Below are 129,383 nucleotides of genomic sequence, written 5' to 3' on the forward strand. Positions count from 1 at the left end.
TGTCCAAATAATTCGTACAACACCAGTCTTCTGGACAGTTTCCCTTTGAAATACTAGAATGATCATTTGACTGATAACATGATTATGGTCCACTAACACAATTACGATCAGGCTATTTTTGAAGCTATCATTACCATAATTGTCTCACGTATTCTAATTTCTAAAAACCACTCGATTTTCTGTAGCATAAAACGCGTTCTATTCTGAAGAATCGAGGGTTCAATACTAAAATATTTTTGCCATGGTATCGAGTGTCCAGCCACGCTGATGAATCTCAAGCTATATAGGATTATAATTGACACACAGTGACTGCTGTATATGCTAATTCTAGCGTCATTGAAGTTGATTTTTGAGCTGTTTTCTCCATTCGTATTGACTTTGTACTTTGAATGGTTGGTGTGGGCGAACTTTCACCCTACCTGTTATGTTATTTTTGCAAGTTTTACTAAGTTATATGGTGATAACGTAAAATAGCCAGTTATTTACAACTTAAAGTTGTTATAGGCTATTTGCAATGGCTGTGAGTACGTTTAATGAAGACCTTGTTGAGTTAGTGAAAAACAATCCTAGTCTTTATAACTGGGGACTTCCTCTGTATAAAGATGAAGATTTCAAGCATCAAACTTGGAAGGAAATCGGCGAAGCCCTTGGCGAAAGTGGTAAGTTTTGTTACAGCTGGAAAACTATTTGAATTTTTAAAAAGTTGTTAAAAAGAATTTGCAACTATAAAACAAGTTTTTGGGTGAAATATCTGTAACTTTCTTCATATAGTGGAAGTTTGTCGACGAAGGTGGCGAAGTTTGCGGACCCGATACCGTCGAGAGCTGACTACGATGGAAAGAGGAGAACGACCTGCCCACAAGCGAAAATGGATGTACTTTGACAACCTCAGTTTCTTGTACAACTTCTTACAGAAAAAAGAGTAAATCACTGGATTTAATGAGTGATTTGCTTGAAGTTATAGATTTAAAAGCCGGTTAAAGGTTAACAAACTATTTCTACGTTAACTACGGCTTATTTCACCTTGTTTTCAAGAAACAACAGTATTGCCGCAGAATATTCTAGTTCCGAGGAAGGAAAGGACACACGTTCGATGGGTAGGCTATAGCTGCTTCTTATTATACGATTATCGTCATGAAAAATTTGAAATATTTTTGAAAAAGAGCGGTTGGAATATGTTGTTAGCAATTTTTTTAAATTGACATTGAGTTATTTTGCATTCCAGTTTTTTCACGAGGGTTAAAGAGGGAAAGAAGCGCAAACGAAGTTGAAGATTCGCCAACAATGACTGGGCAAGGTCGCCTGGATCAAAATGGCATGATGTTAAATATTACTGACCCTTCAGAAAAACTAAAACTCACACATCATGGGTCGTATATGTTGCAACCAGCGCAAAATCATTGGTCACCCGCAGGAGATGCACATGAACTCAGTTCCGTGATCTCCGTAACTCAGTCGATTTTGAAAGATGTTCAGTGCAAAGTTTCTGAGCTTAAAGACGACGACGAAGCCGAAAAATTCGGGCGTTTGGTGACAGCAAAACTACGCAAGCTAAAGGACCAATCAAACGCTCAAATTAAAATCCTGAATGTGATACAAGAAGAACGACTGGCTGAAATGCATGCTTCAAATGAAGCAGCTGCTGCAGGCACAGCATCAAAGGAATTGTAAAATTGAACTACAAACTACTAGATTACTAAACTTCTCTTCACGCGTTTCTTATAGTGGTAGCGAACTTCGGCGTAGCTTACTTTCGGTACGGTAGGCAGCACGAAAGGATCGATTGGGTTGGCTTATTTAAATATCGTGGCCAAGATTGCAAATAACCATGACTTTTACATGCGTTTTTTTCTTAAAGTTATTGGGGAAAAAATAAAAAACAACAAAAAATTATGTTCTATTTGTTTGTCAATGCATAACCAAACACAGCAGGCTAGAGTGCAAGTTTCGATGGCTTAGATTTTTTGCTATCTTTCTGGCATCTTAACATTGATTAATTTGATGCCGCGAGGAAAAGCGATTGACTTTTGACTTACGTTTTACGTTTAAAGTAACTATGGGTTTATTGGCCGAATGACCGTGCTAGCTGTTACCAGGAATTATTACCTGAATTAATTTCAAGCACGTTTTAAGCCTTTTCGTCTTTGTCCTTTTTTACCGTTCTTCAACGCATGCTAATAACAACTAGTTTGATTCTTTTGACGAAAATGAAGTGGTTGACTGGTTACAAATCAAAGTTGAGCGAAATAATTATAAGATAACAAGCCTAGACTACTGCACAAACAGCCCACCCGAGACAATTATAGTTAGCCTACATCTGAATATGGACACAAAAAACGTTGCTTTACTTGTCTTCCTATTTTTCATTGTCTTAATTGCAGTGACGCATAGGTGTGCTGACTGCTATGTAGAACGATAGAGTAGGCTAATTAATGGAATGAAGGTCTTTGATTAGAAGTATAGACTGTGTGAATTAACGTTTATTGTACAATAACATTTATCCATCATGCTTTCATAAACTATGAGTAGTGACTCTAAATTGTTCTAAGGAATTGTGTCTAGGTTATGCTCATAAAGGAAACGCATTTGTAGCGGCGCGCTATATTCAACATCAAGCTGGTATTTTGTGAATCGCAGGTCATTGTGTCGAATCACTTCGTATTTGACTTTAAGTGGCCGAAAATCTCGATGAGAAACGCCAGGTCAAATGACATATACTGTATTTCGGCATATGTTTTAATCAGTTGGCAGCTACCTCCAAAAAGCTCAAAACCGTGACACCATCTTTGGAGTCATTGCAAAACTGTTGTGTGGTAGCTTATTATTGACAAGTTTTTTCCGTGGTAGCCTACTTGTTCAAAACCTTTTTTTAGTTTAAGGTAAACTTGTTTTAGAATTTGATCTTTGCTTTAAGTATCAGGCTACAGCGGTGGTCAGGACTGAGGAAGGATTAACTATCTTTGATGTTGCATATTAACGCTGGCTTCGCAGCGAAGGCGAAGCGTTACAGGGAAAGAATGTTCATTTTTTAGTTGATTTCTATGACAATTTATCAAAACAATAGTAGAGGGCAAAGATGGAAATTATGATTTAGTTTGAAATTGGTCCGATCAAAGCTTGAGCAGGAGTCCAGACCTTTAATCACGTACAAAAGATTTCTAAGTACTGAAGTAATTAGGTCTACTAGGTCGAAGCCTTGCTCTACTTATCTTTGATTAGACTTAAGCTATTTATTTAGTCTAGTGTGAGCTCCTAGGCAAATATAGGCAAAAAATGGGCCCTAACAGAAGTGCACAATCAAATGACGTCATAATTTGAGTAGCTGGGGTCCAACATAGTATTACAGAAAATGATTGTCCTGCAACTCGATTTTCAGAGTTGGGCAAGGGCGTACTGTTGAATTGTACTCAAGTGTTGATGAGATTATTTTACCTATTTTATAGCAGACAGGTTGTGCATGGGCTTGTTAAAACATCAAAACAAGCACCTAATAACCTGTGAGTCAGTGAGTGCACATCCACTTAAGGTGTGTTCATAAATAATTTGCACCAAAGATCTAGTTGAACGAGGCCAAAACATGCAGTCTGGCAGTTCAAAGTTTAGTTTCAATCTCAAAATAGGCTAGTAAGACTAATTACCAGTAGTAACAATAACAAATCAATCAATCATTTTATTTTTCGCCAAAAGCGTGGTGGGGACGAAAAATATACCAAACTAATTACACTTTATAGCACAAACGATATTCTAAATATATCTCAAATCTATCAATTACAGACAGGCAAATTCATGTATAACTATTACACAAATCTGCTTCCCCAGGATATATTTAATGACTGTTTCAGCAAAGACCAAAGGATACACAAATACAATACTAGGCCTAGATCATCACAGGTCAATTTATTCTTGCCCCAAACCAAAACAGTAAAAGGTTATTATTTCGAGGACCTAATTTTTGGAATAAACCACCAAACACTATTATATACCAATATCAATTGAGAACTGGTCTTGTGCAAGGAAAGTGCTGTTCGGATATTTATGAATAAGGTAATTAATGTAAGGTTATTAATTTCTTTTGCATGATATTATTGTTAATTTTTGATGTGGTTAAAAAAAATTTTTCTGTTCTGCTGTTAGTGCTGTAGTGTGTCTGTGTTTTTATTTTATAAAATTTTTTAATTAATTGAGTTTCAGTTTTCTGTGCGTTTTCTTTTTTTTTTTTGCAATAGAATCTGGGGCAGCTGACCAAGATGACCGAGATGTCTTTCCACTTCCCCACACCAATCGAATATGTTAAAATTATATTGTGATACTTTTTAGTTTGCTGTAAATGGTAAAAATAAACTCTCTCACTTTTCACTATAATTTTTAACTTTTGAAAGGTTAATAAACTATAATGCGAGCCTACAGACGGACTGCAGAGTATGGCAGTTTTCGTCGAGATCTCGGGTGTGCAAAAGCAAAATTCCTGTGTGCAAAGAGGCCGGTGTACATTGTGACTCGTGGTCGTGGCCCAAGGCTGACCGGCATTTGTGTAGGCAAGGTGCCCTAGGGTGTATGAGATAGAAATCGGGTAAAAAATTACTGTTTCCTGTCTTTTTTTTGTGGAGATATCAGTTTTCAACACTAATCTTGCAGTATAAATTGGAGCAAAAGTTAGTGTCTCCTTTTTTTGGAGATACTAGTTTGCGATTTGCCCTGGACTGCAATGCCATTTTACAAAAAATATCTCGGGTGTGCTCATGCCATATTCTGCAGTCTTCGAGTACAGGGGTACGTTACGTGTGATTATATAAGCCTGTCATCCGCTAGACCTCGTAGTAACACATTTGGTTTGGCAAAAGAGCATATATTTCTGTAATTAGTTTTTCTGTTTTGTGAATGTATTTACCATACAATGTTGTGCCGCTGTTCAATCTAATATGAGGAATTTTTTCTCTGTTTCTATAGCTGTGTAAATACGTTTTCTGATTGCTGTAGCTAAGCGACTGCAATGGCAAAGCGTACATATTGTGGTCATAAGAGCGGCGAAGATACCAAAAGAAAACGACGAAAAGGTCGCACCTTGCCTGATCTTGAAGATGACCCTTTATTAACCATCCCCCACCCTTTGGATTATGATGAATATGCTGGTACGATTATAATTTGTTCTCTACAGTAATGATAAGACTAGTTTGACATTAATGCTCAGTTAATTATTTTCACAATGAACTGCATTTCATACAAATTCAACTTCTATTACCCTGATGTGAAAAAAGTGGAAGTTATTGAGAAGAATTCGTTTGTGCAGAGAAAAACGTAAATTGCCAAAATTTTAAGTCAATGTTCAAACAGTTAACGCTGCCTTAGATGGTTGTTATAAACTAACATGTCATGAAAAAAATTTGTGTTTTTGTAAGTACATGATTTATCTGATATATCAGACTATTATTGTGTGCACACTTTCTATGTGATACAAAATGATAGTGGATATGAGTATATTCAAAGTAGATTTTCCAAACCAAAGCAGTTTAGTATGCAATATGCTTACACAAGAATCTGAAGTTTTTACACGCATATGCCACTTTTTCCACCATAGTTCATGCGTCATATTGTCTATCAATGTCTGTGAGCATTGTTCTGCTGCACATATTTTTGTATGTACTTTTAGATATCAAATAAGTTCACTACGGTTATTTAATGTAAAATTATTTTTGCCTTGAATATTTTAAAACTTGTATCACTGTGTGTTACTGTATATTTCTAGCAGGTAATATGCCATCATCTAACTTTGATGGGGGTGAAAGTTCTTCACATACTCTACCATCGTCAGTTTTTGATATTGAATCTAGCTTTAATGACAGTATGTTAGACGAAAACATCTCAGATGAAGATTTGGAGTCATTAGAGGTAAAATTCTGCTTCCAATTTTGAGATAAATTTGATCAAAGATATATTGTTGTTCCTTAATTTTTGTTTCTAGAATATAAATATTAGTTTCAGTATTCACTGATTTAGTTTCACTGACAAAAATGCAGAATATTTGATCTGGCGTTGAAGATTTAAGACTAAGATCTCTTAGTATATACACCTGATGAAACAAGTTGATGTTTGTGAAAGGTTGTGTAGAGAAAGTAAAAATAAAATTTAACTCCAGAGTGTCATCCAATATCCTGCTTTTTATTTTTCCATATACTGTGCTGATTATACAGTAGGTTAACATGGTTTGGCCCTCATCAACTTTGTGAAAACTGTATCTTGTTTAATCCAAGTTGGTTGAAATTTTGGTTGTATTGATAAGTTAACACATGTTTGCGTCATACTGTTTGTAGAGTATTTTAAGATGCCCAGTAATAAAAGAAAATCTGAAGGCCGGAGACTTAGCGTGGATAAAACACTCCAGGAGCACCTGCTTTTGGCCAGCTTATATCAAGTCTGTTTCAAACAAAAAAGCCTTGGCATTTTACGTTGGTTATTCCAAGTGAGTATTCTTTATCTTTCGTTATTTTTACGTTACATTGTTTTTTATTTATAACTTATGCATCAGTACTAGCAAGAATCAGGATTGTGAGAAAAAACGTTAATTTGCAAAACCTCAGAAAGTCACACTATTACTATAGCTGGTGCAAGTGATTCAGAGCGTCATTGCTAAGATACAGGCTTTAGAAACATTTTCTTTTATGTGACTAATCTTGCAAGTAAACATGTCTGTTAGCTGCTACATATTATGTTCAATAAAGGAGATGCAGTGTTTGGTTAAACTAAGTTTGTAATTTTTTTTTAGGTAATTTGTACTGAAAACGAAAAACTTACATTAAAAGCTAATTGTTCTACGGTACATCTTTTCAGGCGGAAATTTTTAAATTTTTGGCAGATTTACAAAGAAAGAAAAAGCTTTCTCTTATAATATTAAGTCAAAGAGGATTAAAAGATTTTACACAAATGACTATAACGAAATAGTAGAACAAGGAAAGAAACACTGCAAGGAGAACGATGAAAAAAAGGTTTGACTTTTATCTATTTATCTAAATCATGCGCAAAATATGTGATATCTAATTGTAAAGCTATGCTATCAGATGAATACAACTAGGTTGAATATTCTTGCGATGAGTCTAAATGTAAATATTGTTGGTCATTCTAGTGTTTCTGTTCATTTTATTTATCCAGATAATCACAATTTTTTTTATCGTGCAATAGCAGTTTATACAGCATTTGTTCATTGTATAAACATACATAATTGTTAATAGAGAATTGAAGACCCGTCCAACGGTGAGCTGTCTGCATTTACAAAAGCGATAGATTTGGCAGAAAGCTACGTAAACCATAGGAAGAAGGGAAATTTGTCAAAAGTGGAAGACATTTTTGAATTTTTTAATACCAATGGATTATCACTTTGCTACAAGCAGTGCTTAGAAGAAAACAAGAAGCTAATGTACTCTCGTTTACCAACACCACCTCTCACAAATGACTCAAAGCATGAGAATACAAAGGACCAGTCTGCAGCAAGCAATCAACAATTTTCTTGCTCTCAGACACAGCTGATTTCCGAATCCAACACCTTAAACATTCATGATGATGCGTCTGAGGCATGTGAGAACAAAGATGAGACTCATTCCGATATGGCCAGTTTGGTTTGTGGTGCGATTGCCACGGCCAATCGCCTTTCGAAACAAGAAAAACAAAACAACAAAATTTTGGCCCTTTTTAACCAAAGGAACATGAAAATTGTGAAATTTATTTTGGATGGAAAATGCGACTCCTGCCTTCTGAATATTCTACAAAGAAAAACGCCAAGTAGAAGGTGTGATACTGTTATCCCTTTTTGAAATGTAAACATATGAAGAAGTATTTTCAAGTTAAGGTCATCATGTATACAATTAAAGTTCGTGTCATACTGTGTAGAATGGATGCATTAGTTTCAAAATGGGAAACTGGATCTGTGAAACGAAAAAAGGGGCATACTGAAAACTCGTACTTTGAAGATAGCCAGCAATTTGAAACTGTCTGCACTCACCTTAGTAACTTTATTAAGGAACGTGCAAAGTAAGTTTTCTGCTATAGAACCGACTTTTTCTGTGCGGTATGATTGTATTGTTCCTGTATATATATATATAATTATATATTATACTTTTGCATTGCGTCTGCATGCATTCATGTTGTTGAGAAATTCAAGCCATCTTTTTAAAGTTTTACATACTGTTTAGGCCAGTTTCATTGTGATTATAAGCCTTGAATGAAAGTATTTTGTGTTTTGGTAGAAATGTAACGGGAATTGTAGAATGTGGAGATTTATTATTTGATGTGTTTCTGCCCGAATCAATCATATACAGCATCCATAAAGTGCAAAGACGAAATCTCAAGTCAGCTGAAAAGGTAATTTGGTTGTTTGACTTGATTTGATTTGAAGACTTGATTGTCATACAAGTTTATGGCTATAAAAATAGACTATACAATCTTTTTTTAATGTTACAATGCGTACAATCAATGTTCATTAGGATTTTTTGTTGTCGTTTGATAACGTGCAGTTATTTTTATCCTGTTTTGTGAATGTTTTTTTTTACAGATGTACACAAAAGGTTGCCAGGTCAAAGCCATAAAAGATGACCCTTTACTGAACAGACCTTTGACGGATGAACAACGTTCACTAATGAATTACAAGTTAAAAGATTTTGCAAGAGAAATGAATATTGCACTTTGAACTTGGATGTTTAAAATATCTTCTGCTCTTGTAATACCAGCTGAATGGTGCAACTATTATTTCAACATTAATTATTTTACTAATTTAATTTCAAACCAATTAAAAGGTTTCTGAAATGTGCTAAAATTTCAAATGAGTGATCAGTAAAATAGTAGTGAACTTCCCATTGTTCTTAATTGTCTCCTGAGCATGCTCTTTGGTAGTGGTCGTTATATTTGACTAAAATGCTCATACTTAAAAAACGTAATTTTGTGTGGTAATAATTATTGAAATTTGTTCATTATGAAATCTGTATAATCTACTAAGTCCCATGTTATTTTAAATCGTTGAATGCATATTGATAATTTCTTTTAACGAGCATTCTTTTTTGTGAAAAGTAAAAACTTGTGACTAAAATTTGACGTTTATGTTGGCTTGTTGGCAACTTTCCATGAACTGCTGAATATATATGAATATTGGTTACTTACTACTTTAAATCTATTTTGTCGGTACAATTATTTTTTGACTTTCTTTTAATGGTAAGTTTGTGCTCTATTTATGGAAATGAGTTATGTATATACCTGTAAGGTGTGACATGTGTGAAAATGAGTTTTGTTTTTTCTCCATGTTGTTATTTTATACACTCGTGTTTTGCAATGTTTATGTTGACTTAAGCGCTTACCAGAAATTGTATGGTATAATAGTAATTTAAGAATTAATGAGTATATATCAGTAATAATTTAAATAAACTATGTTCACCGTTGTTTATCGGAGTATGTAGCTTAAAACAGTTAGGGCTGTTAGGCGCTCACAAACTTTCGTTCACTGTACTTCCAAAATTATGAAAAAAACTGATTCGGATTAAAAGAACACCAATTGGAGCAGCAGGTTTTTAAAAGTTTGTGCGTCTTTTATTTTCAGTTTTGTAAGTTACAAGGTTGCTTTCTATAAATACTTAGAAGTTGAAAAGTGTTTTACAATTAAAATGCAAAAGCTTGGTCATGACGAAGTTTTGAAGCCATTAGTCGTTTATAAATTAAAGCTGTTTAGCCCCAATCAATTCCGTTGTAGTGGTCACTGCCGGCTAGTATATGTCAAGGTGATACCACTACTATACTTCTTAATGTCACATGTAAATACTCTAATACAAAGAAAAATGTACAAACTTTTTTAGGAAAAAGACAAATCTTTTCTGAGCATGCTCAGCCCACCCTTTGAGACAGTTGACATTAAACCGCTAGGTAATATTATAGGGACACGAACAAATGCAAAGGAAAAGATATCCATAACATATGTTTTGAGTATGAGACCTTTACTATAATAATAGTCACACGTGTTCTAAGTTCCGAACACCTACCATTACAAAGCCCAAAAAATATTCGAAATAGGATGGATAAATAGGTAGGATCGAACACAAGTATCGACCATTTTTGGTATTCTCACGAATCCAAATTTTGTGGACAGATTCGAGATAAACTCTTCATTTTTTAAAACAAAGCAAAACGTTGGAGTTCGAGTTTGTCTGAGTGACACTTTTGACGGAGAAGTGTTTGCGAGTGTTTTTGTAGTTACATATTGCATGGAGCTAAAACAATTATTTTAACAAGCCAGCGTAACTGCTGCGGGGTAGAAAGCGATAATCGAGCGAGGGTTGCCGTTAATCAGAAGCGGCATAGACTGTGCGAGTCAATCTTTACGACAAATTTTAGGTCGTGACCCAAAAATGAGTTGCAGCTTGCAAGGATTATTTTAGCCAACTGTTCACCCTCTAAGGTACCCAACCGCGCAGATTTGCAGTTTCCAGCTGATAGGCTGTTTGCGCGCTGACCGCTCGCACAATGCTCATAAAAACAAGGCCCAGTTTGAAGTCTGCTTAATGATATAAACTTCTTATTGTTTGTCGTAGAAAGCTCCCTGCCAGTTTTCAACATGAACTAATTTGTTTCTAAAGTGTACTTTTCCTCATACAGGATCTAATTGTTTCCCTCGCCGGAGGGGGGCGCTACACACTATATAGAAAAATAGCAGTGGAAACCATTTCTCTACAGAAATGCAATTATAGTGTACACCTCCACTTGAAAGCCGAAAACCTTATATGTCCGTTATTGTTTGAAATTGTTATCTTGAGAAAGTTTAACCTCATTCTTGCTGATACATCGTTTGCGTCAATACGATCATTATTAAAAAGATCAACAAAAGGAGTCACTTCAAGATATCAACAAGCAAATTGAAGTAAAAAATACTTTTGAAATGATTCAGTTAAATTGCATTACTGTGCATGCATCACAAAAGTTACCTAAAGTCAGTAACTTAACGTTTGTACAGTTTCAAACTTTGTGCTCAACCTGAGAAATTTTTGCTGAGCAAAGCAAAACTTGCACAAGGAAAAGTTTCTTGGACGGAGCACTGTCAAGTGGGAAGTGACAATGTATGGAAGAAATATAAACAGTATAAAGCTATTACTTTGTGAATCAAAGGTCATTGCAACGAATTGCTTTGTAATCGATTTTTTGGGGGGCAAAAACTTAGATGAAAGACGCAAACATGACCAGTTTGGTTTGTGATGAAGTTACTGCAACCGATTCCATTTCGAAGCAAGAAAAGGAAGACAGAAAAACTGTCAGTTTGTTGTCACTGTCAACAAAGGAACAACAAAATTTTCAAACTTATTTTGGATGAAAAATGCAACTACTACCTTTTGAATATTCTGCAAAGAAAAACGCCAAGTAGAAAGTTTGATACTGTTATATTTTTCTTAGATGTAGAGATATTAAGTTTTGTTTAAAGTAATAGTTGTCATGCATATAATGTTAATAGCTTGTTTCGTGCTGTACAGAATGGATATATTAGCTACAAGGTGGGAGAACGGATATGTGAGACGACTAAAAACAGATATTAACAACTCGTACTTTGAAGATAACGAACAACGTGCAAAGTAAGTTATTGCTTTGGAACTGCGTCTGCATGCTTTAACGCTGTTACTTTTTAACATTTTACATATTAATTATTTAAGCTTGTACCAGTGTTATTAAAACTATTTTCTTTTATGCTAGAACTGTAATAGGATTCGTGGAGCTTGGAGCTTTGCTATTTAATGTGTTTTTTTCCGAGTCAATCAATTACAGCATCAATAAAATGCAAAGACGAGATCTCAAGTCAGCTGAAAACGTGATTTGGTTTTAAAGATCTTTAGTTCTCATATACGACTTCATGATTATAAAGCTGATGGTAAAATTTTGTCAGTTGCTACCTATACAACACAATCAATATTGAGTTGGCTTCTTGTCGTTTAATGTCTAGTTATTTTTTTATTTTCGCTAATGCATTTTATTGTGTACAGGTTTATACAACAGGTTACCAGGTCAAAGTAAGGAAATATGACCCTTTACTAAACAGACCTTTGACGGATGAACAACGTTCTCTAATGAATTACAAGTTAAAAGATTTTGCAAGAGAAATGAATATTGCACTTTGAACTTGGATGCTTAAAGTATCTTGTGCTCTTGTAATGCAAATTGTAAGAAACAAACTTGCAACTGTCCCACAAACATTTAATACAAGTTATTATTGCTGTTTATTGTAACAAATTCATGTTTTGCTTTGTAGACCGTTGCGTCAATTTTAAAGAATTAGTTTAATTACAAACAATTTCAGTGGTTACTGAAGTGTACTAATTTTACAAAAACGTGATCAGTAAAAAGAAAGTAAATTTTTCATTATTCTGAATTGTTTCTTGAACTTGCTCATAAACATAGATGGGGGTTGATATATTTGACTAAAACGGCTCACATTTAAAAATGTGATTTTAGGCTATGTTATAATGATTAACTATTATTTATTGACAACTGTTCATTATGAAATCTGTGTAATCTTCAATAAGCACCATATTATAGTGCTATTGCTGTAGATCACATCATCAAATTTTAATGCATATCCAAAATCGCTTTCACCGTTTTCCCACCCCATTCGTCTACTTTCCGCCCATTAAAATGGTCCAGAGTACGGGAATTTTTTCCCAACTAACCGTACACTTCTCACGCATTGTTTGATTCAATTGTTTGATCATAAAATACAAATACGGTAGCGGCTACCATAGGCCTACCAGTACTTCTACTTTCCTCCAAATAGCTTTTCATTGTTATTTGAGACGCACAGTTTAATGTTTTCTACTTCGACAGGATTTTTGTTAAAAAATAAAAGATTTGTATTTTTACTATGTTAAAATAATGAGTGAATATGAATATGCGTTTATTTACACACCGGGTAAATTTTCCTACTTTGTAATGAGAGTGTGCGGCCCCCCGGCTGCAACATTTTTTCAAATGTGGCCCTCAGTACAAAAAGTTTGCCCACCCCTGCCCTAGAGTAAGATATATGCCTTTGGAATGGGGAGAATTTTACTTCGGCACAAGTATGGTTTGTGAACCCCATTTATCTATTTTTCCGCCCATTAAAATGGACCTGTTTTCAGCAATGGGGTTTCCCACAAACCATATTTCTGCCGAAGTAAATATCTCCTCATTCCAAATGCATATTTCTTACTCTAGAGTCTAGGGTAAGAAAGGTATACTTCCTGCCATTCGAATGGGAAAATATTACCGCATTTTCACCCATTTCAATGGGCGGAAAGCAGACGAATCGGGTGATTTTTCTTGTGAAGTGTAACACTTGGCAATCACTAAATTTAGGCTCTTTTGTTAGCTAATTTTTATATTTGTTATTATTTTTAAACCACTGATTTTATATGAATAGCATGATTGAACAAAACTTATGCTATGAGTAGAATCTTGATTTTAAGTTTCTTTGATAATAATTTTTTGTTTAATTTATGGAAATGAATTAAATACTGTAGTTTAGTTCCGGTATGTGTGAAAATGATATTTGTCTATTTTTTATGTTATTGCTTAATTGACAATGCATATGTTTAAACCCTTTGCAGAAATAAACAACATGCACTTGTTTGTGGAGTTTGTACCATTGTTATAGGTTACGTGTGTGACGGCAGTAGACGCTGCAGTGCTACATAGACATCTAAATAGGGTGTAAGATGTAAATTCATGGTGTTTTTGCTCTCTAGTGACGTGTTTTCTCATTGGTTTGTTTGTACATCAGGTGAGCTGCTGACTAGTTAATTCATTTTACTTATGTCACCTACAGGTGCACAACCTTTTATTTCGAGCTTGAAATAACAAGTGAATAACAGTACAGATTGGTCTATGCGGCAACCTTCCGTGCAAATTGCAACAAGCATGCACGCGTAAGGGGAGGGGGCTAGTGAAGCGTTTAGCGCCACATATTCTTGCCACATGGCATTATCCCTTTATCTTTTCGGACTCCTGGATGCATTTCTTATATATAATTGGTATTGGTGTGTTATATAAATACTTGTGCTGTACCGCACAACAGAATGTTATAGAGTGTATTATGTTTCACTAATTCGAATAAACGTTTTATTCTACTGTTTACCTGCAATTAATGCTAGCAGAGAAGGACACGTAACCTTCATGGAAGTCAGATCAAGCAGAGTTTATTGACGCAGACACATAATTTACCAACCAGAGATTGCTGCAGTTTGTGAAAACAGTTTGGCACACAAAAAAATTTTCTCTGCGTCTCCAAAATTATCAGTTTATCATAGGCTTACCATACGTCCCGTTTTAGCCGGGACAGTCCCCCTTTTTAACGTCTTGTCCCGGCGTCCCGATCGGTCGGTCAAACGTCCCGGTTTGGCATTCAGTCAGCCAGCATAGGCATACCGCATAGAAGCCATACACGAACATTAGCATATTCTTATTATTGTTTTTGCTGTGTAGCGCACCGGTACTTCTTGAAGAAGAATTCGTGATCTTTTTTGTTATTTATTTCATCGTATTCGATAAAAATGTTATTGTGACGTCATATGTCGAAAGCGTCCCGCTTTTAAGCCACAAAATTATGGTAAGCCTAGTTAATCACTAAGTCTCGAATTAAAAGAATATTGTGAGAAGAGTGAAGACTGGATCTGTGAGCGTTTTTGTTTAAAATATCTGAATTTCACAAGTCATTAGTGGCTTCTTTTAAAAAAAGGCGTTAAATTCAAACCTGTTTTCTCTGAAAAAATGTAAGTTGAAAACGTTTTTCTTTAGCATTTATAAACATCTTATATCTAAAAACTTAAAATGAATAATATTTCTACCGTAGACTAAGGAGAAAAGACCGGTTTAATTGGACAGCGAACTAGGCTTGCCTTCAGGAGAGGGCGACCGCCCGACCCAAACTAGGATATTCAGGAAATTTTAGCCAAAACATCAAGGCAGTCTATGGGGACCATAGTATGGTGTTCTAGGCAGTATTGCAGGTTATGACGTTTAGCTTAGTTTTTAAACTGTTTTTTTTTGTTCCGACAATGCCACAGTCCAAATTTTATAACCTAGCCTAGCCTATAGCCTATGGCCTAGTGCTGTAGCATAGTAGGCTTACGCTTAGGTTTATCGTTTTTTCATTGGTTATGGTGGTGGTGATGGTATGGTATGGTATGGTGTGGTACTTATCGTAGGCTATGATAATCTTTATCCTAGGGCTGAGGAAAGTTGCTGCATGAATTAAACCAGGCGATTAGCTGAAGCCCAGGTTGTCGAGTTCAGTCTAGTATAGACCTATTAACAATCTACCGAATGCAACTCTAATCTGTGCTCTGAAAACAGTAACCGTTTCGTTGAGAATCAATAATATAGCCTATCAATATTCAAAACATTGACAATTTGTTTTTGGTACTGTGATGCTTAACTAGGCTATCAGTCATTAATGAACGCGCTTATCTATGGAGTCAGACTAACGAACAATCGATCAAGCAATAAACAAACAACAATCAACCCTAAAAAGAACTCACTTAATTAGCACACAGCATAGTCTCTGTGCAAGTTTCGATTGTCACACATTTTCAATCCAAGCCTATTAGGCCTAGGCCTAGGTTTTTGGATTTTTCATTAGGCTGAATTGTATTGCCCGAATTTAAAACTGTTCACAAGATCCACTGAACAGGACCAATTAGGTGGTCGTTAATGCAGCACACTAAAAGCCCAGAAACCTGACTGCGTGAAAGGCTGAAATTGAAAACAATGTCTGAATGTTGAAAACTAGGCCTATTGTCTTCCTTTCAGGCTCTTAGTGATATCTATTATAATACCTTGTGCAAGAGCATCCAAATGGTTGCCGACTGGAAAGTATGGCATGGCAGTTTTTAACGAAAAGCGATGTGTGCAAAGACACAAATTTTAATATGCTGGCACTTGACCAAGAATCAATTCTTTTTCGTTTGTATCGGCCCATCCCTAGTTGATAAACTACTTCTAACTCCAAATGCTGAAATTGCAGAATATGACCAATAGGATTGGTCAACACTAACATGTGAAAGTAACAACACTAATCTGCAAAAGTAACCAAGTTGGTAACGCTGATCTGTGCTGGAAGTGTAGGAGGTAATGTAGTCATGAAAAGTGAGAATTAGGGTCACTAGGGACAACTTTTGGATTGACTTGTGACTTTTGTGCTTACTTTACTGCCATGGATTGGTGTTGTTACTTCTGCAGTTTTGTAGATTAGTTTTGTTCAAATGATCGAGACTGGAAAGTATGGCAGCTTTCAATGAGAAATTGTGCGTTCAAAGATGCAAATTTAGGCGGGATGATGTGCACCAAAGTTTCAATTCTTTGTTTATTTATTGTAAATTGGCACTCAAACAACATGTTTTTCTTTATTTTGTTGTAAGTATTTTGGATGCAAGTTGATGAACATCAAGCATGCCGGTGCCGCACTTTCCAGTATAGGTCACACTGAATGCTTTCCTGCACACTGGAGTTTTGTTTTTTGGACAACTGAAATCTCAATGAAAACTGTGTTAATCTCAGAGAAATAAATTCATTTTGTTTGCAACAGTACACAAACTAACTAAACTTGTAAATTGACAATTATGAAAGGAAGAACACCTTATCTTTGCGCACACCACTCACTTCAGAAGTGCGAAAGTCACCATACAAAACTAATCCATTTGCTAATTCCCACCAACCCCAACTTTCACTTTTCGTGACTAAATTACCCCCCAAAACTTCTCCACTTTCACAGATTAACATTACTACGTTCTCACTTATGCAGATTTCAGTAATTAAAACTGTCCAACATTTACTTTGCAACACTTTTTACTTGCAATAATTCTAGGACAATGACATCGCCTATGTATATGTATAGTTGAATTCCAGAGTATATTTCATGTGCTTTTGTTAGAACAGGATTTAAAATTGCGTTTGTTGCAGGAATGCAAAAGCTGAAAAGAGTTCAGCTAAATTCTCGATGTTGTAAACTTGATTATTTTCGAGTCAGACAGACAGCATACACTGCCTATCATATTTCTTGATTTTAGATAATTAAACATCCAAATTGACCTTCTTTATTTATTATAAATTGGTTTCTGTATGAGTATGTCCAATAAATATGTTCGTGTGCAGCACTTTTTAACTCAGACTCTTTGATTTTGACTCTGACAAGCATAAAATCCCAAGGAAAAATAAAAAAATAATTATACTGTATATCTATCTGTCAGTTTTGTAGCAGGTTAGGCTAACAACATTCATGTATTGTTCAGTTCGGAAATTGCAACACAATGATTATTACTTTAATTAGTTTGTTACTTTAATTGACTTTTATCTTTTGTTTCAATTCAACATTCTTTACAGACTTGCCTGCATTTGTGTCTGCCTGATTAAAGCCAATTAATTATTACAGTGTGTTACAATTTAAACACAAAATTTTGAATAACAAAGTATTAAGGCCAATAGTCATTTTCAAACGAAGGTTGTTCAGTCCCAATGCTGTTGTAGTGGTATATCATGCGGAATTGCTTTCTAATAGTGAATATTTTTTTATGTTTTTTCTGGTCCAAAATTGCTGGTAAGTCATGAATCTTTATATACTAACTTACAAATTATGGTTGAGTTGATATTTGTGTACATGAGTATGAATATTAATAAGTCTAATAATATATAGATATTTTTGCTTATGTGTCATGCTACCATTTAAATTTAAATGCTTATTGTCATTGATTCCTGAGTTATGTAGGCTTACTCAATTTTATTTGCCTCTTTTCCTGCACCTATTATGTTTTCAAACAAAGCGATTTTGTATACCTTAGTTTGCAGTTAGCAAGAACTTCATTTCATGGGCTGCCTTTTGTTTTTCCCCTTCTGTGCTAATGATATCAGGCTTTTCTTTTATCAATAGTCTTAGTAACTGTGTTAATATATATATATTATAGTGTAAGAATGTACTTGTAATGGCATTAAGAGTTATTGGCTATTGATGATATGTAATGTGGTAAAATTAATTTTTGTTTGTGTATAAATTTGTTTATGTGTTTATGGCCTCTATCTTCCTTCTTACCAGCCAGACTACAGGCCATCCTGTACAACATACACTGAGCTAAACACTTGCTTATTGATTTTCTATTGTTATGACATGATTGACTTCACACATTTTGTAGTATATATATTGTAAACTTGCTGCCCATTTTTGGCAATAATTTTGCTTTCCAGCTAAATGTTCTTAAATTTTTTTTGTGTAGTGCTGTCTTACTAACATCCATCTGCATTACTGATAGACCCATTATTTTACTGTTTTTTTTTTACTTATATATATATAAATACAAAGGAAATTCAGCCAAATGTGCAAAACTGAGTTTGTGACCTAGGTTTGACAAAAATAGTTGATATGCATTTGCAATTTGTATAATATTTAGATTTATGTTCTATTTAGCATATCCTTACTATTGATTTAAGCAGATATGACTTCGACACTAATAAACAATTGCCTTGATTGTGCAGTGGGGCTTGAATCTGTGTTTGTGCGAGGAAAAACTGCCACAATTAGTTGCTATAATGCTGACGTTGCTGGTATGCAAGACGACTTCTTTGTTGAAGTGAAGTTTTTGGATGCGTCATCAACAGACCCTGATGATGCAGTTGTGATTGGAAAATATCAGGTTATTTTTGAAAAGAATTGTTTTCCTACCTTGCCTGGATACTGCTTTGTTTTACAGCAGATGTCAATGACACCTACATTTATTTTTGTGCAACATCTTGGAATAGAATTTGAAAGAAAATGTTTGCTATTAACAGCCAAAAACAAGAAAAAAAACAGAAGGAAATCCAGCTTTTTCCGGACGACTTGATTATCCCGGTACTGGGAGTTTAGAAATTTCAAACATTAACCTGCTGGACGAAGGCACCTACTCGTGCATTTCTCACTGTTTTGACTGCAGCATTCCACCAGTTACAACAACTGTCATTGTTTACAGTAAGCTTTTGCACCTGTTTCATTGTAGTTCAAGGCTAGAGGATCCATATGCAAGGAGAAATGTTTATTTTATAAATATTATACACAAAATCGAAAAGGAAAAAACGTTTAATGGGGAATGTGTTAAATTTAATATAATATGTCTAAATAATTTTTAGCAATATAGAGCGTATGTTACTTAATTCTGTATGCACAAGATTCATTAATATATTTGATGCATATATAGTAGAATTTGCCTAAGTTGCCACGTCAAGGGTTACAGAAAAAGTGTTAGGTTAGGTTAGGCCGCTTCACCTGACTGTAGGTCTGTAGCATGGCTAACTGTAGGAAAACTAAAACTAATAAAAACAGTTTAAAATCACAAGGTTTCCGGGTCCTTCATGAATATTCATTGTGACCTACAATAAGATAAGGATCTCACACAGCTGGGCAATACAGCCGGAGTGTAGTCGTAGCAGATTAACTTTGCCATGTAATCATGCTGACAAAGTGTTTTACAGATCTGACTACTTATGTGAATTATTTTGGTCGTGGCACCAAGAACGATGTCGAGTTAAGCGAATTGTTACGCTCATTGTAATCAAGAACAGTGGTGAGTTAAGCAAATAGACGAGTTAGATGAAGACGACTTAGATGAAGACGACTTAGCCAAACTTGACACTACAGAAAACAATAGATTTTCCGCAATGACCAAGCGATAGGTGGCGATTTAAGCAAACTGGTGACTTAGGCGAGTTGTACTGTATGTATATGATGCATATTAATCATTTATATGAATATATGTATATTTTACATTTAAATGACATAATTTGCATACAATTTACAACTTAGTTCCACCGTGGGTGGAAGTGAATAAGCTGACTGATCCTTTAGTGGCGGGTTCTATTTCAGTGGAAGCTGCAGAATGTAAAGCTCATGGAGGTTGGTGATAAAAAAACTTTCATTTATTCTTGGAAAATAATTCATATTTATTAATAATTCTTTTCATTCAGCTTAATTGTTTCTGCTCCATCAAGGTTATTTGTTGTTTTATTATTTCACTTGTGGAGAGTCGAAATAGCATTCTTATACCAAATTGTTGTATAATAACAACAAGTGCAAAGAACTTCATATTTTATTCAATTCTAAAATGTTTTGGACCTTGCACTTGTCCTTCCTCAGACTATGAAGTAGCAAATCCTCAAAGTACAATATATAAACAACGTGTGATAATTGAGAAAAACATGTCATTCGCAGAGATAAGATAGTAGGCCTACCACAGGTAGGGTAACATGATAACGCTAAGATGTTACCTCAACAATGATAAGGTCGATCTCCATCAACAAAATAAGTCAATTTGTCATTTCTGTAATATTAGTTTATATTTGTCATGGCTATGTGGTTAATGTTCTGTATTAAAGCCATTTATATCAATATCTCACTCTTGTTTTGGTATATTTTTCTCACTGTATGAGATTTCATACAAAATACGATTTATTATTCAAGATATAGTAAAAACTTATGTGTGTATTGTATTTATATATATACACTTGAAATAATTTAACAAAATATTTACATACCATTTTTAACCATTTGGTATATATCGGTCGAACTAGAAATTACCCTACATCTTTGTCGAACCCTTTTTACTGGTGAAGAAAAAGTATACCGTATAATAAATTTGAATTTTGGATATAATTTTGGCAGGCAAACCAGCAGCAATGGTAAAATGGAATACAGATCGCCACATGAGGTTTACTGAATCTCTGTGAGTAATTATGTTTGAGTTTTATCTGTAGGCATGGTTAATATATATATACATAGTGTCATAGTTATCAGCAACTGTTTAGTATATTAATACATTCATTTCATAGAATGCTGCTATTGATATAAAAGTGTTATTGCAAGATATGTTTGCATTTACTAAGTTGCCTTACGAGATGATTTTTAACCGAGATTGCATATCGTTTGAGGTCTAATGAAACCAGTGAACAGCTTACAACGATAACGTCAACATTAAATGTGGAACCTACTAAATTCTACGACAAGATTTCATTTTCCTGCACAGTCCAACACCCTGCTTTTACCGAAGATTATATCACTACTATACTTCTCAATGTCACATGTAAGTAGAAGAAGCAACTGTACTGAATTTCTTGCAAATGGACCAATTTTTATTCAGCCCATTTTTTGGCGCAGTTCGCATTAAACCGCTAGGTAATATTATTGCAACATGATCAAATGCAACTTGTGTTTTTAACACACTTTATAAGTACGAGACTGGTTCCTCTAGTTTGTGCTATGTGCGTTAGTCCCTATGTGCAGAATGTCAGTAGCGTTGCCGTTTGACAGTTTAGAACACTAAACAATTTGTTCCTTTCTTGTTGTTGTTTTTTGTTTTTTATTGTTTCGTGCTATAAGCATTTCAGTGCAATTAACACGAAAAAGGTTGGTGGTCATGTTAATCTTTTTGATATATTTTTTACATTTTATAGTAGACTAAAACTTGTTGTTTTCTTAAAACTGTTATTGGGCAACATCATTCGAAGACTTTAGGAAGTGAAAATGTCACCTTAAGTGATCTAGTTTAGGCTAAGTACTTCAGTTAAAAATAAAAAAAATACAAAGCAATGTGACTACAGCTTGCAAGTATAAGTGTTCTATATTTAGTATTAGTATTTTCTATATTAGGTATTGGTTAAATTTTTTGATAATTATAATAGACTCAGCATGTTATGACCATCTTGGGACCAGACCATTTTGGTCATGTTGTCCGAATGGTCACGACAATCGAAACCGCTACAGTACTGTTTAACCACACCAGGATCAATATACAGTTAGGCACAAAATGATAAAAAACAGCAAAATTTGGGACTGTATGAAAATGGTCGTATTAAGCGGATTCTACTGTAGTACGTTAGTCGATCAGTTTGTATATTTTCATCAAACCGTCTGTTTTAATTTAAACATCAGGGGTTTACATTAAAAGTTTCTGAATTTATCAACAAATTAAACCTTTAACCAAAAATATCCGTGTCTTAGAAATTAAGTTAAATTGTATATACCACACTTTCAGACCCCCCAGATATCCCAACAATTGAGGTCAGTAACGACCAGAAGACATTGACATGCACATCTGGAGGCAATCCCCCTCCCAGTATAGCCTGGCAGCTACCCCCAGGTGGCACAATTTCGACTGCAAAGGGTGAAACGATTGAAATGATTGATCCAACCAACCCCGACCACTACAACGACACATATATCTGTATAGCCAGCAATGGGGTTGGTGAAGACCAAACTACCACCATCAGCACCTACTCTGCTATGACTGTATATAACAGTAAGTGCCTTGAGTTAATTTAAGCTAAGCTTTTATAGATTTAGAGCTTGAGCAATTGTTCGCCAGGCAGTTTTACATCTGTTGTTTTTTGCTTATATTTTGATTTAATTACAAATTACAACACTTGGTGGTGTTTGTCTAAAACTGTAAAACGTAAATTTTAATTTTCTTTATCAATCTAGAAGTCAGTAGAGATACTGTAATACATTGATATTAAATTGAAAGTTGCATATGTGGAGGTTGGTGGTTACATAAAGACATTTCAAAATATTGATTCATCCCACTCACATCTCGGTTGTACCAATTGTTGCTTTCTTCAGTCATTGTCATCTGTATGTTAGTAGGAATAGAAAGTTGTTTTTATGAAACATTTTTTGGTTGCGCCCCATAACAAGCAGACTTCACCTTTCTTTTGTGCATTTGAGAAGGTGTTGGTTACGTCATTATTTTCATAGTTAGGTTTGAATGTTTTATTATGAGGGTATGAATGATAGTTAAACAAGTTATATTATTAAATATTGTGATATTAATTTCATGTGTATACCAGTACACCACAACCTAAAATGCAATATACAGACAGATAATAATTTACTTGAGAAAAACATAAAGCTTTCAAAACCCTATTGAAGCAGTACGGGAACATAGCCTACTTATTTCCTTCATCTCGTCAAGTTATTTGATACTTACTTCCTCAATCTCGTCAAGTTATTTGATTAAGTCTGATATCAGTTTGATAGTTTGCGTAAAAGAGACCACATAGGCTTAGAGCTTTTTTTTAGAGTTGCTAGTGTTTGCTTGTAATTGATTGGTTTATTGTTACCAAATAGCTGAGTGAGTGTGACCAAGTTTCCTTTGTTAGCATTTTCTCTCACAATTTGCCCCACCAACCACAGCCTTTTGTTACCAAAGTCTAAACTAAATCCTGTCTCATACACCTGTGACTCTGCTGCTTCTGATTAAATTACGTTCAATTCACAGCAGTTCTGGTTCCTTTCATTTGAGCAATAATATGAAGGGAAATATTACTGTTGGAACTGTAAATAAGATGAACTGAAGTTATATTCTCAGTAGAATATACAAAACCTACTTAAATGTAAACCTGTTTTATGTTGTTGTCGTCTTTCCAGACATTGGGTTCGTCATCTCTTTGCTATAAATATCATACAGTGTATCTGTTTACCCGACAATTCTGACATGCTTTTCTCCATATATTTCGGCATTGAATTATATACTGTTGTCCGCCATGACATTGAATTAATTACATGCATTTGTTTTATTCAATCCACAGTTATCCAGCAGAGCAATACAGGCGTCATAGTAGGAGCCGTACTCGGGGTCTTTTTTGGTCTCGCTCTCATTCTAGGTCTTGTCTACTACTTCATATTCAGAAAAAGAAAGGAAAAAGAAGACGGCCCATACCAACCCAGATCAAGCATAAGAAGCTATAAAAGTGATAAGTAATTACACCAGAAAGTTCTCCAGTTAACTCTTCTTTCATTTTACCCCATGTTACATGTTGTACCATCGTTGGGAATGGCTTTATGTATTATTAACTTTTATAGCTACACACCAGGCAGCAGGCCGGTGATTCAACATGCAAATAACAGCCTAAACAAAAATCGCCCTCCGAGTCCAACTGGTCCACCACCAAATGAGAAAATGGATCAGGATGACGAAGCAGATAGCACAGACAGTGACGATGAACAGCATGATGTTGATATTGAAGTTGAAGTTGACCCTGCAACCACTTTGGTTGATCCAGCAACTTCGTACAGTGATCAACCTACTGCTGGGATTACTAGTCGGACATCAGTCAATTTCAGGGTAAGTTTGTTCATTGCTGTTGGTCAATTTCGAAACTCGTGTTGAGCTTTGCATTTCAAAGCTGAAATCATTGTATAATTGATTCATGAAAACGATGTAGGCTTAAGCAAATGTCAATTTGAAGTATATTTGTTGTGTATTAGAATGAATTTATCAGGCTACTAAGCATTAATTTGGGATTGGTCTTGACGTTTGCAAATGACTATAAGTTAGATCTATTAAGACTATTAACCAATGTGCTGATCAGAGTTGGTAGATACTGATTGATTGCTAGTAGCTTTAATTTTTACCAAGTAATTTGTGCATGATATCTATCTCTCTTAGGATTAAATATTCTTCAGCTTTTGTTACCTGCTTTTAACTCTTCTTAATTTACACTAACATAGGTATAACATAGGTATAGTGGTAATCATCACTGCCAGTCTTTTCTGATAAAAATGAAAATTGATAAAAAAATATTTTCACTTAAAAGGGAAACAAAACACTCCCTTTCTGAACAAAACATTGAGATAAAACTGTAACCTGTGGTGAATGAATCATCGATGATGTAATGGCTGAAATTATAACTTATACTGAGGATTCTGATGCTTGTATTATGCTGTAATAATTAAACTATAATTCTGTATATATATATTTTCATATATATATATCACATATCGAAGATAACATCCTTCAAAATTCAGTTTTGTGTGCAGAATAGACACAACATATATGTAACCCCATAAAATAAACTGCTTTATCCAAACCATTTATTTATATAACAAAAGACTATTTTAGCATTACTGGAAAGATTCCAATGCAGAGGTTAGTAATTTATGTTAACCTCACTTTCTCAGTTTGCATGTACCCAGTGTTTGCTGACCATTTGTTCCAAGCGATGATTTTACACTTCCTTTGTTGTGATTTGTGGTGGTCACTGACTCACTGGACCGTTAATGTGCTTAGTCAAGAGTGGTGAAGGCTTCTTTAAGCTTGGACTTGATAATGGACGCATATAAGTTTGTTGATAACGGAAATAATAAATGGTACACTCTGGTTGCTTTTAATTAAACATTTCTGGTACCATACATTTATTGATCGATTTAGTTAGTACACTTTGAAGCTTTACGTAACAGTCATTCAACATACAACGAATACCGGTACTATATTATTCTTATCTACCAAGACCAAGTTGGTATCATTTGTAAGAAACGTTTTGTTATGGAACCATACCGATGTACATTATTGGGGTTATAAACCTATTCATCTCAGCATACAACTTCGAACTCTTGATAGAAATTTTAGTTTCCAGAGGTCTATGATTTTAGTTCATTTTTGGTGCTCTGTTAGCAATTAGCATCATACATATTTATCATATTTTTTAGGTATTGTATCTTGTGCCTTATCTACTGCACAATTTATTTATCTGAAAATGCTGGTCAATATTCAGTTATTGGTTAATGATCTTATAATGCAATATAAATTAAATGTTGATATAATAGTTAGCCAAAAATACATGTTTGTATCATGTTTATTTATCGATAGCAAATTTGTATATACTAATCTGCAGTATTAATTGCTGTCTTACTTGATGACATAGTAGTATTGGGCAAGGTGTTTTAGTGTCTTCCTAAGATTTCGTTTTGTTTGAGTACAGTATCACTGTTGGTTTTGTTTTGTTCCCTAGGGCTATTGAATGATTAATGGTAATTATTGCACTTTCAGCAAGCCATATGTCAGAAGAAAGCTACGCACAAAGTTCGTGTTAAATTGTCTGTTTCATCTATGTTTTAATAACTAGAAGTCAAACGTGTGTTCGTTATTCAATACCAGATTGTCATGTTTTCACATCATGTAAATTCCCCAATTGGATTCATGATTATTTTTGCTTTACACGTTTCATGTACTGTATATACTAAAAACGGATTATTTTCAGTACCATTACATTTCCTTCCTTTTTCGTTCTGAGTGTTGTTGTTGTTAGTGAGTTTCAAGTTTTTTTGGTTACTATTCCTATACGAGTATGGCTGTTGTGGTGCATAGCATACTCTTACAACTTTTCCTTGTGGTAATAGAAAAGCTTGCAACACATTTTTGTTTTGAGAGTGCTGTGTTGGGTGTGTGAAATCTACCTTAGTTCTAAGCATTGTATGTTTCTATTTTTGTATAACTCTCTTACTTTTACCAGCTTAAATATTTCATGGCTGTCGGCTTAGTAGTGTTTTGCTTTATTCACATTGACACAAGCTTAATAAAGTCAGTCTCTGGGGAATGGCTTGTCACTGGTTGGCGATTCCATTCTTAGTGGAGTGTTTTAGCCAAGCACTTTGAAATGGTGTCTGCTTTTCACCAGCCATCGGTTCGTTTTGTTAGTACTGTAATTACACGTTTGCTTTCATGCTATATTTTACAGCACAGTTAAACTGCATGGTTCCACTTTGCATGCTGTAACTTATTTTTTTACTGTTTAATTTTGTTTGTATTTTTGTTTGAAGTTTGATTTAATCAAACAGTATAAAACACCAGACATATAAAATAACTGTACTATAAAGCTTTTTGACGGGTTAAACGTAAGAGATACTTAACAGATATAAAACAGGATACAGTCACCATGGTTATTGTTATAATTAGAAAAACTCAACAAATAATGGAAATAATTTTCTGATCTCAACTTTCCAAAGTGATACAAAATTACTCCTTTCTAGGTGACATTTACCGCATTCTACCACTGTATTTTACAACCTACTTAAAGCTTTGTGTTTGTTGGTGATTAGTGATGGCCCTCTAGTTCTTTCTAATCATAACCATGACCTTTGTACAAAAACTCGCAGTCTTAAGTGTTTAGCAAACGGACTTTGATGAACAATTCACCTTGTTAATAACCAGGCCAACCGAAAGAGACCGAGTACTTCCCCAGGATCTCGTCGAAGTCGACCGATGTCGAAACAAGACTCTCCCAGTCCGGCACCACGACAACCGAGATACGATTTACCCCCTGGTGAAGACTATGATGATCAAACTGTGAGTTATATTGCGATATGTTACGTTTGTTGCCCTTTCCTTTGTCATATCAACATTAGCGTTTGTTATTGACTTACAATGCTGTCTAAGTCTTGCACTAACCTGGAAACTATATAGTAGCAATAGCTTGAACTTAAAATGTAGCTTTCATGCTTTTGCTATGACGTAACATTGTCATCTTTCTCCTGTGTAAATTCATCGTCCATTTTCGACGTAGAAACTCCACGATGAACATGATGATTATCCACAATACGATGAACGAGGTTACGACCCACATCAACAACCACAATACGTTGCTTACCCTGTAATTTGCATACATCTTAACTTATTAATTAATCAGCAATCACTAATATCCGATATGTTTTTGTGGAAATGTTTTTTACAACAATGTGATTATGTCATTCATTGAATCCGGCATAAATCAGACATTGCTTGCGTTACCTTAGCATCCCCATTGCAGCCACCGTGTTTGGTTGTCTTTTGCCAGTGTCATTTTTCTTCATAACCTGCCTATTCAATTGTATGCTTTACTTTTTTTGGAAACAGGAACATCAGCAACCACCTCGTCGAACTGATAGCCTGCCTCAATACGAACCCAAGTACTCGCAAATAGACCATTCAGGATACAACGCAAGTACGTCTTGTCTTTGTACTGCTCATGTGTGGTTAAACAGATTATGGCGATGGTTGCAGAGTTGTAACTATTTGACCTGAATTTGTTTAGTCGTAATAAAATGTTTTTAATTCCTGCTATCTCTATGCAGAATCCTGTATGCATTTAGCTTGACCGTTTTTGCTTGTGGGTTTTTAATGTACGAACAAGTATGAATTACCGAACTAAACTTCAAATATTAACTACGCTAGACACTGGAACACGAAGAGCACCGTACGAAGAACCGGTCGAGTATGCCCAGATAAGACAACATGGATATTCTCACGTGGTATGAGCCGGAAAGGAAACATAGATTTCTCTCCAATCCTTTACACTTCCACTGATGCGAACAGCGATTGCATTATGGATTACCATTTGTTTTCATGACAGTCTAACCTAAACTGTAAATTCACACACTCTGAGCCGAAGCGTGATTTGCGTTGTTTAGCAAGTCTTTACCATACAGCCTTCACGCTGACTTGCTTGAGTTTGAGTAAAAATTAACCGTACGAGTCAAATTCAATGCTCTGTTAAGCTTGAGAATATTTTCGCCTGTTTTCAGTCCAGTCTTGGTCAATGTATTTCCACGCCCTGCAAGAAGCTGCTCCGGGTGTTTTCGATTTAGTGTATTCGCTGCTTCTGTATTCTGCAGAGCGTTGTGCGGTTTTCGTGTTTTTTGCACTTCAAATTGATGTTAGTAACTACAATAACCGATTTTTCACATTTCGCAATTCATATAAACTTAATTACTGGTGCTATTCGACAAGTGAAGTACTTATGTTATGTGTCATAAAAATCTGTTACCCATCCCTTTTATGTTGCGTTGCATGCCGTCTAGCGGTTGCCTGCAATATTACCCAAGCCGTTTTCAAGCATGGGCCCATAATTATTCATATATTTTGTTTGCGTAGTCCTCATTGCGTAGCAATTGCTTGGGCTTTGCCGACCTCGAGAGTTGAAAATTATTGAGCCATCGCACGTTTTAAGTACATTATAATTTTGAGTAACTTTTGTACGATATATAAAATTTCTACTTTACTACTTTTCAAATTGATCATTTGATACTAGTAATAAGGATCGGTATTCGCTAATTATACATTAATTATATGTAAATCAATACGATCTTTTCTATGCTGGGTAGCTTTTTTTACCATTATATGTCATAATCGTTGTGTTTTCTAATGTTTTGTGTCTTCATGAAAAAGTCTTATAATAGTTTTGTAATGCTTTGTTAGTGGCTGTACGACAACGCATTCTTTGGCGTAATGTTAAAACACTTATTAAAGGCATGTTCTAGACTTCTAGTTTTGCCTACGTTTTTGTATTAAATGGATTTGGAATTTCATTAATGTCGAATTATATGCCTGTATGAGTTGCTATGCCTGAAATGGGTCATTAGCAAAATAACCGTTGAATTTTAATTTGTCAGAATTTCAACTCTAATTAAATCGCGTCATCACGCATTGTAAGCAAAAATAGACAACGCTCTACAATAAACTGTTGTATGTATATGTGTTTAAGTCCCACTTTTTTTCGGCCCTTTCAATTCTACATCTGTAAAGTTTAGTTATCTAGCGATGTACAGTACGTAGATGTTGTGTAGTGTCACTGTTATCACTTTGTCGCGTAATTTCGCAATTCATTCAATTAATTGCCTTTCAACAGCATCTTGTTGTAATGGTTCATGGTACTTCAACGTACGAACCCTCTGCGTCGAGTTCTATATTTCTGTATTAAACTCGCAACAATTTTCATTCAAGTGTCGTATAGTCTATAATGGATAAATTTTCAAATAACATATTCAGTGCATTGCAGATTACACAGTCTAGATTCCAGCCAGCTTTGTAGTTAACGTACACAAACGCACTAATGATAACCTTCTTGCATAAGACTTGTTCAAATGTTTGCAGAATTCTTTTGCTGCGATTGGTCTGGCGTCGGTTATGTAACTTGATTACAGGAAACGTCAAGGACAGTTGAACCGCATTTGAATTCAATTTTTGAATCGTTGTTCGTTTTTCAAAAGAACTCGCCTTTGATCGAGAGTTGGCGGAATCCTTGAGAACGATGTAAATCTGTGCATCAACGAACCTCTCTTGCTAAAAAACAAATTGCGTCAGAACTTCGATTTTTATTAGGTCACAAAGCACGCGAAACACGATTTTCTGATAATAACGCGAGCGCTGTTTGTTCTGCAACGGTTTTCAGATAGAAATTAAGAGACAATGCAGTTGCTGAACATAGCATTATAGGTTTAGTTTAGATGTCTATGTACATAGTCTATCAGACACAGACTAAAATTGGCTTTTTGGTTCCCGACAACTAAATTGGTGGCAGTATAGAGCTAAAACTGGAAGAAAATCATTAAAGTCAGTTTGTTTTTAACAAACAAATGACCTTCCAGGCTTAGATATGATTAGCTTGCCGAGCAAGACAACCAAAAATGGATGTTTTTCGTCCAGTTCTGTTTTACTGATCAAGCCTAAAGTGAGGATTATTGTAATAAGTTTAGATTCATTTAGCTGTCAACAAATAAGTTTTATTGATGTTGACGTTTTTTTGCTTTTTCGGAATCTGTCTTTCAAGAGGTAAGCTGTTCCTTCCTATAACTTTGATATCGAATTCTTTGAAGTCTTAGGCTATATAAACAATGGGATTTAACGCTAAGCTGGCCTTCATCACTTGTGATGGCGCTTCTGGTTTATCAGAACTCAGTAACACATCATCTTCTATTTTCTTCAAGGAAATGGGAAACCAGGTGACAAATTTAAAGTTGAAACACCGCTACCACTCAAAACTCGTCGTTATCTCAATGTGACTTAAAAAAGCAGAGTTGTATGCGGCGACAGCTTTAAGATTTACAGGTGTCTCCGTTGAGTGTTTTTCATAATCAACAACTGTTGTTATTTTACACGCATACTCATACCGGCCCGGCTGATTCGTATCACTGACAACTATTTCTCTTGCAACAGCTTGTTTATTGTAATAGAAACGGTTTTAGCTTGCCGGTGTACCGTAGACTAAGTAATATATGCATTTCTTTCTGATAATATCGCGTTTTTAATGAAAATTTGCTGGTTTCAATAGTGTATTCTTCAAGTCATTGTTAGTATTGGTGTTAGTTTACCTCTTATTGAGGCAACTCCAATTTCGAACTTTTGTCACAGGCCAACAATGCGCGTTAAAAATACAACAAAATTCTTCCTATATTGCGTAGTCTCCTATTCATCATAGTGGTATAATGCTTGAACGTTAAACTTTTGTTAAGGAAGTTTTCTGTAATATCTGACTAATTTCACCTCCCTGCAACGCATACCACGTAAAGGCGAAAGAATTTAGGTCATTACCCTGACAAGAGTCCCTTTTCCGGCTGTAAACAAACACTCCGCGCAGTATGCAAGCTGGGTATTTTAGAAAACTGTAGAACAGCAGTTTAACTAAGTTTCCTTTCAAAGCAGCTCTTTTTTGATATCAATGGTTTCCAAAGAGGTATCCTATGAAATATTTTCATTGTCTTTATTGCAGCACATTATAGCAGGCACTCGTTTTTTCTAATTATAGCCACTTTTTGGGAGTCTGTCTCCATGCAATGGTGGCAAAATGCTTTGCTCAATTAAATATTTCCACAGCATATTTCCTGATCTAATTTTGCAATTTATTTATTCCAGCAAATAGATTGCGATTAATATAATCTCTACCCAATGACAATATAACAACTACCAGGTAGTTCAACGCATTTATCAAGTTTAACCAAATGTTATTTAAGGTATCCGCGTATAAGAATATTGATTAAAAGCATTTTGCGTAAACTAAAATTGAAAACCGTCTTACTACTTATTTATTTTTTCTATGCAAAGCCGTCAACTTTTACTTCCAACAATCATCATCGACATTTGTAAATGTTATTAAAGCAGTATTTCATTTAGTATTATAAGTATCATTACTTGTACCTGTATACTATTCGTACAACTTGTAGGCTTGGTTTTAGTGGCCATAAACCAGTGGCCATCACCAAGGTATTACCATTATTGTTTTCATGCAAGTTTTAGACTTTTTTGGCTTCATCGATTCGTTCTCGTTCATTAATCATGCTGCAAGCAACTGGCGCTGTTTATTCTTCAGCACCGCGCTCATGACGAAAGTTATATGATTGACGGATACTACAAAGTGTTGAAATGGCTGACGCAACGCCTGTCGTTAGCAACGCGGCATTGCCATTGTCATAGCTTGGAAATGATATTGCGGGTATAAATAAACTACGTTTAACAAATATACAAACAAACGGAATCCTAAAGTGGTCCTCGTGGGAACTGCGGCATTCATTAAAGCGTTATGAATGAGTTGTCTCAGGAAATTAGTATGATATTGTCCACTGCGCTGCCACTGATGCCACATCTCCCTTGAGAAGAAAACTTGTTTGAAAAGATCTTGAACATTTCACTCTTCAGTCGCTCTTTCTTTTGTTTTTACAAAGTAGAGTTGTACAGCGAAATCTTAACTTTTTCCTGCAAAGTTTGCCCATCTTTCAAAAAAGGTTGATTTCACGGCATATATTATATTTTCGAAATTGTCACACTTCAAGCACTAAATATTGAGCAACTCGATTATACATGTCATCGTCATTTGTCAGACACTGAATTTAAACCATAAAAAGTGAGCTAAAGCACGGAGAATATCGCTTTTGCCATCGTCGGTTGTAATATCGTGAAAATTTCTTTGACATACTCACGCGCTATGCAGTTATCCGTAGCTATTTGATCAGTTGAAACGGAAGCCAATCAATAAAAGTAATATTTAAAATACGTCAACCAAGTATAGGCCAATGTACAGTGCCGTGTTGACGGCGTTGATACATTCCTTTGTTCAGGAGATGGTTCAATGAGTATGTTTTTGCTTGTACAGTATTTTATCAAATGCTCCATCGATCAACGCTACATTTTCGATGATCTATCTAGACACGTATTTCAAGTCCATTTTAGCTGCGTAATATTTCAGCATGTAGGGATCAGTCAGTGACGGATGCTTGGAACAGCTGAATAAATTGTGACAAATTTACCACAAATGCCAGGCAGGAAAAACCTTTGGACAATTGTTATTACTAAAAATAGTAATGATAATGGTAATGGTAATCTAACGGTAATGGTAATCTACACAAGATAAAAAAAGTGTTATTCTCTTCCGGGACCGTAATTGTTCAAGTGAATAATCTTAGCGGTGTATTAGAAGGCATTGTCAATACCTGCAATTTAATATTTAACTGTTCCAATAAAAACGTTAATCAGATTTTTTGGAATTCTGTCACCCCTATAACAATCAAACTGAACGTGACGGTTAAACCCTTTAAAGTATACATTGGGCCATACTGTTTACCTTGTATGTGAAGCGAAATTCTTTGTTATGCTTCAGAGTTAATTACAATTTACATTGAACCCTGATCACTGATGATCAGCAATTTATTTAATCGAGTTTTCTGAATCATAGACTGCAGTCGAATTCTTTGTGCAATTTTCTTTCCTTTTACGCATGTATTTGTGTTGAAAGCTTCGTCTTTTCGACCTGGGACGGGTCAGTTTCAGACGTTATTAGGTTTGATTAACTGTTCTAAACCTCCAAAATATGAAGGAATAACTTATAAGTTACTAAAAATGCAAGTTTGCAAAGGAAAGAACACATACCATAAGTGTGGCATCAAATTGGTTGTAACCGCTTATAGTCAGACGAACGCAGCATAAAAGGATGCTTTAACAATCTTGCCTTTCTATTCATGATTTTATTGAAGTAATTCAAACCTTTTAAAAGTTTGGCAGCTCATCTCGTGAGACGCTTTACCTTCAGATAATAATCTCCTGTTTGGTAAACATTTACAGAATTACCACTCTGTGCAAGACGACTCCGCAGTAACGCCAAGGAATGTGTATGAAGTGCGTGGCAGCAATATGAAAGGCCCCTTTTCAGATAATTTTAGGTGCAGTGAGTGCAAACACAAAGCATTAGGGAAACCACTTCATAATTTCTGCTGAAAATTTTATCACAGATCTTAGAGGCGTTTTAAACTTGGAAATACCTATTCAACTGATACCTTAGAGTTTTTAAAACTTGCATGTTGGTACTCAAAAAGCTTCGAGAATCATTGGTGTGTTTTGACAACTAAACTTGACTCAATTATATTAAAGCAGTTGCGTCATGGTAGTTGATATTTATATTATTAGGCTCTATTTGATTGACAGCAGACGCTGTCATTAGAGCAGAAATTATGGTTGTTGTCCGAATCTAGTCTCGTTTCAGTTTAAAACTTTAAGTAGTCGGCGAATGAAAACTATAATTACAGCGGGATTTTTCATAACAAGTTTACTAGGCGTAAACAATCCTTTCTGACGGGCTGTCATTATTTAATTTGCAATAATTTTCTCAGTGATGTGAAGATCATTTAGGACAAGAAGGTGTCAGAAAACTGTCAGTAGCCTAGATGGCCGACACTAAATCCACTAAATTATACTTAGCGAGTAATTTATGGTCTGAAAATAGATGACAACTTCACCTGTGTAAATCTTTGATTTCCAATAATTGATCAATTATGCATATGGCACCCTCACATGTAGGAGGTGGCTGAATTTCAAGACAAATACTGCACATTCCAAGATTGATTATACAGTATTGTTAAGATAGCACCGGACTGAAAGATAAGGCAAACACTTTCAAATAAGGCTGATGGATTAAACGATTGCCGCTGTCCACCTCGTTTCAAAAAATCTAAGAGATATTTAGCTTGGTTTTAGTGTTCATTTTAAAACTTACGTCGACGAAATATTAACTGAGAACCGCAAGCAAGTAGCAACGGGCTTATAATGCATAAATGCTGCAAGAGCGAAGTACAATTAATGAACTATTCAGTGTGCGTATGGTTGTTGCCACGACGGGTATTGCATGCAATACTTACAATCTAACAGAGTAATGAACGATTAACAATAACTTAAGCAAGTAAGCTGGACTACTGGAGTAAAGATATAGCCTCGATATATATTTCTTCTTCACGTCAGTCAACTGTAAGAGATTACAGATTACAGAGATTCACCGCCTTGCCATTTCAACGTCTATATTGCCTATTGGGAACACGGAGGCTAACTTTTTTGAATGAGTATAATTATTATTATGAGTGTTCGGTGGTAGCACATATTTGATTGAAACGGCGCATTGTTTGATATTGATTCTTTGCAGAATCGATTAATTTTACTTCAAAAATCTTCGTCGGTGTATTCTGTCGTTTTGGAGCGTGGAGTCATTTAGATTGTTTACAATACTTTATTAATCTATGGTGATTAATTTATTGTGAAGTTCTGTACGCAATAAGTAGTTCACGTGAGGTTACTGTTTTTAAATAAAAAGTGTTCGCCAGCTAGTGAGATAACGTCCACGATGTTTGTCGTAAATATTGTTCGGTGGTCTGATACAAAACTACCCATCATCATCACAAAGGAAGAATTTATTTATTCTACATGGGACGAGACAAATTATACTTATAGATATTTGAATTGTCTGGCTCATCATTTCCTAAGTTATGGGCTGGACAGGTCGCTGGCGTCGCTGAACGGCGGCCAGAACGATGTGCCTTCCCATGGTGAAAGTTGACTAATTGACCCGATCCTTTCAAACGCTGAGTGAGACGCAGAGGGTATTTCTTTGGGTCAATTTCGTTTAGGTTAATAGAAATGGCAATAACGTTTCTTGTTGCTCATGACAAATGCTTGCTGGCCGTGATAAACCGGTTCGCCCTCTAAGGCCAAGGGGTTACACTGTTCTTACTTTTAATTACGGGCCCGAGAATTTCGTCAATGCGTAGCGGGCGTACAGGCTGCCGGTAAACCCATGGGAATACCATTTGTAAGCCGATCCTTTTTTCTCTTTTGAGTTTCTTTGCCTTTTTCAAATAACAAATCTTATTCTTTTCGTTTTGTGCGAAATGCTTTTTCAGTCCGCCAAAGAGAACTTAAACATGATGAATAAAAGTATTTCCAACCGCAACTTCAGAAGCACCACATAAATTAAACGGTATCAAGTATACTTGTGCTGAGATGATGATTTGTAACTCTAAACTGAGAATATGGTCATTTTTATAGGAGACTTTGGGTTGGAGTTTCTATCAGTGGCAGTTAGACAAAAATCTTGAAAGATCAATCATTCTGTTTGTCTCTCGTGGCGCGATCGTGTTTTATTTGGTCGGTGCTTTTAATTTGTTGTGAGGGCTTTATCTTATCAAATGTCGTATATGGATAAGAAACCAACAAGCTCCAGAAAAGAAGCAGTTTTTCCCAGCTGCTAGCACTCAGACTAGTGGAGCAGTACAACTGAGCACTTGTTTTTGAAACAAAACATTTTGAAAGAAACGGGTTGTAGGCTACTTTGCACTAAGGTGAGAACTTTCAGCTGCTAATTTAAGGGATTAGGGTCAGAGGAAAGACGTAAGAGTAAGGCTTTGTCTTTTTCAACCTAAGACGATAGAAACTAACATGACTGGAAACGTCTATGACGCCAAGATATATTACTGTATAAAGTGTTTTAAAAAACATGAGCTATCGAATGTGCATGCATCCGTTTTCCGACGTTGATTGAGTTTCACATTGTCTCAAAGTTTGAGAAGATGACTTTGTTTTATTTCTTGTTCTACACCAAGAAAGCTTAGTGACAACCATATCGTAGAAAGTTCCCCGAAAATGTTTATACAAAGGATTATGTAATATCCGTTGTACTTTTAAGAGCACCTGATGACCCATTACTTGAATATATTTTGTCTGGTTGATTTATGAATACAGGGACATACTCGATTTAATTTTTTGAAAAAAAACGCAAGTCTTAATCAGTTTATTCCCTCGAAATGTAAGACCTTTGCCTTGCTGTAGACTAATCAATAAAATCATAAAGTAAGTTTTTAATTTTATCAGCTGATGCAAACTTGCGCCGTTATTCTTGCTACACAAACGGTTAGAAAGAAAACGCAAACTTAATGCCTAAACCTGATTATATTGAACTTCATATTGAGTTGGATGATTAATGACGATAATTGCTTGTCGTCATTAACCGTCGTTTATACCAATTAAATAATTTTTATTTTTCCGAATGTTGACATTGATTTATGGTAATGGACTACTTTCATTTCACCAGTTTTGAGGAAATACTTCCAGCAAAATTCGTTAGTGTTAATGTTGCAAATAATGTTTCTACTTTTTCGTGTATAATTTACCCATTTGTTGACATCTTCCTATCATCTGAAATGCAATTAGAACGGCAGCTGAGTTGAAAGTTAATAGGTAGGCAGATAACGCGAAGCTTTTGATGATGAATGGAAAACGTGAGCGAAACGCGTCGGCAATTATGGTTCTTGTTTACACAAAACAAACCAAATTTGTTAGAACAACTTGTTGGTTACCAGCCAGTGATCTCATGACGATAAGGCTTGATCCTCGATAGTCGTGGAATGCAGATCAAATTTCAGAAAAACAACAATATTTCATTAAAATTGATTCGGATTTCAATGAACTGGGTTAGGGCTGGGTTATTCTGTATACTGAACAACCTTATAAAACTCAAACCTCTTTGTATGTGCGCTACCTTTCACTCAGGTCACTTGGTTTGTGCGCTATGCTCTGTGCCTTTACTCCTTGCACTTGAACCTTTCGGACGTTTGGTTTGGATCCGTTTTAACTTGTTTGCAGTGGTCTGAACCCATGGATGAGCCAGCGTGACGAATTCCCTTGTATAAGTGAAAATATATCATGATGTGATCATGCAACCGGCTATCTCAGACGCATGGCTTTTTCATCGTGGACTTGATTTATACAAACAGTTTGTTCATTGCAGCATGTCCCAAGAAATAAGAACTTGCCGAGTATAAATATTTTTCGAATTAGTTACCTTAGTAGTGTTAAACTTAGCTTTCGCCTGATATAACTTGAGGTCGGGTTTGTTATGGGCTAACTAGATATGTTTTAAGCACGTTGGTTAGCGTCCATGAAACCCCAAAAGTAGTTATTGTTGTGAAAACAGCGGTGTAGTGCCGGTAATTTCCAACAATACGTTTCTTTGTGAAAAGCTTTGGCAAAGGTTATGACACTCGCGTGTGTATTGTTTTGTAAGATTAGTTGTAAGTTGCCTAAAGCAGTTCCGGATTTCTTTTGCACGTCGTTCCATTTCGACAAAGTTAATGCACGCGTGGCAAGTGCGTTACGTGTCCGGACGAAAGAGCTTGTTGGAAAAAAGAAGCGCCACCTATTGAACGATGAACCGGCAGATGATAATATATAATCGTTGTCCTCTCCTACCTATACAGTATCTGGTTTACAATCATAAAACAGACATGGGTGATATGAAGGAAATGGCTTGAGAACGTAACAGGCGGCGAGAAAAGTTAGTTTGTTTAAACGAGTCACGGTTATGCGATCACGTATCATTGTTTTGCAGATAAGACGTATCATTATTTATTACATATAGGCTACACGTACGCTGTGTAAGTGTCTATATTGTTCTGCTCGATTTACGGTGAAAGAAAACTAACTAAAGTGAAACATGGAAAAGAAGAAAAGAGGAAACTCTGAAACCTGTGGTGAGTCGGTGACCATGTAATTTAAGTTCAAGAATGTGATCCTAATCGCTAACTTGTTTCCGAGTCGTTGAGCAAAGAGTACTAATTAAGCTTAACAAGCTTGCTGAGTTTGTCAATAAACAGTTTTGCTCGCGGACTGGTTATGAACAACGTTCTTTCGTAGATTTCCAGGGTACAAGCAATAATCTTTTTATAGTAAAATCACTCTTTGAACACTCAGCAGTAAAAGTTACTAAGAAAAAATATGGTGTCAAAAATCTACAAAGAGTATAGACATAAATAAGACATAAAATGCTGCCAGATGTACAATTTTTACGATTGTTGTCTTTTGACGCAATTCTTTTTCTGTGAAGCTGTTTTATTGGACTCAACGACCGAAAGTCGCATGGACCAGGGGTCTATCAAAAAATGCCTTTACGTTGTTTCCTTGGCTTTTATGATGAACTATGCCGCCTATGGAGGTGAGTCCAGCTTATTACGTGAAAATGGGAATGTCCCTGTATTGACAATGATGTCATGAAAAGTTTGATATAATTCATTTGCGTTACAACATAACAAAGTAATCGATATATACGTAGGCACGTTGTATGACGATGTCATTTTCTATTTTACTAAGATAATCCGAAGACTTATGTCAAATAAATAGGAGTGTTGTGTTCGTTGCTATACGACGAAGCGTGGCGTAGGTGAATGATGCACAATAGGTATGGCGCCAAGGCAGGTTACAATAAGCTGATTACATGTTGTTGTTGGGTGTTTAAACATCAAAAGCAAGTTAGATATATTCGAACACAAATACTAAGTACAGTATATGTTCGTGGTGTACGTGCTGTGATTCGGGAATTGTTATGCAATATATTTGCGTAATTCCAGGCTTAAAACGAAGTCGTCATAAGACCAATATAGGAAAGAACAAAACTGAAGCAGGGCTATGTCAGATTGTATATGTTGCAATGTGAAGCATTTTACAGAGCATGGCTAAAACCGAAAATTTAAGCCTCGAAAAAAATGTATTTTAAATATATGATTGACACATATACAAATAAAAGTAATACTTGAAAACGTCGTTTCACACAATTCGTTTGCAAATGGGCCGCAGGTTTGTTAAACCTTTTTATATTTTGAAGCACACTTATCATTTCACACTTCTCACACATTCTTTTCCTTCGTATAGGTTTGATCGGCCTGCAAAGCAGCATGAACATAGAGGAAGGCCTCGGGACCGGTGGACTGGTTGCGATTTACGGGGTATCGGCGCTTTCGACGATTTTTTTTGTCCCATTTCTTGTCGATTTCATGGGGGCAAAGACCGCGATTATCGCAGGTGAACTCGGAATCATCGTCTACACTTTCGCAAACTACTACCCCAGTACGTAGGATACAAGTGTTTTTAAACTGTTGTTTCAACTTGTTTGGAAAGACTAAATTGTTTTCTCTACTGACTTTTCATACAGCAAAGTTTACCTGACATTTGTGATGAAACAATATAAAAAAAGGCGGTTAATTTCTTTGAAAACTCTAATAACTCTATAGGATGGTACACAATTATTCCCGCCGCATTTGTTCATGGTACGACGGAAAGCGCTTCGTGGGCAGGAGCGGGCGTCTACATCACTTATCTCGGAGAAAAGTTTTGGGAGAATAAAAAAGAACCAGGTAGCAAGAAAGAATCTCACGTCTATTACTTCATCAGCGTCTTCTACATCTTTGTTTACTTGTCTCAAGTAAGTTATTCCATTTCTAATGCACGCTACGCTGTTTAAAACATGCTTTAGAACACGCATCTTAACGCTCACTTGTAATAAGACAAGAAAAAAGTTTTAACCATACCTCTATGTTCTGTGCCACGCCCAGAGCCGACGGTATCTCTGATCAAAATCGCCACATTAATACTTTATAAGAAAATTAAAACGTGGCTTATGCTGTCAAGCTATTTGTTCTTTGTCTCAATAGCGTTATTTTATTTTCCATGTTATTCGGAGCGTTTTAGTTTAAATTTAAATATCTTTGACGTTTGAAATTAAAGAGAGTAATAATTATTATCAGTTTTTGGTGAAATGATCAACAATTTCCATATAAGTTCTGCGCCATACAGAGAAAGTCGATACTTTATTAGTTTATCAAAATTATTATCGGACAGGATGATAGGGCAAGGCCGACATGACTCTTGTTTTAGGTAATATACATAAATATAGCAATTTTAAATTAAGACGTGGGTAGGACACATGGTGGTCAATATGCATAGTTTTATGTTTTCTCACGCTAGTTTTGCCTATGTATACGCTTTTCTTAGTTTTGATGAATTTAAATTATTTTTTACGAGTTCAGAGTATACTAATATAACCAATATGCTGTTTAAATCATTATTTTGTTATAATTGCGATAAATCACAGTATATACGGTCGACAACGTCTGGTGACGAGAAACCAATAAGCACGAATGTAATTATTTGTTAACTTTACTGTACAGGTGGTTGGAAATTCGTTGGTAAGTGTTGTACTCTCCAGTTTCAAAGACTTCAGTTTAATGGCAAACACGACTTTGCCAGCAAGTGGAAATAGCCTAACTAATTACGGAAACCGAACTTACGGTAACCAGAGCTGGGAAAGCTGTGGGGCACAAGATTGCCAGGTGAGGTTTACAAATTGTGAAGAGGGTTAAAGGAATCGAAAAATTTCAGCAGCTTTTCTTGTTTCGTGAGAGCCTATGACAAAAATCAAAGCGTAAATTACGTCTCGTGCTACTTGTGCTAGACTCTTAGAGTGCGATATTTTAGTAAATTTTCTTGAGTTGTGATTATACAATTTGTAGATCATCTAAAATACTGACGTACAAATCAGTTTCTGCAACAAATACCAGTTTAGATTAATGATATCGTTACTCGTTAGTAATCGCTACTCCTAAAAAGCAGATAACCATGTTTTCTTTTTCAGCTTGACAGAGACCTTAATAAATACCATCCAAATCAAGTTGCTATTTATCTGCTGCTATCACTGTTCATTGTAATGCAAATCGTTTTCACTTCCGTTCACGCTTTTGCTATTCCCCGAATCCCAGCCAAGTTCGACGCTTCAGGAGTTCGTGCGGAAGTGGCGGGGTCAAACCAGGACGACGAAAACGTTGAGTGTCATGATTTTGTTCATAGTAAGGTTAAAACTTAATTATTACCAGGTTATTTGCTCAGAATTGATTATGTTACGTACTGATGTAAGCAACCATGCTTACTTGAACCTATTGCAGTCCTTAAGTACTATAGCACTCTTGTAGGCTGAACAGAAATGTTTTCTACTGTTACAAAATAGCATTATTTGCAAGGTATGCTTAACCTAAACTAAGTATAGTCTAAAAGCCAGCTTTTTGGTATATGTCAGGGTTACCGAAAGAATCCTTCAAAGTTGGCACAGCAATAAAATCCGAACTAAAAGCAACCTGGCGTCACATGGTGTCGCCCTTGCACCTTCTTGTGGCCCCGATTATATTCTCAAACGGGGCATTTATCGCCTTCTCCTTGGCTGAATTTAGCAGGGCTTACGTCTCCTGTACCATCGGTGTAGAACAGGTAACTGAAACGCAATTTGCAGCTCCATATTAAAACGTTTGTTTTAGTTCATTAGGACAATCGGGTTAGGTGTGCACAAATTGAAAGATATAAATTGACGTAGTACATATCGTACAATGCAAAAACTGCACTAATTGATTTCCTATCGTGTTTAAAGATTATTGAGAAATGCTACTGGTTGTCCGTACCAACAAAAGAAAGCTTGGACTTGCTGTTAACGTAGAATTTTTATTGAAGATTTTAAAATACTCAGTCTAACGGCATGATTGTTAACTATAGGTCGGATGGCTTGCCGTCATTTATGGGGCGACCAGCATGTTAATCTCATTGCTTTCGGCGAATCTGATGCCGATTTTTGGCAGAAACGTCATCTTTGTTGTGTTCTTTATTCTAAACGTGACGACACTAACGATGTCGTTACTCTGGAAACCCTCGCCTGACACCTTGTGGATGCTCTATTTGCTTGCCGCTTGTCTGGGGTCTTGCGACGGCACCCTTACCAATGCTTTGCAAGGTTTGTTGCATATCTTTATCATCTGCTATAAATACTTAATAAGAAACCGTGAAGGAGGCATGCCTATTGCCTATACATATATACATCTTGCTAAAAATTATATCTACTTATTCAACTTTAACCTGCAAGTAAACTCAAACTGCTCAAACAACTGCTTCTTTGTTAGAAATAAGCACAGGGTTTGTTTTTAGTTACAATTTTCAAGCTTTCTACTGAACGAAAAATTAGGCTTATTTGTGGTGTAATTTATAAGCAGAATGTAAGCACAATGAATGAAACAAAAACATTTGCTCGAGAAGAGAGAACACGGGAATTGATAAAAGTGAAATAATTAACTAATTAATTTCATCTTTTAGGAATGCTGGCAATGTATTTCGAAGACCGACTTGGCATTGCATTTAGCGTCAAAAACTTTGCTTTTAACCTGGGAGTTGTCGTTGGAACCGGTTATAGCACCATGGTCTGTGTTTACGTGAAGATTTATTTATTATATGGTTTACTACTGCTTAGTACACTTTGTTATATTTTCGCCGAAATTCGGTTCCGACGAAGAAAACGTTCACCTGAGAGGAATTTAGATGCGACCAACTCGTTGGATGGAAATTGAAAACTATGTGCGCTGGATCACAGTACAGAAAATATCACTACCCAAAATTATGCTGCTAGGTAGGCTTGACCTGCCTAATTTTGTTAATTGCGAGGCGCTGGCTGGAAGCACGCAGGTAGTACAACGAAAAAGAGTACACAAAATTTCAGCTGCTGATCCTCAAAGAACGGGATAATGAAGATAGTATTAGCATCACTCACGTGGTCTTGTTTCGTGTTTACTACTGAATTTCTTACGCAAATTAAAACTCGAATAAAAGAAAATTTGAGCTTTTTTATGTAACAGATATCAAAATTCCTAGAGGTAGCCTGTTGGATGTTTATCACCAACGTTTTTAGCGATTTTAGTTTAATTACGTTTCATTGACACCAAAAAGACGGAAAAGCAACTGAGTGCTCCGTATACAACAGCACGCTTAAAGCACACTCTTGACTTGCCTATAGTACTCGAATCTTCAAGTCCATTTATAAATATGCCAACTTAAATCACAAGTTACTCAATCTAATCAAGTCCTAAACAAAAGGGCAGATAACATCTTGCTATAAAATAAAATGCCTCAATACTTTATAACAATTATAACTCGTTCTTTATCCAAACGAAAGCCCTAACGTATGGATCTAGCGGCGATGGAGAGAGAATTTAACCAAAATCGGCCACATCTTCATCGTCCTCGACCCAAGCACGGCCGACTTACTATACCTAACCTCATCTGTTTTGTCTATCTCATATACGTGGGCTTCTTACGAAAACCACATCACTTGAGGGCCACCACAAATGACCTCATTTGCCCACACACTGTTCTGGCGAAGACCAAACGGGCACGCACACTCACTCAGGGCCACCACAGACGAAGCCACCAAATGCACCTGGTCCATTACTTAACTTTAGTAACTTGTTTTAAACTTCTCACCTACATTCATGGCATAAACAGACTGCACTAACAAAACTGATGTTGACTGATTTAACCAAACGTATGACGACGAAAATGTATATCTTTGCCGCGTTTTAAAAAAGTTTTCATTTGCGAGAACGCAAAAATTTTAAATCTAATAACGCTAAACAAATAAGTGAAATTCCCAAGAGCCCAATTTGGACGTAAATCTTCGTGTAGACACAGAGTGCAGTACTCCACCCAGTGGCCAAAGCGATGCCGAGATTGCTTATTCCGTTCTTTACCCCAAAAGCGATTCCTAAACGATCTTCAAAGTACAGCGCAATCAAACCTGGAAAAAAAGTAAATGCAACAAGAAGTTTGGTGGAAATTGATAAAGCTTTCAAAATTCTCGGTCCAATTATATCAGCGCTTTTCAGCTCCTATAGGTCGCAACCCGAAATGGGATGGTCAAGTGATTTATTTCAGGGGCTGCAAAAGGTTGAAAAGTATTTATAGAGCGATATAGGCCTATCAGGCATGTCAAACTACCCAACATTTGCGGGTCACAGCTTTAATATAAATAAACTCACAAGGACGGCATTACTTTAAAGTGTGCTTGACAGAGGAGTTGGGATTTATATGAAATTCAATACAGCCAAAATATTTGTAAAAAACGTTGAAAACATTAACAAATAAAACTACTTTGTTGCTTTGTTAGATAACCGTAATTAAACTAAGTTTTTGAATAATTGCGTCATGGAGTTTTGACTTAGGCCTAACGGGGTTCTCCATATATAAAACAAAATGTTGATGAAGCAAATTATTTTTCTGATACCTCCATGGGCATCGTTTTGTTTTGATGATGATAATAACGGCGTCTAAAGAAATGATGCAATAATTTGCATGCTTTCTAAAAGTAGGATGTAGTCAACGACTTTTAAAATGACTTTAAATGTAATGTTAGGCAAGAATACGGAAACAGACACGCACTACGATCTTGTGTCGCAGTTGAGTTTCAAGCGGGCGGCATGAGGCCCGCGGGTGGCGAGTTTAACAAACCTGAATAAGATTACCTTGCTGTAAGCTGAGAAACATAACATCGGTAACGCCGTGCATGGATGCGATGAGATAGGTTATCCAAATATTGTCTGGCGTCGGCTGCCATGTCAGGCTGAGTATGTAGACTGCCAAGTTTAATGAACCTGTCAATATTATAAAACCGCGTCTCCCAATGGCAGGAATGATCTTCGTGCCCAGAGCAGACGCTATTGCTCCAGAAATGGCGAGGACAGCTACGGTTATTCCTACCTAACACAGAATAACAACAATTGTATACTGTATATGCTGAATTTTTTACCAACTCTTCCATAAATAACATCATCGGATACCTTCGTGCTATATACAAACGAGTAATTAGCTTGTAACGAGTAATTAACGAGTTTCGAGGTATTTGAATCAAACAATTCCTTAAATCGGATTGCTTGTAGAAAATTTACGGGGCAACAATTGAGCCTATTCTAAATAGGCTAAAAAGTTAGCTTGTTTGAGAAAAAAACTCTCGAACTCGTACTATAGATCAAATTACACGAAGTCAGCTTATGCACGAGAACATATTAAGTGGTAGCGGATAGACAGTTGGCAAGAAACTTCTAGCTTAGAAACACTATACATAGCCTATACTTTTTCTACACCAGCAGTGCATGATATATAGGCTCTGGTGAAATCTGCGACCAAAAATCCGTAGTAAACTCCGTAGTAGAAAAGAAATGGCATCATTAAAAGATGCTTTGGAGAGACAATGTGAAGAAAAATTGCTTTTAGCTGTTTTTGAGCTTTGAAAAGCTTTGAAGTTTTCATTTCCGGCTCCATTAAGTTCGTTTCTGAAATCAAGGGTCAATGTATAAGTTCTGCAACAATTTTTTTTACAATAATTGTAAGTCAAACTCTTTTGTTGAAGCTGAAAATATTTAAGTGGTTTTTGTTGTTTTAAAAAACCTGAACATGGCTCATAAGAACACTTATAGGCTTATAACTCGTATGACTCAGTTAGAAACGCAACTTACTGTAAGATTGTCACATATATCATTAAGTAATAATTAAGTTAACATTTCAACTTTTTTTACCTTTCATTTCAATTGTGTCTTCGTTGTTTTCATGCAGAAGTTGTTTGCCATAGTTTGAAGGTAAATTCGGTAGCGTAAAAAATTGCACAGCCATTGAAGTTATGGACATTGCAACAAACAAGCTTATCAAGACATAAACACCTACAGGGTTCGGATTATATTTATCTAAATCTTCATCGGTGCCATTGTAGGCGTATTTACTCTACAAAATAAAAGTGTATATTGTGAACTGCCAACAGGTTCCGTTTTTAAGCAGTTCAGTTTGCTAGCGCTTAAGTCACACCGCATGATTCACTATATCACAGCCTTATTAGCCCAAATTATTATTATTATTATTAGTTTAATACTGTTTTGTGCTTACTGGACAATCTTTAGCGCCACACTCCGACAACGACGATAGTTTAATGTCACCAGAAGGAGTGGTCGCGTATGCAAAGCTTGACGATATGTACAAGCTGCTATTGGATGTCGTTGAGGTCGGATTTTTTACATTGTTAAACGCATTCAAAACTGCTGCTTGTATACCGGAACCAATAAGCTGAAGAGTAAAGATGATACAATAGTTCAAATATGTACGAATATGTGGTTTTGGTTTTTAATAAGCGTTAACATTTGCAAAAAAGGATAATTTTAATATCTTCCCTTAAGTGGACGCAACTACATTTTTTTAATTTCAATGGCAAACTGACAATCACATCTCTGTTTATTGACTCACGTCGCCCCCAATGACAAAAGCGTTGAACAGGGTGTAAAAGCCATAAGAGTATGACTCCTTCGACTTGTCAGTGGGTGACGCTTGACGCTGTTTCTTCTGCCAACGTCGTTCTCCAAGAATTGTGACATAGACTGATGTCCCTGCCCAAGGAGCGCTTTCGGTCAAACCGTAGAAAATTGCAGCTGGCATGAGAGTGTACCAGCCTGAAATATAAGTTGCAATTAACGTGTACTGGAGATTGTTTTGAAGTGCACACCAGTACATTGTAAGTCCTGTTGTGTGTCACCATATACTTTTACAACGATATGCATTTGCTGTCCAAGTTAATCTAATTTGGTAATAATAACAATGAGTAAATGGCATATACATTAATCGTACACTTGTAACTTCTTACATTTTAAAAATACAGCACTTACTTGGATAAAAATTAGCAGCAATATAAACCAACATAGCAAACTCTCCAAAAATGATGGTATTTTTGGACCCCATAAAATCAACCATATATGGAACAAAAAACACAGCAGATATGGAAGATGTAATGAAAGTAACCATGACACTGGTAGTACCAAGACCTTCTTCAACGTTCATGCTACTTTGCAAGGACAAAACGCCTATAATGTAAGATGTATGTTGAAAACTAACTTTTTTTAATGTTTTAATTTTATTTGTTCTATTTTTTTTGGGCACCCGACCCTTCAACAGTGATCTTTAAAGTAGACAGATTAGAAAAGTATAGGCTTATATACCGACATCGAGCATCGACAAGCGGTAATTTGAATCGGCTTGCAGCAGGTCAAGCAAACAAAAGCCGAACGACCAAAACCTTTCGAAACGATGCATGCTCACGTAAGTGTACTTTGACCAGATTTGGTACAAAAACTATATACCTCATAAATTGAATTGCAAACAGCATACCGGCATAGGCGGCGTAGCATACCATGAAAGTAATGCTGAGTTTGTACAAATTTCTTCTTGTGCTGATGGTTCTTGCATTTACATAAAACGCTTCTGTAAATTCAGCAGTTAATTTTGCTTGCATAAAGTGTGGTCTTATCTTCCAAAACTGTATGAAAGTGCACTAAGTACAAGTGACAATACAACATATTCCATGAAAACTCGGTAAATGTTTCGAAAAAAAGATGGAACTAAAGTTGCCCAAAATCTAAATCTATATGGTTGTCAAATATTCAGTGCTCAATACTAACACAAAGATAATTTATGAAGTTGTTTTACCCACTTTTTTCCTCGTCCATGTTGCTTCTTTTTTTTCCTTCCAGCCTGGCAAATGCAAAACAATAGCTTTTTGCCTAATATTATTCAAAGATGTTTGTTCTTATATAAAACTGTTTTTTACACGTTTTTTTATCGAGTTAATACGTTTCTTTTGATGGACACAGTTTTTAGATAAACTGTAAACGACCTAAGAACTGTGAAAACCTGCTGAGCGTTTCCAACATATCAAACTGCTGACTGACGTATTTCAAAGTATTTTAAAGGTACTCATAGTTGTTTGCTGCCTGCTGCTCAAGAGCAAGCCTATGTGATAGTTTCACCACATCTAGTTAAAGAGTAACAAACAATCAGAAATTGCTTGTCTGTGCGGTATATAGAAGTGTTCTAAAAGTGTCCATTCGAGACAAACAATGCTTGCCCATATGGTAGACAACTCTGCTCACTATCGCAAACAAGAAGTCGAGCAAAAGCCTTTTCGATCATGTTAATCCATGTTTTAGTCAAACAATAAAACGTTTTGAATGTATTTTACTTTAACGCTTTTTTTCAAATTTGTTCCCAATTAATAAACCAATAGTAACAACTTCATGGCAAATCACTACGTGTATTTTAAACTACCAATAGAAAAACTGGTGTATCTTAAATGAAGCAAAGGTTTCTTGACGCTCGCAGAGTCTGAGCAATAGCGCTGACTGAATGAGTGTAGAATGAAGTCACAATTATTCTTTGTTAACATTAAATGGTCAACAATGAAAAGTTGCGAATTGCAGTTTCGAAATTTATTGACTGCTACATTTGCAGCGCAATGTGTTTGACGATGTGACATTGACATTAACCAATCATAATGTTTAAAATTACCTTAATTCTACCATGTTCACCATGTCGGTTGAAGGACCAATTGGGTTGCAGCGACGCACCATAGTTTTACTGCAAATTATTCGAAAACTACACGTCGTAGAACAACCGGGTTTTCAACAATTAAAAGAAAAATTCTTTGGCTTTAGGTTCGTTACATGATACTAATATTGTAATAAGCACACATTCTCCAAAACGCCAAACTTTAAACCGAGCTCAGTTGTTCCTTTTTAGTCCTTTGACTTGTCACGCTCCCGCCGTTTTGCATTTGAAGCATATTTCACGCGGCATAAAATCTGGGATAGAAAAGCGAGAGAGGTAGACCAAGGCGAGAGAGCGGCATACAATCGCCAACCATGAGTGAGAAAACAGCCTTTGTGTGAACTGTGAACTGTGAACTGAGATAATGAGATCTTCTCTGTCGCGAAAGCTAGCGGCAATTATAGATTTTACAGTCTGACCCGAATAATAAGTTAATAATTAAAACTATGTCATCATGAAAGGTTGTAAGCAGCATTTCTATATAAATATTTTAATATCTCATAAAGAAAACAACTTGGCCTGTAAAATTTCGAAAAGTCATAAAATCTCAGCTTTCTGGATTAAGAAATAATTCTCTTCATATCATTGCTTTTTTACCTGGGTGCGTCGTTCTGATCTAGTTGGTCGAGGAAGGGTTCCTAGAGTTACCTAAACGCTTGAAATCGTCCTGGAATAATCTCGAATGAATTTAAAGGAAAAATCTCTGATAATAACCTATTTATATAGTTATCGCTATATATCTATTAGTATTACGTTTAGTGCTTTCTTTCGCGTGTCTTTCATAGTTGATTCTGACGTGTTAATTCGGTCTGTATCTGTCTGTCTCTTGAAGCTTCTACCTATATCAACTAGTGACGTTTTGTGGACGGTTTTTAGCTTTTGGCTTTTAATTCAAAAAATGTTTCACTAATCCGATTACGTCTGCAGCACACTGCACAGCTTTTGTTTGCTTATCAATGAATGACAAATCGTTAACGTGTTTGCAATTGTTGTTTACAAACGCTGCAGTGAAGGGCGTAAACTATATTGAGGAGACATGACAAGATTTTGCACACTTGTAAATGCGCTTAGGGGGCAAGGAACAAACTATTAAGAGAGTTAGATACAAACTGACTGAACTAACAAGGTAGATTTTCAAATGACCAACCATTTGAAAAGATGGCAAGACAAAAGCAAGGTAAATTGTAAAAAATTATACGATTTGTACAAGCACCAGTCTATAGTGTATTTACTACTGTGATGCATTGTTTAAAATTGATATTCGACCGTCAACTGTGATGGCATTGGGTTAAGATTCGACCCACCCCGACCCTCACTGGTGACGTGAATCAGCCATTAAGTGAAGTCAACATTTATCTGCACCTAAAGATTTACAATATATTTCATGTAATTTTAGCCGAGGGACAGCGAGTGAGGACTGGTAGGAGCTTATATTCAATTGGAATCACGTTTACTCTTTGCTATTCTGCGTTGGCTGGTAAGTTAACCCGTTGTCGTGCCAAATAATGACCCCCTACCAAATATTGACCTCTCTCCTTGTGACGTAATAAGTTTATTCATTGAATACGCAATCAACTCTATATACACAAGTAACCTACAGAACTTACAGACAGAAGTAGGCCAACACCTGTGACCTGTATTTTATTTGCCATTGTACATATATTCGCAAAAGTTACGGTATCATACTATTCAGACATTGAATAGGGGCATTTTTTTGCGGAGTCAAATCATTTATCAGACAAAGAATTTATTACATTACTGAGGGGGGGATCAATATTTGGCAGGAGTTCATTCTACATCGGTAAAATAACTTTCGGATCTGACAAAATCATATTTCAGCCAAGTAAACGTGATAGCCTAACTATAGTTTTATTTTTAGGTGTGTTGTCCTTACAAAGTAGCATGAACGTGGAAGATGGTCTGGGCTCCACCAGTGTCATGGTTATATTTATTACCTCTGCATTTTCCGCTGTTTTGATTGTTCCAAATCTCATAGACTTCCTTGGAGCCAAAACCGCAATCGTGATTGGCGAATTTGGGTTCCTGGCCTACATTGTCGCAAATTTTTATCCAAGTAACCTACTTACCTACATCTTAGGTTAACTTCAAAAATGAAGGATAAAAAATCGATAAAGGTATTCATTTGGGAAAACATAAAAACATCTTTTTCTGCCTTCAACACATGATAAGATATATGCATCATACAGATTTTCATCTCTGATGCTTTTAGCTTCTGATATGATTAATTACCGAATGGCCCAGTAGACCACACTGAAAATAATTCAAAATAGTGTATAGTTCTACGGTTTCATACTTATTGTTTTGACCTGAAAGTAATGAAGAGCAGGGAAGGCATTTTCATTCCACGTTGTAGGTAAAAACTCCGACATTTTAGGTTGGTACACTCTGATTCCCGCTGCCATATTTCACGGGCTGACAGAGAGTGCACCTTGGGCAGGGACATCCGTATATGTAAGCTTCCTGGGAGATAAAAGATGGATGAAACGTAAATCCCTGTCCAACGATTCCAGAGGATCTTATATTCACCGCTTTTTCAGTCAGTTTTGGGTTATGGTTGGGCTAGGAGATGTAAGTGAAGTGTGTCACTTTTTTTGTATAAAACGAAAGAATGTTTCTACATCGGTGAAATCAGAAAATCAAAATATTTCCATTGTTACGGTAGTGATTTTTTCAGCTGATAGGCCCTGGCTTAGTGTCACTGATTTTGGTTGCTTGGAAAAGTTTGAATCACACCAATACGGAAAGCAGCAGCCAATCTGATAGACCATTCTACAATGCTACAGTTATTTCATTAACCACCGAACAAGATAAGAATGTAAACGGAGTCAAATCATGGTCAGCATGTGGAGCAAAAGACTGCCCGGTTAGATTGGGTGCTGGCTTTTGTAAATGTCTGCATGGAGTACAAAAACTGATATGTATGTAATACAATGTAAAATATGGTGGTCGGATGATTCATCCATAGATATCCTATAAAATACCTGTTTTATAGGATATCCATGGATTTAATCCACAACGATTTAACCCCCCTTTGTACATGTCCATCACCGAAATAAACGCGCATAACTATATTTCCGCAAGACATATTGAAACAAAAACAATTAGAGTAAGACGAAAAATATGTCTCATATGAGTCTGAAATACGAAAAATAGTTTTATTGACATTGACTTTTTTGTTGTGGAATTAGCTGACATTATTCTCAAACTGTCTGATTTATTGCGCTTCAAACTTTTTCGTGGGGAGTCGTCATCCTCGTCAAAAGAAAAGCTTATAAATCGCAATCAAGTCGTCGCAGCGAGTTTTCTATCTACTTTTAACAGATATAGATGAAGAAAGGCGAAATACAGCACTGATACAAGTTAGTTTAGAAAATAATTTTTGTAAGGCTTGACTTTTAACCGGCGGAGGTTTCATTTTCGAATTTTTGCTAAATGGGCCTACTCATTACAATATTGACAAAAGATTAAATTGTTTTCGTTTCAGTTTAAGATATGTTTAGGTATGGTCGTAAAAGCGATATACGTGCCTGATATCGTACTGCGTAGAAGTTCCTGTAAATAATGACACAATATAATGATAACGCTATAAATTTTTATGCAGTTTAATAGGCCAAACGACCCCTATATAGTTAAATTTTTCCTTAACCGACTTTTCCCTGGGTTGAATCATTTTTGGGTAGAATCGTTCGAGGTTCAATTGAACGGGTACCGTAAAATATATACCAAAACCGGTTGTATTGTATAGCCTAAATTTTTGTTTCTTGTAGGCTACGTATGCATACAACAGCACAGAAGAAAAACTGGAGAAGTTTCTTCCTAATCAAATTGCAATTTATATCCTGCTGAGTTTGTTTGTATTGATTTTACTAGCATCAGTGTTCTTTCAAGTTTACTTTTTGCCAAGAGCACCGGCAAAGTTCGACAGACAAGAAAGTGATCGTATGGATTTGGAAAGGATATATTCTGATGGTAATGTACCTTCTGTGTTATGTATTTCACATGCCAAATTATCAGTTGCTTTTCTTTTGAATGAAAATTTAGCTTAATAAAATTATTCTTTCAGTAAACGATGTAAGATCATTTAAAGTTAGTTTGCAAAGCCGTACAATATTTTCAACAGAGTTAAATGAGATTAACAGAAAGGTAGAATTCAAAAGGCAGACTTTTCTGGAACAACTTCAGATACAGGTAAAAGAATTTTTTCTGCACCTCATATCTCCCTTGCATCTCCTCGTTTCTCCTTTGCTATTCTATTACGGGCTGTTTTACGGATATCGAGTCACGGAATACACAAGAGCTTTCGTATCTTGTACCGTCGGAGTAGAACAGGTGAGATACTTTATCATTACACTGTTAAACAAAGCTTACAGTCAGATGAATGACCAGCACAAAGCTGTTAAACTTTATGTATATGCAATACCAGCACGTTTCAAGGCAAAACGAAATATTACCAGCTCGAATTTTTAAACAACGGAAATGACGTGTAAAAAATCACCTTAAAATGTTTTACAACCACGAGATTTGTTATTCTAAATATTTAAAAACAGCTGGGCATTGCTATGGTTATTTTTTCTGGTTGCGGCGCTGCTATGTCTGGTCTGTGTACCTGGATAATACCCGCAATTGGACGACGTTGGTTTATGGGGTTGGTTGGTGTCTGTCATATTACCTACTACATGGTAAGCTTGTTCTGGTTACCAAATCCTGAAAGTACTTGGTTGGTGTACTTTATTGGTGCTCTTGGTGGAATTGGTGAACTGACTTTGGTCAACTTATACCAAGGTGATTATCTACAGACTTGTGTGCTGTGTGTTGTATTATATATGCTACGTTAGGTATGTGTGTGTTTTTTAATGAACTCATTCCATCATATTGCAACGTTTTGCAGGCTCAGTGTCTCTGTATTTCAAAGACAGATTAGGAATTGCCTACAGCACACAAAACTGCGTTACTAATCTTGGTATATCATTCATCACTGGTTGGAGCACTTCACTCTGTGTATACTCAAAAATTTACATTCAAATTGGTGTTATGTGCCTTTCATTGGTTTGCATAGGCTGTGCCGAGGTGCTTTTTGACCGCTATGATAAACAGAAAACGTGAGAAACATTTCTTTTTCATGAACGAATGAATTTCTCTAAGGTTTATCACAAATTTCGTTTACAATCACTCCTTATTGATTCGAAATTTTAACCAGGTGGAGCCGAGCGATTTTAGGTTTCAAGTACAGTTATTAACCTGTTAGTGTCTCCACCTGGGGTTTAATGAATCCCAGATTTAATCAATTGTTCTGGTTTTTGAGCTATCAAAAATTTCACTAAATTCCGTGTAATGAGTTAATTATATTGAGAAAAGATGGTAACCTAGCTTTAAACAAAACCTTTCTTTTCCACAGCAAAACCAGACTCCTTGCAGTGAAACAGAAGTCCAATATAGCAACATGCCCGACTTGATTAGCAAGCGAAGCGATAAACACGCATTAACTAAACTTTGGAAAACAACAGTACTATGCAGGCAACAATATCAGTACATAAATTTAACGCCAATTATTCGCTAAATATATCAACTTACTACATGAAGCATATTGATTGTGATAATCCGTTCATAATTTGTTTAGTTGATTAGTATAGAAACGAGCAGATTAAGAAGAACTAACGCCAACAAAAGCTTGACCATTACATCGTACTGGTGGTTACATTAAAGCTTATTTGTTTATCAAAGATTGCTTTCCTGATGGTGAAAAATGAGAAGATTTGCTTTGAGCGGTACCACTGCAGGCTTTAGTAGGATGTTAAAAGTTTACTTGCAACATATTCATAGAATTTAGTATTCTATGAGTCAATGTATATGTCTTGTTAATCATTAAGCCCAAGATAACAGCGTACGTGAGCCTGAAGCTCTTTTTTCAAGCAGTTACAAGTGCATTTAATATTGCGCTGCTGGCAGTGTGACTGTAAAAGTTTATCGAATTGATTTTCGAGCCAAAAAGAACGACAGTTCAGTTAAAAATCAAAAGACGTTATCTTTACATGTATAAAAAAGGCGGGATACAGAATCAGTGTGGTAGAGCCACAAAGGGCCTGCTTTTGTAGACCTTCGCCCTACTGAACTATAGGAATATTTGCCCAGTTCTCAAGACCAATGCGCGAGCAGAATATATAGACCCAATAGACTAAAGGATATACCAGTTTTTATTGCCCTATAGAAACTCTTAAACCGACCGATCAACTAAAATTTAGTTTCTAAAGTAACTGACTGCAAAATTTCACAGGACAGCTCAATTAAACAAATGTAGTGATTTTTATCGGTTAAGTATTTACAAAGCATGTATGCAGAGTTTTATAAGATACATTGTTTGCGACATCTTGCTGCTGTAAATTTATCCTTTATCAGTGAGCCTGTTGCAGATTCAATTATACTGTAAACCAATTCTTTGAAACAAAGCATCAAAACATGACTGAGCCTGGATCGAGTTCAACATGTTCATCAAGAGATTCAATCGGATCTGTGAACGAGGATAGCAATCCTAAGAAAAAGCCAACCAGATCGTTGATGTTTGGATACTTATTTTCTGTTGTCTCCGCGCTTTGCATGGCTCTATCAGGAATCTGTTTAAAATTGGCTGCTGGGGCAGAAACGACGCAAATGGTAGTGCTTACTTCTATCATTCAGTTTTTGTATCTCATACCTCTAATAACTTACAAAAAAATCAACGTACTTGGACCGAATCTAAAAACAGTAGGTTTCCTGACAATCCGCGGTGTTGCTGGGTCGGTGAGCATAATATTTTTTGCAATGTCGATCCAGCATTTGCCTGTAGGAACCGTTACATCGATTGCTTACATATATCCCGCGTTGGTTGGCTTGTTTGCATGGGTCTGCTTGAGAGGTATTGTTAATTTGATTATTTTTGTCTGGTATGTTTTTGTTGCATGAGTTAATATTAGTAATCTAATACAATTCCGTTAGGCACATCAGTAGTGTACAGCACATGGTACAAATGTATCTTTACTTTGGTTTTTTTAGAGAAATGCAGCGTTGTGAGAGGAGTTCTTACAGTGCTAACATTCATCGGACTTCTTTTCGTGTCAGAGCCGCCTTTTATATTTGGGGGAGAGCCAGTAGACCACAAAGGAACTTCTAACACAAAAGTCCTTGGTGTTATCTATGCGATTAGTTGTGCTGTCTTAGCGGCCATTAGCATAATCATAACACGAAAGCTTGGACCAGGAATACATTTCAGTCATTTGTTGATGTATTCCACTGTAGAGGGTTTCATTATTGTTTTGTTGCAACTTTATTTCTCCGGTAAATCTATCGTTCCGTGCAGGCAGCATCTACTGACGTTGTCTCTATCAGCAGTGTTTATGAACGTAGGACACATTTTTCTTACTCTAGCTTTACAGCGTGAGCGTGCAGGACCAGTAACTTCTGTAAATACGTCACAACTCGTTTTTGTCTTCATTCTTGAATACTTGATGTTCGGTGTTGTGCCGACCACTTATGGATTTGTGGGTGCCAGTCTCATTCTGGTATGTGCCGTTGTACAATCTCTTGAAAGCACTGTAAAAAACAGTATTCGCAAATGCAATTAGACGATTGCTTCTGGGTGGCTAATCGGTTGTATAACATGCTACGGAAAACGGGAATTGAAATTTAAAAACATTCTGTGAGAAACTCCTATTCAAACTGAGCCAGGTGCTAAAGAAATTTAATTCTATGGGACAAATAATAAACATGAACTTGACATAGGTCGTCATATTTTCTTGAACGCATTAAGCTTAACTCGAGTAAATTTTTTTGTTTGATAAGACAAGGTGGTTACTATAACAAATTGTCTTAGATAAGTATTAATGTTTGCATTCAATGAAGCGTTGATATTTGTTAAAACGTTTTGCACTAAACACCATAAATGTGCTGGGAAAAGTTACTACAGAATGCGTTGCTTTTATTTTGTATCATAAACTTTTCTGAGAAACGATATTTCGCTTGTTTTTGATAAATTGGGTGTTTCGAGCTTTCCTTAATTGATTTTCAAAAATTACTGTTTACGACGCTGTAAACTGCTTTTATGTCCACTAAAGCCAACAGTTGTAAATAAACGGCAAGTATACACAAAGCATTGCAATAATTATCTTAAAAAGAACATTCGAAATGGCAAGAAATTCATGTTAAAAAATGGAAAATCTTCATTGAATCGTACGTATAGCAACATATGTTGCTATAAAATGATCTTTTTCTTACAGTTTGATCAAATATCAGAAAAGGTAACTGGTAGAAACGTGAATGCACAACCACAGTTGCAAAAATCGTCGGCACAATGTTGAAACATATGAGATTAGCTTTGATGATCGTGAGAGAGTTTTTCAGAAAAAAAGAAGATTCAGACACCCGACTGGTGGCTAAGAAACAACCAAGACCTTAATGCATTTAAAATGTATTAAAGGACAATGTGACCGAGAAGCAACCAACCAAATGAAGATTTGGTTATGGACATAAACGTTCCCAATCGGACGTTAAAATTAAACTTTATCACGTTAAACTTGAATTCATATTCGATAAGTTGAAAGTAGTATGCCGCCGTAGAAGACACTACTTAGTGCCGGCAGACACGATCGTAATAAAATTCTAAAGGATTTTTGGGTTAATTTTCGATCTTTTTGCGACGTTTGACCACGATTTTGGACATCGTTCCCCAACGAAACTTTAAATTTAACTTTATACTGCGACTGCGTGACTTACTTACCAGAAAATACTCATTTGGCTAAAAATTCATACTTTTGCAACTCCAAAATACATAAACAGTTGGCGTTTAACAGTCAAGCTCGCCAAACGAAAACCTTACCTACGAGCAAAGTTGCCATACCGTCCTTATTTTGAGGGTCTGTGTGTTAGAAAATATTTTTGTCCTTATTACTAAGAAATCTCCTTATTTTTTTCTCATGTTTAAGGCAGAGCTTTCCATATTGGGCATTTGGATACACCTTAGTGCACTAGTTAGAACCGAAGATAGGAGCAGCCTTAGTGAAAGGACAAACAGTCAAGTCCATTCTGCCAGTATAAGTTTACTAAAACAAGACCTGCCGTGAATAGTGTGTGCTTTTTTTGGACACATTGCTTTCTTATGCAGCCTTTTACGTTGAATTGAGGAGTCGCATGAATACATTCCATTCAGCAAACTTCTGTTCGTTAATGATTCCACCAGTCTGCATCAATTTTGCTGAATTAAAAGTAAAAGGTGTGTTTGGTTTAATTTTTGGTCGTTGATTCCAAAAATAATCTCAGATTTTTTTCTATCACGTCAATTTTTTTCACAAAACGCAATTCGATATTTTGAATGTGCCAATGGCAATTGATAACATCGACTTTTCAACGTTACGCACTGTCGGTCACCACTCTGTTCGTGCTGTAGTAACAGCAGTTATAACAGGCTGACTTAGGCTTGGTTGCTTTCCAAGGTACTTTAACTACATGTACCTTATAAGCTACTTTCACCAAGGATTTCAAGGTTTGAAGATTGATGTTTACCAGATTATTGGTAGCGACAGGATAGCAGTGAAATACTTTCTAAAAAAACTTTCTTTCTTTCTAGTTTCTAAAATACTTCAGGCGTTATAGTTCCGCATCAGTTAGCATGTAACGTGTACTGCATATCTTGTGGAAATTTCATTATTCTCAAGAATGATAGTTAGAGAAAAAGCGAGATTGAGGGAAAAAATTGTGTTTTGTGATGCATTTGTGTCAGTGCTTTTGGGCCAGTGTTTTCGTGAGATGTGACAAAAAAGGTTTTAATTTCTAATGAAAGATGATACCTTTTATTAATTATTATCGCAGGAAAGTTATGTCAAAAACTGAGCTTAGAAATTTAAAGTAATGAACGAAATATTGAGCAAGAATGTATTTTAACCTAAAAATAGTTTTCAGAAAATATGTGGCATTATCATTGGTGCTAACATGAGAATAATTAACGTTTTTAGGACGACTTTTGGAGTGCACGATTTTACCCAGAGAAAAACTTTGCAACTTTAATCGTGTGACAATGTTGTCACAACGTCATTTCTTTGCATCCGGTTATTTGTGTGAGGAAATACTATGCGGTAACTAACCGTAATTTACTGTGACTCATTTGGATAAGTATTTGCAAATGTTGTGAGTAGCCTTTTAGGAGGACAACTTATTTTGGGTTTCTTATTTTTTTGAATCTGGTGCTTGGGACATTTAATTCAATGATGCATAAAATAAGCATGGACGTAGAAATATAAATGAGATCATATCTGTGCGTCAACTGCTTCAACCACATCTTCGAATGAGAATAACGTTAAGAAAATACTTGACTGATCATCGATATTTGTTGTTTGTCTCTTCTGCACTTTGCTTGGCTTTCTCTACCATCTGCTTAAAATGGGCTGCTGGAGCTGAAATGACGCAAATAGTAGTGTGACATCAATAAGCACTTTACTTGATATTTGTTTCACTGTAAATTTGCGATTCGCATACTGCTATACGTCATTTCCTGATGTAACCTACAGCTAAATAAACGCTATTTCACTGCTGCTACACTTACTGTGTTTCCGTTACATTTCTTGCCCCCGCAGGCATTCATTATATTGCTGTCGTTTTGATCTTTGATGGTGTATAATTCACAGCGCTTTGATAGTGCGTTAGAGCAGATACAACTTAGAAACGTAAGAAATGCCAATGAAATGTTTGTTATAGGTTTCTCAACTCTAGTACAGCATTTAATCTTCGGATTTCAAACGCTTCAATCGTAGGATTGTTGTAAATATCGAAGCTTAACTGCGTTACGACCGTACTGTCTTCTGCAATAAAACCATGATAAAATAGCATTGTTACTAGTTTAAAGTGTTATACTTTTGCCGCAGCAAGTAAGAAAATGGATGTTTTAAATGCAATAGAAATAAAAATTAGGGAGAGTTATTTTTATCAAACATACATCAAAGATAAGAAAATATGTAACTGAATTTTGCAGATTCAGGAATAAGCGTACAGAATGACTATTTCATGGTAAGTACTGTAGGTGAAGAGTGCAGGCCGTTGGTAAAGATGGGCGGTTAGGAGAATGGGTATGCAACAAGTGATTTAAGTTATTTAGGGTTTAATTGAAATTAGATTTATATTAGAAGGAAGGTTTAGGTTAGGTGTACGATATTAGTTATAAAACTTACGTTAAACCAACAGGATACCATGAAAAATGGCTTTAACATACGATTTTAACAGATGGGTTTTCAATCCAGTCTTGAGCAATAGTGTTAGAAAGCAGGAAATTGTTTGTTTGTCACTGCTACCAGACATCAGCTTACAGCAACAAAAGCATAAAAATAAGTTATTTTTTAGGCAGGGATGATGTAGAGTTTGTAGACCTAATGGCTAAAATATAAACATGGCGAAAATCTGATGTACTGGTCGCTGTTGTAACAATAAACATAGAAGCTATGGAAGGTTAGTATTTGCAGGAAGTGCAAACAAGTCGTACATGTACAAATTATGCAGAATAAAAAGATTGTTGGAAACCATTTTGTATTTTCATCAGCTTACTGTAGATGCCTATGACCTTTATGCATGAACTTGAACTCGAGCCAAGGAATCGCGAAGCTTGCCATGACTGAGACGAGTTCACTTCAGTTGCCTGCTACGTCATTGGATGAGGACAACAACACAAAGAAACAGCATGCCAGACCATCAATGCTTGGCTACACGTTTGCTGCTTTTTCCTCCCTTTTGATGGCTGCTTCAAAACTCTTTTTAAAGTTGGCAGTCGGGGCCGAGAAAACCCAAGCGATAATTTTTCGTAGCATAATGCAATATTTATACCTTGTTCCCATCATAACTCACAAGAAAATCAACGTATTTGGACCTGATTGGAAAACTGTGTTGATTCTGATTTTGCGTGGTGCCGCCGGATCTTTGGCAGCGTTGTTTATAACAATGGCCTTGGACCATTTGTCCTTAGGAACAACTCTGTCAATTTTTTACGTATATCCAGCATTGGTTGGCTTGTTTGCCTGTGTCTGTTTGAAAGGTAATGACTTGAACTTTTATGACGTTCGGTCAAGTGCAGAAGTTTGTTTGCATGGGTTTCGAGTTATTATTACATTGTGATTTTCAGAGAAATGCAGCGTTGTGAGAGGAATTCTTACCGTACTCACATTTGTTGGACTTATTTTTGTTACTGAACCCACATTTATCTTTGGCGGAGATCGCGATGAATACAAAGAGTACACGGAGTCGCATGTGTTCGGAATATTCTACGCGAGTGCTTCTGCAATTTTAGCAGCTACTACTTTCACTGTTATAAGAAAGCTTGGACCTGGTATCCATTTCAGTCATTCATTGATTTACAACTCAGTCGAAGGATTCATCATTGTCTTGCTTCAGCTCTATATCTCTGGCAAACCAATCGTTCCTTGTTGGCAGCACATATTGATGTTATTTTTGTCTGCTTTATTTGCAATTATCGGGCAGTTGTTTACCACTCTTGCCTTGCAACGTGAACGTGCTGGACCAGTCGCATCTATTAACACGTCACAACTCGTTTTTGCCATTATTCTAGAGTACATCATACTAGGAGTTGTACCAACCACCTTTGGATTTGTGGGTGCCGGTCTTATTTTGTTAAGTGCAATTGCGCAATCTCTTGAAAGGACCGTGAAAACTGGCATACGTAATCGCAAGAAAACAACTGATTAGTTGTGGACAAGAAAACCCTAGGCTCACCACAGCCAGAAGAACTATTCACAAATGTCTTTCCTTGCTATAATTGACTGTTAAAAGTTAGCAAGCCACGTAAATACGGTTGAGTAGCATGGCGGGAGGAACTGTTGTCCTGGACCCCCTCCCAGCAATCCGTTCTTGTTTTTTCATATTTAGCTAACCTCAACTACGGTTTTGATTGCATTCCTTAAACGAAGAAAATATGTACGCCTTTAACAATAAAAGTTTATTGATTACAGAAAGTCACTATTTCGCCGCCAGTAGGTCACGCAATCCATTGTTAAAAATAGTTGATGAAGTTAGGAGATCGTTTCTTAACCTGGGTTGTAGAAATCAATTTTAGGTGTTGCTGAAATGGGGTAAATAGAAGGCAGATAAATATACCTTTTTTGCGTTCGGCACTTTAACCACAGTTTTTTGTCAGAATATGCTTGTGGGGGGAATGTACAGATTTTTTTGCGAAAAAGAAGTCAAATTGCACCCCATAAAGAGAACTTATTTACTAGAAGCAAGCAAAGGGTTAGAAGGTCGCACTTTCCGATGGATGCTAGACTGTTCAAATGGGTGGTGACAGAATGGGAAAGGCTTAAGAAACACTGGGTTAGGAAAATGGGTATGCCAAAATGTTGATTTAAGTTAGGTAGGTTTAGTTTTAAATTACTATGCTATAGCATTTTAGCTAGGTTAACGATAACCTGTGAAAAATAGCTTTGAAGGTATGATTTTTCCGGTGAATTGGTGACGCCTTGATAAAATGACCTTGTTAATCATTAATCCGTTTGCAGAAACGGTCATGTTTGGCATGGACAGATCTTGATAGTGCCTAGGAGGTAATATTTCTTGCAAACGTTTATAAAAGAACGCGTGTAATTGCTTTTAGAAATGATAATTTAGCTTAAATTGTAAGAAAGTCCAAAAGTAACTGGAGAAAAGATTTGTGCTAATACGTAATGTTTAAGCAGCTACTGCCTTAAATAAGTGGCAAAAAACGCAAATTCTTGTCTTAATTGTGACGAGAATGGCGGACTTTAATTACGTTCAATATGAGAAACAATAGGGATAATTCAGGAGTTTGAAACAAGCATAATCAGAATATCTCCCGTGACAGTTATAATAATAGCCTACATAAATGTACAGAACAAACATTTTGAGTTAAATAGACTTAAGCTAGCTCAGTGTTGGCGAATTCGTACCGGTTAATGTAGATGCTCACCTACAGTACAGTTTTGGCCGTAATTGGCTCTAACCTAGTCGGGTAACTGCGGTAAACAAAAGAATGCTTTACCTGTCATCCGTGACATTCCTATATGCTAAAAATAAACAATACCTGCTACTTATCACCTACTCAATGGCGACGTATTTCATCCTAAACGCTTGAGCTAAGCCTACCATACCCAATACAAATACTGAAATACTGGAAACTAGTCTGATTTAAGGCCAAATGTTTTTGGACATGGCACTCACTTTGAGGCAGCATTTCAGTTAGCTAAAGAATAGTTTAAGGCAGCCACAAGTCAGCAATGGAAAATAATAGCTTGGAAGGTACGAATTTTCCGGGAATTAGTCAGAGCCTTGATAAAATGGCCTTGTTTATCATTAACCCATTCGCAAAAATATGAAGGGTTTTGAGGTGAACAGACCTGGATAGGGCATTGGAGATCACTTTCCTAGCAGACGTATATAAATAAAAACTCGTTTGTAACTGACTTACAGGATAGATGTTAGTGTGAAACACCGAAATATAGTGAACTGCCAAATACTAAATCTCAATCTCAAAGCTTGCCATGTCTGCGACGTGTTCACAACATTCGTCTTCTACTTCCTCAAACGACGACAACAATCAAACTAAACAGCAAACGAAAACAGCAATTGTAGGATGCATGTTTGCAGCTTTATCATCCCTTTTCATGGCGGCTTCAAAACTGTTTTTAAAGTTGGCGGTCGGTGCTGAAAAGACGCAAATGATAGTTTTTTGTAGCATTATGCAATATTTATACCTTGTTCCCATCATAACTCACAAGAAAATCAACGTGTTTGGACCAGATTGGAAAACTGTGATTATTCTGATTTTGCGTGGTGTCGCCGGATCTTTGGCAACGTTGTTTTTAACAATGGCCTTGGACCATCTGTCTCTAGGAACGTCTCTGTCAGTATATTACATATATCCAGCATTGGTTGGCTTGTTTGCTTGCGCCTGTTTGAAAGGTATATTGACTTGATCCTGTATGAGTGTACACTGTACAGTACACAGGGCCTGCCTTAGACCAATGCGACTGCGTTTGGTCCCGTGGTATGGTTGGCCGGATTTGTCGGAATTCGATTTATTCAGCGCGTTTGTAAATTTACGAACGCCGAACGATTATGTATAATAATTGCCTGGTTCAAAGGTTCATAAATTGCAAGCACGCTAAACTATCGTGTAAAAAGCGTGGTTGTGTTGGCCAAAGGTATATTATCATCCATTAATCCAACTTTTGCGTTTCTTTTGATTGATATTTATTTTGATTTTCAGAGAAATGCAGTGTTGTGAGAGGAATTCTTACCGGACTCACATTCATTGGACTTATTTTTGTTACTGAACCCACATTTATCTTTGGTGGAGATGACTACAAGCAAAGCACAAAATCGCATTTATTGGGAATATTCTACGCGAGTGCTTCTGCGATATTTATGGCAACTGCTCTCACTGCTATAAGAAAACTTGGACCTGGTATCCATTTCAGTCATTCATTGATTTACACTTCAGTCGGAGGATTAATCATTGTCTTGCTTCAGCTTTATATCTCTGGCAAACCAATCGTTCCTTGTTGGCAGCACATATTGACGTTATTTTTGTCTGCTTTATTTGTAATTATTGGGCAGATGTTTGTTACTCTTGCCTTGCAACGTGAACGTGCTGGACCAGTTGCATCTATTAACACGTCACAACTCGTTTTTGCCATTATTCTGGAGTACATCGTATTCGAAGTTGTACCAACCACCTTTGGATTTGTGGGTGCCGGTCTTATTTTGTTAAGTGCAATTGCGCAATCTCTTGAAAGGACCGTGAAATCTGGCATACGTAATCGCAAGAAAACAATCGAGTAATTGTAGACAAGAAAATTTTATACATACCCCAGCCAGGCAAAACTATTTACATTGTGCAAATATCGATGCAGAGCCGTGTTTGCCCTGAGGTTAAAATGTACCAAGGGGCAATGTGTCTATCATTTAAAATGAAACAAAATGCAGTCAGAATATTCAAACAGTATTACCCCAAACATGTAATAAAAATTCTTTAATTTTTGAATATTTTCATTGTTTAATAAAGCAAATGTGGCCTTATACACTATTAAGGAATTTGATGTGCAATATCGCTTAACTAGATTTACTTGCCAATGCAATTTTCTTTTATTCTTCGTTTATTGGAATGAATTAATTCCATCATTCTACGACATTGCATATTTCCATTAAATCAAGACGTTTGTTTGCTAAATCACTAGTATGTTGCGCGGCAGCCCGTACTTTGAAGTGAGCGCTTATGCAATTTTTTTCTATGGTTTAATTTTTGCATTACCTGTTTTTTCAACCCTATATAATGCAACGTAGCCTAGCTTCATCGCGCTCTACTGTTGGAAGCCACGACGTTAAAGAAGATCCAAATTTTGTTTGAAAAAAGTTAATTTTGGAGAACAAACATTGCGTTTAATAAATGAAAGCCAAACTAAGCCTATAGTAAGAGGCTACACATGACATGATAATCTTCATGAGTTTAAATGTAATGTCATGTATACGTTTTGTCTATCTTTTGCAGACAAGACAGCAAGCAGCAATGGGTCGAGCAATAACGGTTCATCAGTATCTTTGTACTATTTCCGATGACAAGGGAAACCACAAAATGGGAACGGAATTACCAAATTCTTCAGTCAACATCTTATCTGTAACGTTAGACGGGTCGCTACGCAGCAACCAGTGAATAATAATTTAATACATGTTGTGGAAAAGCTGTTTTTAGTTTGTAGATGGCAACGGTGGGCAGGAATAAACAATTCACTGACAATTTTCTGAACTCGAAGAAAAACTCCATCGATTCCGAGTTCATTAACTGAGTAATCTTTATTGCAACTTGTGCGTCAGAAACACTAAAATCGAGCGTGCTTTTGCCTAACAGCAATTTGACTAAACTTCTGCCCACCATTCAATGGGCGCAGAAGAGGCACAACAGAGTGTTGCGTCATGCTATCCTTAAGTGATTTTGAAGTTGCAGGTCAGCAATAATGGTAGAGTTTTTTCCCACTATCGTAAAAAAAATTACACCAGACAGTGTAACAAACAAAAAATAATGTGTAATACAGCTGACCAACTTCACGTGTCATGATGAGACTTTTTCAATTCCTTTGATTTCGCTCGTTTTTCAACGTATTCTTCAAGTTTGAATCGGTTGTTCGCAACCGTTTTTTGCCTTTAATCAATTTTGATGAAATGTGACTTCATAGACGAACCGACATTACAACTGAATATATTCCAAGCCGTTCTAAATAAATTCTATTATATGTTGCACTCATTTGAAAATCGATCGGGTTCACTACTGCACAGGCTTACTGTAAATTTTATGTTTATTTGCTCTCGCAATTTCAGGACTTACCTGAGAGCGTGTCATTCAAGTGACAAACAAACCTTGTTCTGTACCTACAGAATTGTTAAGGCGTACGCATTTTGAGAGGCTTATTTTCACCAATGGGTCTGGGGCTGTAGCCCCATCAGACTAAGCCCTAATCTAAGCCTAAACTTTCGAAAAACATCACCTTTGACCAAACTAAACATCTTGTTAATCAGTAAACCAATTGCATATTGTTACTAGGCTGGCATGTTTACAAATGCCGGAGCCCCATTGATATATTCTCACTCAATAGCAAGTCCATTCATTGAACAGTTGAGTTGATTTTGCTGTTCGGCAGCCAGCGTAGTGTAAACTAACCTCAATGAAGTGTTGTGCTAGGGATGTCGTCAAAATTATCAGTGCCATCAGAATGTTAACCAGAAAGCAAAAGCATTCATGAAAGAGACTTTGGACCGTTTTCTACAGTCCTGAAGTTATGACACGAAATTAGTGGTCCTATACAGCCTACAATTGACATGTATAGATTTTATATCAAAGTTGTTACAAAAAGTAATTCTGTTAACGTTGGCTAAATCTTAACAGATTACACGACTATAGTTTAGACAAATCAATGTTTTACCATATTTATCAAGAAGAAACTAAGATAGAGCATTGTTGGAAGCTAGATTGAAAGAAATCAGCATGATACTATCCTGGATCACCAGTGACCTATGAATTCAAGCTCATCGTCGTTCCTGAAAATATTGTTAATGATTGATGTCGTCAAGGAGATAACTACAGGTCATAACTACATCGACGAACATATTCAGTTATGACTCAGACAAATTTTCTACAATCTTCAAACACATCCTTGGACGAGGACAACAACCCAAAGAAAAATTCTGTCAGGCCATCAATGCTTGGCTTTTTTCTGGCCGTTTTGGCAGCCCTTTTGCAAGCTTTGTCGGGCATATGCTTAAAGGCTGCGTTAGGCGCTGAAAAGACACAGATGCTTATCTTCCGTTGCATAATGCAGTATTTGTACCTTGCTCCTGTAATACAATACAAGAAAATCGATGTGTTTGGTCCAGATCGAAAATCCGTTTGTTTTATGATTATTCGAGGCGTAACTGGTTCTTTTGCTGGGCTCTTTGTGGCCATGTCACTTGACAGTCTTTCGTTGGGTACGACTCTGTCGATCTTTTACATATATCCTGCCTTAGTTGGCCTGTTTGCGTGCATCTGCTTAAAAGGTAGGATAGCTTACTATTCATAAAATTGAATGGAGCAAAAATAATTTGTTCTGAACACGGTTACAATATGGCAAATGTACTAAGAGAAAACCCGGTTAACTTCAATAATAACAACATTAGTCTTAATAACCATCAATACAGCAAATTTTTTTATTACGAATTGTTTTTCAGAGAATTGCAGCCTAGTACAAATACTTCTTACAGCGATAACATTTGTTGGACTTCTTTTTGTTACTGAACCCTCGTTCATATTTGGAGAAGATAATTTGGACGACCAAGTGACCTCCGGCGCACGTTTACTGGGAATCATCTTTGCCATTTTAGCTGCCGTGATGGCAGCAATTTCCTCCGTTGTGATACGAAAGTTGGGGGCAAGAATACATTTCAGCCAGTCACTAATTTACTATGCTGTTGAAGGATTGATTATTGTCCTGCTGCAGCTCCATCTATCTGGAAAAAGTTTCATTCCATGCAGGCAGCACCTGCTGATGCTAGTATTATCTGCAGTTCAAGCCAATCTTGGACAAATATTACTCACTGTGGCCATACAGCGTGAGCGCGCAGGACCAATCGCATCGATTAATACCTCTCAAGTAGTCTTTGGTTTTCTTTTCGAGTACATAATTCTTGGGGTTGTGCCGACCGCTTATGGTTGTATAGGCGCCAGCTTAATTCTGCTATGTGCTGTGGCACAGTCTTTAGAAAGTACTGTTAAAAGCAGGATACGAAATCGCAAGAAAAATGACGGTTAGCGAATGCTATGTGGTCTATGCTAATTCCATACTACAAAATAGTATTTACTCTTTGCTTGCATTATTTTAATTACAAATTTTAATCAAATTCAGAGACAAGCGCAACAATGGTTTCGTTGTTGCCAGGTGACTTGTAATAATCCAGTTGTCACTTTTCACCATTGCTTGCTTTTTAAGTTGTCACAAATCAGTTCCAGCCAATCAAATAAAGCATTTCCGAAAGCACTTGGAATTTTTGAAGTCTTTAGAACTGCTCTTTTTTATATTTTTAGCAACTAAATAGTAAGCTACTGTATTAACAAAACAATGAAAAAAATGGCCTTGATATTAGTCATGCAATCAACACTGTAGAACGATAATTCGAGATTTAGCCAAGATGTAACGTGATGACGACAAATGAGTCCCATTGTTAACAACTTGCCAAAATCAGTCGCTAACGTCGCAATTTTTCTATGCAATTTGTTATGATGACAAAAGCTGCTGGCCCAGTATAGCGTTGGGATATATCCTTTTGCACATAGACTTAACTCCATGATATAACTTCAGGATTTTAAGGAAACCTTTGCTCTGCAAACAACGCTTACAATTACCAATGAACAAAAGGCAACGTTAATGATTACCGCTGTCTAACCCATTTCTACTGCGTAGCAGTCACATTTAAAGTGAAGGGTAAGTCCCAAAAGCAAATTGGGCTCAAATTAAAGAATAGTTGCCAATACGTTTAGTATAGAATTCAATAACACGAAGTGGTCAAGCAGTTATTACCAAAATTGTATCGCGAATTTGGCCTCGGATAGACATTTTGACGTCAGAATGTTAAAAATATTATGCTTGCTTAATGACTGGAGTTTGAATTAGCTATTGCTATGGCGTAAGTGGCAGGCTAGCTAAAGCGTTTTGGATGGAATACATCTTCATAGGTAGATGATTAGTAGCAGGCAATGTTTGTCTTCAGCACAGGAATGTCACAGATGATCTGGTGAAATATTCTTGCTTTTACGCTGGTTACTGGACTGGGCAAGCGCCAAGGCTAAGCTTTGGCTTAGCATCTACATTCACCAACACAAATATGCCCACGGTAAGCTAGTTTAGGTTTGTTTTACGCAAAATGTTCAGTATACGTTTAGAAAGCTTTAATTATAGCTATTACTTGTCGGCAACAAAAGTTTTATTCATACTTAAAACATCCCTATTCTTTGATTGTGGCGTAATAAGGTGTGTACGTCATAATTAAAACTATGACTTTGCGTTTTCTCGCCACTTATTTATGGCAGTAATTGCTTAACCACTAAATGTTTGCACAAATCCTTTTTCTTGTTCATGGACTTGCCACTCACTTTAAGTTATTTCAATATCTGAATCACTGTTGACTGTGGGGGAGATTGCAGCTATAATGCTTAGATGCTGCTATTTCGACCTTCACTTCATGGACTCGTATTTGACAGTACTAGGTTTCCAAAAAACAATATTTCGTGAAGGTCATTATTCAGAAGTACGTATCAAACGTATTGTCACATAAGATATCATTAGGCTTATAACGCCGAAGGTTTATTGTTCCAGCTGTAATAAACTGCTGTCATAACGGTTTTGCAGTGTTGGCTGTAGGAGTCCTTCGGTTACTGTTTCAAGTGAATAAGACAGAAACGCAAGAAGCCTCATGGCCTGTGAGGAAAATGAACTGTAGCTAAAAGACAACGTTCAATAGCATGGGTGGCTTATATACGTTGGCAGTGATCTCGTTGCTAGTCCGCGCTCTATCTGGTGTATGTTTGAAAGTAGCGATAGGCTAAAGTAGAAACAACCCAAATGCTTCTGGTCCGATACATTATCGAATATTTGCTACGTCTACCAATGCTAACTCATCGAAAAACAAATGTAGTTGGACCTAATGCAAAGACATTTTTTGTGCTACTTATCAGCGGAGCTACCTTGTATTTGGCATTTTATTTGTAACGTTGTTATTTGATAAACTTTCGGTTGGAGATGCGATAGCCATCGTCTACAATCTACATCCATACAGCGTTTGTAGGCATTTTGGCTTGTTTTTGCTAAAAAGGTTTGTACTATACGAAATATGCATGGCTTAAATGGTCGTAATACATAATCTAATGACGTAGAAATCTATAGTTCTAATAAAAGCTTTTGTCGTGCAATTAAGTTTTTAAGGTGGTTGGTTGAATCATCTATGCTGCACAGTACGGTTGTCTAGTCTAATGAGTAGACCTACTAAAACTGTCCTCGTCTTATGCAGAGAAGTGCAAAATGCAATCTTCGGCGGACCAGGAACGGCCCTCGTAACAGACCGAATGTTGGGATTTACTTTAGTATTAGCCAGTTCTGTAAGCATCGCAGCGGCACCAGTAACCATACGACAATTGGGGCGAGCAATCCACTAAAGTCGTTCCATGTTTTATGGGGCCGTAGAAGAGTAACTTATGGTTGTATTGCAATTGTGTCTGAGGGGAAAATCACTGCTGAAAATCCCAAGCCGTCGACACGTTTTCCTTCTAACCGTGTCGGGTCTGTTGCAACCAATGTACCTCACAACTGATGTTTGCGTTTTTTTTTAGAATATTTTACAGAATAACTTAGGTAGCGCAAACTGTGTTCGACTGTATTGTGGCCGGCATTATCATAAATTGTGCAACAGCGCAAACCATTGATTTTGCAATTTCCCTAAACGACAAAAATGATTTCACTGGTATTGTATTGTTGTAAAAACGACACCATTGTGTTCTCTGTTGACCTTTACACTATGTAACCCTAAGTGAACTACTCTAAATCAACTAAGTGTGCATCACATGGCGCAAACTAGGCTAAACACTATACTGCTGAATCAGCTGTAAAATGTGTACATTGCGCTTAATGTTCTACTAGGTTGGAATGCTTTGTCTTCTGGTCTATGCTCATCGAGGTTCTTACGTATAGATCAGTTTTTGTTTTCGTTTTGCATAAAAATTTAGGTTAAAGGCGTTTAGACAGTCTAATACACGATTGCTTGCAATTTTTAGTTAGATATCTAAGTAACGCACACACTGAGAAAATTAGATATGATGCTGAAAAGTGTTACCTTTCAAAAGCTTGTTGAATAAACCCATTTGATAACTATTTTCAAGCAGTAGCAAAAACTTTCTATTGCAACAATCTAGTGTATAACTCCGAAAGATGAAGTCCAGTGAAGATACATCGAGTACCGACGCCGCAAGTTTTCCAGCAAATGAGAGTAAACGTACTCATCACAGATGGTTGGGTTACATTTTTATGGTATCGGGCTCTCTGTGTATAGCCTTCGCCGGAATACTCTTGAAAGGAGCAAAGGAAGCGACTAAGACGCACATGTTATTCTTACGATGTATATTGCAGTACCTAATGCTTGTGCCTGTCCTAACCTACCGGAAAACTAACGTACTTGGACCGGACGTTAAAACATTTTTATGTTTGTTGGGCCGCGGTCTTTTCGGATCAGTTTCTGGCGTTTTCTTTTACTCATCGCTAAACATACTTACTTTTGGAAACGCTTTAGCCATTTTTTATACCTCGCCTGCAATGATTGGCATCCTCGCCTGTATTTGCTTAAAAGGTAAGTCTAACATACGCGAATCAATCTACTAACTCTAATAAACTTCTGTTTTGCATTTTCAGAAACGTGCAACGTTTTGAGGATAATTCTCACCATAGTGACTTTTGTTGGGCTAATGTTCGTAGTCCAACCGCCTTTTATCTTTGGTGGCACCAGTGAAGATACCGACCCCAAAGGAGCACAACTGGAAGGATGTATGATGTCATTAACTGCGGCAGTTTTGTTATCAATTGTTTATGTTATCTTAAGGAAACTCGGTCCTGGCATTCACTACACTCAGTCTTTATTTTATTATTCGAGCATAGGATGCGTGGTCGTTATTGTACAGTTGAAAATAGCAGGGGAATCCCTTATACCATGTAAACATCATCTTTTAATTCTATCTGGAAGTGCACTGCTTTCGTCACTTGGCCAAATATTCGAAACCTTGGCTTTACAGCGTGCAGATGCTGGCCCAATAGCCTCTGTTGGCACTTCGCAATTAGTATTGGCTTTTATTTTGGAGTACCTCATACTTGGCGTCACACCAAACCTGTACAGCTGCATAGGTGCAGCCTTAATTTTAATCGCTACTGTAGCACAAACTTTGGAAGCAACACGCAAAAGCACCAAGTGTTGCTCTAAATAATATCATGCTACAAAAAAGTTATTAAAATATCAGCAAAAAACATTTTCAGTGCTAAATGCCGTCCAAACGAGTAAGCCTTGTGTCGTGTCACATTCATATTGTGGTTTGATTCATATTTCCTTTTTTGTTGTACGTTTTACTGTCAGATTTGTGAACACTTACTTTCAACTATATTATGGCAAGCCGCCCTAACATAAAGCTGATGGTAACTTATTTGTAGATGTAGTTGGAAACCTGTGGTAATCGGTTAAGGTTTTCCATGATTTACATACAAAATCTTAAAATTTAGTCATAATTCTTTTCTTAGATTGGATGAGATCAAATTCCAGGAATTTGACTTGAAGAAGTTGTATGTCAATAATTCTCTACAAATAATAATTCATTAAACATTTAAAAGTTAACAGTATTGAAAAACACTTCCCACTTAAAAAATTAATGGTTACTTAAATTTTGCATTAAAAGTGGTTTTAAGTATACTAATTCTGGGGTTTCTAGAAAATGTAAAGAGATCAGACAAATGCTTTTCAGTCAAATACTTTATGCAATAATATGCACTTTAAACCGCAAAAAGTTCTGTCTGAGCTTAACAAGATAGTAAGATCTCACTTCAATATGCTGTCTTATAGGCAGGGTTACCATCGGTCTGGACTCAAAAATAAGGACGAACAGGAAACAAAAGAAGAATACTACCTTAAACAGTGCACAACAGGAGAAGGAAATCAATGTTCCAAAAATGAAAAAACCATATACTATTTGCATGTTCTCAATTTTTGTATCTGTTTGGTACAAAATGGTATACTAAAGGTATTAAAATGCCCAAAATACGAACCTCTGCCCTAAAAATAAGACGAAAATAAGAACAAATCTTAGAGATAAGGACGGTATGGCAACCCTCCTTATAGGCATGGCATTCATTTACTTGATCCACATTGACTAAACTGCAAAATGCGTAACACTGACACCTTAATTGCACTTCCTGTGTGCAAAGTATATTTGTTGTTATTACTTATTTTAAACAAAACGAAGACAATCTGCGCCAAGCTGCCTAATGTCCACACTAATCATTAGATTATGCGCCCTTTCATTGCTCTTTCTACAAAATCAAATAATAGAAAACCTGACTGGACCAAAAGTTACTACTTCGTTACAAAAAAGGTCTTTCCTTCACAACTCTGAACACACACAAGCTCTTCGAACCTCAAACTATTGTGGCAGCCATTACACATGATGATGTAACAAATACGTTCATTATGATGTCCTATAGTTGGGATAAATCAACTAACACGGATTACCAACATCTCTTTGGTGACAAAATACCACAACCTTACTGAAATACAGACATGGAAAAGTATTGCGGCCCTTAACGATCACCTCACGGACCGATAGTTGCCGACCACTGTCATGGATGATCATAACGTGTGTACAAAGTTTATATGTGTCAATTTTCCTTCGCACCTTCTGTCTTTATCTGAAACATTAAATGACATTGATTATGCAGAACTTGAAGAAGTTAATTTAATGCAATATCTGTTTGAAGTTGGCTGATGCCTAAGATTTTCTAAGTTGAATTCGCTCCCTTCAGAGAATAGGTAGACAGATGCGAGTCACAGTTAAGAGGAAATAGTCATCTCAATATAAGAATAACCTTGTAAGAAACAGACATATCAGGACCTTGAGACTTGTTCCAAGACATTACGCTGTGCTACAGAACCGGTCAGATTCACGACGATTTAAGGATAACATGCACTTTACTGACCACACCACATGCAAACTTGACCACACGACGAATGTCGCATGTGATGGTGTCAACTATACAGAATAGCACATCTTCCGATATGCTGCCTTGTAGGCATCAGATGGAGTGTAAAAAGTTGAAAACATGACAGTGAAATGTGGTTGCGTCAATTGTGGCCTGCACCGTCATAAATTGTGCAATAGCGCAAACCATTGATTTTGCAATTTCCTTAGAGACAGATATGAATTCACCGGTACTGTATTGTTGTAAAAACGACACCATCGTGTTCTCTGTTGACCTTTACACTAAGTAAACTACTCTAAATGAACTAAGTGTACATTACATGGCGCAAACTAGGCTTAACACTACTGCTGAATCAGCCGTAAAATGTGTACATTGCGCTTAATGTTCTACTAGTGTGAAATGCTTTGTCATATTGTCTGCACTCAGTGACGTTTATATGTAGACAAGTTTTTATTTTACATAAAATGTTAGGTTAAAGGCGTTAGAGAATTTAATGCGTAATGGCAATTGCAACTTGAATACCTAACTTATGCACACTGTAAAGAAAGGTAAAAATGTTGTCTTATCAAGAGCTGTTTACATGTGGGGCCTACTGTACAAGGAGTAGAAATGTGAATGGCAACGAGCTAGTGTTTACTTGTAGCTAAAAAGCACAACCGATAAGGTGAAAGATGAAGTCCAGTCAAGCCACATCGAGTGACGAGGCCGCAAGTTTTCCGGCGAATGAGAGTAAACGTACTCATCAGAGATGGTTGGGTTATGTTTTTGTTTTATTGAGCTGCCTGTGTGTTTCCTTTGCCGGGATACTCTTGAAAGGATCAACGGGAGCGACTAAGACTCACATGATATTGTTACGATGTATAATGCAGTACATTTTGCTTGTGCCTGTCCTAACCTACCGGAAAACTAACGTACTTGGATCAGACATTAAAACATTCCTTTGTTTGGTGGGCCGCGGTCTGTTTGGATCACTTGCTAGCGTTTTCTTTTACTTGTCGTTGGACACACTTACTTTTGGAAACGCTTTGGCTATTTTTTATACCTCTCCAGCAATGATTGGCATCCTTGCCTGTATTTGCTTAAAAGGTAAGTCTTATGTACACGAGTCAATCTGTACTCTATTACGTTATACTAAGTCTAATAAGCTTCTGTTTTGCATCTTCAGAAACGTGCAACGTTTTAAGGATAATTCTCACAATAGTGATTTTTGTTGGGCTAATGTTCGTAGTCCAACCGCCTTTTATTTTCGGCGGTACCAGTGAAGATACCGACGCCAAAGGAGCACAACTGGAAGGATGTATGATGTCATTAACTGCGGCAGTTTTGCAATCACTTGTTTATGTTATCTTAAGGAAACTCGGTCCTGGCATTCACTACTCTCAGTCTTTATTTTACTATTCAAACATAGGATGCGTGGTCGTTATTGTACAGTTGAAAATATCAGGGGAATCGCTTATACCATGTAGACATCATCTTTTAATTTTATCTGGAAGTGCACTGCTTCTGTTACTTGGCCAAATATTCGAAACCTTGGCTTTACAGCGTGAACGTGCAGGGCCAATAGCCTCTGTTAGCACTTTTCAATTAGTATTGGCTTTTATTTTGGAGTACTTAATACTTGGCGTCACACCAAGTTTGTACAGCTGCATAGGGGCAGCCTTAATTTTAATCGCCACTGTGGCGCAAACTTTGGAAGCAACATACAAAAGCACTAAGTGTTGCTCTAAGTAATATCATCAAGAAGTTTCAGCACGCCAGCAAATATTGTCTTCAGTGCTAAATGCCGTCCAAGTGAATAAGCTTTGTGTCGTATCCTATTCATATAAACTAATGCTTCCACTTTTATTAAACGATGCAGATTTGTGAAGACCCTAGAGTTTTAACTTTCAGGTATGTTATGGCACGAAGCTGATGATTACTGGTTACGTATTTGGTTACTTATTTGCGGTTAAAGTGAGGGGCAAGTCCAAAAATTAAGTTGGCCTTAAATCAAACAGTAGTTTTCGGATATACAAGCAGTATCGCCATAAATAAAGTGGCAAAAAACGCAAATTCATGGCGTTATAATGGCGAGATGTGGCTTCTTATTACGTCACAATCACAGAAACAATATAGCTGACTCAGATATTTGGATCAAATATGAATCAAACGCTTTGTGTGGCTGCCATGTAAATAGTAATAGTAATGTACAATAAAAATATTTTGCATTAAATAAGCCTAAACTAGCTTACCAGTGGAGTATATGTAATGGTTAATGTAAACTTTATTGTAAAGGCTAACCTGCAGTACAATTCATTCTTGGCTCTAGCCTTGCTCTGAAACGCCGTCTTAACCAAAAGAGCGTGTGCTGCAGCCAGCTGTTTTCCAGTAGCAACCTGCTATTGCTTGCTACTCAGTGACTGACAGGCCTGCTGACCAGCAGTTTTGTTTTTCAGCAAAGTGAGCAGCTGATGTAGATTTTAGGAATAAATGTTTGTCTAAACCTGGATCTGAAATTTTTTTAGCGTCGACTAATAAGTAACAAGCGATCACTGGCAAGTATAGAATTCATATTAAACCCAGAGTCAGCATGTAAATTGTAAACAGATACATCTTTCGTCCACAGTGGGCATCATAAGTCTTTCAAATAGAATATAGTTTTTGGAAAAGAATGTAGGGGAGGGTGGGGTAAAGCGGACCACCTAAGGCAGTGCTTCTCAACCTTTTTTTGCCGCAACCCAAATATTAAACGTAAATTAATAGCGATGCTGAGGCGACCCAATTTTTTTACCCAAAAATTGGGTTTTGACAAATATTTTGCCTTGACTCGAACGTAGCTAATCTAAAGTCTCACAGCAAATATAATCAACACCATGCTTCTTCACTTGTGTTTCCGTAACAATGCAGTATGACGTCAACCGCCAGTCAATATGCAGTGAATAGAGTAAGGTACTCAGTTATCGAACGGCTTTGTGGACTAGTTTAATTGGCGACGGCGACCCAAACCAACCAAATGGCCACCCAGGGGTTGAGAAGCACTGACCTAAGGCTTAATCGTTACAATTCACTGATTTCACCAAAACATTTGACTTGTTTGTTTTGAGAGTTAACTCTAAGGTATTTCGCTACTTTTTGAAGTGCCCATTTATTGTTTGCTTGCTTTCTTACATAAAATCTTTTTGATTTAAAAGCACCTCCAATAGCCCACTTTACCCCACATGTGTGGGGTAAAATGGACCACCGTAAGTTTTGAGTAAACAAGGCAATTTGTTCCACATCACAATCAATTTATTTACAAATTGTCATCATAAGCGAAGTAGTTATGAAAGTAATCGCAGTTCACCATCAATTTTTAAAAACACAATTCACAAATAAAGTTGTCATCCTCTTCATTACACCCAGAGCAGGCTTCATGCGCCCATCGCATGCATTTGGAGCACTGGATCCACCCATCATTCTCGGATGATTTGGAATACAATTCGTTGCAGTAAAAGCATTCTGCATCTACGTTGTTATCGCTTTCATCGACTGTGTCCTTCTGCTGCATTGATGACCTGGAAACCTTAGCTTTCTTCATAGAACGCTTTTTCGATGAACTTGTTTTACTGCTGGTGCCAGATACCGCGGATTGGCTACGATTCGTTGCAGCCAACTGCTTCTTGTATGGTGAACTGGTTAAAATAGCAGTTGCACCTCTCTTAGACTTCCTCTTTTGGCGAGTGTGAGCTGCTTTCGGCATAGGAAGCACTTCAACAGGACTTATAATTGTGAAACTGGAATTTGCATCTTCAGGAGATGACGGTTGGACTACATTTATTGGCTGTGCAGGTAACGATTCAGGCATCTCGGGAAGACCAGCCGCATCGAAGCCAATATTTCTGCCATCACACAAGTCAATGCTAGTTGAACTAACATTAACGGAGTAAGATTCGGTGTTGGTTGGAACAAGATCAATAGGAATATTAGTAACATCCGATGGAGCAACCACTGGTCCACTTTACCCCCACCCCTTGGTTACTATTATTTTGGCTGTTGGCCAAATTTCGGCTAGTCAGTAAGCGGAATGAACCTATGTAATGCGTACGTGATACAGTAAAACTCCTTTCTACCATTCAACCAAACTTCTACCTTATGCATGTAAAATAAAATCTAAGATACAAGACATACCTTTCAATAGATCAGAGAGTACAAAAAACGAATTCCGTGCCTTTTCTTGCCTTCTTTTCCACGTAACCTCGAATAATGGCGCCTGCAACCACGTAATGTCATGCTTCACTAAACTTAGTGGTATCCGTGCGGTTAAAAAACTTTATTAAGAAAAAAAGAGGGTTGTGCCACTTTAACGACACGAACGAATGCTGAATCTATTCGTACTAGAACCAAACAATAAAATTTTATCCAAAAGTTATCTAGTCTTTGTTTCTTACATGACGTAATCGATAAATAAATCGCTTTGTTTCAAAAAATAATGTTTTAAAAGACGATTAAAGAAGCGCGAACCCGGACTCTATTTCAGCTTCATCAGAAAACTAGATCATCATTTTTTACCAAAGTCAGTAACTTTATAAGTAACACTATTCCAGGTTCGCCATTCTTAGCGTTCGTGTTCACCCGAATCTTTAGTCATTAAGCATATTGTTTTCAAATTGTGAAGTCATAAAGACCGCCAATTTTGGCAAAAACTGCTTAACCACTTCATAGTATTAAAAATCCTTTCACCAGTATAATTACTGGCAAAAACTCTTTGATTTAAAGCCAAGTTATTTTGGACTGTTTCATTTTGTTGTGCTTCATTAGCGACGCCGACTTCCACAGGACTTTCGTTGCCCAGAAGGGTTTAACCGTCTGCGAACCGGCGTAGGGCATTTCCACTAAACTCTGTACAAATGGGGAGCGGCAAACCCGGCGACTTGTGAGTTTGGCGCCGAAAAATAGACCGCCAAGGCCGGCTGCTTTATCTGCCATGTTTCCCCCGGAAGTTCATGGCCTGCGAGTTGTGGATGATAGCACGACCCAGTGACTGCTCGACTCAGGCCCCGGTATCTACAACCCGGGGAGCAGAATAACAACCGGCTCATACTAAAAAGCCTGGGGTCCTTTGCCGACATAAGCAAGTACCGAGGTCATGAAAATTGTAATAACGTATGTCTTCGTTAGCCAAATAGCAATGAAGGATAGTACAGTATTTTGTCCGAATATTAATGTTGTTATTTAAGGCGTCTTGAGGGACTGAAACAGCATTATAACTTTCCCCAACGTTCTCTTAATTTATGCTTGTGAAACTACAACAGAAAATTATTTAAGTAAAATAAGAAACAGGATATAGTTTGGCACTCTTAAAGTTAACTTTATATTTTTCGACAGGAGCTTTCGCAAGCGTAAGCTTGCTTCTTCCGGTGTGCTGTACAAAAATGATTTTTCACAGTACACCGTAAGAAAGCTCGTGTCAAAAAATGTAAAGTTAACCTTAAGAGTGCCAAACTATATCCTGTTTCTTATTTTACTTTAAGATTTAGTTAACACGGTTCAGACAATATCAAGAAAATTATCAGTTATTCTTCATTATCAGATAACATGGCAGTGGGTGGAGTCGACTTCAGTAAACGATGCTGCTGTTATGAAACGTTTAGATGCTAAACGTTTCATAATCCATTTTCTAACCTGTTTATGAGCGCTTGTCTTTGTGTTTGCTTTGTTACAAATACCACATGATAGCGGTTTGTGACTGTAACTTAATAAAAAAAATGTTACATTTATGAAAACAAAGATACAAAAATTGTAATAAAGCCACAATAACCTACTAGCTATACTGGTGTGTTTTCACTATGTCGCCGGAGTAGTTGGTTAGAGTAAGCAGGTATAATGCAACAGGCTTGAAAATTTTACTCATACTTAAGTATGTAACATACTTCAACGCAGCGATAAACGCTTTTGATTGCAAAGTTGTGTGCTGTCATGATATCAGAATAACTTCGACGCAGGACCTAGTCATAGCAGGTTGCAAGCGTACGGTATACCAGTTACTTCCGTTTGTTTATCTCAAAAATCGTTTTTTCCTTCTAATTTGCATTGTATTTTTAAAACATTATACAATGTTAACCACATTTTTACAAAGCGAGGCCTCACTAAGGTTTAGTCTCAGTTTATGGTCACTTTTCGATTTGGGATTTTTTCAAGAGAACTGAAAAGGGCGCTTGGTTATTTGTATTCGTAATATATATAAGCGTCGTAATAAGCAGGACAAATGTTTTTGAGATGTTTATGATATCTGCAAGGGATATAAAGCTCTATTGTCTGCAATAATAATTATAAATAAAAAACTTGCAATTTTTCTAAACTTCGAAGTATTTACTATAATAATTAATCAATATAGTTTTTATTTAGAAATAAAATATTTCGAAATGTACAATACGTTGATATACTACCAGACCGAACACGCTATTTTTAGTATCTATGGTGATCGTATTCAGACTTGAATGGTTATTCCATCTCACAATTCGGCGAAATTAAGCAGGCTACCATGTACCATTTTAATCCACAAGATATTTTCAGTACGCAACGTTTTTAGAAGCTCTATAAAATTAAAACATATCTGGTTGTTTGAAATTCCATTATACAACAAGCAAAAACTTGCAGTGACGAGACGTATAAGTTATAGGTCGATGATAAAATATAACAAAATTAATTATATTTCGTTGGGAAAAATTGGTGCAAAAAAGTTTCCGTCAAGTATGTGCGCTAAATAAAAAATTTAATTTTTATGGAAATCATAACTGCATTTATTTCATTTTGTAGCTACGTGTGTTTGCTTGCATTTCAAACGAAAACAATAGATCAAAAACAGCGCAATGCTTAATACTGTGGAAAAAAACACAAACTTCTCTCAAGGAGCAGGGATCAGTTATCAAACAGTCCAATGTTTTCAATGTGTTCAACATGATGATCCTGACACGAGTAAGCAGGCGCAAGCAGCTATTTCAATTATCATATGCATTGTCGGACTACTTGGAAACTTGTTGGCTCTTTTTGTAATATTGGTTTTGAAAGAATACAAGAAATCGGTCACACATTGGTAAGTAAAATATATTCAACTTATTTCTGTTTATAGCTGCCAGGTTTAAGCGCAATTAAAGCTCTTTGCTATATTTAAAAAGATGATGAAATGATGATTACAGCTTATAAGTCTACATCTTATATTGCTTGAGAGGTTTATGGAGCTATAGCTACCCTATTATGTTATTGTATTTTTATAAAGGTACGTGCTTCAATTGGCGATTGCTGATACACTTTTCCTCATCAGTCTTCCCTTCAATGTCATTCAGGGAGTGGACGGAAAATGGTTGTACCCGGAATGGATGTGCAAAGGAAAAGAAACCGTCCTTTTCATTAATTATTACGCATCCATTTTCTTTCTCATGGTAGGTTTTTCTTTGAGATAATTTACGTCAAGTTTGATAGTTATTAGTTAAAATGTAAGTTTGTAACATGCTTACGTCAAAAAATATGTGTAATGACAAATTCTTCATCATTTACTTTCAGATAATGAGCATCGATCGCTACATCGCTGTGTGCCATCCTTACTCGAACAGACTACAGAATCTTAGGACCTCGAAACCAGCCTTGGTCGTTAGTTCTGTCACTTGGGCCGTTGCCATTCTCATCACAATACCCGTAATGCTTTATAGCGCAAAAGTTGGAACTTATCCAGATTGCCTTTGCACGTAAGTATGTATAACTGCTTATTTGTAAGTCTAAAATCTAAATAACTGAATTTCATATTTGTTTTCTGTAGCAGGAATGAAATATGATTCAAACTAAAACGCTATATAACAAGCGAAATGTTGGTTTGAGTTTTGTATTTATAAGAATAGCACATAGCATTGAAACTTCTACAACGGATATCTAATGTCAAAATTTATAATTTATGATTTAATATATGCAAAAATATACCGCTCATAAGTATTGCTAAAATTTTCTGTAAACAGTTACAAGTTTCCCAAACCTAGCCCATTTGAAGAGTGCTTACAAAAAGAGCAAAACCCGGAAACGTGCTCTTATCTTTTAGAACTAGAGGGGAAACCCCACAACGGAGAAAAACACTGCAGGTACAATTGCATATACATTGCCGGACAAATGCATTAAAAAATAGATTTCAAAGCCCAAATATTGAACCATTATATGCCAAAATGCATATAGAACATATCCGGAAGATGACTATTATGATTATGACTACTATGACGACGAGAATTACGTCGAGAATTACAACGGTTATGGATCTGAAGATGATTCAGAGTACACAGTGTGCAGTTACAGCGATCAACCATTTGGATGGAGAGTGTTCCTCATCTTTAACTTCACTGTTATGTATTTGTTGCCAACTTTAGTAAGTTTTCACTGGACAGTTTTTAATCCTTTCGGAAGTTGGTTTACGTTTATGCAATAAACTATGCGACCCCTAGCGCTGCTAATTTAAAGGTGCACCATGTGTGACGTGCGTATATGACGTGTAAACTTTGCTTTTTTCAGGTACTGTCAGTTTTTTATGGTCTAATAATCCACAAACTGTATTCACAAAATCTCCTTATTACGAACGAATCCGGGAAAAAAAGCAACGCCACTGTGCGCCAGGAAAAAGATCGTCGACGAGTCACGACAATGTGCGCCACCCTGGTTATTTCGTTTGTTTTCTGCTGGATTATTTTTCACGTCGATCATATTGCTAAAGTAGTTGGCATACATGTTCGAAAGGATCAGGTAAAATTTACATATTAGATATTATATTGCTATTTTCAGTTGTGACCTTCTACCGAAGTACTATATAACCAATAATCCAATCAGGTATTATAATTATTCGCTATATACAGTGGTTTTCGATGTATTCACAACATCACAATTATAACATGGCATCTTGGTGTTGTACTATGCTGTAATGTTATATGATCGTCGATCAAACGGTTAAGCAATCCAGGTTCGCAACTCTGCGGCGCTGATTGATAGTGTCTAATTTCTTTGTGCAAGGCAAATACAGACGAAACACATTTTATTTAGTGCTGCGTGCTCCCATTGAATAGTAGGCTTGTAGTAGTAAAATAGTAGTAAAACTAGAATAGTAGTAAAACTTGTGCAAAAACAAACTAAAACTCCAGAGAAAAATATATGAGCCTACACACAGACTTTACCATATTTCGCTGCTATGTCGTGCTAAAAGTAATATAAGTCAGCAGACGTAATCATAACTGCAACTATATAGAGAAAGTGGTAATAGTGAAATTTAAGGATTTATTTTCAGTGTAAACGTGACAACTTTAACTTTCAGGATGACGTTTGCAAGATTCTTCCAGTAGTTGGTACAACTCTTGCCTACTTTAACTCAGCGTTAAACCCGTACCTTTACAATTTTATGGGGACAAACTTTTCGAAGAAATGGCAGTAAGTTTTTTGTCATGAGAACATAAAAATACTGAAATTTTCTTTTGAACCGATTAACCCAAAGGAATGAACCACGTTAGCACAATTGCTGCAACATTGAACGATGAGCACACTGGTGCAAAAATGTACTAATTTCTCGATTAGTGCATTTTAAATATTGGTCCAAACTTTGAAGGCTATCATGTTATGTCACGTTTCAATCTTTCTTTCAGTTTCATTAAATACCTTCGTACAGCTTTATTTAATACTTCGCATACTGCCGTTTTAATTTTTATGTTCTGATATTCTTCTATGTATAAAGGCTATTGAAAGAAACTCGCGGTATCCGGCAATTTATCTCCAAAGCAAGCCAAAAACAAGATGAGGATTCAACAAAGAAAACAGGAATCGTTAAAAAGTCATCAAACCTTACATCGAACAAGAACTCTGCAACAGATAATGCAGATCCAATAAAACCACAGCAAGGTATAATGGGAAATGCATAGTATTGTGTGCCACTAAGTTTTCACCAGTGAAGCGGTCAAACAGTGGGTGGCTTTTTCCGAGAAAATTCCCAAATTTGTCGACAAAGTCTGCATGTCAAGAGCTTTGAAGCCTTGAACTTGCATCAAACACTGGAAATTCGTGCTTTTGCAGTGACAGGGTTGTGTGGAAAATTATTGAAAATATGGACATAGTGCAATTGCCATGGTTACACATTAGTTTAAAACTTTGCTTTTTGCTGCAACGTAATAGCCTATAACAAAATATAATAATGACGAATGAATAAAAACATCTTTATATAATGCAGTACACACTTATACCAATCAATTAATGCAATGAAAACGCTAAAACCGATTTTCTACTCAGGTCACACTTCCACAAAATTATTAAGCTCCGCTTCCAAGTCAAGTCGAGATCCTCAGCAGGGGCAAGAGACAAAAGTTGAAGAGGAAAACTCATACAACAACTTGCTCGCAGAAGATGTTATCTATGATGTTCCGCCGATTAACTCTCCGCAAGAGAATATCATCGCGTCCGCACAATGAAATGAACACTTATGTTTGGCGAGTCTGCAGTTAACCATCAACCACAAAGAGATTTATTCAATAGCTTAACTTTGTGTAGCTTACTGTACACTCTATATGTATGTTTTGTTCAGCGCTCCATGGTGGCGTCTGTTCAAACAATGTGCTGGGTTACTAACCGGAAAATAACCGATAAGTTAGACAGAAAAGTGGAAAGCTAGTAAAAGCGTATCAGTGGCTCGCAATCAAAAACTCTTTTGTTAATGACATAATTAACATCGTGAAAAAATAGCAACATACAAGCTTTGATGAAATCCAGTCAAAATTGAAACGTCGCATCGAGGAAAACGTTTTGTTCGGAATTTTTGATAGGGCGCGTTCAAATACAAACATTTGGCTTCATTGAGGACACAAACAACGAACTAAAACATCACTATGGTATTTTAAATCTCGATGCAATGTGACTTGTAATGAAATTAGATTATATTATTATACATTAGATTGTTCGAGATTAGATTCAGCAAGAAAACATGCGTTTAATCAAGTTATATTACGGAAACAGCCTTACACTCAAATACATCTATTCCAAGTAAACTAAAAAAAACGTAATTAGCAAAAATAAAAACAATAGGTTTAACCCTTGAGTATATGAAATCATTCAAGGCGTGTTTACCGAGTGTATTAGTTCGAATACACACAGTGATTGATTGCAAAATTTGCACCTTCGGTCAAGGCAATTAAGGAGAAAGCACTTATTAGTCGATAGTGCATTCGAGGCTCTTTTTTAAGGTCTCATCAAAGCAACACAATGATTGATTAGGCCGATTAGAAGCTGTACATTAATTAGAGTGCAGTAGTTTAAGTAAATGAGACAATTTGCTTAATGTTGATTTTAAAACATAGTTTTACTATAGTCGCGTTTGTCTTTGGGTATCATCGCAGAAAAAATACTAACGATCCTGTGAAGGACCTTTTGATAAGGCACCTTTAGGCAAGTATAATGACGATAACCATTTAGGGTTTCTCACACCCGAAGTCTCATTAAGTCCGGTATCATCTTGGTCAAAACCTTATCGGAGCAAAGTCACCCTTAAATAAAAAGAAATCAAGGGAAGAGAAATCATTTCAGTTACGACAACCTTATCAGTCGGTCCCATTAAAATAGCCAAAACACGTCATTGGTTTGAAAGTGCTGCAACAGACAAGAACAATTCAAATGTGACGTAAGGGTCAGTTTGAAACTTGAAGGTTACGTATAGCGACAGAGAAGCATATATGATGTATTCAGGGCCCAGTTTAGCATCACACAAAACCAGCAGGGTATTAGTAGAAAACATGAGTATTTTTTAGCAGCCTACACGTTCAAAGTAAGTCACCAGAATATGATCATACAAATATTTTAGCTTAAGCTATGTCTACAAGCCTGAATGCATATACAATTATTTTTGTAGATTTTAAAAATGACAAAACGCTTGTTCGTTAGATCTATGTAAAATTACGCGTTATCAAAGAAATATCTATGCAAAACTTTTAAGAAAACCGCGATCCACGGCGGTTCCGGTAACACATTGCAAAAAAATGATATTGCCCGAAACGTTGTAGATCGTTGTTGGTTTTTAATAAAACACGCCACGTACCGATTTTGCAATCAGTCATAATAGAAACCTAAATAAACTTAGCAAACCAGTCAATCATAAAAACTATTGTTTCTTTCATCATTTCAAAAGCTTATGACATCGTCTAATTATTCTTCAAACATACTTTTGGTTTAATTCTTATATTATTCTAATATTCTTTTCTTAATTCAAGAAAGATGTAAACTCCCTTCAAAGGTGAGTGTTATGATCTAGGGTCGATATGTCCATATTTATACCTTAATATGAGCCACACATAGAAGTACTTAAACGTTTTAAAACATCAAAAAAATCAAACTACACAGTCGTGTTATTTCTGTGCATATAGTAACTAACCTGGATCAATAAAGTCAATACCAAATATTTCTTCTAGGCTACCGGCTTTCCTTTGATTGGATATATCAACCTCGGCGAATAGTCATGTAGGAACATTTTTTAATTGTTTGCTGATTTCTCGTTGCAACGTAAAACGATCGTGGGTCGATAGTAATTTTTCATTAGAGCAGCACACAAACCTTTGGCAGCGAAGATTCTTTTTAAAGACCAAGCAATCAATATTAAAGTTCTCTCCGAGTTATAAAATATAGTGCGACGGAAGCGAACAGATCGACTTGCGTGTTACAGAAAAAGGACACGCGACCTTATAAAGTTAACGAGAGTAGCATGCGTCCTGAAGGTGGAGAGTTTTTTAATCCAAAAAACAGCGAGTATATCATAAACGACAAGGAATATGGAATAGGATGTCTATCTGTACAACATTGATTGATACTGGAAGGGAGGCTGATTTACAAAAGAAAATATGTGTAATGTTTGGGCAAAGCTGTTTTGGGTCTTGCACTGAAGCAAAGATTAGATTATGTTATTGGCAAGTCATAGATCTCGGCGGTGGCAGACGTGCTGAAAGCGTGAGGTCTGGAGAAGTGTAAGGGAGTAATTTAAATCCTAGGAGCTATAGGCATACTGTTGTCGATGTTAAAACTAGGCTAAGCAGGGCCATGATTGCCCGGGTAACGGTTGCTCAAATCGAACAAGAAATTCAATGTAACACACTGTGTAATGGCAACTATAGACGATAAAAAAGCAAGAACTGGAACATATGAATTATTCATGGCCCCGACTAGAAAGCAGTCTCATATGCTCGAGCCAATTCGACATATAACGAAAACATGAAAAGAACATGAGATTGACCTCACGAAACACACTGTTTGTATCAAAGATATTTAAACATGTATTGGACAAGTCGACGAGGGCAATTAAGTTGAATTGACGCCGATTTTGTTACAGAAATCTGTGACGGTAAAAAGTCACATTACGGTAAATATTTCGAAGGGAAACTGTAAATCAAATTCAGGTCGAGGTAAAACGACCCGTTGCGTTTGTAATTAAGACTGCAGCTAATCTTTAGCCATCTTTATATTTGACCAGTCACGTTTAGCTTAAAGGGAACCTTGGCGTAGGCTACAATTTTAATTTTCTTACTTCTTTAATTAATTTAGAAAAATAATTGTGTCAGAAAACAATAAGTTATTCTTAAAAACACAAGTTATAAACAACAAGAGAAGAAACCGCACGTAGGTATAAGCTTATTTCTTAACGCTCTTCTGTTCCGGGCCATAAAGCTTCTAAGTCTTGAAACTGCTTATAGAAAGGTCGCTCTGTTTTGCACACGTAGTCCATATCGATTGTAGCAACTTCTAATGAAGCACGAAGTCAATCAGAAGCTCGTAAAGGATTCTTACGGGGAGTAGTTGTCATGAGTTATTCTTTTGACTTTGTCAGGGGCGGCTTGTGCCACCTTGAAAAGACATTACGACCGGAAAAAAGTCAGTTTATTACCGAAAAGCCTAAAGATAGACCAATTTATGCATGAAACCATCACTGCATGATTAACTTAGTTGATGAAAACGCCTTTCAGAGCTAGTTTCAGGGGATTGGAATATAAAGTCGTGTGGCTCGAAATACAAAATAGCATTGTGTGGATAAAACTAAAACCAGCCTCATGTATTGATTTCCCACTAGAGGAAGAGAGCTAAAGTTAGAAGGGAAGATGGATTTGTAGAAGCAACATGGCAAAGCGATAAAGCACCAATTTTCCGTGAAACGTGGATCTGACGCATCGATATTTGCTAAAGATATTTAGAGTAAAATTATTCACTGCTTATATATAGCCCTCAATAAAAACTAGCTCTTACAATGACATTTCAGAGTTACTAGAGAACTTTTAAGCAAGAAAGTCGTTTTGTAAACCTATATAAAATGGAAGGTTATGTCTCATGCATAGACAACAAAGAATAACTAACTTCAAATATTAAAAAATTATGTTTCAGACTGTGTATAGGCATATACGTATAAAATTAAGGGTGGGAATCCGAATTCATAGACTTCAACATTTGATAAGTGGTCAAAAATGTCTTGGCATTTTGTGGAAAGATGGCTGCAAAAGGTATGTCTTACAACCGTAGTTTATTTAATCAACATAATGTACCGTATTTTACGTTTTTTCATTAACTAATGCCATCATTGTGGTTGACCCTGTCAGTTACACTTGGTTTAAACGATAGTATGCCGTATAGAGGTTTCTTAAAAGTTATATTAAATCCGTTTAGGCGCAGTCGCTGACCCCGGCAAAACTTAAAATTCCCGCAACCTCTTTTTCTTATTCAGGTCAATCAGCATTCGACCTTAATCGGAAAGTTCTGGATAACTTTTCTCATCGTTTTCCGGATTGTGGTTGTCTCCAGTGTTGGAGACAGGGTCTATTCAGATGAACAGAGCGAATTTAAATGCAATACCCTGCAGGTGTTGTTTTCACAATATCTTATTATTGGTATAGACGTCACAATAAAGTAAAAAATCCTTTACCAAAGTATTTATGTTTTGAAAAACGCTCCTTGTACTTACAGTATTATGGTAGGAACGCGTCTACTTTAAAAATAGTTTCCTTAAAATGTGGGAATGCGACAATGCGGTTTTAATTAAGCTACTAATTTGATGAGTAAAGCACCCTAAAATTTCATTTTTTCAAATGCATGGGTTAGCTTGACGACATACACGGCGACAGTTTCTCATATTTTGTCTCCCCCGACTACATTAACAAGAATTATTATCATTTATTAATGAATACGGCGAATACTTTCAAAACCTTAAATCGATTATTGTCGGTGCTTCAAAATAATGGAATCGTGCGGACCCTCCGACAAACTCCCACAGGAAAGTGACAACGAACTTCTTCTCCATTCAGACTTCCTTTATGAAATTGTGTTTTGTCATAAAATTTTACAACGACCAAAACTAGCCCTCATCCTTTTTGTGTTGATAACCTTTTTAAGAGGAGTATGTGACAAAATAAAATTTTCTCTTTGTCAAAATCAGAATAAAGCAATAGACCTGTCTACTGACAGGTGAAATCAGTGGAAAAGCTCGAAATCGGTTTTGTCTTTGTAACAAATTTACTGGTTCATGTCAGAATATCAAATAGTTTTAGTATGAATTGTGGAAGGGCGAAACGCTTACCGTAATAAACATGACGAAATCCCTAAAGGCAAAAAACGCCGAAACTTTTTCATCATGTTTTAAAATTTTCATCCGATTTTGACGTGATTTACACAGGTCGGTTGTCCGAACGTCTGTTTCAACAAGTTTTCGCCGATATCCCACATCCGTTTCTGGTCATTTCAAATCATCATGGTCACCACGCCCTCCATTATTTTCATCGTGTATTCTGGGCACAAGGCCAAGAAGAAGTCGCAGTCGAACAAAGAAAAATCGTCAGTAAGCGGGCCAACACCTTCACCGGCAAGTATATATGGAACGCTTACAAGCGCCACTACCTCATGAAATTATACCTCGATTTAAGCTCAAGCAAATGTCTGAAAAACTATTCACGAAAACGTACCCAATTACACATAATAACTTGTAGATGAAAAATTGTATCTATAATTGAGAGTTGAGTTCTGCGCGTCAAGTAATTAAAAATTTTCGGAGATTAGATCATAAAAATTCTCGCACCAAGACTCAAATTTCCACGTGAAAGATTCCAATATGACGAAGTGAAGTTGAAACCGATCATCGGTTCAACGTCATTTTATTCAGAACAGCATTTTGCTTTCAATCAACGTACGTCGATAGTTAAAGATACCAAAAGGTTAAACAAGATACATTCACTTCAGGGTATTGGGTTACTTCCAAAAATCGATTTTTCTCACGTCATTTTAACTTTATTTCAGCTACAATAGCGGTTTTTTTGGCCTGCATAGATCGAAATCAAAAGACAGCCGGCGATTGGTGCAACGCGCGTGAAAAAATATATACTTAGATCGATTTCGAGTGACAAATTCAGTCGTGGCTTGGCATTGATTTTTAAGTAAATTTTGCATTTAATTCAATACAGACAAATTGAACCGCTTCGGATTTGCAATCAGGAAGCCCGCTCCTGTTTTGTATAGCGAGCGGCGCGCAGTTAAGTAATTTGCCGTTGCAACCAAAATTAAACACCGATCGATTGATTGAGGAAGAATGATGAAGCTGTGCAGAGAATCAATCCTAAAGTCGACTTCACATGCATTTCATATTTGCATTTTACCTCACTTGTTTGTGCCACACTCACCTTTTCTTTTTTGTGTCCAGAGTATACCTGTGAGAGGGCGACAAAACTCTCGACAAATCTCATCCTTTTATTAATCCAAACAGGTTTTTATTTTTAGACAAAGAAAGGCGAGGGAGGAGCAGCGGCTGACGATGACAAACCCAAACGAAAAAAGTAAACACATTTCATAATTAATTACCAAATTGTGAGCTTCATAACTACCCGGCCATTTACACCTGCCCAGATCCCAGATGTTACGACCTAACTCCCTGGCAGCTCCGCACGAAGCGGAAAGGGCCAAAGCAAGACAATCTGTTATCCAGGAGATGTTCGGTGACGACAAGGCGTCATTCACGCAACACTACATCCTTTACATTTTGTCTGTGGTCTTGAGAACCGGTGTTGAAGTACTTTTTATATTTTTGCAGGTTGGTTGAGTTTAATGTGGTGGTTTGTGGAAAAGTTTAAATGGTGTTCTATAGCCGGGCTATGGCAATGTCGTCATAATGTTAACTTGCTGAAATCGCATAATTGACCGTGGTTCAGGGCGTTTGCTTGATATTTTTTTCGAGGAACCTAACAATAAGAAATGTTTTTTAAAACGTCTCATAAAATATTCATTGCTTATTAAATAATTTCCCACGAGAAATTTAATATAAAGTGCTTCCTGGTACGATAGAGTGCAAAAATTGGAAAATAATAAGCAAGTGTGAAAACGTTTTACTTGGACGGAAACTATTAAAAAGCCGTTTTGTCCAAACCAAACGACGTAAACTAATTGTTGAAGTTTCAGAATCATAATTAGTGTAGTATCTTCCAGCAGAATGAATAGCATTCAGCGACATCTTCGTAATTACGATATACCGATACAATTACATGGTAATTACTATTCGTTACAATCGACGATACATTTACTTAATTAGTACAGGGTGTACCAATGCATACCCGGCAAGTTAAAAGAGTACGTGGGAGTTCGATTCGCAAAAAACATTGCAACCTTATTACATCAGAAATGGAAATGACCTTTTTCAAAACGATAAAATTTTACTGTGTTTAGCGCAATGCCGCTCTGTGACGTAGCGCTTTTCTTCTGGAACAATAAAAGGAAAGAAGCCACTTTAAACACTCCCTCCCGGTCTTTGAAAATAAATTTCTATAAACACCTTATGATGTTAGCAATGGCTCCTAGAACCGAATCATCTCCCGCGCTATAACTTAGAATATATAAAACTGTACGGGCTACAGCGGCGCCGAGGTATCGATTTACAAAATCCATTTTCTGATTAAACCTTACGGTAGCCAAAAGTTTTAGTGTTGCTTTTTTTCAGTATCAACTCTTCGGCTTCCATATAGCTGAGCTCTACAAGTGTCGGGCATCCCCTTGCCCTAACGAAGTTGACTGCTTCGTGTCACGTCCGAAAGAAAAGACTATATTTTTATGGTTTATGTTTGTAATCGCCGCTATCTGCTTGGGGCTCAATATCGGAGAGCTATATTATCTTATATGGCAGGTGAGTTGTCATCTTTTTTCTGTGCACACGACAGAAAATAATACAGATTCACTCTAACAACAGCCTCAGTCCATTCCTAACTTTCATATCATTGCATGCTTGTTAGTTCGGGATACGAAAAACCAAACTTGAACGGAGAAGGCGAAGGCTTCGAAGGATGACAGGACCAGAGGCGAAGGGAATGCATTTGGCGGATGCAGAGATACTGGACGGAGGTGTCTTCAATCAAGCGGCAGCTCCGCCTCCCTCGTATGGAGGAGCAATGAATATTCCGGAAATTGATGCCATAGAGCTCGTGCCAACTACGGGGGGCCCAGGGCACCCGATAGCGATGTCCTTCAGTTTGGACGACGCTATACTCCCTGATCACTTAATCCCCCATAAAATGTACCCTGGGTACGGTGGAGACTTCCCAAGTCAAGGTGGATCTTCAAGAAGTAACAACCCGGCGTTTCCGCAGCCTGTGGAGGTTACGTTAGCAGAACAGCCTTACCTAGCACCCACCGGCAATTCTAGAAAAGACAAAGGGAAAAACGACTATTATGACTATGTATGATGTAAAAGGTTGACAGCGTCAAACAAGATCAAGCTTAAAACGAAGCATCCGTTTCCACTCCCTTCCCGCTTGCTTTCATAAGAAAAATAAAGGCTTGATTATTCAGTTCTTGCTCGCCCGTTCAGGTTACAACAAATACCTCTACAGCCACCTGGCGGGAAGATATTCCTGCCTGCAGATATAGTCCATGACGCCTGTGAGCGGCATTTCTGTGTTCTGTTAACACGAAGTTCAGCATATTTGCTTATTTTCAATCGTGTCGCTTGCGTTGGCAATCAATGTTTTTCATCAGTTTAATCGTTTTCCAAATAATTGCTAACGCGTTGTCATTTGTCGTTTCTGCCTATTCAGCCTCACTTTGCGCTCATTAATCACTAACTTTTAGAATGGGAACCGTATTACAAATGCAGAGGTAAATAAAAAAGCTTCGATTTTCTGCCTGACGTCTAATGCACCGTCAGTGTGCCTTTTTTAATAGATAACACTTAGTTTGGGCGGTGATGAATACCTGACGACGCAATCCAAAGTACAAGGATTTTAACTAAAAGTTATTACGTATGACTACAGTAAATCAAAGTTGTTCATTAAAATCTATCTTGTCGTCATTCGGACTAACGGTTCACTTAAAGATTCAATGAAATAATAACACGCTTACCGACTTTTTCATATCTCTAATGACAAAAGATTTTATTAAAATTCCCTGTGAAACCTGCAACCTAGAAAAGAAACCTTCACGTTGAGGTGTTTTACCAACAACAGAAAGATTGTCAAGTTTTCATATTGTGGAATGAAATCAATTGTTGTTATTGCATCAATTGTGAAAGCAAAAAGAATTTGTGCTGACACACCACATACTATACCGAAGAGTTTTCACTGAAGGTAAACCTACATTAAATCCTCAAATATATCGGAACTTTTGAAACCACAGAACCGTCTTTGGATTAAAACTGAAGCAGGCATCAACAAAAGGAGAATAAACAATGATGAAAGTTATACGATAAAAAAAATGCTTTCCAACAGCAGGCCATAATGTAAGCATCTATGCCAACTGATAACATATCTCTGAAAGCATTCTAATTCTGCGGTACATTGCTGGCTATCATCGAAATATTATAATTATCGGGCTATTTTATATATATTGTGTAACTGTGTGCAGGACATAGGAAAATAGGTAAAGCGCAGTATATCGTTGCAAGGATTTAAACATGGAAAAACATTGGTTATTTGGAAGCATAAGCCCAAAGAAAACAGAGATCAACTACAAGCCTCATTTCCACCTCTGGTGCCATCAGCCCAAAAATCACAGCTAGCCAAAAGCAATACGACAATCTTGCAAAGAGCTGAAAAGTATATATGGTACAAATAAATACAAGTCTTAACAAAGCAAATTGCCTAAGCCACTAACAAAATCGTTCTGTTGGAAAATATGCAGCCATGTTTTTAATCAAACATCCGGTTTTGAACATTATGATCCTGATGACTAAGATAGCCATTCCAGCTGATACAAAGTTTTATCTCATGCTTAACATTTTTACAGCAAATCTGCAAAGAACAAACGCAACTATCTGTATAAGAAAACGCAACCCAAGTTGCAAAATGAATACAAAAACATAGGGATCAAAAATGGAACGATGCTCACCAACACTTTTGCTACATAATCGTTGAAAAATAAATGCAAGATAAAAGTAACTCTTCACACTGGTTCGTGGTCATCAAGCGGGTAGTGCTTTGAATATTTTCCCAGGTGGTCCACCATCTCCTGTCGCTGCTTGACCAGATTGGGAGGAAGGTCGTCATAAACGTCAGTGAAGAGAAGAGACGGGGAAGGTTTCTTGCGTTTCTCCGATGCAGTAAAGGCCTTTAGCACCTATAGAACCGGGGGAAAAAAATACATTAAGAAAACACTGAGGCAAGTCAGGAGAAAGCAAGCACGCCAGGTCAAAACCTGGAAAGCTTTAGAACATTTGCTATTGTAGTATTAAGCGTGATTATTGATCATCAAAATTAGGCAATATCAGACATAATTAAAAAAATTGATAAAATACATCTATTTATTGGAAAAAAAGAAAAGTTGGTTCTAACTACTAACGTGATTTGGTTAAAAGTTTTAGGGAAAGATTTTTTCACTCGAACAACAAATATACTGATAGCACATCAAATTTCACAGTAAACTAAAAAAATTGGTGAAAATATGCAGTTTACCTGCTTCTTGCATTCTGCTGCGAGAGCTTTATCCCTTTCTTCATCCCAGCATTGTCTTTCATTGATCAGGTAGAATTTAAATCTGTTAATTGGGTTGTCGCCAGAGGTCCACTCTTCTATTTCCTTCTTAGCTCGATATGCCGTGCTATCATCACTTGTACTGTGATGCCCGACTCTGAGTGAATGGAGTTAACAATTAACCTGCTTATAGTGGACACTTTCTACATTTTTTCAATAAGTTTCATCGATACCATCAATCCCGTTAACAAAAGAGTTAAGTTAAAAAACAACTTAATGCACAGATTGCAAACCTGTAGGTCATTGCCTCAATCAAGACAGGTCTAGACTCTTCAATAGCAATCTGTCGTGCTTTTTTTGTTGCATTGTACACTGCGAGTACATCGTTGCCATCGATGCGAATCGTGATCATTCCATATCCTGATCCTCTTGCGGCGATGCCATCCCCTCTGTACTGCTCGTGTGCTGGTGTTGATATGGCATAGCCGTTGTTGCGGCTGAAAACAAACGTGTGATGCTTAAATATCTCTCTAATGATCTCTGAAGCTTATTAAGTTGTGAGTGAGCGTATAATATCATGTGGTTCTGCTCCAAACCGAACGATAAGCAAGCTCTGTAGTCGTGAACATGATATGCACAATTGCACATTCAACACTTCCATTTAAAAACTAATTGGTAAAGTTACAGTACCCTCAGCCACATTTATAAGCTAGCTTTATGGCAAGACATCCTAAAATAAGACTTTCCTGAATTAACCTTACCTATCAAAGTGCTTTTATCTTAATTAGTTTAGACCTTAGACTTTAGACTTTTCATATTTCAACTGTTGCATGCATCTTTATAACCTTTTAATTAGAGGGCTGTGAAATTCTTGAGCAGAGTTTTTAAACGTTGTACGCTGGATTCCATGTGGGAGTTTTAAGATAAAGAGGCATTAAATTTATTATATAGAAAGCAAATTTAACATTTGACTACATACCAAAAAAATAGACAAGGTGCATCAAGCGTGGCAGCAAAGTTAAAAGCGGCGTGGGCATCACCTTCCGACGCGGCTCCTTCACCAAAGTAACAAATCACACACAGTCCTGGGTGGGTGCGTTTGAGGGCATATGCAGCTCCTGAAGCCTGTCAAAAGCAAGGTAAAATATACAGTAGTCAAAGCCTGGTCTTCTCGTTAAATGCTTTTCATTTTCTTTTTGAGCTTTTAACTTAATTACGATAACATTCTGCTCAAGAGTGTATTAAAACTTTTCACCATTTTAAATATACCTGCGGCATTTGTGTGGCTAGTGGCGAACTGATGGTGACAAAATTCAGATCTCGAGAACCGTAATGAACGGGCATTTGCTTTCCAGCAGCAGGATCATTAACATTGGCATAACATTGATCCATAAACTCATCCAGCGTAAATCCTCGCCATACAAGTACTCCTGCAAAGGTTGAAAAGACAGTAATGGCATTGACTGCATGCAAGTTATGTTTATTGCCTTCACACTACTATGGTTAGCATTTCATATTCACCCCAACAGACAACAGTAAAGAGCGAAAAATAAACAATACAAGATAATGCTAAACCAACCTGCTTCTCGATATTGGCCGAACACCAAATCCCGGTTATCCAGGGCCGCAGCGCTACCAATGTGGCTGGCCTCTTCCCCATAGTTGGTCATATAAAATGAAATACGGCCTTGACGCTGAGCACTGTACATCACTTCATCCATGGTATTAAGCATGATCATTGAATGGTACATTTGGTGCAGAACATCTTCACTTAACTGAGTGAACATCATACATGTTTATGTTTGTTTGGTAGAAAGTTAAATCTAGCCGTATACCTTCGGATCCTGGGTGCCATCAAGAATCTTTCCTTCAGTATCATAAACCCGGTATATGGGAATTGCGTCTTCAAGTTTTGGTTCCAAAAATTCTAGCTTGTTAATAAAACTTCGAGGGCCTCCAATAATTTTCATACCAAGTGGGTCCTCGCTTTGTGGAGTTGTGCTTTTCTGGGAAAAAATCTGTTATGAGAATTCTCGCTTGAAACCATTGTGATACAGAAACTTTCAAATAAGTGATTAAAAAGCAAAATATAAATTAGCTAGAGCTGCAGCTTTTTCATCAAGCCTTGGTTTTAAAATGTATTTTTAATGCAGCAGACACACCTGAAGCGTCTACTGAAACTACAGTATAGTGCAATGTAACTCCTAACAGTAACTTACATATCGAACTGCAGAAATAGCTGCTCCATGAAAGGTTTGACGAAACGATGAAACATAAGCTGCTTTTATTGCAGCACAATTAATAAACCTTCCTACTGACATCACGCCTTCCTACAATTAACGACAAAAACACTGCAAACAATGAAGTACTGAAATATTTAGTAGGAAGAAAAGAATACAACAACCGCTGACAGCATAAAAGAGGAAACAGAAAGTTTGTCCTTAAGCTTCTAAACTTTTCAAGATTGTGAAACAAATTCATTATACATCGTTAAATAGTAAAGGAAACGAAACACCAAATATTATAATGTTGTGATACACAATGTATTAATCTAATATTAGACAATGATACATAAGTTGCCACTCCATATAGGCACAGAACTTTGTGAAATGAAACAAATGAAAATATCTAGCACACCACAATGTAGTGATAAGCTACAATTTTTTGTACTAACATTACATTTTATTTTCCATGCTAAGTATACTTTTCTTGTTGTCTTTACGAATTCCAAAAGTAAGCACTATATATTACTTATGTATTACATTAAATACCAGTATATATGCATTAGCTTTTCAATACTTAGCCATACAACAGTGCACAACACTTTAAAGCTAAAGATGGGAACGTTATTAACAGTTCGTTGCTTTGAAAATAAATTAAACGGTTAGTATTTTACCTTTAAACAATTTGTATGCCCAACAGTTTAGTATGCATTTCATACCAAAATCTTTTCCAGGTTTACTCCTTAGTTTGACAACTAGCTTATGGGAAATAGAGCTAAGTAACGTCCCTAAAAAACTCATATTGCGCGATAATCAGCACAGCGACATTGGCCCCAATTAGTGGTAAGCATATTTTGATTTGTCTGATGAACTTAGCAGCAAGAAAAAACAATGTTTATGAAAAGACTAGTCTAGGATATTTCTCCTTGTGCAATGTCATCCATCTTAGGGTATGTAACTTTCCTTTTATCAAGCTGGTCTTGTGACCACATTAGCAATTTGACAATACCAGCAAGTTTTGGTGTTGCTGTGTTGTTTTCAAGCTCCGTAATACAAGTGTTCACTAAACTCCACACCTTATGTCTCTGTGAAGATAGTAGCAGATCAGCAAAGGGAGATTCTTCAGGTTTATCAAACGCAAGCAAAGCAAGAGCACGTTCCATGTCAGCCAGGCATTCTGGGCTGTCTTCTCCCCTTTCAGAGAGTTGAGTTTGAGCAAATTCCAGTGCTTGTTCTGTCTTTTTTTCACGAATAAGTTCTATCAAGTGCTGCAGATGAAGATAAAATAAAAGAATCCTGTTGTCATCGAGAAGTTCAGGATGCGATTCGTTGATCAAAAAGATGGCTTGATTGACTTGGCCAGCTAAAATGGCATCTCGAATTTTGATCCGAACATCAAGTGAGTCGAGGTTTATTGCTGGACTGACGCCAGCTTCCTCTTCAAATTTTTCAGCTGCTTCCTTAAAACCTCCTAAAACTAAGTAATCCATAACTAATTTATTCATGATAGCTGATTCTATGTGCATGTTATCCATCTCTTCAATCCATTTTTCCTTCTCCTTCTCGGTAGACTTGCTTGAAGATTCTTGCATCTGGACATCCATAACAAGGTTATACAATAGTATATATATACAGTAAAAATATATACAACAGCAAATCTATAAAACAGAACTAAAATAAAAATCCTAGAAAAATTATAAAATAATAGTTTCATGGAACACAGGACCAGTGATAAGAAAATGTTTATACTGTACGTTAAACTGTGCATGCATTTCTAAAAACAACCACAAACAGAATACAAAAAACATCTGCATTTAAAGGGGAACTGAAGTCATTTCCAATCCATTAAGATAAAAATACACTGAATACAAAATTGTTGGTGATTTTTTTCCGTTAAAATTCTCCCCAAAATTTTCTTTTCGTCAACGAACTATATTAGCAAAACCATTTTCAAAAAACTGTGTGGAGAGTTGATGTGACGCCACCGGGGTTGTTGACAAATCAATAGAAAGTTGCTGCTGCAAGATTGTCTTGGTGAACTTGTGGGCGTGATGATAATAATGGTTATCAAGTGCACACAGGCCAAACTCTGCAGTCTGACCCTAGCCTCCTCAATAAGTCAAATAATGAAATAGGACTGCTCAATGCTAGACTGAGACTGAAATGTAACCACAAGCCCCTGTCTGTATTTCATGGCAGGATTCGCCAAGATCTTGGGTGTGCAGACGCGCTAACTCAAGTGTGCAGGTGTGCAATGGCTAGCTAAGTGTGCACCTATCCAATAGTGGCAGCCTAAATGTAATGCCAAAATTTGCAACACACCAAAGTAATACTTATAATATAGAATATCGGGCAAAACGGCAATTCTGCGCCAGAAAATTGGCGCAGAAGTGAACTTTTGGTGCGGGAGAAAACCGGATTATCCTACAAATTTCCGATAGGGCAGAAGGTTACTTAAAATTTATCTCCGGTGTAGCCTACATCTGACACAAAATGCAGACCAAAACAAGCCCAGATTGAAAAGTTTACTAAGCACGCAGGGGTTTAAAATCAGTCGCCGGAATACTGGTATGAAAAAATGTGACTTTTAGTTGAAAACAGTGTTCACTTTAATTCGCAGGCTAGCTTAGTAATTTAATCAAGGAAGTGAGAATTTAGGTCAAAGGGGATTAAGTTTTAAGTTAATTTACACTTTGGAAAAATTAGGAAGTGGTTCTCAGTTGAAATTAGCAAATATTTCAACTTTTGACTAGCGTAATTGCCGTTTACTGTATTCGCGTTTTCCAAATTCGGTAACCGGCTGCCGGTGAAATAGACGCTGCCAACTTCCTATAGTCTGGCGTTCAACACCTCTTTGTCACAAACAACTAATGGGGGCTAGAAAAATCGTCAGAAAGAAAGGGGAATCCCGATTATGTGGCCTCAAGCAAACATCACCATTAAAAGAACATACGGTTCCAGGTCGATTCAACCCACGGACGATTCAACCCCGGACGATTCAACCCACGGACGATTCAACCCAGGACGATTCAACCCCGGACGATTCAACCCACGGACGATTCAACCCGCGGACGATTCAACCCGCGGACGATTCAACCCGCGGACGATTCAACCCACGGACGATTCAACCCGCGGACGATTCAACCCGCGGACGATTCAACCCGCGGACGATTCAACCCACGGACGATTCAACCCAGGACGATTCAACCCCGGACTATTCAACCCGCGGACGATTCAACCCACGGACGATTCAACCCGCGGACGATTCAACCCAGGACGATTCAACCCACGGACGATTCAACCCACGGACGATTCAACCCAGGACTTTTCAACCCAGGACGATTCAACCCGCGGACGATTCAACCCAGGACCATTCAACCCAGGACGATTCAACCCGCGGACGATTCAACCCGCGGACGATTCAACCCACGGACGATTCAACCCAGGACCTTTCACGTGCTATTGGCTTAGGTTATCACCAAGTTACTTTGTAGCCAATATTATGTAAGCTAAATAAAGCTAATATATAGGCCTAAGCTAATATAAAGCTTTTTGTGTTTCCTTTTTTTTCTTTTACCACTTCTTGTTAGCATTGGTTGTACATCAAAACACTTATTGTTTTTTGCTTTCCACTAAAACCTTGAATATTGTTATTTTGCCCTATACAGTACTTTGCGTACATTTCTGTCTACGCCTGCTATTATTTTTTGTATTGACCATTGTAGATCGGTTATTATATAAAATGTTCTCCTTTTAGCATTAAGTTAACATTTTTGAAGTTTTTGAAAAGACAAAATGCATGATTTAGTTAGCTTTCGACTCACGTACGTAAATGTGTGTAAGTTATTTATTTTTTTGCATGTACACAAATTACAGATATTTTTATAGATACCTGTTTATACATCGATTAATTAGAAAAAAAGTTGTTTTATTTACAGGCAAGCTTAAGAACATGAACCTGAACACAAACACAGCACGTATAAAGAGCTAGGCCTTCCCTCTCTTGGTGGCTTTGGTTCTAAGTAGGCCTCTAATTTGGGGCACTGGAATTGTTTGCGGTACAAGAAAAGAGAAAAACGGAAGAATAATATTACAAAATTACAAGTTTAATAGATTTTGACCTAAAAGAAACAATTGACTTTATATTGGCCTAATAACTTCTGTACTACACGTCGCACAAGACTGAAATTTGTTTTGTGATAGCATTCTGAGCAGGTTGAAAAAAATTGACCATATAGACTTTTTTGCGTGCAATCTTCATTCCAATCAACAAACAGTTGTTTCTAAGGTTTGACTTTTAATCGACGTGTAGGCTTTTCGCTAAGCAGGCCTACTAGTTACAACACGGTACATAAACTTGTTTTTATTTCAACACAAGATGTGTATTGGTATAGTGGTAAAAGCGGCATCCGTGCCTGATAACGAACTGCGTAGACGTTTTTATAAACGGGTTGAATCGTCCGTGGGTTGAATCGTCCGGGGTTGAATCGTCCGTGGGTTGAATAGTCCGGGGTTGAATAGTCCTGGGTTGAATCGTCCGTGGTTGAAAGGCCCGTGGGTTGAATCGTCCGAGGTTGAATCGTCCGCGGGTTGAATCGTCCGCGGGTTAAATAGTCCGGGGTTGAATCGTCCGGGGTTGAATCGTCCTGGGTTGAATCGTCCGTGGGTTGAAAGGCCCGTGGGTTGAATCGTCCGAGGTTGAATCGTCCGCGGGTTGAATCGTCCGCGGGTTAAATAGTCCGGGGTTGAATCGTCCTGGGTTGAATCGTCCGGGGTTGAATCGTCCGCGGGTTGAATCGTCCGTGCATGGGTTGAATCGTCCGTGCATGGGTTGAATCGTCCGTGGGTTGAATCGTCCGCGGGTTGAATAGTCCGGGGTTGAATCGTCCTGGGTTGAATCGTCCGTGGGTTGAATCGTCCGTGGGTTGAATCGTCCTGGGTTGAATCGTCCTGGGTTGAATCGTCCGTGGGTTGAATCGTCCGTGGGTTGAAAGGTCCGTGGGTTGAATCGTCCGCGGGTTGAATCGTCCGTGGGTTGAATCGTCCGCGGGTTGAATGGTCCGCGGGTTGAATCGTCCGCGGGTTGAATCGTCCGTGGGTTGAATCGTCCGGGGTTGAATCGTCCTGGGTTGAATCGTCCGTGGGTTGAATTGTCCGGGGTTGAATCGTCCGTGGGTTGAATCGTCCGACCACCAGAACATACTGTACCCCAAACAACTTTCACTTATAGTAGTATATATCACTATATCTCAGTTAATACCAAGCAAAAAACAATCAAAACATATAGAGATAAAAAAGAGGACAAACCTTTGCTGTTTTAAAAAAATGCGAGGCCACATTGGAAAAGATTAAGCCTTAAACTTAAACTTAGGGTAAGTTTCACACTCGTGGTTGAGCTGGTTTGTTTTTTTTGCCAAAATTGATGCCACCGCCTATAAGGAAATTGTTTTCCGATTCTAACATAGAATACTAATAACATTAGAAGACTCACGGGTGTTTGTTTTTTTTATGACGTATAATTCGTCACGCATGGTTGCGACTGATTCTGGTAGCTTATGTGTGTTCTGTATGAATGTGTTTAAAACGCAGTTAAGGCAAAACGCCGCATAGCCTGCTAATGCGTTTACATGATCTGGCACTTCAGGTGGAAGCTTATGTCACAAAACACCATTTAACACTGCTGCATGACATCACAGAAATCTGGTTCATAAGAAAATTAGCGCAATGCTTACTATCGCTCATTTGGTAACTTTGTGGCAAACAAAGCCACATAGAGTGCCCATCTCGAATTTTTGAAAAAGACTTTTATTCATTTTTTGGAACATTCTACTTTAATTTACTTTACGTTTTCGTTTATCCTGACAACTTTGTGAAGTACAAATTTTGATTAGTAATGCTGAAGCAAGGATGCTCTTTTTAGTTTTTTTGTTCATTTTACAACGCACATTTGAAACAAAAGGTTTACCGGCTTTCTAATTTTGAGTGCTTACTGGGAAGAACAGTTAGTCTTTTCGAGGAATCGAGATGCGTTAGAACTTTCAGTCAATAAATCCCCAGTTAATTTTATGCACCACAACTTTTTCAGTGTTATAACCAGTTTGATTCAGTAGAAATGTTGAAAGGCAATTGCCTTTTTTAAACATTTTAATCTATTAACTTCTAACCTCTTAGCGAAGTGGAATGACCGGAAATAAATGTTTCATTAAAAACATAACGAACATTTTTTAAATTTTTATTTGATCGACGCTTAGTACGTACAACCTTTATTGTTTTTGAAGTTCTTTTAACGAGGTGTTTGTAAATCTGTGTCTGTGACAGTCAGTTTTAGCGATTCTTTGAAATTGATTTCCCGTGCACTGCCTCAAGCAGAACAATGAAACAATCCTAACTTGCCCCAGCTTCAGATTCTCCAGATTTGGATGTGTTTTATTATGCCTACTACACTGCAGTAAAACTAAAACGTCAATCTTCGTTTATAATTAGGCGTGACTAAGGGGGCCACGGCCATGCCATTTGTAGCGTTGGCTTTGATTATTTCAAGTTCTGAAATTAGCATCGCATGGTGGCGCTTAGTGATTAATGTAAGATTGTGTCGGCATTTGAAGGCTTTCAAGTTTCAACGACGTTGTAGTATGCCATCCTACTTCCCTTTGTAATATACCTCTGACTAATGACTGTAGTCTAACAATTCAACCCAACGGTTACCGAATTTTCTGTGTAAAACATATGGCGGTGTTGTCCGCAATTAACGAGACAGGAAAACTTAAGGAAAAATGCATTCCGTGTACACCAAACAAGCACAAAAACGAACGCAACTAACAAGTACGCACTGTACAGGACAGCCAACAAACAAAAACGACGCAAAAGTTTGCTTTAAATTCAAATGAAGCAAAAAGAGAGTACATTTATCGATATTTACGATCTTAATCGACGTATCAAGATGAGAATCACCCACTATTAAGAGTTTTAAAGTTTGAAAGGTAAACCGAGATACAATAACCTGCAACGATATCATCGACATAAATTTGAAGTCTAACAAAACAAATTTGGGCAAGGTTCAGGTCTACTATGGTTTATAGGCTCGGTCGTCACTGTTGTCTCTCTTCGCTGCAAATAAACTTACTTGGGCTTACATACCACGTGGTTGTAATAAGCGCCGTAAAAGCAGATACAAACATTGCATTCATCTTTTACCCGCTACGGTGGCGCTTATTGAAACTGCTCTTAATGCAGGACACATCTCATACCAACCAATGTTATATTTCCCAATGAGTTGAGTTAATATTGTTGTTTTCATGATTTCTTCTTGACACTTCGGCCACAGTGATCAGTCACCAACGTCGTTTGCACTGAAGTTACAATAATCTCTACCAACCGGAAACACGTCACACGCACACCGGGGCAAGCCATGCTGAAGTGCGCTTTCCAAAAACTGGTCGATTTCAGAGTCGGTAGAATTATAGTTAATGCTCGAAAGCACCGGGTCATAGACAAACTTCAAACGTGTTAAAAAGCGTTGAAAGCAAAGAGCAAGCATTGAAGTTTTTGAGCGGAGAGCACAAATATCGAGAACTTCTTCCCGCGGTCACGAGGATAAATCCTGCGTATTTGTGACAAGTGAAACCGGGTTCGGAATGGTCTTCAACATCCTTCTCCCCGAGGCGTCATAAAACCTACGGCAGATGTACAAGTCGTCGAGTTCGGTGGAGATTTCTCCGGGAATTCGACGTCGCATTCGCGGTATATTCTTCGGCCGAGGTAAGCGAGGCACGATTTTACGACCGTCGTTTCTAGCCCACATTCCGTCGCGCCGGGAGCCCGCGTAGGCCCTTCAATGGAAAAAATGGGTGATCAAAAACATGCTCATAAAGCCGCTAAATCTATTCCCTCTGGTTTGTATTTCAACATCATTTGATAGAGAGAAACGGCGTATTAAATTATTAACGTGTATCCCCAAAGCAATACTTTATAAGATAATCCTACCGGCGGTATTGTCCGTAAGTCAAAACGTGGCATCTGCCCTCTATGCAAGCGACGCTCATTTCGTCTTGATGTCGTGACAAGAAAAGTTCATTTTCTGCAACGGGCTCTTCTTCCTTAGCGCTCTTTTTGTTTGTTCCCTTACAGAGGGTTTTACTTTTGGGATTTTCATTGTTTTTGGTTTCATCATCGTCCTTGTCTTTGTCTGTATCTAAATCCTTGTCTTTGTCTTTTTTTTCTACGTGCTCCGGTCTGTGACATCATAGTGAATATATATTATACTAAGTACAACGCCACAAGCATTTTCCAAATTATGCTTTCTTCAAGAAACAACAATTAGGCAAGTGGAAAGAAGCGCAAATGTTGAAAATATACCAAACAACAGTTAACAGTAACAATTAACTTAACTTAACTGTTAGCAGTACAACTTACCTGTAATACCAAATCAGGCTCATTTTCATTTCCTTCGACTGCGGATTTTCCCACAACGCTGCGACTTTGCCTATGAATGGACGTCCTTCGCCTTCGTCAGTCAACAGGAGGATACAATCTCTTACCATTACCACATTATCACCATCGTCACCAGAACGCTTCATGGCGGGATAGCATTGTCTTCGAATGTATTTACCCATTTTCTGCATCATGAAAAATCCCGGTTTAAATTTCTATCAGTTGGGTTGTTTAAAATAAAAATACTGGAAGTAAATCCATGTGAAGTTTTAACCTTTGGTTGCCGGTAGGGTTTGTACTTTTTTGGATTTTGATGAAACTGGGAATGCGGAAATTTTTCGAGCTTAAATCGAAATCCTTAGTTATAAATTGGAATTTAAAACGCCATAAAACTTACTAGTATCTTTATAATAGAGCTTCTTTAATAGGATTATTTTTAAATATTATAATACACCTCATAAGCTCATAGCATATAACAGAGGCACACAAAAGGGATTTTGCGGAAGTAAGAAAACGTGGGAACTTGGGAAATGTTGGTGGAAATCAAGTGATTACGAATCTTAGTGTCCTACATGATTTTAATTAATTATTTTGCTGTGCTGAGATTAAGGATATAAATTTCCTCGCTAGGGACACTGTCCTTTTTTTGACAGGGCAAATGGGCGTTAAGTCGGATATTCGAACATGGTTACAAATTTGTTGATGGAAAGCCAACGCGATATCAGGTTTTACTTAAACTCACCAGGCTATACGCGTATGATGTGTAGGGGTCGCCAGACCATTCCCAACGATTGTTAATTTTTTTCTGCTCTTCCGGCGTCAGAGGACGGGACGGTTCGGGAACTGAGATAGAGCGATCCTCATCCGAATCTTTTCGCACCTTCTTCGCTCTCTTCATCTTTATTCTTTTCATCTTCTGGAGGTGGCGACGATTTGCTTCCTTAAGTAGCCGACGTTGCTGGAGAAATACAGCCATTCCATTATAATGATGTCAATGTACAACAAATCATCTTGGCATTATGCCGCTCCAAGAAATCCATCAAGAGTCCGTGAAATCTCAACATACCTCTTCCACAAAGACTTCATATTCCTTTGTTCCCGGAGGCGGGGCCGCTTTATTGCGAAGATTTATCTGAGTGCGATTGCAGCTATGTCTGACATCACGTTGTACATCATCAACATCAGGAGAGGAACACGCATAATCTAAACAAACAATTTACAGTATACGTAAAAAGCTGTCCACGCATAGCCGCTTAGAAAAACAAGGGCATTATTATATCCACTCAGGCCTACTGTATCATTGTAATTACGTGTACAGTATATTATTAGATATTACTTATCGCTTAAGATCACGATTTTGATTGAATCAACAAACTCACATCGATTTTAATCGACTTGACCGGTTAAAACTACATACCAATTATAGCCATTTTCTTTTCACAACATCACTCAAAGTTCATCGTATATTAAAACTGGTTGAAAACTTTTTTGCAAACGAAGCAATTACGAGAAAACAATCCGAGTTTCATTGATCGTTTAAACTCGGCGCTTACAACGCTGTCAGTAAATACAACTCAACTACATTTACCACAAAGTGCACAAAGCGTTACAGTATCATTTTACCATGTCAACAATTTCAGTTTTGATAGGCGCTGCTTGCTGTTTTCAGAGTAACTTTGTTTTAAGTAGTTTTAAGCGCTTTTGAAAGTATACATCCGTTTGAACGTTTCTCGCAGTAATCTATCAACGGGTACACTTTAACAATGCGGTTTTTTATGAATGAGTTCAAGTACTGTGAAGACCCTAGTGAGTTTCTTTTTTTATCCACACAATGCACTTCCGGTAGGTAACGTTGGTAAACCTAGCACTTGTAATGAGGTAATATACAACAGAAACATACCTGGCGATGGGCTTTTATTGTTGGGCCGTCTGCTGCCTTGCGTTGGTCTGCCCGCCTTTAGCCCTGGCAAGGTCAAAGGACTCGTCCGATTCGACCGTCGGTTCTGCTTGCTTTGTGCGGTGCTGGACTTAGGTCGATAGGCCGATAAGCTTTTCCTTCTTTCTGTTTCTTGCTTCAGTTCAGTTTCTTTTTTAACCGTGTTCACTGCTGCAGCTGACTGCTGTGCGTTCCGGCAACGCTTGACAGGCTGAACGTGTGCAGTTATTGTCTTCACATTTCGACATGCTGATTTCATAAAACTTGGAACAGTCGTTTCACCCATTTTAAGATTTAAAGGTTCCATTTGTGTTGAAGCGACCTTCGCACCTTGACTATCACCCAGTTGAGGATAAACTTTTACTTCTTTCCTGGAGAGGTTTGTTAGCTCTTTTGTGTTCAACTCCAAAGATATCTTCCGAGTGTCAGAACCACTAAAGCCTGGGGCAAGCCATTGGTTAGTGGGATGTATAGGTGAAGTTTTATTTAACCCAATGCAGTTCATCAAGTCTGGAGATGCTTGGAGTGTGATCAAAGGCAAGGAACCCACTTCTCCACCACCTACACGTCCGGCATTTTCGTTTGTTTGCAATGACACTGGAAGCAATATTATGGGGTTGACATGCTGTGGTAATGACGATTTCGCTGTGGGTGCTACAAATTGTTTGGGTACGGTTGGCTGAGATTTGATGAGTGGTGCGACCGATGCAACTTTCGGCTTCCCTTTATCAGTCTTGCTAACTTGCAAGGGTTTTGTTATTGGAAACATACTATCTCTGTTCCTTGGCTTTTTACTGTCATTGCAAGACGCGGTTGATGCAACTGTGGATGTTTGATCTTTATCAGTGAGATCTGGAGAGTGCCTCTTGCGCCCTCGTTTGGCAGGTAATTCCACCGCGGCCATAGATGCTTGTGATACTGTAGGTTTCCATGCTGATCTAAAGAAAAGACATTCAAATTTTGTAAATAATAAAAATCCAACAGAAGATCAGTGGGCCAGCTACCTACTGTAGATTTGTGCATCAAATCGTTTTTTGTTTAAGCAAAAAAGTTAAGCACAATGACTTAGCTGCTGACTGTCACAGACATAACTGAAACAAACTACAAGCAAGTTGTATAATAGCAGAATAGCAGATAACAATTTATCTATGGATCATTTTATAATATGTTAATAATCAGAAGTATGACAATACAAGCAAAAGTTGTAACTTACTTGTTGATGAGTTTTGGGTCTTCTTCAAACTGCATGTTCCACAGAAATTGGGCCGTCAAACTGGCAGCACGACGCCTTCTACCAGCAGGTTCTGCCTTTTCCACCATCTATTTATATATAGAAATATTATTCAAACAGAAAGTAATAACAATACAACAATTTGGGTGTAAGATTTATTGTACATAAAAACCCATCAAATGTTGTTGTAGAGGCAAATTATATTTTGCTTACATTGATGGTAGTAGGCTATATAATCAACATATTAATGATTCTATCAGGAATCTCGATGTTGAATCATTTAAAACCAAAAATATATAACTAAGGAGAGTTGCAATAGCTTTGCTGAACCAAACTATTGCAATTAATACAACAAATGCATGTATATTCAATAACAAGCAATAATAATATCTACAATATATTCAATTTATAGTCCTATACCTGCAGTTATTATAATAAGCAGTGCACACAATAACAGCATGAAATAAAGCACAGTTGTGACACAAAAATTGAAGCATTAATATCTTACCTTAAAGATTTATTGCTTGAGTGCAGTTGTAGTCTTTCTTCACCTTCAACTTATTGGTTAAAATTCAATGTTAAGCTCACAACCTTACGAAGTACATATAAGATTATATGCTTATGACAATGAGTTATACCTGGAACAATAAGTGCGCTTAATTCAATTAGTGCAAGCGCATGATGGTGGGTACACAGACAGCATGTTTATGCTGAATGCGCTCTAGGAGGCAGGAAGTAGTTGGCATACACTCACTTCCTTTATGTGGAAGGGAGCACATCGGTTGCGCATTACCAACCGGCAAAGTAGACTTAGATTTCATCTGGACTTTTACTAACAATTAAAACTTATTTGAGTCAGCACAAAATAAAGATCAATGTAGAATTATAGCCTATATTAATAATCGGCAGTCAAGCATATGATACTGTCATCTACATTCAACTGATATATCAGGAAATATGACAACTAAACAAATTATAAAGCCTACTGTATACATATAATGTTGAGACAGTTTGGATAAGGGTTTCTTTTGATATATTTTGTCCAAATCCTAAATTCTAATCATGATGTGCACAAACAAAATGTGCAACATTGCTACAGACTGATAAAACTGCTGTCCTGTGCAAGCACATTCTCGGCAAATCATGCATTTCATTTTCCACAACAGTTGTTACCTATTTGAATATGATATATATATATATATATATATATATATATACTTCCCAAGTTTTTAAAGGACAAAATTTAATACAACCCACAAATAACTAAACAAATTAAAGTGTGAAAAATTACATGATCAGTTCAAAAATGGACCTATCAAAACAACCCAATGGGCATTAGGATAATTGAAAGTATTTTTCCATAATATATACTTCCTTCAATACATCGACAACAGGCGACCAATCGCGCGTTGAACATTTTAAAAAGCAACAGGGGACTGGATAGGGAATGCAACACATTTTAATTTACAAGAAACCACATAACTTCCAAAACCTCGTGCGAAATCGATAATACTTTGCAATGCCTTCAAAATGTGACTTAAACCTGGAGCAAAACTGCCTTACCTTATAGAATTCTCAACTTTGTACGTTCGTTTGGTATCGTGAAGTTAAACAACAGTGACCTTATTATCACTTGTTGGTTAGGAGGTCAAAAAGGGCTGAAAATTACGTCCTGTGTTAAGTATAAAAAGCTTTACAAGATGGCGGTTATTTGCAACAAACGATGGGTTTTTGCTGTCTTCTTTGTAAAGGATCGCTTATGATTATGCCGATTAGCGTAACGTCTTCCTCTTTCAAAATATGCACAATATGCTATTTTTAGTTTACTATGTATGATACTGATTAAACTGGGTTAATACGGTTCAACCACCCTCAACAGTATGCACAGTAATTTCACCAATTGAGCGCCTGTTGTTCAAAAATGAGGCAACAAAACGAACATCAAAAGATATCCAGTAGAATCACAATGTAAACGACCAACCGCGTGTACTGTGAATTATTTGCATTCTGCGCGGACAGGCTGTGCATTAAATTTCCTTTGCGGAAGCTTCACATCTAACCACAGTGCGATAAGACCGAAACAGAAAACAGTCAACACTCACTACTCTCAAATTCCGAGGAATAAAGAAATGACAGTACAATGATAGCAGTAGAAAAGGCGTCCAGACTATTACAAAGTTTCTATAAGAGCAGACGAAATGACGCCGTTGTGCATTTACATTTAGTGAGACAAATGACGAAGTGAAAATTTAATCTAGTCCGCTTATATAGAATGCACGCAAACATGAAAGCCCAAGTTTACGACGTCATATTGCACAAATCATCGTTTGTAAATGAATTAGACCGTGAAAATAGAGCATAAGCGACCACGCTGAAGAGAGTGCCAGATATGCAAACAAACGAGAGCACCGGACGATACAACGAATTAAAACCAGAGAACCCTTCCCACTACATATCGATTAGCGCAAAATTGTAGGGACATTAGCAAATGTGATCGGGTTATTAACACTAATGCGAAACAGTAAGTAGCTGTGCTATCCAAAACCAGATTTTTAACGACTCAAGTAATTCTTCGGAGGAGTTATGAGTATAAGAGCAAGACTTTACGCTATTTCTCTCTTATAACAACCCGTTTCAAAAAGTACGATGGATCTAAGCCATATTTGTTGATGTGCTCTCCGGCCAAATATTAGCCAGTGTTTGGCCAATAAACATACCGCCTAGTGTAGGTCTCACTTTTTCGATGTGAATTTATTCATCCTTTATCGCATGAATCACTAAAGATTACAAAAAATGCTTCGAACTAAGTACAGTACTCAAAAAGAAAACCGGTTACTTCTGCATCAAGTCAAACTGACCCTTTTCACCAATTACGCTCCCCAGAGCGTAGCATGGGTCGTCGAAGAACGAACTAAATCGAATAAATAATGTATGTGACAATAACGTTGCTCTCATTCTGTTTCGCCTTAAGCACTCTGCTTTTTAAAGACCCTGCGCGCTTTGACGAAGCAAAGCTGATAAGTGATAACCCTTGCATTAACAAGCACGTGTATCCATTTACCGCAATTGTGGGTGCATCAAATACAGTTTGCCGCGCCTAGAACTCCTTACGTGGAAACAGGGACTTAGATTTTGTTTTCCGTTTTAAAAATTCCCAAGGCAAAACCACGATTTTTACGGGGTAACACCACCAAGCCAAACGTTAAGTCCGTAATCGAACACGTCTACCGTCTTCGGAATTCTCTACCGACTTTGTAAAGAAGTTGCCCACGTGGGGCCTAGTACGGCGAAGATCACCTCTGATAGCAAGTCAAGCCTAACTCACACCATAGCAGTAGAGCTAACCGCAAGTATGTCAAACTTTCGCTTCTCTACGTAAGGATGGTCGACTTTCCAAAAAGAAAGTGATCTAATTATCTTCATTAACGGTACATGACTTTAACATAAAGCGACAATTAAGGTCAATCTAGCCCGATTTTTACTGCAGTCCACGAAACCACGAAGAAAACGGCAAGAGAACACAGATGTTGGAAACTTATGTTATGCTCATTTTTTATGAGTAACTGCGGATGACTCTTTCCAGCGAGCTAAGAAACTCTAGTGCCAAAACAAGCAAAAAATTAAGAAACGAATTTATTTGTAAATTGCGCATTCTGTTTTCTGTTGGTTTTTACTGCGCCGTAATGCGATTATTTGATGTTATACAAAGTTTACGGTTAGTTAGCTTCATTGCTGCGATCCATCCTATATTTACCAAAATACGGTGCAGTTCGGCCCGTTTCTCAAGAAAAGTTTTGTTCGAAATAGCTTTTTATATATTAATTCTCTTCAAGCTTAAACAACAAATGGTCAAGCAAAACGCAACTATAATTTTTAACGTAACGCTTCATTAAAAATTGTACAATACTGTACAAACAGCTGTGATTGAACGTGCTGTGTAGTTACAAAACGTGACGTCCACGGGGTATAGATATTTAAGCACGTGATGAGTTTGCTATGATTGACATAACTTTATACATGCGCAAATCCACTATAACTACTCGGGGCCACCTATACGTTTATCAAATTGGTATAATTTATTTAAACAGAATGGGCTTTCTATGAAGCAGCGCTTTATCACAAGGCGTATCAATAAATAACCCCCATGTTGTACAATAGCCAGCTGTTTGCATTGCTAACATCCTGTTCTCGAGTTCAGCTTATACAGTATTAACAACTCATTCGGTCTGGTTATAAACCTCTACAGTTATCACGCTTTTATCAACCGACTTCGTTAATGCAGTTACCAGCTAATACGGAAATCTTAAATATGGATCAGCAGCACACGACACCAACGGCCATTTAGGACGTACGTCACAATTAAAGGACGTTCCCTTTGCAATGCAAAGTACAACATTTCAACAAGCATTTGCCACCAAAGCACAGCATGCATGTAACCTAATTTGTGAGATCAAAGACAGTGACGTTTGCAGTGAAATTATGAACGATATTTCGGTAGATTAAAGTCTTTCACCAATCCTTTAAAAAGAAAGAATTTTTCTGGCTGAAATTTATGGAAACATTTTCTGAAAACCTCAACTATCGATCGACACCAAAGTTAAACATTAGCCTGGAACTGTTGCTGTTACCAGCCACTGCTAAAATGAAGACGAAGTATCATGGTGTGACGTCACGCAAACCACTCAACCGACACTAGACCATTTCTAACATTGTGACGCTGAGCAATTTTTAAATTTACCGGAATTACAGTGTTGTCACTTTGAAAACTGCGTTTAGAGACAGTACATGGCCATACAGCTGCTAGAAAAATAACACAAAAATACCTGACCTTTTATCGTAATGTCAAAGTGTATTCACGAAGCTAGGCCGATGAAGTGCTGGCTATTCGTAGCCTTTCTCGAGAATCTCAGTCATTTAAAGCGCTAAGTGATTCTTACGTCAGCATATACTTGGGCGTACATTAACAAACGCGAAGAATAAACCGATTTTACGCCAATATGCTTTAAATGATATCCCACATTTAAGGTAGTTCATACTGTGGAATGATCCACCATCACGCGCAGTACTCAGTAGCGTAACAGTAAGAACTTTCTTTTTTAGAGTACTCTTGCGTATTTTATAAGTTTTCCTATCACTTCAATAAAATTTCGCCTTTGTGTAGGCTACAATATAAGTTTCTCTGGTGGTTTCATTTCACTTTATAACAAGCACAGGCAGATAGGCGTTAAAGCGACGAGTTAGATCAAATTTTCTTTCGTCCTTCTAATAAATTGGTAGTCTAAACTCGAATATTCACCTCAGATAGAAGTTGTCCATCGCGCCAAAAGATGGTCATAATTTAATTGTTCAGCGGTGTTTATTGAACAATCGACATCATAGCACTTAGCTGTCAACCTAGCGGGCAATTGAAACGATGACTTAATCAACGCAATATGCAAACAAAACCGTTCTCACACGAAATCTACTTACAATATGCTCTATTTTGGCCCATATGTTATGGGCTACAAGTTAGGCCTGCGTGAGCCCGTTGTGCAACGACTGAGATTGGGGTCATTTCGAATCATCCAGTGTATTTAATCCATATACTGTGAATATAAAACAGCACGTCAACCTCATCGTAAGACGTGTGCTTGCAAAACAAAGAAATCGTAAATTCTGGCGGCAGCTATCACCCGGTAATTAGGCTAGTAAAAAGAATAATACTCTATCAATTTCACGGAGATTAGCGATCCCATGTGAAAGACAGAAAACAGATGGTATCGAAGGTATAGCAGGCTATGTCGTCAACAATCGAAGTTAGCCGTATTGGGCTTATATACGTATGGACGGTCCAGGTCTTTACAAACTTTGCTGATCTTAGCTGGAATTTCAAGATATATTATACGCATTCACCACCTCCTACTCATAACTAGGCCTAAAATGTTGTAAAAAAACGTTGTCTAAAATGCCCTAAATGTTCTAAGCGCGTGGACATTAAGTATATATTGGCGGTGTTTCAGGATTGTTAACTTAAGTTTGATATTCCAAATGTCGATAGTAACGCTTTTTGGCTTTAAAAGCATAATATAAAAAGTTGGACCCACTATGTAACACTGGACCCTACCAACAGGGCCTTATGCGACTGCGTTGGCCCCACGCTGCTTATAGCTACAAAACAAAAATAACAATTTAACCTTTATATTGAGCAAAACGCAGTGTTAATTTCTAAATTTGCTGTCAAATGTGAAAGTTTTGTTGAAAATATATCACAAAGTAAAGCTTTGACGGAAGCTGATTTGCAAGGAGTTGATATTTGGTTTACGTTATTATTATTATTACAAGTTATTTAGAATCGCCAAGAGGCCTCGAAATCAGTTCTTGCATTGGGCCCCATGCTTGTTAAGGCAGGCCTTGTCTCCTTACATTCCTGTAGTCACTCCAGCACCAAGCTACACATATACTTAGGGATGTGATTAAAATCTCCTGAACCTAACCGCGAGGAAGCCAGGTATAATCGCAAGACATTTTCCCACCGTAAAATAAAAGAAGCGAAAACACAAACGGGGTTTGAAACCTTCGCATATACGTCATGACCCTTGTGTTAGTGTCATCTTCCGCCGTACCTATAAAAATATACCACCTATAAATATAAACCCAGTTCCACGAAAGAACTAGTATTTGACCACAACGTCTCAAAATAAATGAGCATCACAGCGACTATCAAATTTTATTCAGCCTAAATATAACCAGATAGTCATAAACGCTCCAACAAGTAGGGCAAATAAATAACAGCAGGAAAGACAAATTAGTTCACGCTCAAAGATATCTGTTAGCACGTTTTATAGCAGTACACAAATCGACGGGCTGTTCTGACAACATCTAGTAAAGCATATTTTATTACAAATCGCAGTGACTAGCCTTGATAACGACGTCATGCCGCACTAAGCACACGACCAACGAATTATCAACTATAATCTTGCAACTTCGAGAAAGGATTTGTGCTTTGTGTCTTTATACCACGCCGTTTAGTCAAACGTTAGACAAATGTAATCTGTGTTATATCGCTACTGGCATTTACTTTAAACCAGAAAGTGACGGCCCGAACAAAAGGCTTGCTTTGTTTCTATTTCACATACTTTGAAAATCAGAAATTCTGGCTATTCTTTCAGTTCGAAATAGTATTTACGCAACATTCTTCCGACTAATGTTGGAACGTCAGTCATCGATACTAACATCAAACTCTACTATTCATCGTAAATCGCCGCGTTATGTCGCGATCTTGCATTGCATCAGAGAAACGGAAACTTTTCGAGAAGAAATGAATCATACTCACAAGAACGCTTTAAATTGCGCTGGTTTGCAGCGAAACAGCTTTGCAGCAAGCCAAATGCGGTGGATTTAACTGAAAATTAACAACAGAAGTTATACCTACAACAAGTTCCTAATTGGTAAGACCGACAAGGCGACAATACAAGAAAGCCTACGCCTTCTCGTACCACCCGTTGTGTTCAAATTGAAGTTTTACGTTATAACTTGTCTGATGCATACAGAACATCAGCATAACTTACATTATATCGAAATCAGTAACTTCGATAGATAGATAAATGAAACAATTCGCGTTTCATGCCTGTCGAGAACCTGGATCAACTAATCACCAACTTAATTACTGTTTTAAAAGTAACAATTCCAACCTGTAATTAGCGTATAGTTCGACAAAAATCGTTTCTGTCTAATGTGCAAACGAAACAGAATCGTAATTAAATTCATAAAGCACCGCAGCGGCCATACTAAGAGTAACCAACGACGTCATTCAACCAAGTGGTCAGAGCGCTTCGATATAGCTTACATTTTTTTCCTAGTAGAGCGATGGCTGAAGCTATACCACACCACCTCTGCCGACTTCAATCCACGAATGAAAAGCTGAAGCCGTTGTAAACAATACGCGCTCCCTGCGTCATTCAAATTTGAAGGAAAAAGGTAACATTCGTCACGCTTGAGTGCGCTCAAAAGCCGTGACTTATTGTGGCGTAAAAATTCGCAACTCTAGCGCTTTCGACTGCGCGACGTATTAATTACCACCGCAGAGAAAAGATTTAAACGACCTATTTAATTAATGTTAAAGTTGCATACTAGTCTGCTTGTACCTTGTTACGGTAATTTCTTTGGAGTAATTGTGCTCTAATTGCAAATAATATCTTCATTTTTTTACCAGCTCCGCTAAGCCTGAACAATAAATGTTCAAGCTGCTGCTACCGCATTGTTTTCATATTTTTGTTTAGCATCATCTAAAATAAACTAAATGGATCTATGTTATAAGTTTTAATAATTCTTAAATATAAACAAAATCACTTTCAAAAACGTTTAACCTATTTCTAAAATTTGCACTATCGCAATATTTTCTGATAACATATGTTCACACTGTTTGCACCACACAAAACAGAAAATCAATCAAAGCCATTTCCTAATCTATAAAACATCTCGAAACATGTCTGAGACTGTTAACGCAATTAAGGTATGCAAAATGTGCAGTCAAAAAGCTGTCGTTATAAGCTGACGTAGCATACAGGCATATGACCTATGTAACTAAACAGTATGATGTGACACGTCTCACGTGGACTGATTTGCGCAATACTCTGTCACGTGGGTAAAACTTTTTATCTGTTTGCACCGACCCTACCCAGCAGATGAAAATCATTCTTCAAATTTTAAGTCAAAGGAAACATTTTCATAAACCATTTCGACATCAACAATCCTTAGCAAATCGACTTCAAACAATTACAGTAGCCTCAGTGTAGGTCATTTTCTTCACAAATGAGACTGCTGCGAGAAAAATTTGATTACGATATTATGATGCAAAGACAGTCCGGGCGAACTGGTTTAAACCAGTTTCAGCCGCAATCTGAATGAAATTTCAGGCCTGCCACGCAGAAAACTCAGAAACAACGGGGTCACCAAATACATCGTTTCTTCATTTGTTTTTAACAACCAAAAGAAAATTAACGCTGTGTTCACAACGTTGATCCTTCGTGTGTGTTGATCCTAGGTGCCTCACCTTTTAACACCCACGCATTATGCGCCCCGGTTAATCCGCAAATCAAGGAAATATGCTATTTTTGTAAAGTTTGCTGCCACCACAAAACGTTCAATGAGAACGCAATGTTTTGATAAAAATGGCACATAGCACTGTAGAATGTTTTGAGGGTTTTGTAAAACGGTCGGTCGAGCATCATAAATCATAATACTGCGCAACCAAAGCAATCAGTTCGCTACGCCGGCTACGGTACAAAAATGATCATCGCATGAACGACAAGCCCTTCGTCATTTAACGTTAATTCTACTGCATAATAATCAATGTAACAGAGGATTTCGTATTGATTTTTTCACGTTTAAGGTCGTTGAAGTCTAGCTTGGGACGTGTATGTATCTACCTAGCTACATCTCTGATTAGATTGTAGAAAGAAACTACGAGGTTGTAATTTCACACGAAGACGTTCATCTTGAGGTTGCATTATACAGACAGCGCCCTGCTAGAGTTGTTTTGGGTTGAACCCTCCCAAAAATATTGCACCTCGGCGGGCAATTCTCTTTCACCTGTTTTAGGCGTTACAGGTATTGTCGAAATGACTTTAACACAGAATTGTGAGGCTTTATTGGAGGTATTAAACTCTTAATTCTATGTCTAGTATGTGGTATTTACACGTTATTATCATCGTATCAAACCGCTTTAAGTACTTAATTAGACAAAAGTACGGCAACCAACAAAGCAATCTAAAGTCACCTGCAGCCTCGTCGAAAACGACTTTGATATATTCTGATAACTGTGAGTTAAACTAGAATTGAACTTTAGTAGCTCTTGCTTTGTCTTTGTGCTTTCCAGAAGGGAAAACTCACCCTTTACACTGTAGCTTTGTGGGAAATTCTCCATCGTTCGCTGATTATACTAGTTCATGCGTGATGACGACACGACAGGTCATGGCGGATAAACAATTCTATTTTGAGCTACAAAGGTCCGAACAAACAAAACAAAAACGTCCTCTGAAAACAAACACTCTCTTATCAGCCAGGCTCAATTGTGTAAACAGCCTTTGCATCCTGTAGGTTGTAGAAGACAATCAGCTGCTTTCGAAACCAACGTCGATAGATTAGCACCTTTTTCGCCCACCACAGCCAATGGCAATGACTAAAAAACTAATCAAAGAAATAAGCAAAACACCCGAGGTCTACTTTAACACATTTCAAATTACATACAATTTGCTTCTGGCATTGTTACAACCTTCTTTCAGTGATTAAGTCGTATTTGAAACAAGTTAAAGCGATTTAGTTGTACAAATTTATATATTTATCGATCCTATACATGGGGTTTCTGATTAGGAAAACGAGCTTTAGTTTACCGATCGTTAAAACCTTTTAATATAAATTACTTTAGACAATTTTATTTGTCGCTTTTTTGCACGAGTTTGAAATGAAAATAACTTGATATAATGCTCACGTTAGAAGGAGGTTTTTGCCTTTTGTTTTGCTTTTAGAACACTTGCGTAAAATGAAAACAAGATTATCCATTTATAATAATCTAAACTCTGTCTAGTTTTATTATCATTTCTTAGATTTTTCGGTACAGGACATATGCATGTCCTTGGGCAATTGGAAATACTTTGTCTCGGATGTGTGGGCTTGCTGGTAGCAGCTACACCTGTAAGGAACTCATTCAGTGGTTTACTGTTTTATTTATTAATTTTAGACAAAATCTTTTGTCAGAATAAAGAAAAGACTTCAATAAGAATCAAATTTAATTATGATTGTTGAGTTTAAAAGACTAGCGAGTTAATGTTTTTATCTTCAGATATTGTGTAGACACTATCTTATCCTTACCGATAATTTAATCTGATAAAGATTTTACTTTTGCGGTTGACCCTTTTTCCCAAGTCAAAACAGGATTGTGGCCTGGCTTGATCACCCTTTACTGACGTCACAACGATCTATTCACACGCAGACAATGACAGTCTGACGTCATTGCCAAAAGAAAATTTACCTTGGATCGAAGCCGATTTCCTGCAATTGTTTGGTCACGTGACGTCATAATAGAAAACATATACTGGCTTGTATGCAAATAACATTACAGCTGGCTCTCAGCTAAAACAGAAAAATATATCAATATCTAGTACGCAATACATAAAAATAAAGACATGACGCCTGAAACACTTACAGTACGGCCAGTAACGGAAGTTTATCTAAAAATCAAAGATACAATCATAACTGCACTAGAAATCTCGAACAGCGCGATCTTTGCACAACCTGTCTTTATGGAAGTACCACAAATGTATTCCCAAGTTAAGCAGGACACAAAGTTTCCTTTACACACTTGCCATCAAAGCTATCAATCAGCTTTGCAGTCGGAAAGTTTTACAGTAATTGGAGCCAAAATACAAATTGTAAATGAAACAGAAAACGACAAATCTTAAAGTGTCAACTTGGCACGTAACCCGTATTGTCAAAAAACGTTGCTCCCGTTTTGATGATTTCAACACCCGATCTCACAAATTTAGCCTGTCAATCATTCGGAAAAAAGAACTTTTTTGCAACTATGGTGAAATTCATAGCCACTCTACTTGAGTAACGTCATAAGTTTGATAAGTTTATCCGACAGTTGAACTTACGAGAATAGTGTAGTAGAACGTGAGCGTCTTACTCACTACCAGCCTGTTATGGCAAACACAAGATTAAGCTCTTTCCAAAATAGGTAATATCGAATTACAAAACGGTTTCCTCGCCAGCGAAAGTACAACTCGCAAAGAAAGGAGATTTTCACAACGGCGGAAATTAAACAATATGACAACGTGTCGAAATAAGAAATTTTCTGTTTTTAATGGATACACTACTCGCCTCAACTTTCGCACAGTGTATCTGATTTACGTGTATTGCCATAACAGCGTGATCCTTGGCAAATATTGTTTCTAGATTTCCAACTTAAAAGATCTGAGTTTTGGAAACCAATCGAGTATTTTTCCATCGCGGCTGCACACACACGTCAATGCTAACGTTTACTGGAAAAATATAGACAATATATTTTGGTTATTTTTCATGTTCTTATTTAGCAGCATAATGCCACCAGAGTTTGTGTATACGAACTCCGGAAGTGACATTTCTATAGTTCCGGATTTACGCCATTAACTAATTAAGCGCATAACATATGAATGTTACAGACATTCCTCTAAAAGCATAATGACTGTTGTGACGTATACAACAAGAGCGTCCGCATACATATATTTATATAGTCAGTGCAGCTGAAATAACGGAACTATATGTAGGCGGCGGGATGTCTTTTCTCATGGGCTAGGTTTATTATTATTAACTTTTTGCCAGCACTTCTGTCCGTGTACTAACGGTTGAAACATTTATTGTTAATCTTTCAGAGACGTTAGGTCATATCATAATGCCGTTCCTAATCACCTAAAATACGTTATAGTTGGTAATGTTATTATGTCGAATATTATAAATAAATATATTATTATAATGAATATTATACACATATGTGCAATGCGATAAAAGGTGGTTTACCATTTCATTAGCAATCAACTGAAATCCATGTAATTAACATACTTTACTATACCTATACAGTGTATTAGTATAGGAATTGACAGGAGTTGAACGTTTTGACTTCAAAACATATTCTGAATCCCTGGGCTTCGTTCATAATTCTGTATTGAATAAACTAATAATGCTTTTAGCTACTTCATCATAAAACCAATTACGAAAACAGAATACTTAAATACAGGCAATCGGATTGCGAATACAATATCTTTAATACCGTGCAGTCCGTGGCTGAATGTTCTGTTTCAAAAGTGCCAATGACGTAACCTCGTGCGAAAATCTATGTACATGTTAACCGAAGGCGGTTAAACAACCAATAGGGAAAAAGCACGTAACAAAGACAACAAATCTCTCAACAATAATTTTTTTTTACAAGGGGGATTTTGGAAATATAATTTGCTCAACCGCAAAACAGTCAATCCATAGCAATTATTATCCTACCAGGAAATTTGAAGATATTTATTGGGAAATTTCTCACAAATAATAATTTGCTTTTATAGGCAAAAATACCCTAAGTTGTTTGCAAACAGTTGTTGTCGGGTCCTCGTTGCAGTAAATTTTTTTTCGACTTCCGAAATTCAATAAAACGAAAAGCCCCTTGAAAGCGTCCCGAAGTGCATATCGATTACCGCGGATTAATTGGCCTGTTTTCAAAATTGTTTTGTGGTGTCAAGGTTTAATTACCTGCTCATAAACTTTACTATTGTGCATTTGCAACTAGCAAGGTCAAGAATTTTACCACCAGCTTTGTAATAAATTCTTCCTTGGATGGTAATTGAGGGGGCATAAGGCGGCAGTCGTAAAAAGTCGTCATCATACTGTATTTGGTGCCTCGTGAAAACACTAAAATACTCTTTACAACGTGCTTGGTTGGTTTTTATGGAAACACGGCTTCACAGCAATGCACAACTGGTCGATTTAATATATCTTTAAAAATAAGTTTGCACAACTGACTCATTGTAAACTCTATACAGTGCTTGATGTATTTTTAGAACACCACCGGGCAGCCTACGTCTGCAGTTGCCATAGGCAACCATTACGTCATGGACGTTTCCAAGTCATCATTCTTTGATGGCTTTAAACTTAATCGACCCCGGGGACGTGACACGACTTTTAATTATTTATTTTTCTGCAGATGATTACGCCCCCAGCCATTTTGGAAACGCATTGAAGGAAATTAAATTTCGGCATAAAAGATAAAAAACTTTTTGTTTGAAAACCCTAAAGCATGCCGTTGCAAGAGACGGATTTTTAACATTTAAGCAGTGACAAGCAGGCACTAAACACAATTTCTTAAAAAATCCTGTTTTTTGAAAAGAACCAAAAGTTTTGTTGAAATATAGCTATTTGAATTCCACAATTTTCTTTCAGTCTCACATATAGCCAGTCATTTCCAATCTGACCTTATGACCCGGCATAAAATAAATGCACCAGCAAGTCCAACTACCTTGCACAATTAATGACGCGAGTACATGTACTGTACAGCCTATTTGCAGTACAACAGCCACGTCGCATGCACCAGGTATAGACCATTTGTTCGCAATCGTCCGTATAAGTTAAGGGCATGTTTGGTGAGAAAGTCAAAAAGAAAGACATTAAGTAAGATCCCATTCATTGGACAATTGTCTTTAAAGACTTTTGTTCGCCATAAGATCCTGATGATCGCCGACAAGCCATCGACGGAAATGAGATAATGTTCTTCGGTTATTCAGATGTTATCCGTCGCGTCAACAAAAGGTTTGATGATTTGGAGAAAGGCATTTCACAAGTTATTTTTGTAAACTCCATAACATTGTATAGCAACATAAGGTACTCAAAAATTCTGCCTATATGCGCTCACACAATATAATGTAGGCCTATATGGGCACACCAAAATTTCGTCCAGTTATCATAAACGTACTGTAGACGACTTTTCAAGCTAAAAATTAATAGTTTGAAATGGAAGTCTGTCTATAAAGAATCAAAAAATCACCTTGGACAACACTTGTGGAAAGGTTATCGTTTTTGTTGTAGTTTCTTGACTTCAAAGGTTTACAAGAAATTGTTGGTTATAATTATTTGCGCAATTGCTAACCTCCTACGTCTGACGTCAATCATATTATTAGTCAATTAGAAGCCTCGTAAATTGAGCAATTTCAAAGAGTGCCAAAAAACGACGTCAAAAAATAAAAACACGTAAAACCTAAAAGTAAATTTAAAAAAGCAATCAATAAGGGTTAGAATCCATATAAAATGAAAAATGCAACGCTTGCAAATCCTACCTTAAGAAGTATTGTAAAACTTCGATAGAAATCGATTTTTTCTTTGCAATATCAATTATTCCCCATATTCACTTTAGCATGTACGTTAATTTTGCCAAGGTTCATTAAAAGTGGTGTCACTTTACGCAGTACAACCTTTTGTGTGTGGTAAACGCTTAATGAATGTATGTTATAGTGAACGACGCAGGTAACTTTACTGCACTCGATTAACCTACTTTTGCCTATTTGACCGTTTTAAGCATAAAAGGCGTTTTGATTTAACCCAATGACATTTTTAAGGATTAAATAAACTTGAAAAGGCAACATCGAGTTTTTACCGTTTGACAGTTGAAGTTGCTAATATTAGTCTGCTAAAAAACAATTTTATACAATGTTTTCTTGCTCCGTATACGGCAATTAAATCTATTTTTCTAGCATCACATCACGAATTCTAAAAGAGTTAGGTTTTGGTTGACTTGGCACTGCTCCTAGAAGTACGTGATTGCTTTACCTTTCTTCTTAATAGATACTGTTGTTTTGGGCGGCAGCCCTTGTCGTCGAAATCTATTTTCGAGTCAAAGACTAAATTTACTCAAAAGCATTTTGCCGAAGTGACTATGCATGAATTTTTTTTTACTAAATATTTCTGCGTGATTCTGAAACAGATTTTCTTTCCTAAAACAAAGCAACCTACGTCATCTTGTTTTAATAAACAACTGCTATAGGATAATGATCAGCGATGATCTATCAGTTAAAAACCTTTAAAGTGTGTTTATTTTTCGGAGGAATTTACAAAACATGAACTCTCATATTATTGATGAATTTCTCCGGACTCGGTGCAGTAGTTTAGAAAATATACTCGACATTTTATTTAAATTTCGGGTTTTGGGCGTGACTATTGCTCATATTTAACGTCATGAGAATGTCATATGACGTTGGGCGTGACTTTTCTATATATGTTGATTTCTTTTTATTGTGTCATCATGTACTTGTCAAACTGACGACGAGATAATAGTTTAGGCAATTACGTCATAAGTTTCATAGCAAAAATAAACTCCATTTATTGACAAACCATTCAAATAGCAAAAAGATAAAAAAATCAGGTAAAGACACTTCCTGTGTAATTGCACTGACGATAAAATTGCATACAAAGCTTATAGCGTTGCACACTCACCACAGGTTGGTCACAGAGAATTTCTCATTTCTTACCAGGATTGGTTATCGCCCATAATGGTAAAGAGAAGTTCACGTCTTGTAAACAAGTCCAAAACAAGACAAGCATTCTCACAACGCGTTTCCATGCCTTAATCTCGTAACAGGTAGTTTCATGTGCTGTATATGTGATCAACTCATACTTTGCATGACGCAGTTATCTTATTTCAATGAGGCACCGTGCTGAGAAATGACAATCCGGTGACGCTTACTATTGCATCATAATTGTTTCTTGGTGACGTGCAATATTTCTGCAAGCTGGCTTGGTGTCACAAATATGGTTTTGTCTTGAAGCAGAAAATGCTTAGAAAGTTCTTCTCGGGTTAGTTGATTTTCTCTTAAATCAAAGCACGAAACGCAATACGTCAAAGAGATCGATTTATTGGTTTGTCCATAACGGCCCTTTCCATTTCCTTCCCTGCGTCCTTAAAATAAGTATTTTTAAAAGTCATGAAACAATCGGTTTCGTTACATAGCTGAATAACGTCACAAAAGAAGTTTTCAGTTGGCTGCTTACACAAAAGGAAGAAACTACGTCACAAGCAATAAAAGCCAAGATTAAATTTCAGTTTCCTTCTCTACTGAATAGGTTGCCGGCCTGTGAAATCATAGACATCTTGTAAATTGTCTGAAAAACACCACTGAGCTGACGGCCACCAGCAATGTAAACAAGTTTATGAAATTGCGGTCGTGCATTGCACCAACGCAACAGTCCAATGCTGGCCTGCATAATACAACAAAAGACACAGCTGCAATATGAAAAATAGTTAATGGGAAAAAGGTAAAGTGGATTTTGAATTGCATATGACAGCGCTGTAGCTTAGATCGACTCCCTTAATATTCGCTGGGCTTGAGCGTATGTATTTATTGTCTAACAATGTCAAATGCATTTGTGTCCGATACCCCACCATCATCGTCAAAGTATTTATAGTTCTTACGTAATCGTTTTTTGAGCTCGACGTAATTTAAAGCCAAACGTTATGGCGCAAGAGTATACCTGATGACAGCCACATACTTCCTCAGTGGCGAAATCTCGTTCAAAGGCTTAAATACAATGACGTTTCCGATAAACTATTCGAGGTCAACTGAGCTTGTTTAATTTGGGTCAAATTTGGAAAAACTCAGACAACCTCTTCGCATTCATAAACGAACAGATATGGCGACGACAAGATGTTATGGCAATATTTGCTTAATAACGATTTTCATTGAACTCTTCATAAAATGTAGTCGGCTATTCGCTGCTTTTACATTGCTATACCTACCATGGGTTGCGTTTAACCCTTACTGCCTTGGCCTCCTTTACAGCTTTCACAAGTAACAAATACAGTACATTTATCGTGATTCCAGAATTGGCAAGAATCCAGTGGTTGCACATTGTCCTTGTACATTTATTTGATTAAGGGGCTCACATTAGCAAAAAGAATGCTCCATTTCGGTATAAAAAGCTTAAATGCAAATGACCAACTTTGTAATAAAACAATGACAGAATTTCCCCATACTTTGGCTGCCTGTAGAGAGATTCCTTACAACCCTATATTCAATCCCTATTATTAAAATATTTGCTATTCATTCCTGTTGCGCTGAAGCAACGAATTGCTTATTTGCATTTTGTGTTTAAGTTGGTTTTCAGTATGTGCTATCATTCAGTACAATTATTTATGGCCCAATGTTCAACAGTTGATACAGTACTGGCGTGTAGCTGGCTACCGGTTCCCTAGCTACTTATTCAATACCGGCAAATACCTTTATTTAAGAGTAATAGAATGAATAAGTAACTATGTACCATGTAGTCAACTTTGTGGAAATAAGTAACCAGCTTCACGCTTGTCAATACATTTATTTTGTCAGTTAAAGCAGGGTGGTTCAAGACTGCCAGCACAAAGGGCCACATTTGAGGAAAACATTGCGGGCCGCAAATAGGGAAAATTGTAGTCTAATGTAAGCAAAGGACTGAGTTTACTAATCTAAATAACATAATGAAAACGTATTTCTTGATACTTTCTACCCGTTTGCGACTACGTCTGCAGCAAAGAGCGAAAATCATCGCATGTGTGTGTCGTCACACAATACTGTTACGTTAACCGTAAAAATGCATTTTTACTCCTTAATAATCGCATATGGACTTGTACTTCAATGATGTGTGACCTATCTCGGGGTGTGGGCTTATTTAATGCATTTAAATAAAACTTAGTTGTATTTTAACAAACGGCTGATTTTGTGCTGGAAAATGCGGTGTACTGAAAGTGTTCGCTGGCCGCATGCCAGGATTTCAACCACCCTGAGTTAGAGTACTGTATAGCTGTTAAGATAGGTAATATGGCATGTAGACCTGGCCAACTTTATGCACGTTGCAGGCCGCATTGATTTGCCAAATATCGCAAAGGGCCGCAAGTTTTATATAACATTATCACGTTACAAACATCGTTTGCTACCGTTGTTAAGACTACTATGCCACTTGAAGTGCCAGGAGCAATTACAAAAAACATGACGTTTTCTTGTTACTAAATAGTTTCCTACCTCACAGAAGCGTTAAGTTTCCTTACGTTACGTCACATCTTAAGCTACCAGAAATAACTTTAATCGTTTCTTAATGTTGTTGGTCCCTCATGTTAACTTTCACATTTCGACACGATATCGATCCAAAACTTAACCTAAACTTTGTGACAACTCGGAAATGTTTGGTTGACCGCTTAAGAGTGAAAGAGCTGTACACTGTGCACTGTAAAGCCTTTGTTGAAACAGAACCTATTCTAACCGAAATTCAGTGATGTTAAATATACGAACAATACAAACTAATGTTAAAACACAACTAAGAGAACGTGCAATTTGTAAAATAGAAAATGAAAACACAATATTGCTTTTAGCACGTATCTAGGCTGTCAACAGTCACAATAAAGTTCCAAATGTTTTTGTTTTTGCATACAGAATGGTTGGCTGAACCAAAGCGAAAACCAAAAGGTTTTGTAGAAAATGTGGTTTGTTAAAAGCAAGGCGGGATGGCAGCCGTCATTAAAGAAATTTTCTCCTTTTAGCCACAAATAAGTTATCATACAGCAGTAGCCGAATCTGAGAAATAACGTCTAGGCCTAGAGACGAGACACAACAACAAACATATGGGCATATTCGATATGTTTTCCCGTTGATCTTTACAAAACGACACTTTTAGTCACTTGAATGATAATAATACCCCCGACCAAACGCTAAAAACAACAGATAAAATAATTAACAGATAAAACATTTTATTTGAAAGAAAAACTGCAGCACGGAAAACCCAGAGCTAACAGTTTAATTTAACGTGATCAAAATAAACAAGGAAGTACATAAGCGGCTGACGCAACATAAATACGACATCAACAAAGCTCGAGTATTATTTTTCAGCATCACCTAGCGGGACTTAAATACGCTTAAATGTATAAAAACAAAAGTATAATTTTTAAAAGATCTGGCGGCTCCTTTCTGGAAAATTAAAAAGGCATCATATGTAATAAAATGTAAGAATTTTTCTCGTTTGCAACGTAGATACTGATTTGTTAATATGGTTTTAAATGCAAGGCGCATAAAATGTTTTTGTTTCATACGAGACTTTGAAGTTAACAGCTTAAATAACAAATAGTATAGCTATTTTAATTTTAGCTCCTTTTAGCAAACATCTTCAATAATTTATGCCAAGTCATGTGCTAATACGTAAAAAAGTTATTGGTAAGTTACTGTTAACCTAAATCTAACCCTAACCCAAAAGTAGGCTATGTTGTACTCACAGTCAGTATTTACAGTACTTGAACGCTATTAAAATATATAATGCTATAACGCAGCCCTCGTCCTGCAATAACAGCACGTAAAATCGCAGCCATTTAGATTTTGCAAAGAAAAAACCGTACAGAAGATAAATGATAAGACAAAAGTACTCCTTATGAGATAAACGAAGCGAAGTGACGAATTTCGCAACTCAGCTTTAAGTGTTTATTTTCAAATATAAAAGAGAAAATCGTCCAGAACAGGGTTTCTCAACCAGGTCGCATGGTCCCTGGGGTGCCATGGAGGCGTTGTCTGCCAGGCGCGACCAGAGGCTTCAGTAGTGAGCTATAGTGTAGTAGTAGGGGGAGACGAGGCAAAGCGAGACGCAGGGCATACCGGGATACTTCAATTTCTCACGATTTTGTGCATGCTGTGCAAAATTAGTGGCGCGAAGACTGCAGCACACGCAGTAGTAAAGTAAAAGTGCATTGCAATCAACATTCAACATTTTTGTTGATGAGCAGTGACCACGGATTTTGAGGGTTACAGGCTACCAGCCATGACAGGTGGAGAACCACTGGTCCAGGATAACATATAAGCTTTGATCAAAGTTCAGATAAGAAAACAAAAAGTGACAACTTTCAAGTTCAAAAAAGCTTAAAGTAGGTTATAAGTGGTTGAGATTGTGTTCTTTTTCT

At 37.0% G+C, this 129,383-nt stretch overlaps 15 protein-coding genes and 1 long non-coding RNA gene across 29 annotated transcripts; 12 read left to right on the forward strand and 4 right to left on the reverse strand.

The window, feature by feature from the left end:
- The first annotated feature begins 410 nt into the window (after positions 1 to 410).
- On the forward strand, positions 411 to 1,893 carry LOC143446016 (uncharacterized). 2 transcript variants are annotated; one of them, XM_076945456.1, is made up of 4 exons: positions 411 to 659; positions 772 to 922; positions 1,036 to 1,097; positions 1,226 to 1,893. In XM_076945456.1, the coding sequence occupies exons 1-4, from the start codon at positions 515 to 517 to the stop codon at positions 1,669 to 1,671; spliced, it is 804 nt and encodes a 267-aa protein (XP_076801571.1). In that variant the 5' UTR covers positions 411 to 514; the 3' UTR covers positions 1,672 to 1,893. The 2 variants fall into 2 exon arrangements, with proteins under 2 accessions (XP_076801571.1, XP_076801572.1); XM_076945457.1 differs by having other exon boundaries at positions 772 to 874.
- A 1,199-nt stretch (positions 1,894 to 3,092) lies between these two features.
- On the forward strand, positions 3,093 to 9,417 carry LOC143446239 (uncharacterized). 6 transcript variants are annotated; one of them, XM_076945789.1, is made up of 10 exons: positions 3,093 to 4,044; positions 4,227 to 4,330; positions 4,978 to 5,129; positions 5,744 to 5,886; positions 6,309 to 6,457; positions 6,851 to 6,980; positions 7,224 to 7,777; positions 7,879 to 8,019; positions 8,235 to 8,349; positions 8,540 to 9,417. In XM_076945789.1, the coding sequence occupies exons 3-10, from the start codon at positions 4,991 to 4,993 to the stop codon at positions 8,672 to 8,674; spliced, it is 1,506 nt and encodes a 501-aa protein (XP_076801904.1). In that variant the 5' UTR covers positions 3,093 to 4,044; positions 4,227 to 4,330; positions 4,978 to 4,990; the 3' UTR covers positions 8,675 to 9,417. The 6 variants fall into 6 exon arrangements, with proteins under 6 accessions (XP_076801904.1, XP_076801901.1, XP_076801902.1 ...); XM_076945786.1 differs by having other exon boundaries at positions 3,093 to 4,770; positions 4,948 to 5,129; XM_076945787.1 differs by having other exon boundaries at positions 3,093 to 4,770.
- A 1,773-nt stretch (positions 9,418 to 11,190) lies between these two features.
- On the forward strand, positions 11,191 to 12,672 carry LOC143446240 (uncharacterized). The gene is made up of 4 exons (XR_013113905.1): positions 11,191 to 11,379; positions 11,490 to 11,588; positions 11,707 to 11,881; positions 11,994 to 12,672. It is a non-coding gene; the product is annotated as an uncharacterized LOC143446240 (long non-coding RNA).
- Positions 12,673 to 17,235: 4,563 nt separating this feature from the next.
- Positions 17,236 to 29,525, forward strand: LOC143445028 (uncharacterized). Of its 3 annotated transcripts, XM_076943821.1 has the most exons (14): positions 17,306 to 17,575; positions 18,505 to 18,662; positions 18,799 to 18,976; positions 19,808 to 19,897; positions 20,663 to 20,723; positions 20,929 to 21,080; positions 22,032 to 22,295; positions 23,584 to 23,752; positions 23,858 to 24,119; positions 24,897 to 24,923; positions 26,985 to 27,119; positions 27,337 to 27,423; positions 27,666 to 27,753; positions 27,984 to 29,525. In XM_076943821.1, exons 1-14 carry the CDS (start codon positions 17,515 to 17,517, stop codon positions 28,064 to 28,066), a joined length of 1,815 nt encoding a protein of 604 aa, XP_076799936.1. In that variant the 5' UTR covers positions 17,306 to 17,514; the 3' UTR covers positions 28,067 to 29,525. The 3 variants fall into 3 exon arrangements, with proteins under 3 accessions (XP_076799938.1, XP_076799936.1, XP_076799937.1); XM_076943823.1 differs by lacking the exon at positions 27,337 to 27,423 and having other exon boundaries at positions 17,236 to 17,575; XM_076943822.1 differs by lacking the exon at positions 24,897 to 24,923 and having other exon boundaries at positions 17,316 to 17,575.
- Positions 29,526 to 38,227: 8,702 nt separating this feature from the next.
- Positions 38,228 to 43,312, forward strand: LOC143445029 (protein unc-93 homolog A-like). Its single transcript, XM_076943824.1, has 9 exons — positions 38,228 to 38,365; positions 38,719 to 38,826; positions 39,540 to 39,734; positions 39,899 to 40,089; positions 40,835 to 40,996; positions 41,299 to 41,509; positions 41,737 to 41,924; positions 42,204 to 42,438; positions 42,795 to 43,312. Exons 1-9 carry the CDS (start codon positions 38,329 to 38,331, stop codon positions 43,043 to 43,045), a joined length of 1,578 nt encoding a protein of 525 aa, XP_076799939.1. The 5' UTR covers positions 38,228 to 38,328; the 3' UTR covers positions 43,046 to 43,312.
- Positions 43,313 to 43,910: 598 nt separating this feature from the next.
- On the reverse strand, positions 43,911 to 48,286 carry LOC143446866 (protein unc-93 homolog A-like). The gene is made up of 9 exons (XM_076946712.1): positions 47,995 to 48,286; positions 47,673 to 47,765; positions 47,174 to 47,368; positions 46,758 to 46,960; positions 46,404 to 46,580; positions 46,043 to 46,244; positions 45,600 to 45,799; positions 44,993 to 45,227; positions 43,911 to 44,268 (listed from the first exon to the last, which is right to left on the reverse strand). Exons 1-9 carry the CDS (start codon positions 48,008 to 48,010, stop codon positions 44,063 to 44,065), a joined length of 1,527 nt encoding a protein of 508 aa, XP_076802827.1. The 5' UTR covers positions 48,011 to 48,286; the 3' UTR covers positions 43,911 to 44,062.
- A 1,617-nt stretch (positions 48,287 to 49,903) lies between these two features.
- LOC143446867 (protein unc-93 homolog A-like) lies at positions 49,904 to 54,483 on the forward strand. The gene is made up of 10 exons (XM_076946713.1): positions 49,904 to 50,064; positions 50,284 to 50,364; positions 50,767 to 50,961; positions 51,283 to 51,476; positions 51,583 to 51,771; positions 52,676 to 52,877; positions 53,029 to 53,237; positions 53,456 to 53,690; positions 53,797 to 54,007; positions 54,304 to 54,483. Exons 1-10 carry the CDS (start codon positions 50,046 to 50,048, stop codon positions 54,359 to 54,361), a joined length of 1,593 nt encoding a protein of 530 aa, XP_076802828.1. The 5' UTR covers positions 49,904 to 50,045; the 3' UTR covers positions 54,362 to 54,483.
- A 466-nt stretch (positions 54,484 to 54,949) lies between these two features.
- LOC143446868 (solute carrier family 35 member G1-like) lies at positions 54,950 to 56,600 on the forward strand. Its single transcript, XM_076946715.1, has 2 exons — positions 54,950 to 55,797; positions 55,935 to 56,600. Exons 1-2 carry the CDS (start codon positions 55,362 to 55,364, stop codon positions 56,501 to 56,503), a joined length of 1,005 nt encoding a protein of 334 aa, XP_076802830.1. The 5' UTR covers positions 54,950 to 55,361; the 3' UTR covers positions 56,504 to 56,600.
- Positions 56,601 to 58,306: 1,706 nt separating this feature from the next.
- Positions 58,307 to 65,115, forward strand: LOC143446049 (solute carrier family 35 member G1-like). Of its 6 annotated transcripts, none has more exons than XM_076945501.1 (3): positions 58,307 to 60,368; positions 60,460 to 60,948; positions 61,036 to 62,123. In XM_076945501.1, exons 2-3 carry the CDS (start codon positions 60,489 to 60,491, stop codon positions 61,614 to 61,616), a joined length of 1,041 nt encoding a protein of 346 aa, XP_076801616.1. In that variant the 5' UTR covers positions 58,307 to 60,368; positions 60,460 to 60,488; the 3' UTR covers positions 61,617 to 62,123. The 6 variants fall into 6 exon arrangements, with proteins under 6 accessions (XP_076801616.1, XP_076801618.1, XP_076801614.1 ...); XM_076945503.1 differs by lacking the exons at positions 60,460 to 60,948; positions 61,036 to 62,123 and adding an exon at positions 64,153 to 65,115 and having other exon boundaries at positions 58,308 to 58,693; positions 58,886 to 59,005; XM_076945499.1 differs by having other exon boundaries at positions 58,308 to 58,778; positions 58,886 to 60,948.
- Positions 65,116 to 66,827: 1,712 nt separating this feature from the next.
- Positions 66,828 to 68,231, forward strand: LOC143446323 (solute carrier family 35 member G1-like). The gene is made up of 2 exons (XM_076945915.1): positions 66,828 to 67,472; positions 67,644 to 68,231. Exons 1-2 carry the CDS (start codon positions 67,052 to 67,054, stop codon positions 68,222 to 68,224), a joined length of 1,002 nt encoding a protein of 333 aa, XP_076802030.1. The 5' UTR covers positions 66,828 to 67,051; the 3' UTR covers positions 68,225 to 68,231.
- A 2,445-nt stretch (positions 68,232 to 70,676) lies between these two features.
- Positions 70,677 to 72,720, forward strand: LOC143446032 (solute carrier family 35 member G1-like). The gene is made up of 2 exons (XM_076945478.1): positions 70,677 to 71,804; positions 71,867 to 72,720. The coding sequence occupies exons 1-2, from the start codon at positions 71,390 to 71,392 to the stop codon at positions 72,430 to 72,432; spliced, it is 981 nt and encodes a 326-aa protein (XP_076801593.1). The 5' UTR covers positions 70,677 to 71,389; the 3' UTR covers positions 72,433 to 72,720.
- An 8,249-nt stretch (positions 72,721 to 80,969) lies between these two features.
- Positions 80,970 to 84,827, forward strand: LOC143445966 (somatostatin receptor type 2-like). The gene is made up of 9 exons (XM_076945391.1): positions 80,970 to 81,242; positions 81,426 to 81,588; positions 81,710 to 81,891; positions 82,156 to 82,275; positions 82,367 to 82,553; positions 82,697 to 82,924; positions 83,487 to 83,599; positions 83,901 to 84,064; positions 84,449 to 84,827. Exons 1-9 carry the CDS (start codon positions 81,019 to 81,021, stop codon positions 84,625 to 84,627), a joined length of 1,560 nt encoding a protein of 519 aa, XP_076801506.1. The 5' UTR covers positions 80,970 to 81,018; the 3' UTR covers positions 84,628 to 84,827.
- Positions 84,828 to 88,560: 3,733 nt separating this feature from the next.
- On the forward strand, positions 88,561 to 93,332 carry LOC143445999 (gap junction delta-2 protein-like). Its single transcript, XM_076945431.1, has 7 exons — positions 88,561 to 88,683; positions 88,905 to 89,039; positions 89,850 to 90,035; positions 90,944 to 90,999; positions 91,070 to 91,253; positions 92,154 to 92,336; positions 92,443 to 93,332. The coding sequence occupies exons 1-7, from the start codon at positions 88,648 to 88,650 to the stop codon at positions 92,890 to 92,892; spliced, it is 1,230 nt and encodes a 409-aa protein (XP_076801546.1). The 5' UTR covers positions 88,561 to 88,647; the 3' UTR covers positions 92,893 to 93,332.
- A 676-nt stretch (positions 93,333 to 94,008) lies between these two features.
- On the reverse strand, positions 94,009 to 97,472 carry LOC143446094 (2-oxoisovalerate dehydrogenase subunit alpha, mitochondrial-like). Its single transcript, XM_076945583.1, has 8 exons — positions 97,332 to 97,472; positions 96,948 to 97,118; positions 96,692 to 96,887; positions 96,382 to 96,542; positions 96,092 to 96,237; positions 95,406 to 95,609; positions 95,095 to 95,269; positions 94,009 to 94,759 (listed from the first exon to the last, which is right to left on the reverse strand). Exons 1-8 carry the CDS (start codon positions 97,431 to 97,433, stop codon positions 94,586 to 94,588), a joined length of 1,329 nt encoding a protein of 442 aa, XP_076801698.1. The 5' UTR covers positions 97,434 to 97,472; the 3' UTR covers positions 94,009 to 94,585.
- On the reverse strand, positions 97,464 to 99,039 carry LOC143446095 (glucose-induced degradation protein 8 homolog). The gene has a single exon (XM_076945584.1). It carries the CDS (start codon positions 98,936 to 98,938, stop codon positions 98,246 to 98,248), a length of 693 nt encoding a protein of 230 aa, XP_076801699.1. The 5' UTR covers positions 98,939 to 99,039; the 3' UTR covers positions 97,464 to 98,245.
- A 5,054-nt stretch (positions 99,040 to 104,093) lies between these two features.
- On the reverse strand, positions 104,094 to 109,599 carry LOC143446260 (uncharacterized). Its single transcript, XM_076945827.1, has 8 exons — positions 109,440 to 109,599; positions 108,914 to 109,020; positions 107,665 to 108,638; positions 106,831 to 106,967; positions 106,507 to 106,722; positions 105,747 to 105,949; positions 105,318 to 105,566; positions 104,094 to 105,163 (listed from the first exon to the last, which is right to left on the reverse strand). Exons 2-8 carry the CDS (start codon positions 109,018 to 109,020, stop codon positions 104,920 to 104,922), a joined length of 2,130 nt encoding a protein of 709 aa, XP_076801942.1. The 5' UTR covers positions 109,440 to 109,599; the 3' UTR covers positions 104,094 to 104,919.
- Between the last annotated feature and the right edge of the window lie 19,784 nt (positions 109,600 to 129,383).

This window comes from Clavelina lepadiformis, chromosome 2 (genome assembly GCF_947623445.1).
Source record: "Clavelina lepadiformis chromosome 2, kaClaLepa1.1, whole genome shotgun sequence".
NCBI classification, from domain to species: domain Eukaryota; kingdom Metazoa; phylum Chordata; class Ascidiacea; order Aplousobranchia; family Clavelinidae; genus Clavelina; species Clavelina lepadiformis.

Bases quoted from the DNA above. Each gene is read 5' to 3' on its own strand.
- LOC143445028 (XM_076943821.1), top strand. From the start codon at position 17,515: ATGCGGAATTGCTTTCTAATAGTGAATATTTTTTTATGTTTTTTCTGG. The intron at 18,977-19,807 runs GTAAGCTTTTGC...TTTACAACTTAG, and splicing joins AACAACTGTCATTGTTTACA to TTCCACCGTGGGTGGAAGTG. The intron at 23,753-23,857 runs GTAATTACACCA...TAACTTTTATAG, and splicing joins AGAAGCTATAAAAGTGATAA to CTACACACCAGGCAGCAGGC.
- LOC143446016 (XM_076945456.1), top strand. From the start codon at position 515: ATGGCTGTGAGTACGTTTAATGAAGACCTTGTTGAGTTAGTGAAAAAC. The intron at 923-1,035 runs GTAAATCACTGG...CTTGTTTTCAAG, and splicing joins AACTTCTTACAGAAAAAAGA to AAACAACAGTATTGCCGCAG. The intron at 1,098-1,225 runs GTAGGCTATAGC...TTTGCATTCCAG, and splicing joins AAAGGACACACGTTCGATGG to TTTTTTCACGAGGGTTAAAG.
- LOC143446868 (XM_076946715.1), top strand. From the start codon at position 55,362: ATGACTGAGCCTGGATCGAGTTCAACATGTTCATCAAGAGATTCAATC. The intron at 55,798-55,934 runs GTATTGTTAATT...TGGTTTTTTTAG, and splicing joins TGCATGGGTCTGCTTGAGAG to AGAAATGCAGCGTTGTGAGA.
- LOC143446032 (XM_076945478.1), top strand. From the start codon at position 71,390: ATGAAGTCCAGTGAAGATACATCGAGTACCGACGCCGCAAGTTTTCCA. The intron at 71,805-71,866 runs GTAAGTCTAACA...TTGCATTTTCAG, and splicing joins CGCCTGTATTTGCTTAAAAG to AAACGTGCAACGTTTTGAGG.
- LOC143446323 (XM_076945915.1), top strand. From the start codon at position 67,052: ATGACTCAGACAAATTTTCTACAATCTTCAAACACATCCTTGGACGAG. The intron at 67,473-67,643 runs GTAGGATAGCTT...ATTGTTTTTCAG, and splicing joins TGCGTGCATCTGCTTAAAAG to AGAATTGCAGCCTAGTACAA.
- LOC143446049 (XM_076945501.1), top strand. From the start codon at position 60,489: ATGAACTTGAACTCGAGCCAAGGAATCGCGAAGCTTGCCATGACTGAG. The intron at 60,949-61,035 runs GTAATGACTTGA...TGTGATTTTCAG, and splicing joins TGCCTGTGTCTGTTTGAAAG to AGAAATGCAGCGTTGTGAGA.
- LOC143446094 (XM_076945583.1), bottom strand. From the start codon at position 97,433: ATGTCAGTAGGAAGGTTTATTAATTGTGCTGCAATAAAAGCAGCTTAT. The intron at 96,888-96,947 runs GTATACGGCTAG...ATGTTCACTCAG, and splicing joins ATGGCACCCAGGATCCGAAG to TTAAGTGAAGATGTTCTGCA. The intron at 95,610-96,091 runs GTATGTAGTCAA...GTTTGTTTTCAG, and splicing joins GCACCTTGTCTATTTTTTTG to CCGCAACAACGGCTATGCCA.
- LOC143446867 (XM_076946713.1), top strand. The intron at 52,878-53,028 runs GTAATGTACCTT...TATTTTCAACAG, and splicing joins GGAAAGGATATATTCTGATG to AGTTAAATGAGATTAACAGA. The intron at 53,238-53,455 runs GTGAGATACTTT...ATTTAAAAACAG, and splicing joins GTACCGTCGGAGTAGAACAG to CTGGGCATTGCTATGGTTAT.
- LOC143446095 (XM_076945584.1), bottom strand. From the start codon at position 98,938: ATGGATGTCCAGATGCAAGAATCTTCAAGCAAGTCTACCGAGAAGGAG.
- LOC143446866 (XM_076946712.1), bottom strand. The intron at 46,961-47,173 runs GTAAGTGCTGTA...CTTATATTTCAG, and splicing joins TGCTGCTAATTTTTATCCAA to GCTGGTACACTCTCATGCCA. The intron at 46,245-46,403 runs GTAAGCACAAAA...TTTATTTTGTAG, and splicing joins GTGGCGCTAAAGATTGTCCA to AGTAAATACGCCTACAATGG.
- LOC143445999 (XM_076945431.1), top strand. From the start codon at position 88,648: ATGTCTTGGCATTTTGTGGAAAGATGGCTGCAAAAG. The intron at 89,040-89,849 runs GTGTTGTTTTCA...TGATTTACACAG, and splicing joins TTAAATGCAATACCCTGCAG to GTCGGTTGTCCGAACGTCTG. The intron at 91,254-92,153 runs GTTGGTTGAGTT...GCTTTTTTTCAG, and splicing joins TACTTTTTATATTTTTGCAG to TATCAACTCTTCGGCTTCCA.
- LOC143445966 (XM_076945391.1), top strand. From the start codon at position 81,019: ATGCTTAATACTGTGGAAAAAAACACAAACTTCTCTCAAGGAGCAGGG. The intron at 81,589-81,709 runs GTAGGTTTTTCT...ATTTACTTTCAG, and splicing joins CATCCATTTTCTTTCTCATG to ATAATGAGCATCGATCGCTA. The intron at 83,600-83,900 runs GTAAGTTTTTTG...CTATGTATAAAG, and splicing joins AACTTTTCGAAGAAATGGCA to GCTATTGAAAGAAACTCGCG.
- LOC143445029 (XM_076943824.1), top strand. From the start codon at position 38,329: ATGGAAAAGAAGAAAAGAGGAAACTCTGAAACCTGTG. The intron at 41,925-42,203 runs GTAACTGAAACG...TGTTAACTATAG, and splicing joins GTACCATCGGTGTAGAACAG to GTCGGATGGCTTGCCGTCAT. The intron at 42,439-42,794 runs GTTTGTTGCATA...TTCATCTTTTAG, and splicing joins CCTTACCAATGCTTTGCAAG to GAATGCTGGCAATGTATTTC.
- LOC143446260 (XM_076945827.1), bottom strand. From the start codon at position 109,020: ATGGTGGAAAAGGCAGAACCTGCTGGTAGAAGGCGTCGTGCTGCCAGT. The intron at 106,968-107,664 runs GTATGTTTCTGT...TTGTTTGTTTAG, and splicing joins CAATAAAAGCCCATCGCCAG to ATTATGCGTGTTCCTCTCCT. The intron at 105,164-105,317 runs GTAGGATTATCT...TTTCCATTGAAG, and splicing joins ACTTACGGACAATACCGCCG to GGCCTACGCGGGCTCCCGGC.
- LOC143446239 (XM_076945786.1), top strand. From the start codon at position 4,991: ATGGCAAAGCGTACATATTGTGGTCATAAGAGCGGCGAAGATACCAAA. The intron at 6,458-6,850 runs GTGAGTATTCTT...AATTTTTGGCAG, and splicing joins TTTTACGTTGGTTATTCCAA to ATTTACAAAGAAAGAAAAAG. The intron at 8,350-8,539 runs GTAATTTGGTTG...TTTTTTTTACAG, and splicing joins ATCTCAAGTCAGCTGAAAAG to ATGTACACAAAAGGTTGCCA.